The sequence below is a fragment of the Trematomus bernacchii genome, unplaced genomic scaffold, assembly GCF_902827165.1.
Source record: "Trematomus bernacchii unplaced genomic scaffold, fTreBer1.1, whole genome shotgun sequence".
NCBI classification, from domain to species: Eukaryota; Metazoa; Chordata; class Actinopteri; order Perciformes; family Nototheniidae; genus Trematomus; species Trematomus bernacchii.
The window spans coordinates 361,508-505,686 of NW_022987826.1; the positions used below are offsets into that span (position 1 = coordinate 361,508).

The 144,179-nt window shown below is 43.5% G+C and overlaps 5 protein-coding genes and 1 long non-coding RNA gene across 6 annotated transcripts in view; 2 read left to right on the forward strand and 4 right to left on the reverse strand.

Moving 5' to 3' along the window:
• cebpb (CCAAT enhancer binding protein beta) overlaps positions 1–1,964 on the reverse strand; it is a 2,038-nt gene extending 74 nt beyond the window's left edge. The window contains exon 1 of the mRNA XM_034151687.1: positions 1–1,964. This exon is cut by the window's left edge and continues 74 nt beyond it. Within this exon, the coding sequence (XP_034007578.1) occupies positions 1,014–1,835 (822 nt within the window). The 5' untranslated portion in view covers positions 1,836–1,964 and the 3' untranslated portion in view covers positions 1–1,013.
• On the reverse strand, positions 775–980 carry LOC117499344 (ATP-binding cassette sub-family D member 4-like; the record flags this gene model as incomplete). Its single annotated transcript, XM_034151686.1, is given in 1 exon segment — positions 775–980. A coding segment is annotated over 1 exon segment (174 nt), but the record flags the coding sequence as incomplete, so codon positions are not given.
• Positions 1,965–19,002: 17,038 nt separating the features above from the next.
• LOC117499340 (NLR family CARD domain-containing protein 3-like) lies at positions 19,003–59,800 on the forward strand. Its single transcript, XM_034151682.1, is given in 13 exon segments — positions 19,003–19,103; positions 19,784–19,891; positions 41,286–41,393; positions 41,973–42,051; positions 42,191–42,416; positions 42,561–42,697; positions 42,700–43,608; positions 43,610–44,182; positions 44,184–44,359; positions 44,447–44,620; positions 46,647–46,793; positions 58,127–58,173; positions 58,262–59,800. Coding segments are annotated over 13 exon segments (3,345 nt in total). The 5' UTR covers positions 19,003–19,077; the 3' UTR covers positions 58,897–59,800.
• A 1,796-nt stretch (positions 59,801–61,596) lies between these two features.
• LOC117499341 (galactose-specific lectin nattectin-like) lies at positions 61,597–65,334 on the reverse strand. The gene is made up of 7 exons (XM_034151684.1): positions 65,260–65,334; positions 64,982–65,047; positions 64,574–64,592; positions 64,315–64,406; positions 64,058–64,192; positions 61,996–62,107; positions 61,597–61,800 (listed from the first exon to the last, which is right to left on the reverse strand). Exons 1-7 carry the CDS (start codon positions 65,317–65,319, stop codon positions 61,730–61,732), a joined length of 555 nt encoding a protein of 184 aa, XP_034007575.1. The 5' UTR covers positions 65,320–65,334; the 3' UTR covers positions 61,597–61,729.
• A 17,074-nt stretch (positions 65,335–82,408) lies between these two features.
• LOC117499356 (NLR family CARD domain-containing protein 3-like) overlaps positions 82,409–144,179 on the forward strand; it is a 106,912-nt gene continuing 45,141 nt past the window's right edge. The window contains exons 1-3 of the mRNA XM_034151701.1: positions 82,409–82,496; positions 83,190–83,297; positions 109,707–109,814. Of these exons, the coding sequence (XP_034007592.1) occupies positions 82,471–82,496; positions 83,190–83,297; positions 109,707–109,814 (242 nt within the window). The 5' untranslated portion in view covers positions 82,409–82,470. The remainder of the gene's footprint in view (positions 82,497–83,189; positions 83,298–109,706; positions 109,815–144,179) is intronic.
• On the reverse strand, positions 135,861–136,363 carry LOC117499342. Its single transcript, XR_004557700.1, has 2 exons — positions 136,260–136,363; positions 135,861–136,064 (listed from the first exon to the last, which is right to left on the reverse strand). It is a non-coding gene; the product is annotated as an uncharacterized LOC117499342 (long non-coding RNA).

Here is a 144,179-nt window from a genome sequence, read left to right on the forward strand (position 1 = left end):
CCGTCCCCCTTTTAATATTAAATAATTAAGACTTATTTCATTCATTGCCAACACTATTACAGAGAGTTGCATCATTTCACTGCAGCACAAACTCTCCCCCGACACACACTGCTCCAGATACAAGAGAATCACAGAGACACTGAACACACACACCGAGGGCCATGTATTCTTTCTCGGGGTGTTTATAAGGCGATCAAGTCTTATTGGATGTCAGGGGTTTTAATAAGGTGCAGCCTGGGAAGAACAGCTGGTTGGTCACATGTTTGAGCACAGGTTGAAGGAATGTGTCTGTAGTGTGAATTTGTACCGTTTCTTACAATTAAACATTGATTTTCACACATTTTGGGATCATTTTCCAGATTGTACCGTGGATCATTCAATGGGATATTTAACCTGATTTTGATGCATCACTTCTTCAAGTTGAGTTGCGATGCTGCACACTGACATTTCATTCCCTTTTCGCCCTCCGTCCAAATGTCTTAAAAAGCACATATGTTAAGAAAAAAAACATTGGAGGGTGCATGCCCCAAAACCCCCCCTATAACAGGTCGATTCAGGACCTCGGTATTTATAAAATCCTGCATGTATGGCCACGAACAAACACACAAGACATCTGAGGAGACATGTGGACAATCTGAGGAGAGGATTGCGCAATAACCTGATTTCCATGCACTTCAAATGTAACGCTGCTAGAGTCCAGTTTCTGCCCCTCCTGATGTCCACACACACACACACACACACACACACACACACACACACACACACACACACACACACACACACACACACACACACACACACACACGCACACACACACACGCGCACACACACACACACGCGCACACACACACACACACGCGCGCACACACGACATCTGAGGAGAACATGTGAACAGTCAGAGAAGAATTGCGCAATAATAATCCGTGCGCAATAATCCATGCGTCCCATCCATAGTGTCCGTGTAAAACCCGTGTACCGTGTCTCTAGAGTCCCGACGAGTCCCGGTCCCGGTTCTAGCAGGTCCCGGTGGCGGACAGCAGGTTCCTCAGGGTGCCGAGCTCGCGCGACAGCTGCTCCACGCGCTTCTGCAGCCGGTCGTTCTCCGCCGCGAGCTCCAGGACTTTGTGCTGCGTCTCCAGATTACGGATCTTGGCTTTGTCTCGGCTCTTCCGCACGGCCAGGTTGTTCCTCTCCCTCCGGACCCGGTACTCGTCGCTGTCCTTGTCCAGCCGCTTCTTCTTGTTGGGTTTCATGCTGCTGGACACCTCCCCGCCCCCTGCAGCCGAACTCTGAGCGGTTCTGGTGGGGCTGGAGCAGGTGGAGGAGGAGGAGGAGGACGCGCTGGAGAGGTTCCCCATGCTGCCGCTGGCGGACTGCTGGTAGTGGATGTAGGACCGCATATCGAACCCCGAAGACCCGTTTTCCATCTTCCCGTCCTCGCGGCTGTCCTCTCGGTACCGGCTCGCGGGGTTCAGCACGCTATCCATGCGCGTGTCCTGCAGCTCCGCGTACCCGAGGTGCGCGTAATGCTGAGGGTCCCGCTGGGGGTCCTCCAGCTGGTTCAGCAGGGAGTAGTTCTTGTGCAGAGCCGAGACCCCCCTCTTGATCTTGTTCTCCAGCAGAAAGTCTGAGAACACGTCCTGCTGGTTCTGGTTCTGCTGGTTCTGGTTCTGGTTCTGCTGCTCCAGGTACGCGCTGAAGTCGATGGCTCTCTCCCGCTCCTCGAGCTCCGTCATCGGGTCTCCGAGCCTCCAGGGGCCGGGGTGCAGGGGGGTTTGCTGGGGGGGGTCTCTGCGGAAGCCGCCCTCCTCGTCGTAGAATCCGGCCACTTCCATGGAGCTGCACGCGCACTAAAAGCAGGAGCGTCCGCGGAGACGCTCGCGGTGTTTTTGGGGAGGGGGTGTGATGTGGTTTTAAATCCCCTCCGTGTGAGAAAGTAGTTCTGAGGAGGCTCGGCTCACAGTGACAGGTCTTCCGGTCTCCGGGGGTTTTATTAGATATGGAGGGGGGGGGGCGGGGCTTAAAGCTGGGCAGGTGCGTGACGCGGCGGAGAGAAAAACTTACTTGATCCGAAATAAAAGTTAAATAAAAGTATTAGAAATACTCCGTTACAGGTAAAAGTTTCCCTCAAGTTAAAGTACAAATATATATAATAGGCTACAGTTTGCAAAGTGTTACTATACTCGAAATAGAAGTACAAGCAGAAGTTGAGGGAGTACTCAGATCCTGTACTAAAGTATTTATACTACTGTGCAGAAATACTTTGTTACAAATAAAACTCCTGCATTCAAAACTTTACTTTGGTTGATTCATATTTTGTATAATTTGAATATGCAAAGTAACTAAAGCTGTCAAATAAATGTAATACTGGCGGTGTAGAAGTAATGTCTCTACTTTAAAGAGTCCTCTCCTGCTGATGTCCAGGTGTATATCAGTATGTAGCGTCTCTACTTTAAAGAGTCCTCTCCTGCTGATGTTCAGGTGTATATCAGTATGTCGTGTCTCTACTTTAAAGAGTCCTCTCCTGTTGATGTTCAGGTGTATATCAGTAGGTAGTGTCTCTACTTTAAAGAGTCCTCTCCTGCTGATGTTCAGGTGTATATCAGTATGTAGTGTCTCTACTTTAAAGAGTCCTCTCCTGTTGATGTTCAGGTGTATATCAGTATGTAGTGTCTCTACTTTAAAGAGTCCTCTCCTGCTGATGTTCAGGTGTATATCAGTATGTAGTGTCTCTACTTTAAAGAGTCCCTCTCCTGCTGATGTTCAGGTGTATATCAGTATGTAGTGTCTCTACTTTAAAGAGTCCTCTCCTGCTGATGTTCAGGTGTATATCAGTATGTAGTGTATCTACTTTAAAGAGTCCTCTCCTGCTGATGTTCAGGTGTATATCAGTATGTAGTGTCTCTACTTTAAAGAGTCCTCTCCTGCTGATGTTCAGGTGTATATCAGTATGTAGTGTCTCTACTTTAAAGAGTCCTCTCCTGCTGATGTTCAGGTGTATATCAGTATGTAGTGTCTCTACTTTAAAGAGTTTTTTCACGGTGCTTTTCTGACAGTTATGTTTTGTTGTGTTTGCGGAGCAGCAGCAGAATAAAAAGTGGAAATGCAACTTGTGATTATTTACCTTATAATGAAACTCAACACAAATAAAAAGTGAAAATACAAACCAGCAGCAGCGTGAGGTAAAAACTGCATCTGATAAAAACATGTGCTCTCACGCCCCCTGCAGGCACATCTCAGTAACTACAGTGATGGAAAAATACAACAGATACTTCACTCAACTGCAGTAACTCAGTACGTGAACCTGAGGAGATGTACACAGACTTTAAGGAAGAATACCACCGAGGGGGGGGGGGGGGGGGGGGCAACCTACATTAAAAAAGGTGACATCAGTAGGATCATCAACTAACATATCTCCCTAAAGGAACAAGTATTAATATATATATATTTGTATATTTGTATATATATATATATATATATATAATATCTGTATGTATATTTCTATTTTGTATTTTGACATGTATATTTTATATTTTATTTTATATTTTATTTTATTTTATTTCTATTCTTGTATATTTTGTTTTATTGTAAAATGCCTTTTATGCTGCTGTAACAAAAACAATTTCCCAATTTGGGATCAATAAAGTACGATCTATCTATCTATCTATCTATTGTAAAATGACCCGTGTATCTCACCTATAACTTAATAAAAACGATATCATGAGAACTTAAAACTTGCACCTTGAACATTTTTTAAAAGTAATAGTCATGTACAATTATGTAATATATATATATATATTTTAAATGGACCATTGTTCAAATTAAATACTTGTATTACCGTATTATGTATGAATACTTCTACTTTGGTGCGATTTTAAAGGCACGACTTTTAGTAACGCTGTAGTATTAATAATAATATTTTAACCCTTGTGTTGTCGTCCTATCAACTGAGCATCTTCTGTTCATAAAGCACATAGTATAAATAATTACTCAGATCTGTGTAACACCTTTTGAGCTAACTTTATTCAGATTTAAAAGTTACTCTTCTTTTCTAAATGTACGGTCAATAAACCTCATTTACACAAATTCAAACCTCATTTCTGAGTTTAAAAAAACACACATGTTGATTCATTCTACCAAATTGACCCCAGATGCTTTATATTTGAATTAAACCCAAAACCTAATGAAAGTGATCATAATTATTTTCTCGCAAAACGTAGTATACGAGTACATCAGGGGTATTCAACTAAAATTCAACGAGGTCCAGTTAGAGAAAATGTCCCCATGCAAAGGTCCGGAACATCAACATGTCTAAGTTGCTTTATGAATTAGTGTGATATATATTGAAGTAGCCTGTAGCTTTATCAACGTTTGCATGTAATCAACAACTGAAAAGTACTAAAGAAAGTACAATTCATAAACAACAATATTTATTGTCAATTAACATTGAACTATACAGATATACAGTAAATACTGTGGATATGTGTAATGTTCCTCTCTGGCTGCATTTAAAAATAAAATAGAGAAAATAAATAAAATAGCTTTTGAAAATATGTGCATCTTAAAAGTGCTTAATTCTAGATAAATAAAATAAAGTGTAGCAGCAGCTTGAGTTTCCCTTTTTCTTTGTTAACCGTTTCACATCATGACCTAACAGTTTCAGTCGATTATAGAACATATCAGTCTTCACACATCATAACAATTGAACAGTTTTTAAAGTTTCTCTTTCTTTCCCTCTTATATTGCAGTCCCTCACTCACTTTTCTTTAATTCAGTGCGAGAATTGAGCTGGAGCTTGTCCTGCCAGGAGTTTAGATCTGGGCTGAAATGGTGTCAGGGCCATTCTCATACACACATGCAGGTGCTCATTGGTTAGCCTCGGTTAGCCTGCCCTGGAACCACATTTAGTTTTAATTTTGGTCCTGGTGGACTGATCATATTGGGCTCTGAGACTGCTTATTTTTTGTGACCTCCGTTCTGACTTGAGAGGGAATGTTTGGTCAAACACTTTGTGTTTTGTCTCATAGTGGCGTTTTGGCACTTTTAATGAGCGCCACGGTCTCTGAACAAATGAGACACACTGGCTCTGTGCTCCCAGTGGGCAGGATGAACATGAATGAGTCCACTCAGGGTTAAAAGCTCTGTTCTCACTGTCCACTATCCTCTTCTTGGAGAGCGCCATGTGTCATTATTTGTCTCTCCCTGTCTGCCGCTAACACGCCTGTTCACTCTCCTCTCCGTCTTCTCTCCCTGTATCGCTAACTCTTCTCTTCACTCACTTTCCTCTCCGCTTCTCTCTGCCGCGCTCTCATCTCTTCTTCTGTGTTTCTCTCCCTGTATCGCTCTCTCGTCTCTTCTTCTGTGTTTCTCTCCCTGTATCGCTCACTCGTCTCTTTCGCCCCCTGTCGGCAGCGGTTAAAATAGAATCGCCCCGTCAAAATTGAAATCCCCTATTAATGTATTGATTATAGGTCCGGGTCCGTATAGGTCGGCGTCTGGGTCCGGATCCGGACCGCGGTCCGCCTGTTGCCGACCCCTGGAGTACATGATATGTTTCTGGCACGAACATAAAATAAACCTTTATCTCGACATAAAATCATTTGGAAACGGGTCAAATGTTACCCCATTTCAAAACGGAGTATAACACACACACACACGCACACGCACACGCACACACACACACACACACACACACACACAACACACACACACACACACGCACACACACACACACACACACACACACACACACACACACAACACACAGCACACACACACACACACCACACACACACACACACACACACACACACACATCACACACACACACACAACACAACCACACCACACACACACACACCACACACACAACACACACACACACACACGCACACACACACACACACACACACAACACACACACACACACACCACACACACACACACACACACCCACCGCACACACCACACACACACACACACACACACACACACACACACACACACACACACACACACACACACACACACACACACACACACTAAGGTCAGACTGACATCTAGTGGTGATCTGCAGACATCAACACAAGGTAAACATAACTGTTAGCTGTTAAACACCTGAACTTTTGAAACAACATCCATAACATTAATCTGGCTGCAATTTAGAAATTATTTATCTAATATATCATATTCCAATCACTTGAATATAGACTCTTATTTCACTATTTTACTTTTTGTATTTACTTGCACAATTTTATTTTGTTCTGTTTTATTGTGTTGCTCTGTTGGAGGAGCCTGGGACCTCAGAATTTCATCGTCATAATAACTAAATGAAAAGTACTGAAGTACACACCGGAGTACTTTTCACCGTACTTTTCGCGTTTAGTTCCGTGAGTACCCCTTATGTCGCGTTCACACCAAAAATCGTACTTAATCTCGGGTACTTTTACCCCCATTTTTAGAGCCCGCTGGGAGAGCGTACTTTTCTGTGGGTGAAAAGTGCCCCAAAAGTGCCCCAGTGCTGATTGGCTGGGCGAATTGCAAACCACGCCCGTACAACTGTGAAAATGTTGTGTGGAGACGCCATTGTTTTTCCTCGCTACAAAACCCAACGCACCAACGGAGCGTTGGGTTTGTTTTTGAAAGCAGTTATGGCAAGCATCAAGAAATGATGAGGAGGTGTCGGCGCTTCTGGAGATCTACGCCGAGGACGCGACCCAGGGAATGCTACTGAAGCCGGTTCGGTAGCTTTCACTCGACCTGGGAATCGTGCACAGCCCCACCGGCTAAATATAAAGAAACTCAGGACTACAAACGGCGGATTCAGTGGCCAACGATGACTACCACGACGAAGGTAAAATCAACTACATGCACTGGGGTTTTAATCTGCACAATAATGGTCTCAGATGTACTTTTATTTGCTCATTAGATCAAGCTAGCCATGCTAGGCTGAATAGGCTAACACCGGCCCCGAGCTAGCTACATCTAGCTAGCTAGATATTCTCGGCCGCTATGAAAACGTTTTGACTTGTGAATAACTGTGCAGTGTTTCTGTAATTTGCTTCACTAACTCATGGCACTAATCGTGTGTTTCAGGCGAGGATGGACAACTCTCGGGATTGGAAACAAGTGAGCTTTGCATTCTAGATCACAGCGCTTGTCGTCCTCCTTACCAGCAACCAAACGCAAAGGTACACACACTGTAACTTTGTCTTGAAAGAACGTTACGCATCGAACTGATGTTCACAATCATGTTTATTTCATAATATTCATCATATTTTATGTTTAACTTGCCTCAACAACATTAAACAAAGTTCAAGCATACATGAAGCACTCTTCAAAAAGGAACAATCCTCCGTGTTTGAACCTCTTAAATCGCTGCATAGCCGATTTATTTGGACTGGATTATCCCAGAGAGGCCAAACATTCTTTATAACATAGTTTCAGATTTGTGAAACCTTAATTCTATTTGTGAAAATACAAAAAAGGGAGATTTCAGTGCTTTTTCGCATCCTGGCCACATTAGACCAGGTCCTGATCTAAAACCACTATACCTACACTCATCAAATCTGGACTGGATTATCCCAGAGAGTCAAAAGATTCTTTATAACACAGTTTCAGATTTGTGAAACCTTAATTCTATTTGTGAAAATACAAAAAACACATTCCTAGCATGTTGTAAAACTACATGGCGACTAAACAGATCTTGTATCTTGCTTATTTTCCCCTCTTAGGAAAGCGGACACGGGATGCGAATTTCTTTGACACCGTCCAGGCGTTGGAGGACCGGCGTGCCGTGGTGAAAGAGTCGATGCACGGGGATCAGATGGTGCTGTTCACCAAGGCCCAGGAAACGGAGGACAAGATGCTCACCAGTTCATTTTATATTATTGTTATTACTGTTATTATATAGTCTTGATACAACTGACACTTTATTTTATATTGATAATGTTAATTTACATGTACAACTTCTATTTTATTTACATTAAAAATGTGAACTTCTATTTACTGTTAAACAGATCCTGTAGCTTGCTTATTTCTCCTGACACTTTATCTTTAGTGACCGTAGCATCCTATCCATCACATGTAAGTGATTATTCTGATACCATCAAGTTTCATCGGTTATAAACTGGCAAAGCTTTATTTGTCATTTATTTATCATCAATGTTGCAACCTTGTGGAGGAATGGCAGGGGCACATACACAAATATGACAATTTATATAATTTTAAATATTATTTGACCTAAAACTAAATGTTTTTATGATTGTCCTCTGAGGAGGACATGGGGATTTGCAAACTTTTAATTCCCCCCCCATTTCACACAACACAACATGGAGTCCACTATGGGCCGAAACTAACATGTATGTTTCCATAGTGTTTATGGCAGACGGATGCAGTGGGTCTCAGGAAGATATATATAAATAATAACGGTGGGTTTGCTGCTGAGCCTATTTACTGTGCATACAACACACCTGGCACAGTTTATTGTTATTATATTGCCACACTGTACACTATTGTAATGTTGCCTGTCTTGACTGGAAAATAAAAGAGAAACAAAAGCACTGTACAAAAGATCAGCTTTATTGTCAAAATGTTTACAATTGACACGCTGTTCAGATGCCTCATAAGGGCTGTTCAGATGCCTCATGAGGGCTGTTCAGATGCCTCATAAGGGCTGTTCAGATGCCTCATAAGGGCTGTTCAGATGCCTCATAAGGGCTGTTCAGATGCCTCATAAGGGCTGTTCAGATGCCTCATAAAGCTGGGTCGCCGGTAAGGCAGTCCATTCGTCCCTGTACTCATTACTTTCACAAAGGTTATGTAATATGCAACATGCTGCCACCTGGATTGTGATCTTGTCCATCTTGCAGTCGTTTCTTTTCATCAAGCACCGCCACCTGCCCTTCAGTCTGCCAAAAGCGTTCTCCACCACCACTCGTGCTCGGCTTGTTATTGTACGCAAGTTGCTCAGGCTGGATTAACTCAGTTACAAAGCTGTATAACATGAGCACAAACAGCACAACTTCAGTCGACTCCATCTCCATCATGTCTGAAGGTAAACAACAGACGCCTAATGTACAGCGAGTGGGTGGGCGTCGCAGTATACGCGGGAAGTTTTTCTTCTTCTTCTCTTGTTTTGCAGCGGATTGCAAACAACTTTAAGGTGCATACCGCCACCTACTGTACTCGCCGTGAAGTGGTTTGTGGCCTGCCAGTAAAGCCAAAGCAGAAGAAGAAGAAGTGACGTCAGCGGCTCATTTGCGTAATCTTCCCTCAGGGAAAAGTACTCTGGTGTGAACGCGATCTGTACTAAGTGCCCTGGGGTTAAAAGCGCCGGGGCTCTTAGTGCCGGAACTAAGTACAGGAAAGTACTTGGTGTGAACGCAGCTAGTAGCTCTGCAAGTATGACTAATAAAAGCCTTGAATCTTGAATGTAGAGTCTTGAGATTATGATTAATTCACATGACTTTGGGAACATGATGCTTTTATTAAAGCTCTTTAAAAATGCATCACCCCATGTCTGTCCTCCTGAGTCCTACATTTGATTGTTTTTAATGTATTTTATTGAATTTTTGTTGTATTTTATTGACTTCTATCTTGTCCTTTTATCATATATTTTGTATATGTTTGTTAATAATGTAAACCCCACTGAGACAATAGTGTTTTTTGATATTGAATCTTATAAATAAACTTAGATTTGATTAAACTTTTCTCTGCTCAGCTGTAGCTATGGCAACAGGTGGCAGTTAGCCTACATTAGCTTCGATGCTAGCTAACATTAAAGGGCCCATGTCATGGCCATTTCCACTGATCATAATTACATTGTTGAGGTATACTAAAATAGATTTATACTGTGCAATTTTCCAAACTCACATTGGTTTCGCATACAGCATCTCTGTCAAGCATGTGTATTCAGCAGTATTCACTCTCTCCACTAAACGGCTCGTTGGAGCTCCTGCCCCCCCCCCCTCCCTGTGAGCCTAGTGTGCTCCGATTGGTCAGCTCGGCCACTCTGTTCTGATTAGTCAACCACCAGAGAGGCTCCGCCCATGTCTAACAGTGCTTTTTTCGGCTCGCTCTCAGAACATCAGTCTTATAATGGCGTCGGTACAGCCGTATATTTTATACGCTAACTAACCGAACTGTACCTACAACTGTTGTTATAGAAGAGTGTGACGGCCCCAGGGCCTTTGTGCAGGTGTGTTGCAGGTCTTACGATGGGGTGGAGCTGAAGAGGCTAATCAGCGCGATCACGGACACCTCGACCGAGGTGCTATTAAGCCCAGCTGCCCGGAGTCACACGGCGGCCCCTCTCTCTCCGGCTGCAGAAGGACGAACTCGGCGATCCTCTCCCCTCGACCACCTATCTCTGCATTTACCACAATAAATGTGCCCGTGGTTTTGTAAACTCGTGTATGTCTCCTTGTCTTTCCGTTGTGGCCTACGAGCCGGTCATAACAAAGAGTAAGTTATTTTTACCTGTAATAAACTACTACTGTTTGATGAGAAATCAAATCATGGTTTGCTATATATGAATGATATGTTATAGGAGCAAATCATTCAGGGAAGAAAGGATAGGCCTACTAAGTATTTCCATCAAACTTTATTTTTAGAAATGTACAAAATGAACATAAATATACATATATACACGGTATATCATCAATTCCTCCCCTTTGTCGGCATCTTGCCGAAAGCAGCCGGGGCTTTTTAGGACGAGGCATCAGTGTGGTAGTCCCGTCATGTATTGTCCGGCAGGATCTGGCTGGACGAAATCAAATGCAAATCACAAAATATTAGAGAAACTTAGTTGTTTTAGATTCGTTAGTAGTAGTTGTGGTAGGAGTGTGGATCTATCTAATCCATCTATCTATTTAACACAGTAAGCTTGCCAGCTAATATGCTAACCTAGCTTTCTTGTTTACTTTGGTAGCTAACACGATATGAACGTTAGCTCGGAGGAACGGCAACTATAATGGAGTGTAATAAAACTACTATGAACAAAAGCTAGTGGTTCATATTAGGCTAGCAATAACGTGTTTATAATTGCAATCTTATACGGGTAGTCTGCTACGTTCGGTCATACAATGTTTCCCTCTAGCCTCGTTAGCTATACATGCTATCAGCGTCGGAGGAAAGCTAACTGTAATGTACAGTCCTTTGGGGTCTGTGAGCGGGCACAGAGAGGGGATTTCCCCGTTGTTTCTGCTGGAAGTGTGAAATAAACTTAGTTGTTTGATGTTCGTCAGTTTGCCAGCTGGATTACAATGCTAATCTACGTTTGCTAGTTGTTCAGTTGTTCAATATGCTATACTATACTATGAACAACAGATAGTGGTTCATATTAGGCTATCAAGCACATGTTTACAATTGCAATCTTATACGGGTAGTCTGCTACATTCATTGTAGCTGGCATAAAAACAATGTTTTTCCGAGCAAACTCATGTCTAGCTCTTAGTAGCCTTGTTGTTTAGCTCGGTAGCATACACGCTACGCCAGCTATAATGTAATTACGTTTCGCGACTGACCGTACGGCAAATCACCCGGAGTATACTGTCTATGAGTATTTGGTGTGTGAATGCAGACATTCTCCTGCTATGAGATACATGTATGTAAGGCCATCTGCTGATATTAGAGTTGATATATGGAAACGCTAGCAACTTAGTTAGCACAGTTAGCACTGGCTTAGCAGTCCGAAACATGTTTACACATTTAAACAGTCGTGGTAGATACCTTGTTTGATAAATACACAAATAACAATGCAAACGTACAGGTTGTGTACCCGAATCTTCCCCTGCTCCAAACGGTCCAAACAAACTAGGAATAGCATCGTCCTTCAGTTTCAAATGCTGTGCATATCCGGCCTCAAACTGGGCAATGTTTTGGAAGCTTTCGTCTGTGAAATGCCGGTTCTTCGAACCTCTGAAGGAACAGTGTTAAAAAGACATTTCAACCACTGACTTCGTCGTGGTTCTTCCGTCGGTAGGACAAACAGCTCAGATTTCTCCTCACATTTCAGGAAACAGGTCCTTGGCAGTGGCATGACTGGATCGATTGTGAACTGAACCAGAGCTTCCAACAGTAAATGTTAGGCTGGCAGAGGGTGCGGCCAGCGCCGCTGGGTGTGGCCATAGCTCTTCGGGATTGGTCCATTTCGTTCCGGGTACCGCATGACATCAGGCGGTACCCGGAACTAAATGGAAGACTCAAATGGGCAGTGACGTATCTCCAACGAGGCGTTTTGGGGAGGTATTTTCTGTGTTAGAGTTTTACTCGCTACAGGGTGTACTTTGAGGGTTGTGACTCTGCACACCGTTTACATGCATAAAAACCTTCATAACACACAAGGGGACGGGTAATAACCGGAAAAGCATGACATGGGAGCTTTAACCACCGGTCAAAACACATTACCGTAATTACCTGAACGTTTTAAAACGTATTAATTAAAACATGTAAGGTGCTTTAAAAGTGATATAACGTAGTGAAAGGTCTTAACAAGTACCTTTAGCGCTGTTGCTGAGCTGAGGTATGTCGGTGTTTGGAAGTGAAGCATCACAGAAAGCACCGGGAGAAGGACCGGGGATTTCATCTCTGTTCATCCGGGAGAGGGAGCAGGCAGAGCGGCCAGCAGACAGAGCAAAGACCCCTGGTAGTGCGCCAGACGCTGATGCAAATCGTGGCCAAACGGTGGGACTACATTTAACATTTCACACACAATACACCCTGAAACTACACACTGCAGAGATTAGACCTGAGATTAGGGAAGACCATTTCCACCACAGAAAAGAACATAGCCTATGTACCCTGTTAGTCATTTACATGACGTCTCATCGATATGACTTACTATAGGCCTGCTCAAATCTTGTACTTGAGTAAAAGTAGAAGGAATATAAATAAAATGTTGTGTAAATTATCTTATTTTGAAGTACTTCCTCTTTTCTGTTCAGTTAATAATTAATTAAGTGAATAAATACATTTTATCTTAACTTCACTTCGGGCTCGTCGTCGGTCGTGTCGCACCTTCTTCTACTTCTTCCTCTTCTCTCTAAAGGTTTGTAACTCTTTGTGACTTCAGAGCTTTCAGAGACAACTCTGATTATCAATCATTGCTCAGAGAATAAGAACAACTCTTTAGTTTAACTTTAGAGACTCAGAGACAGACTTTAACTCTCCTCCTGTTTTTACCTGAGATACACCTGTACACAAAAACTATTATTATTATCAATCATTACTCAGGGAATAACTCAGAGACCCTCTCTCTTTATTTATGTCCTAAGTACTGTAACTGTGTGTGTGTGTGTGTGTGTGTGTGTGTGTGTGTGGTGTGTGTGTGTGTGTGTGTGTGTGTGTGTGTGTGTGTGTGTGTGTGTGTGTGTGTGTGCGAGTGCGTGCGTGTGTGTGTGTGTGTGTGTGTGTGTGTGTGTGTGCGAGTGCGTGCGTGTGTGTGTGTGTGTGTGTGTGTGCTATACTCCGTTTTGAAATGGGGTAAAATTTGACCCGTTTCCAAATGATTTTATGTCGAGATAAAGGTTTATTTTATGTTTGTGCCAGAAACATATCATGTACTCGTATACTACGTTTTGCGAGAAAATAATTATGATCACTTTCATTAGGTTTTGGGTTTAATTCAAATATAAAGCATCTGGGGTCAATTTGGTAGAATGAATCAACATGTGTGTTTTTTTAAACTCAGAAATGAGGTTTGAATTTGTGTAAATGAGGTTTATTGACCGTACATGTACGTGTGTGTGTGTGTGTGTGTGTGTGTGTGTGTGTGTGTGTGTGTGTGTGTGTGTGTGTGTGTGTGTTTGTGTGTGTTCCCTATTACAGTCTATGGTTGTTCGTCGTCACATGACCAGCGAAGTATTTAAAGATAAACATTTCAAAAGAGGAAAAGTTAAACATTTGGAAATATAAAGAGGAATACATTAATAATACAAATCATTTTTTTAAACTAAAATAATAATTGTGGAAATGTAAACATTAGTATTTAAAGAAAATAATACTAATGTTCCTCCCCGAAACCTGATAAGGATGTGTGTGTACTAAAGGCAGCAAGCTCTGACTGATATGTGTTGGGTCCAGGCTGAAGGGCGTATGGCACTCTCAACTCTTTCCAGCACATGCCGGGGCCCTGCCTGCCAGTAGCTTTGCTGATATCTGTGTTGATAGGTAATAGATTGAGATCGGTGAATCAGCTTAGACACAGGAAGCGCTCAAACGTTTGTGTGAGTTTATCAAATTTAGCAGTGATTCCATGTCAGCCACAGCTTGCCACAACACATCTGTCTGATAGTGTGTTTAACAAACTTAAACTAGCTTTATTAAATGTCAGGTCTTTGGCAGGAAAAACATTTTTAATCAATGATTTTATCACTGAGCACAATCTGGATTTTATGTTTTTAACGGAAACTTGGATTGAACAAAATAACAGTGCAGCTGTTCTTATCGAATCAACCCCTCCCAACTTTAGTTTTATGAGTCAGGAAAGAATGCATAAGAAAGGGGGTGGAGTTGCTATTCTGTTCAATGATTCCCTTCAATGCAGGAAGACATCTTATGGGGACTTTGCTTCTTTTGAATATGTGGCCCTTCAGCTGAAATGCTCCTCTCGAGCTCTGTTCCTAAATATCTATAGACCACCCAAATACTGTGCAAGCTTTTTTGATGACTTTACTGAACTGCTGTCTATAGTGTGTCTTGACTTTGACCGTCTAGTCATTGTTGGTGATTTTAACATCCATGTTGACAACCCCCAGGACAGAGGGGCTAAAGAACTGTTTTGTGTTCTTGATAGCTATGGACTGACTCAGCATGTGACGGAGCCCACGCACAATAAGTCATTTTATTGTTTTTATTGTATTTTAATTTACTTTCTGTTGTATTTGTATTGACTTTTATCTTGTCCTTTTATCATGAATTGTGTGTATGTTTGTTAATAATGCAAACCCCACTGAGACAATCGTGTTTTTTGATATTGAATTTGATAAATAAACTTAGATTTGATTAAACTTTTCTCTGATCAGCTGTAGCTATGGCAATGACATATGACTTACTATCTCATTAATATGATTTATCATTTCAATAATATGACTTACTATACTCAGATCTTGTACTTTAGTTAAAGTGGACCTATCATGCTATATTTGAATAATATAGTGTAGGACCATACCTATATAAGGCATATTTATACTTTTTTTTTTTCAAAATACCAAACAGATCATGCATTTTAGCCATGCCTCATTTTGCTCAATTTGACAATTTATAGCTCTGTTCTGCAAGGGCAGATTCAGTGAGAACAGCACCACCTACAGGCCTGGCATATGTACTACAGCGTCTCCAGCGCTTTCGAGCGGCAATGGCCGTGGCTGTCTCCTCCTGATTGGTGGAGTTGGCCCAATAGCCGTAGCGCCACCGTCCTGACGTCAGGACAGTGTTCAAATCTGGATCAGTTTTTATCAGATCCGTTGCAGCCCCTTTTTTAGAGATTTGGGTATGGAGGAAAATAGAGAGGGTTGTGTTTTCTGACACTTGGTGAGTTCCCTGGAACACCGGGGACACATATTCATGTAGAAAAGACGTACACAAGTGCATTTTGCATGATAGGTCCCCTTTAAAGTAGAAGGAATATAAATAAAATGTTATGTAAGAGCTCTTATTTCACCCACTGTCTCTGCCACCTCCCTCCATGCCTGGCTCCTCCGGTTTGTATCCCGGTAGGTGAGCAGGGACTGAAAGCACCGGGTGATTCCCTACCGCTACGATTATTTTCTCCTCCATTTTTTGGCATATGAGGAAATGAACTGCAGTCTGGCTCTCTCAGCATACACACGGTTTGATTGGCTAGCGCTTGTACTGGCAGATTTGCATACGCGGGATTTGATTGGCTGACGCCTCCGCCTCAGCTTCAAAAGTAGAACATTGCTCTACTTTTGCAGCGAGCACCGCGAGAAAAGCTACGCTTTGCTCCCACAATGCAGTTCGGCGAATCGTGACGTCACCCCATTCAAAGTGAATGGGCAGAAGCGTTGAAGCGTCAACGCACGCCGCCATGTGTAGGGGCCGTAACGGTGGTGGACTCATCAGAACAGAGTGGGCGAGCTGACCAATCAGAGCACAGTGGGCTCACAGGGAGGGGGGGGGGGGGCAGGAGCTCCAACAAGCCGTGTAGGACAGAGAGTGAATACACATACTATACAGAGATGCTGTATGAGAAACCAATGTGAGTTTGGAACATTGAACAATGTAAATCTATTCTAGTAGACCTCAACAATGGAACTATGATCAGTAGAAATGGCCATGACATGGGACCTTTAACGATAATCTTTTCAAAAGTGGTAAAGGTAAAACATTGTAAATATAAAGAGGAATACATTAATAATACAAATACTTTTTTAAATACAAAAATAATACATGTGGAAATGAAAACATTAGTATTTAAAGAAAACAACACTAATGTTCCTCCCTCTGCCGCCAGAGGGCGACACATCCCACAGCCTCACTCACAGGTCAACTGATTCATAAAATAATTTAAATACAAAAATAAAACATTACAAACCAAAGTAAACAAAGATAAGAGTTGAAGAGCAGGAAATTAAAAAATATATGAATTAAATAAAAACAATTAAAATCCTATGTAAAAATATATGAAGCGGAATTTAATAAAATAAGAACATTTTAAAATACAATAATAATGTGTGTGTGTGTGTGTGTGTGTGTGTGTGTGTGTGTGTGTGTGTGTGTGTGTGTGTGTGTGCGTGTGTGTGTGTGGTTGTTACCTTTATACAGTCTATTGTTGTTCCTCGTCACATGACCAGCGAAGTATTTAAAGGTCCCATGACATGTTTTTCTGGTTATTAATCTTTTAGTGTGTGTGTATTTATTGAGATATCTCCGCTGTGATTGGTTGTTCCTCGTCACATGACCAGGAAAGTATATTTAAAGAAAACATTTAAAAATGTAAAAATAATAAATACATGTGAAAATTAAGATGAATTAATGTAGAGGATGAACGAAAATTAAAATGCGGAAATATTTAGCGAAATCATTTAAAAATACAAATCATTTTTTAAATACTAAAATAAATGTGGAAATGTAAACATTAGTAATCAAAGAAAACAACACTAATGTTCCTCCCTCAGCCACCAGAGGGCGACACATCCCACAGCCTCACTCACAGGTCATTCATAAAAAACGTCACAAACCAAAGTAAAGAGATAATAGTTTAAGAGCATGAAATACAAATATATATTAATTAAATAAAAACGAATAAGAACATTTGGAAATACAATAAAAGGTAAAAACATTTACATAATATATGAAGAAGTATAGATGAGTAAATACGTTTACAAAAAATAAAATGATGAACGTGAACATTTAAATATTAATAATTAAAGAAAACAATATGTGAAAATACAAAGAGGAATAAATTAATAAATATAGTCAACAGGAGTAGTGATAAAAAGAGCTCACAATAAATGAAACAATTATAAAAATTACATAAATTGAAGAATATAAATACTATATAAATAATAATCAGAGAATGAAAATGATGCATAGATGAATAATAAGCAAACAGATAACTATAGAAATATACAAATGAATAAATGGATTGATAAATAGGAATCAATAAAACATGTTAAGCCATGTCTTACAGATTGCTTTGTTTTCATGCTTAGAAATAAACAGAGAGAAGGGATAGTGGAGATTGAGCCGGAAAACTAAATATATAAATAAGAAATAAATTAAAATCTAAAGCAAACAGGACAAGAAGTTAATGATCATGAAATAAAAACACTAGATCAGTAAACATGGAATAAAATGATCCAACTCAAATCCATGAATGAGAGTGAAGAATAGAATGAAATGATAAGTAAATGTGACGCATTGTTACTCTCAGCCTGAACTTCAGGTGTTCACGTGCACAGATATGAACACTTCCTGCAGCTCTCAGTGACTGATGCTCTGTGTTTGTCTGCAGATGAAGGTCTAAAGCTCTCTGAGGATTCAGCTGCAGCTAACAAGCTAACAAGCTAACAAGCTAACAGGATGCATTATTGCACTAGCTCTAACTGTGACTGGAACGAGAGGAATATTTCAGAAAGCTTTCAGAGTCCGATAGAAGTGAAGAGTGATCCCCAAAGAAAGGCAACGAGAAAGCACTTAGCATCAAAATATAGTTAAAGTAGCGACAATAAAAGTAGTCATTGTGCAGATTGGTCCATTTCAGAATAATATATATGATATGTTTTATAATGATTGATCATGAAAGTGTTCTCAAAGCTGGTAAAGGTGCAGCTAGTTTGAATGACTTTGTATACTTTACACACGGCATCTATTGCACGTCTGTCCGTCCTGGGAGAGGGATCCCTCCTCTGTTGCTCTCCCTGAGGTTTCTCCCATGTTCCTTTAAACTGTGGGGTTTCTCTGGAAGTGTTTCCTTGTACGATGTGAGGGTCTAAGGACAGAGGGTCTAAGGACAGAGGGGGTCGTATTGTCACTGATATTCTGTACAAACTGTGAAGTCCACTGAGACAAATGTAACATTTGTGATATTGGGCTATATAAATAAACATTGATTGATTGATTGATTGATTGATTGATTGATTGATTGATACTGCAGGGTAGCTTGTGACTTATTTTGAAGTGTTTGCAGTTTCACTTTGTGCTCGTCGTGTCGCACCTTCGAAACTTTTTGTGACTTCAGAGCTTTTAGAGACAACTCTGATTATCAATCATTGCTCAGAGAATAAGAACAACTCTTTAGTTTAACTTTCAGAGACTCAGAGACAGACTATAACTCTCTTCCTGTTTTTACCTGAGATACACCTGCACACAAAAACTATTATTATTATCAATCATTACGTGTGTGTGTGTGTGTGTGTGTGTGTGTGTGTGTGTGTGTGTGTGTGTGTGTGTGTGTGTGTGTGTGTGTGTGTGTGTGTGTGTGTGTGTGTGTGGTTGTTCCCTTTATATATACAGTCTATGGTGTGAATTTATTCCAGGTGGACCTGAACCTGGACCTGGACCTGGACCTGAACCTGGACCTGAGTCCTGCTGTGTTTCCTGAGTGACCGCTCAATGGAGCCTCAATCTGCTGATGGGGGGTAAGAATTTAAAACGGACTAAAAGCCATTTGAGTCAGTTGTTGTCTGTGTTAAAGCTTCTGTGTAACCTTCAGGAAATCCTGGTTATTAGCGACGTCGGTGGGCGTTAAGTGAACTGCAGTTAGCATCCTGGAAATGAACTCAGTGACGTTATCCACTAAAGACAGATGTGTTTACGTTAGCTTCACACTGCTGGCTGTAGGGCAGCTGAAGAGACGAGAGGCACTTTGTAGATAAACTTCACGTCTTTAGGATTTTCTCTGAAAATCTTCCCGAGTCCTTCACATAGAGAGCAGTCCACCGGCTGATAGAGGACACTCAGAAAGTCTGGAAGGTTCATCTGTTGGGCAACACAGAGTGATTTATACCATTACATTGTAAAGAGTGACTTTAGATTTAACATATTTTCATCAGTTTTTCTCCAGCGTGCCAATGTATGGGCGGTGGTGGCAAAGTCCGTAGGGACTTGGCTTGGGAACCAGAGAGTCACCGGTTCAAGACCCCGGAAGACCAAGTGCTACCCAGGTGTCCCTGAGCAAGGCAGCGTTCCCTACACTGCTCCCCGGGCACCGTACATATGGCAGCCCACTGCTCCTAACACTAGGATGGATCAAATGCAGAATGTGCATTTCCCCTCTGAGCTCCTTCTTCTTCTCTTGATGCATCTGTTTCTGTTTCAGGGTCCAGCAGCAGAGACCAGACTCTCCCAGCTGTCTGTCCCTAAAGAGCGACGCCTCCAAGGACGACTTCATAGACTTTAAAGGACGACCTCCATCTGCTGATCAGAAGTAAGCTGTAACTCACAGTAAGAGTCCGGTTATAATAGAAGCAGACTTGATTACTGCAACAGTGTTTTACTACAACTCATCCAGAACGCTGCCACCAGAGTCCTCATTGAAACCAGAGGAACTGAGCTCATCACCTCAGCTCTCAAAGCTCTGCACTGGCTTTCAATACCACAAAGAACACACTTTAAAATCTTACTTTTAACTCACAAAGCACTCAAAGGATTGGGACCAGAATACATGTCTGATATGCTGCTCTGTAACGAGCCACCCAGAGCTCTCAGATCATCGGGGCAGGTTTACTCATCGTCCACTGTAAAAACAGTTCCGATGGTGAAGTTAACAAAACTCAATTTTTTTATGTAATTGACTTGCCCTAAATTAGTTTTTTTTCAATGTGCGTTTAAATAAGTAACACGTAAGCAACAATGAGAACATGTTTTAAGAACTCATTAATTTGTAAATGAATATCACATTTTCTGAACTTTCTTTAAAAAGACATTTTGGAAAACGTAATAAAAATGCTTTTTTCAACGCCACGGTCATGCCACGCCCTCAAACGAGAATACCGTGGTGTGAGACTTCCTGTTCCTCTTTGCAGCGGTTCTTCAGCAGTTGGACACGTGTTTGCGTTGGATCCTCCTCAAACCATCGTAAAACAAGTAAGCATGCCACCTGAGTTATTAATTACTGCTTTTTAACTAGAATGTGTTATTTACTTTTCTTGTATTCACTGTTTTGAACGAAACATCGACATTTTAATGCATGCCAGCGCCATTACTGCTGTTAAAGTTAGACTCAGCCCTGTCGTGCTCATGTAGTCTATTTCTTCACGCAAAGTTGTTGGGCAAAGTTTGCATCAAGTGCTTACCGACGCAATTCTGTTAAAAGTGGTTAAGTTAAGAGTATGTATTAAGAATCAACTCCGCAAACTGTTCCCCTATGCCGCTCTAAGCGTTGGCCCGGGCACCGTGATGCGGCCGCGGGGCTCAGAGGCTCTCCTGCCGTGCATGTTGTGCGGTAAAATACCTCCGTTAAAACTATTCCCTACTACTTTATAACCCAGCGGTTATGTAAGAGTAAGTTACTAATGCGCCTATTTGATATTAATTCCTCTATATGTATTTTGCCGTTTGTTTTACTGTGAGCAATGAATTATCTTTCTACAATCTTAGTGTACCCAATTTAAACTCATAGTCTGCAGTTACAGCATCGAGTTGTTATTATACAAAATTAAGTGCAAACTATATTTTTCATGCTTATGCAACGCTATCCATGTTGGAATCTGCAGGAGAGTTAACGTTAGCTCTCAGTAGAAAGTAGTGATGTGTCGGTCGCGAACGAGCCGATTCTTTTGAACGGCTCTTTGGTACGAACGAGGGGAACCGAGTCCTACTTGGTGAGAGCCGTTCTTGTTATCGTTCAATCAAAGTTGGTCCGCACTCACTGCCTGCCAAAATCCACTCGCCTTTTAAAAAGCTTGATTTTGTTCCCCAAACGTATTCTGTGAAGACCCGCCCCTACTCTGTTTGGTAGGTTTCAGCACGAGGAGTGAGGTGGGGTGGGTCTTAACGGAATATGCGCGAGAGAGAAGTCATACCAAGTGGTACAGGACAGGTAGACGACGTGTTTTTCGGATGGAAAATGAGCCAAACGCGAAAACGCAGCAGCATTTGGATTCACTTCAACCAAAACCCAGGCAGTGATAAAGCGCACCATTTGTAAAGGCAAAATATCCTTTAAAGCAGGGTCAACAAATAATCTCCATCGCCACTTAAAAACACAGTATCTAATATTAAGAGTTGCATGAATTTCATTCAAGGCAAGGCAACTTTATTTACTTAACACATGCAGAGGGTAAATTCAAAGTACATTCACTGACATGAATGACATGGATATGGCGCCACCTTGTGTCATGTTTACAATGCAGATTATTGACATTAGGTCTGGCAATGCAGTCAATCATTATCCTGGTGATTATTTCGCAGATAAACCTAGTAACCCCGCCCCCTTTTTAAAAAAACCGCTCTTTTGAACGGCTCTTTTGAACGGCTCTTTGAAAGGAACGGAGCCATAAGATCCGGCTCCCTTCAAAGAGCCATAATTCCCATCACTAGTAGAAAGAGACGGAGGTGACTTCAGTTAAGGTGCATTCAGGCGCAATTCAGTAAAAGTGTGTATTGGGCGAGGAGGCATGTATAACGTCAGCAAGATGTGTTCAATGTAGTCCAGTAAAATGCAGTCTTTAGCGAGAAATATCAATAAATACAGTTTTATTAAGGAGATGTTTTACTACAACATAAAGTAGATATTAGACAGTATGCAAACGAGATAAAGGAGTGTATATTGAAGTAATTAGGATCTGCTGTGTAGAGAATCATGGAATTGTACTGGTATCTAACAATGCCATCCGTATATAAATACAATACCGTTTTAAATGATACTTGTGTTTTAATGTTTGATTCCATTAATTGAATTAAATATGTTTTAATGAATTCTACTGAAATGATTGTTACATTGTCATCATGTAACTATTTTGTTCTTTCATTTGCCTCACCAGAAAACACACCTCCTCTTGAAGACATTTAGCCTCCTGCTATCGACTTCAGGTTCACATGAGGTAAGCCCTTGAGTGTGTCAGAGTTGTTGTTTCAGAGGTTAATTCAAGACGTGTTATGTTTACATACTAATATAATGAGCATCAGGTAAACGTACCCATTTCTATTTTTTGAATCACAGATGCGATGGAGATGTAAACTATGCAGCACTAGTGTCACCACTCAAAGTGATATTTTAAAACATTATCGACTCCATCGTGGAACCTTTGGACAGAAACGTGCCTTGCCCTGCATTCATGTAGACTGGCCTGCGCTCTCACTTATCAAGATAAAAGTTGAAATAATCGTCTGTTCTTTTTATTCTAGGACCCATGTGCCACTTTATATACATCTCTGAGCATGAGGTGGGGTTAAAAAGAAGTAGTTGGACATTTTATGAACTATATCAATATCATGACTATTTGGTTCATTTTCTTGCAAACCACCCTTAAACCCCTTGTAATGCATGTGAATAGCACCTCTGTTACCGTCTGTTAACAGCTAATGTAAACTGGCTCGTTATGTTTTCAAGACGGATTTGATTTTTGTTTTGAGGAAAACACATGGTGTGTCCTGATTTGTACTCAATATAGTGTTTTGTTTGTATTTACAGGGAACAGCAGAGGTCGAAGTGCAACAGGCTCGTGATGCACAGCATGAAGTGATACGTTGCCCAAGAGCCAGATGCAGTTATAACCATCAAGTAATAACCATGTGTCTCTCCATATGTTAATGTGTTGTGCTTTTAAACAAACTTGTTACTCTTTTATGACAACTGTTTTGAAATAATCACATTTTAATAAAATGTATTAACATGTCCATAACGTTCCCTTTTTTAATTTATTTGTTTAATCTGCAATGTTTCAATGCTATCAAATATTTAAAGGGTTGGATTGAAATCAGGAAGAGTTTGTCGTATATAGGTTCCGGCAACTCAATTGTGTTTTATAATTTACTTTATTCTCGTGTGGTTCTTAGCAGATTGTTATTTGCATTGGTTACACTTAATATCTGGGCTTTTAATTGTAGGCTCATCTCATCTTTTCATATGCAGAAAAAATCACATTAGTGAGTTTACCCAACTCCTATAATTGCTTGGAACCGCTTGACACATATTTTTTAAGTTTTACCAAAGCAACAGTTTTTACAGTGCAGGGTCAGAACCAAATTCACTGAGGCAGCTTTTAGCTTCTATGCGCTGCAGATCTGGAACGAACTCCCTGAGATCTGAGGTCCGCCCCCACCCTGAGTTCTTTAAATCGAGTCTGAAAGCTTTCTCTTTAGTGCTTCCTATCCAGAGATCCTCTCACTCTGTGTTATCATTGCACTTCAACACTTTTAGCTGCTTTATGTGTATTTAGGCCACATCATTTCATTTAATTTAATTTAATCGTTTATTTGAAGATGAACATTTAAAGGGCCCATGTCATGCTTTTCCGGTTATTACCCGTCCCCTTGTGTTATGAAGGTTTTTATGCATGTAAACGGTGTGCAGAGTCAAAACCCTCAAAGTACACCCTGTAGCGAGTAAAACTCTAACACAGAAAATACCTCCCCAAAACGCCTTGTTGGAGATACGTCATTGTCCATTTGATTCTTCCGGGTACGGCATGATGTCAAGCCGTACCCGGAACGAAATGGACCAATCCGTGGAGCCGTTACGTTACGTCCGCGGAGCCGTTACGTTAAGCCCCCGCTGATTGGTCCAAATTGACCAATCCACGGACTTCCTCACACACACATCTGTGTGCAGGGAGCAGGCAGCTCAGCTGATTTCTCCTCCCTGGCTGCAGGCTGATAACGCCGGGTTACGTATTGTAACCCTTGTTATATTAACACAGGCGGAGCCCTCTACTGGACTCTATGGGTACTACCTTATCATGCAAGCATTCACCTACTGAGATTTCTATAGATGTAGCCGGCCCCGGGGCGGGCCTACCTGAATGCGTGCGTATCTCACTTCCGTATAAAAGGAGGCCTCGCCTCCTGACCACTATCCTACACCACGCTTCAGTGAGCGGTATAGGACAGACAGTGCCCCCAAGGTAGAGTGCTCCGCCTGTGTTAATATAACAAGGGTTACAATACGTAACCCGGCGTTATATCTCTCACAGGCCCCGATGTATGCACGCACTGTCGTCCAACACCGACTTTAGCAGCCGCTGCGCCTCACTCACCTCTCCCTCGGTTGTAACCGTGGAGAAGTCCGGGCTGCGGCCGATAGAGCACACCCTGACGTGCTTGCCTCGCAAAAAAGTGTGCTCAAAAATAGTGCTGAGGACTCCCGTGCGTCTGCCCATAGGCAGACAGGGAAAGTCCGCAGCCCTGTATGGGTTCACTATGCACTCTCCCTCCTGAGTCCCTAAAGAGCACGGGGAGAACGCAAGTGCCCCCTATGTCCCCCCACTCAGCCACTGACCCTGTGCAGAGTGTGTAGGGACTATAGTATGGAGGGCTCAGAGCGCATTACATCACCCTGCGACCCTCCAGGGGTCCGGAGAAATGTAAGCGCATTTACGCCCGGGGAGGGGGTCAGATGCCCACTGACCCACAGCCCCCCCCCTCCTCACCAGTCCTGTGTTGCCCCAGCAAGCACAGACGTTGAGAAAGAGCCAGACATATCCAAGAGATAAAACTTTATGAAGGGGCCTGGCGTTGACCAAGACGCCGCCGTGCATATATCCTCCACACTCACACCGCTGAATAGGGCTGTTGATGCAGCCACAGCTCGTGTGGAGTGCGCACGGACCCCCATGGGACAGGCTCTCCCTGCCTGCTTGTAGGCGTGTGCAATGGCTTCGCAAAGCCAGCCTGCCAGGCGTTTCTTGGACAGAGCTTTTCCAGTCACCCCGCCCCCGAAGCACACAAACAGCTGTTCAGTGCGTCTCAGGGTAGCTGTGAGCTCTACATAATATGCTAATGCGCGCACCGGGCAGAGGAGGTGTAATTTAGCTTCTCTAGCCCCACCATGGGGTGGAAGACTAAAACCCCCCAACTGAATAGCCCTCGACCTGAACGCACTCTTAGGCTCTTGGGCACAAAGGAGGGGTTCGGTCTGAGTGTCGCCCCACTCTGGTCACCCCGAATCAGTAAACAGCTCGGGTGCACCGACAGAGCGGTTAACTCGGACACTCTTTTGGCTGACGTTAAGGCAAGTAGCAACGCTGTCTTCCACGACAGTGCTTTCAGGGAGGAGAGCTCAAGAGGCTCAAAAGGCTCCGTGACCAAAGCCTTGAGCACCAGCGGCAGGTCCCACTGTGGGGCGGAGGCGTGCACTACCGGGCGCAGCCTCCTGACCCCCTGTAAAAACCGCAACATCAGTGGATGAGAGAAGGCTGACCTGCCGTTGAACCCCTCATGACAGGACGAGATGGCTGCTGCATACACCTTCACTGTGGAATGAGCAAGCCCTCTGTCCACCAGTAACTGTAAGAAGGATAAATTAGAGCCCAACTCACAAGATAGGGGCTCTATTCCCCGCTCCTCACACCAATGCTGGAATCTCAGCCACCTTGGCCTGTAACAGGCTGTGGTGGATTCTGCTCTAGCTGCCTGGATAGACTGAATAACGCTGTCAGACAATCCACCCTGTCTCAGCCTGTCCCTCTCAGGAGCTAAGCCTGAAGAGGACGGCCCAGAGTGGGTAACGCCCCGATTGCACCTGCCTCTTGAGACATTGCCCCCCAGAACTGGGGGATCGCCCAGGGCTGGCCCACCTTCATCTGTGTCATTTCTGAGTACCACGGAGCCCCGACGCGATCCGGTGCCACCAGAATGACTGCCAGACGTTCTCGCCTCACTCTCCCCAGGAGAGGGAGAATGAGACGCAGCGGTGGAAAGGCGTAGAGCAGCTTCCTTGGCCATGGCTCGTGTGCAAACGCGTCCACCCCCAAAGGCGGGTCGTCGCTCAGGGCCATGGAGAACCACAGGGCACAGTGGCTGTTGTGCCGGCTGGCGAACAGGTCCACTTCCGCTCTCCCGAACTGGGCCCAGATCTGCTTCACCACCTCCGGGTGAAGCGTCCATTCGCCTGGCAGTGGGCCGCCCCTCGACATGAGGTCGGCCCCCCTGTTCTCCAGTCCCGGGATATGGAGGGCTCTCAAAGATAATACCACCTCTGATGCCCATAACCACAGCCTCTCCGCTGTGGCCAACAAGGCGGCGGAGCGGACTCCGCCCTGCCTGTTGATATAAGCCACTGTGGTGCTGTTGTCGCTCCTGACCAATACATGTCTCCCTTGAATTAGGGGCATGAAATGCTGGAGGACTAACACTACCGCCCGTAGCTCTAGGAGGTTGCTGTGTCGAAACTCTGTAGAGCCCAGCGCCCACCTATAGCCCTCTTCAGGCAGGTCCCTCCCCATCCTGTTCTGGATGTCCGTGAACACTGTGATGTAGGAGGTCACCCGTCCCAGTGGAGACCCCCTCTGGAGGTGATCCGGGGACCCCCAAAACCGGAGGTTGCCCTCCACTGAGGGGGGGATGGTCACCAGCCGCCGTTTGTGCCTCTTGGGATCCAAACGCAGGCTGGAGAACCACCTCTGCAGGCGGCGCATATGTAGTAACCCCAACGGGACCACCATGTGAGCAGCCGCCATGAGACCCAGAGTCTGCATGACAGTTAAAGCTGTCACTGTCGCCCCCTGTCGCAGCCTGTGCACCGCCCTGAGAAGGCACGCACGTCTGCTCTCTGACAGGGTGGCACGCAGCGCGTCTGCATCGAGCACCACTCCCAAATACAACGCCTGTTGGTGAGGTATGGGGGTGCTCTTTTTCCAATTGATCGCAAAGCCTAATTTGGTTAGGTGTGTGATCAATCGTGCTGTGCAAAACATTGCCTGTTCCCGGGACCCAGCCATGACTATGAGGTCGTCTAGGTAAAAGAAAACTCTCATGCCGTGGGCGCGCAGCGGTTAAAGCGCTGTGGCCACACATTTGCTGAATGTGCGTGGGGATAGGGAATAGCCGAACGGGAGTCTGTTGTACTCGTAGGCTATTCCCTGGAAGGCAAAACGCAGATACTTTCTGTGCTCTGGAGCAATTTCTACATGAAAGTACGCGTCTTTCAGGTCGATGGTGGTGAACCAATCGCCTGGCTGCACAAGCCCAGTAACTGTTTCATAGTTACCATGCGGAATATCCTGCAGGAAATGTGGCGATTCAGGCCGCGGAGATCTAGAATAGGTCTGAATTCCCCTGTCTTCTTGAGAACCAGGAAATACATGGAATAAAGACCCTTCTCTCTGTGCTGAGGATGCACAACAGACACAGCCTGCTTCTGCACCAGAGCCCAAATCTCTTATGAGAGGAAACTCATCTCCTCCTGGGAAGACAGATTTACCTTTCGCATGCCCATAAAAGGAGGTGGGACGCTGCAAAACTGGAGTGAATAGCCCCGTTTCAGCGACCTGTCCATCCACTCTATTAGTACACAGCTGAGTTTCCATTCCCCATAACATCGTGTTTATGGACAAGCCCTCAGCTGTGGGGCCGCAGCTATGAAGCTGTGATACTCTCTGGTGGCCCGTTCCGCCGCAAAACTCCCCATGAATGGAAGATTTGCCCATGGAGGGTCGACACAGAAAGGGCCGATTATTTACTGAGGTACCTGAACGCACCGCCTCACGCTCTTGTGTGTGCGCGCGCTCCACCATAATGCTGTTCTCACCACTACGGTAAACAGCATTAATCGGAGTTTTTATAGGCGTAGTGTGTTTTTACTAAGGTCCCTGAACGCCCCGCCACGCGCTCTTGTGTGAGTGCGGGCTCCGCCATAATGCAGCCTTTACCACTACGGTAAACTGCATTAACTGGAGTCTTTGCTCTAGGCGTAGTGTGTTCTCTGACAGCAATACGCCGGCCATAATGTCCCTGTAACCGCATAGCGCTTTCCTTTAGATAGCACTCCCTGCGGTTCATCCCTCTCATCTGCGCATGCCCACTAGTCACCTTCTTTACAGGAGCTACAGCTGGGGCAGCGAATGGGGAATTTGTACGGTTAACATTGTGTGTAAGTGTAGCATTTGTGGAAACAAAAGACACCTAGATTTGGATACAGATCAACCTCATTTTTATTTAGAAAACGTAGTGATCTGTGCATTGTACAGGGAGGAGGCGGGATTCGCCCTCTCGTCCCGGACGGAGAGATTTTCTCCCCCCGCCAGGCAGCTCCGTAAAGACGGAGCACCCCACCCGGCCGCTCTCTGCTGCTGCGGAGCCTGCCGGGGCTGGGCAGCCCGTCCCCGTGAGTGCCGACACGCCGGTTCCACGGGGTGGGCCGAAGAGGTGGAGGGCACCGCGGGCACGGGATCTCCGTGCCGGCACCTCTCCCTTCGTCTCACCGTCGCGATGCGCTCTCTCGTCTGCAGGCCTGTGGAGGAGTGCGCGCCGCGGTGACTCTTCTCTCTACTGAGGTCTTTGAACGCACCGCGGCCCGCCCTCAGGGGAGGGGGGCCGCGCGCGCCGTCACAATGCCCTCTCTTTGAAACGGACATTATGAGGAAAAGTGGAATTGTGGAGAGAGATGACTCTTACTCTGGGATAAATGCAACCGTGTTTACTGAATTTTCCCACACACACACACCACTCCAGAACTAGAGTTTATAAACGTAAACCACCGTTCTCCTGCGGAGGTCCCTGAACGCACCGCGGCCACTCTTACGAGGGCCGCGCGCCCACGTATTAACGCTGTATTTCCCATTCAACGGTGAAATGCATTAATCGGAGCTATTATACCAGGCAAGGTGTGTTTTCTGACAACAGCACGCCGGCAACAGCGTCTCTTGAACCCGCACAGTGCTTTGACAGCACTCGGTTTATCCCACTCACGTGCACATACCCACCTGCTGGCTCCCTATACTGGGGTTTACAGCAGAGGCGGGGAGTGTATGACTGTTTCTTCCTCTGGGGATGGGCAAGAAGCAGCCACGCTGCGATTACTCCTTATCCCGTGAGCAAGGAGATCGATCCAAAGAGCCCTTCCGTAAACACGGGGGCTCCCAGGAGATCAACACGGTCCTCTTTGGAAAGTGCCATGCGGCGTGATATCCCAGGGACATCACACGGCAGGCAGCGGCGGCGGCCTGTGATGAAGTAGGGTCGCCCCTATATCATGTGAAGCCACCGAGCGAAAGGGAACCGGGCCTGGGGCAAGGCCCGTGGACCAAGCTACTTATTCGGCCTTGCGGCCCAATAATCGCTCTGACCTTGTGAGGCGGGGGCATTTCTAGCAATGAGCGAGTAGCCCACACACCCGCCGCCATGATCATCATCCAGGGAGAGTACAGCCCTGGGCGGTGGACTTCCATGGACGCCGGACCCGGAAGGAATGGCGAACGTGAATTGCACCGCCTCGGCCATATCCTGGTCCCCCACACTCGAAGCAGAGGTGGTGGGGATCGACGCCCGCTATTTAATCCAGGGCATGATTTCAAAAAATACTCGTTTTCTTTCTTCCTTTCTCTCAAATAATACGTCTCGGACTCAGTGCTAGGCTATCACCTCCGCTTGCTGAAGAGTAAAGGATGGTGGTCAGGAGGCGAGGCCTCCTTTTATACGGAAGTGAGATGCGCACGCATTCAGGTAGGCCCGCCCCGGGGCCGGCTACGTCTATAGAAATCTCAGTAGGTGAATGCTTGCATGATAAGGTAGTACCCATAGAGTCCAGTAGAGGGCGGAGCCTGTGAGAGATATAACAGACAGTTGGGATCGCAGCGAAATTCTCTCTGCAGACCCATTCTCTCTGCAGACCCATTCTCTCTGCAGACCCATTCTCTCTGCAGACCCATTCTCTCTGCAGACCCATTCTCACAGCGTTTATCAACCTTTTTCTTACTCAATATCAAGCCACACTTATTGTTTTTACTTCGGCTGTGAGTTTGTGTGTGCTCAGGATGAGTTTGGCTGTGTTTCGCTATGTATCCTAAACAACATTTAAGAACATGACATTTATATGCATAACAAAAATAAATACATGATATGCAGAAAGAGCAAGAGCAGCATATAAGTATTTACCACATGGCAGCACAATGTAGCAGCAACGACATATAAAGTGCAAGAGGAGATACAAGAGATAAAGTGCAAGAGGAGATGCCCCTGAGTTAAAGAGCATTTAGCGGTGATTACACGTCTGTTGACCTTTAAAGAGTGAAACAATCCCGTATCTCAGTTGGGAGGCTATTCCACAAAGAGCTGCCTTTAATGGAGAGGACATTTTGTCCAAAAGTGGTCCGTCTACGGTGGACTTCACAGTCTCCTCTGGTTTCTGACCTAGTGCAGCGTCCAGTGTGTTTTTAGTGGATGAATTCCCCTAAGGGGGGGAGAGGGGGGGGGGCAGTCCATGTAAACATTTATAAAAAAAACACATACTTTTAAAAGACTTTAAATGGTCAAAACTCAAGAAATTGTGTTTCTCTAGGATGGTACAGTGGTGGGATGAATGTGGCTTTCTGTCAAACACCTTGATAGCTCTCTTGTGCAGCTGTTCTATGGGTTTCAGGTTTGTGGCACAAGCAAACGACCAGTTTGTAAAACAGTATTCAATGTGGGATAGAATCATACAGTGGAGGTATGACTTTGCAGCACTGACAGTTAAGAAAGGTCTAATTTGTTTAAAATGTTGCAAGTTGAATTTAATGGTATTGGATACTTTCTTAATATGTTTCTTAAAAGTCAAGTTCGAGTCCAATATGACTCCAAGATACTTGAAGTGGGAGACTAGTTCTATTTCTGCTCCGTTTAAAAACATGTTGGATCCTTCGATTTTGACTGGTCGTTTACTGAACATCATGCATACTGTTTTTTTACATTTAACTGTAAGCAAATGTTGTTCATCCAGTGTTGAACCTTGTCCAAAGCATTTGAGAGACACGATGAGATCATTTCAGTGTTTTTCCCATGTACAAAGATGACCGCATCATCGGCATACATTTGCACATTCAACTCAGGACATACATTAGGCAAGTCATTAATGTACAGAGAAAACAGTAATGGTCCAAGAATGGAACCTTGTGGAACCCCAACTGGGTTGACAACAGTGACGTGCGGTGAGGTTCATGGCTGGTGAGGCACTGACTCTTTCAGAGTCAGATTTACAAATATTATATTTTGACCTTAATTGAAATATTCTGTTATTTTCAAAAGCTTTTTTAGTAAGATTTTTCGATTAATTTTAAACAGACCGTTCAACAAAAGGATACCCAAAATCTAAATATTGGATTGTTCTTTCTTAGTAAGATCCCATTTTCATTACAATTGTTATCTTACCTTGACTTGAAGATGAAGTCCATGCTATCCTTCTGGACAACAATCTCTATTACTGTTTTGTAAAAGTCCTCCTTATCTTCCTGTAGTTTCAAAAGTCTAGTTTGTTGTTTGCGTCTACCGTCTCTGCGTAGAATAACAGTAGCAACAAGAACCTGTGGGCTCACGTGCGCCCCCTGCAGTGCGGCAGAGGTTATGGCTGCCTCCCCTGGGGCTTTCTCATTGCCGTTGTATGATGAGACCAGCGAGCCTAAATATCATATATACGTGAAATACGTTTTTTTTTTTACAAGTCTTTTTATTTCATTATAGTGTACAGTAATCGATGCCATTTCATTTACATTGTAATATCACAATACACTCACTACACTCCCCCCTCCCTCCCTCCACCCGCACATGCCCACACAGGCAAAACAAAAAAATGCTTATCAAGATAACTTAAACAACAGAGCCATGAAAATAAACATAAAAAGAAACCACATCAAAGTAAAACAAACAAATAATTATACAATACAGCGACAATGTAGACAATGACAACACCACAACTAGTATTTCCGGCCGTCAGGACAAATAGCCACAGAATGCACCATTCCATCATTGGTCATATCTCAGATATATTTTCCAAGTAAGAAAACAATGGCAACCACAGAGCTTGAAAAATATGTCCACGATTATATTTTTCCAATGTCATTTTCTCCTGAGGTAAAAAATGTGTTATCTGATCAATGAAAAGTTTAAATGTTGGAGGACGTTCATTCTTCCAGAATAAAAGTATACATTTCTTGGCAAAATATGTTATTGTGATTAGTATTCTGTAATGTTTGGGGTTCAGTTTAAAGTTTGGCATGTAACAGGAAGAAACATGGATTTAGGCTAAAACGGCTTTTGTGAGAGCATGAATCGAATCCCAGAAATGTTTCAAGAGGTCCCAAAACAGATGCATACATGTTCCTTCTTTTCTTTTACATCTCGGACATTTTGGAGAGTTTTCTTTGGAAATGTTATGCATCTTTTTGGGTGTGAGGTAACATTTGTTGATACATTTAAAGTTTGCTTCTTTGATTTTATTGCTTGTGAATGGAAAGTGTGTTCTTTCACAAATATTGTAAATGTTATGCATCTTTTTTTATTTATTTATTTTTTTTTAGCCTTTATTTATACAGGTGTACAATCTCATTGAGACACAAGGTCTCATTTGCAAGAGAGACCTGTCAGTGGTAACACTACCACACAAAGTTACAGACAGACAGGACACTAAACACAGAGGCAACACTAAAATACAACATCGTAAAAAAAGTAGTCATTGAAATCCACACAGCAGTCAGTTAAAGCAGGTGCAAACACCCACAGATGATTTCTCCAGCTTTTTTTAAATTAGTTTAAAATCCGTGATGGGTATCAAAGTGGTCAGCTTAAGTTCCTGCTGAAGTGTGTTCCAGGTCGAGGGGGCAGAGTATGATATGGCTTTTTTCCAAAGCACCGTGCGAACTGAGGGGACGGACAGAGTGATGTCATGTTGAGATCATAGGCTATAGCTGTACTGTGTGTGTGATATGTAAGTGGATATGTAGAGGGGCAGCAGTCCAAGCATAGCGGTATAGATGAATTTGTACCAGTGCAGTGATCTGCGCATTGATAATGATGTCCAGTTGACTAAAGAGTACAGCGTGCAGTGGTGTGTGAGGGGTTTACAGTTGGTTATGAACCTCAGAGCCCCATGGTAGACAGCGTGCAGTGGGGTGTGAGGGGTTTACAGTTTGTTATGAACCTCAGAGCCCCATGGTAGACAGCGTGCAGTGGGGTGTGAGGGGTTTACAGTGGGTTATGAACCTCAGAGCCCCATGGTAGACAGCGTGCAGTGGTGTGTGAGGGGTTTACAGTTTGTTATGAACCTCAGAGCCCCATGGTAGACAGCGTGCAGTGGGGTGTGAGGGGTTTACAGTTTGTTATGAACCTCAGAGCCCCATGGTAGACAGCGTGCAGTGGTGTGTGAGGGGTTTACAGTTGGTTATGAACCTCAGAGCCCCATGGTAGACAGCGTGCAGTGGTGTGTGAGGGGTTTACAGTTGGTTATGAACCTCAGAGCCCCATGGTAGACAGTGTGCAGTGGTGTGTGAGGGGTTTACAGTGGGTTATGAACCTCAGAGCCCCATGGTAGACAGTGCGCAGTGGTGTGTGAGGGGTTTACAGTTGGTTATGAACCTCAGAGCCCCATGGTAGACAGCGTGCAGTGGGGTGTGAGGGGTTTACAGTTTGTTATGAAACCTCAGAGCCCCATGGTTAGACAGCGTGTGCAGTGGGGTGTGAGGGGGTTTACAGTGGGTTATGAACCTCATGAGCCCCATGGTAGACAGCGTGCAATGGTGTGTGTGAGGGGGTTACAGCTGGGTTATGAACCTCAGAGCCCCATGGTAGACAGCGTGCAGTGGGGTGTGAGGGGGTACAGTGGGTTATGCAACCTCAGAGCCCCAATGGGTAGACAGTGTGCAGTGGGGTGTGAGGGGGTTTAGTCAGTTGTGTTATGAACCTCAGAGCCCCTGGTAGAGCAGCGTGCAGTGGGGTGGTGAGGGGTTTACAGTGGGTATGAACCTCAGAGCCCCATGGTAGGACAGTGTGCAGTGGTGTGTGAGGGGTTACAGTTGGTTATGAACCTCAGAAGCCCCATGGGTTAGACAAGCGTGCCAGTGTGGGTGTGAGGGGTTTTACAGTTTGTTATGAACCTCAGAGCCCCATGGTAGAGACCGTGCAGTGGGGTGATGTGAGGGGGTTACAGTTGGTTATGACCTCAGAGCCCCATGGTAGACAGTGTGCAGTGGTGTGAGGGGTTGACAGTTTGTTATGAACCTCAGAGCCCCATGGTAGACAGCGTGCAGTGGGGTGTGAGGGGTTTACAGTTGGTTATGAACCTCAGAGCCCCATGGTAGACAGTGTGCAGTGGGGTGTGAGGGGGTTACAGTGGGTTATGAACCTCAGAGCCCCATGGTAGACAGCATGCAGTGGGGTGGGAGGGGGTTACAGTGGGTTATGAACCTCAGAGCCCCATGGTAGACAGCGTGCAGTGGGGTGTGAGGGGGTTACAGTGGGTTATGAACCTCAGAGCCCCATGGTAGACAGCGTGCAGTGGGGTGTGAGGGGTTACAGTGGGTTATGAACCTCAGAGCCCCATGGTAGACAGCATGCAGTGGGGTGGGAGGGGGTTACAGTGGGTTATGAACCTCAGAGCCCCATGGTAGACAGCGTGCAGTGGGGTGTGAGGGGGTTACAGTGGGTTATGAACCTCAGAGGCCCATGGTAGACAGCGTCCAGCAGATGAAGGGAGTGAGCTTTTTGGGTGTGAGGTAACATTTGTTGATACATTTAAAGTTTGCTTCTTTGATTTTATTGCTTGTGAATGGAAAGTGTGTTCTTTCACAAATATTCAGCCAAGTAGTTTCATCTATCCGTATCCCTAAGTCCTTTTCCCAGATCTTTTTTAAAGTTAGAAATGATGACTGAGCTCTTTTAGAAAAAACTGCATTAAATTCACTAATGTTACCTTTGATCGTGCTCGATGACATCAATATCTCCTCCTCTTCAAACAATCCCCATCTCAATGTATTGCTTTTAATAATTGATTGGATCACGTTCCTAATTTGCAGGTATCTGAAAAAATCCTTATTTGAAATGTCATATTCTTAAATCATTAAATGATTTCAATGTTATATCTTTATGAAACAAATGTTTCAATTGCTTTATACCTGATAAATAAAAATAAGTTATTTAGAGTCTATGGATGGCGAGGACACATGTAATAAAGGGATCTACAAACATTACAATTGTGACCTACAGTGAGATGGTAACAGGCATGCGCTTAGTGCCCGCGCTCCAGCCAGTTTCTGTAGGGTTACGTGAGGCAGAGCTCGTCCCTGCCTCACTTCTCATCGCTCCCATGTAACGGAGCTCGGCAAATTTGCTGATTTTGACTATAAAAGCGATTGGAATCATACAGAAATCACATTTACAACACAGATCAGTGGAGACATTTTATTATTATTACTATTTAGTTTTTTTCCCGTTACATTGGAGTATGACAGGTGAGGCTCTGCCTCCCCTGCCTCTCCTGACTGCACGTCGCTGGTTGACAAGGTAGGGGGATTTGGCACCGTGGACCGAAACACACTGTTTTCTGTTCGATAAGTAAGACTTAAACCACTGTATCGAAACTGCCGAAAAATTGAAATGAGTCAGCTTTGTAAGGAGCACTTGGTGGTCAACAGTGTCAAAAGCCTTCCTGAGATCAAGGAAGACAGCACCTACATATGGGCTTGTGTCCAACATACATTTAACCTTTTCCACAAAGACACAGTTAGCTGTCTCAGTGGAGTGGTGAGCACGGAAACCAAACTGCATTGGGTGGAGTGGAGCGAAACCTTTGTCTAAATGTTTGGTGATTAGTTTTGACACCCATTTCTCAGCTATCTTAGAGACACAGGGGAGGATGCTGATTGGTCTGTAGTTGGACATCATTGCCTTATCCCCAGATTTAAAGATCGGTGTCACCGTGGCCACCTTCCAGGATGATGGAACTTCCCTCGTGCTGATAGATTGATTCACTAGCATAGTAATTGGTTTTATTAGACCGTCAATATGTGTCTTTATGAAGTTGGTGTCTAAATCATCTGCATCCCTAGCCTTAGAACCTTTTAACCCTGAGATTATATTTCTTACCTCCACCTCTGTGATTTCCTCCAGGTCAAAAACTGGATGTGTATCCACAGTCGGGCTAGGTGAGACCTCAGATGGCGGGAAGAGCTTTGTGATGTCCAGAGCACTATTTATAAAATACTCATTCAGAGAGCTGGCCAACACTGCAGGGTCTTTTATCAGGGCTTCATGGATTTTTTATTCGAGAGCATTATTTTCCTGTTTGGTATGATTACCTAATAGTTTATTTAAAGTGGACCTATCATGCTATATTTAAATGATATATTGTAGGGCCATACCTATATAAGGTATATTTATACGTTTCTGTTTTCAAAATACCAAACAGATCATGCATTTTAGCCATGCCTCATTTCGCTCTCTTTGCTGTTCTCCAGCCCTGTTTTTGCAGAGGGCTGATTCTGTGAGCTGCAGCTGACCACGCCCCCCTGCAGGAGAGGGGAGCGTGCTCTGATCAAGTCAGAAGAGGGGGAGAAAAAGAGATCTCCGTCCTCCGTGTTTTATTATATTATTATATCGAGTCGTTATTAATTTGTTTTAACCTCTTAAGCACGACGGTCCCCCCATTGAATCCCTCCCACCGTTTTTTTTTCGAGACAATGTCTCAGGGCTTTTTAACATTTATGAAACTATTAATGTGTAGCACCAGATTAACGGGAAGAATCTCAGCTAACTGAAGATATGAACCATTTTTACCAAAACAAAACACAAGTCTCATAAGAAGCGTCTAAATGATCCCTGAGCGAAAAAATTCGAACGCACTGCGGCACACAATTCAAGATAAAGATACCCTAATTACTTATCGTAGCTGCACATACAATATAGCCGATTAAAGCTGAGACTCCACTGATTATTTAGGTATAGTATCATCACTGAGCGATCCGAACTTGCGACAGGGGAAGCAAACACAGACATCACAACACGTACCTTTACGGAGCATTTACGGCAGATCGTCTCACCGTAGCTGTCAATTAGGTCAAAAGACGTGTTCAATGGCATTAAAACGAAAAATAAAATGTCTACAACTGTTGATCCATAGGTTGATAATGTACCTGTACCTTTTAAGAAATTATTTATAATCCATAATTCCATTTTTTATGTAAAAATCGGAGCGGAAAAGTTAGCTGCTAATGGTAGCCACCAGAGTGTATGCAGCTTCCGGTTTTGGTAACGCGTCACTCTCACTCCTTATTTGTTAACGTTTTGGTGTGTATATAACTTTCCCTCGATTCCATTGGCTCTAGCAGTTATAAAGAGATTTCATTCATCAAAATCGAGCAAGGGGGGCCAGAGATAGGTCAAATCCACCCAAATGACCCCAGAAGTGGGGTTTTTTGGCTAAATCTCTCTAAAAAGGTCAAATTTCACTTGTTTTGCATCAATCTTGATACAGGGTACTTATTATATGTTGTACTTTGGATTCCTAAAGCTTTTAGTCTACTAACCCATCATCCAAGGGTAGTTTTCATTATAAGTAAAAAAGAATTTTTGGACTGGACACTATAATTTACAGTTTTTTACTATGTAAAATCTGAATTTTCTTTAAATAAAAAACATCTATATTGATTCTGACTTTTCTACATCCAACTCACAGGTTTATCATTACTTTGAGAAAAAAGATTATTAATTTAACCCTTTTAGAAGGGAAGATATGGTCATTTGTTCTGGGAATGTCATTTTCGAGCCTGAGACCTGAAAAACAGGCTCAGGGCTTAAGAGGTTAAAGCTCAATAAATAACAAAGAAGACCTTTGACCGGCACTTTTCTAATTTTGTCCGGAAGATTTCAACTTTAATGGACATCTTGACCGGCGAAAGAAACTGAAACTGAAACTCTGCCGCACGGTCCCCTCGTTCCTTGGAAGAGGCGGAGAGGTGGGTGTTTGTCATCTGCTGGTGGACTAACCGGAGAGAATTACAGTGCTTGCCTCGACGGGGAGGGATTGCATTGAATTAAAGCAGCGGGAGCAAACGCTTGCCTCGGGGAGGGAGAAAAAAAGCCACAGCGGAGAATAAACAGAAGGGTAACCATGGTAACTATGGGCGGGAAGTCTTCTTCGCTGCTTTTGTGGCAGACTACAGCGCCACTTACAGGCCTGGCATATGTACTACAGCGTCTCCAGCGCTTTCGAGTGGCAATGGCCCAACCCCACATTCCCCTGATAGGTGGAGAGTTGGCCCAATAGCCGTAGCGCCACTTTACTGACGTCAGGACAGTGTTCAAATCTGGATCAGTTTTTATCAGATCCGTTGCAGCCCCTTTTTTAGAGATTTGGGTATGGAGGAAAATAGAGAGGGTTGTGTTTTCTGACACTTGGTGAGTTCCCTGGAACACCGGGGACACATATTCATGTAGAAAAGACGTACAAAAGTGCATTTTGCATGATAGGTCCCCTTTAAGGTTCGCCAAACTTTTTTACCGTTATCTTTCGCACCTTCAATTATATTGATGAAAAAGTTTGCTTTGGCCTGTCTTATTGTTTGAGTCACTTTGTTACGAGCATGAGTGAATTTCTGTCTGTCAGTGGATAGTCCGGATTTCAAGCTCTGCTTTAATAGTTGGTCTCTAGATTTCATGAGATTCCTGCACTGTAGATTCAGCCAGGGAAGATGATGTTCCTTCCTGTCCCTAACTGACCCTGTCCTTGAGAAGGAAGACATTGTGTCATTAATTTTAGATATAAACAGATGACTGTTTTCACCAATATCTTCAGAGGACAGAGTGTCCCCCCAATCAATCATTTTCACTGCCTCCATAAAACGTTGTTGCAGGTTTTTGGGGATGAAGCGAGAACCCAAGGCAGGGGTTTTAGGTGTGGCCATGAACCTTTTTTTGTGAGTTTCCTGGCAAAAAGAACAAGATTATGGTCAGAAAGACCAGTCAGGAAGTTGTAGGTTTTAAATATTCTGTCAGCTTTGTTAATAAATAATAAATCTATCATAGTCGTGGAGGTTTTGGTTATTCTAGTCGGTTGATCCATTAGTTGTATTAAGTTGTGTTTATCCGTAATCCGTTTTAAGCTCTTTCTATTTTGTTTGTCATTCCAGTTTATGTTAAAGTCTCCTAAAACAATTAGCTCTTTGTTGGAGTCACAGGAATTCAGCATGAGTTTTACCTGGTCATAGAAATCCACCTTAGCGGTGGGTTGTCGATACAGGCAAATCATGGTGAGGGACATTTCCTCAGAAAGTGTGATTTCCACACCAACACAATCAAACTCAACATTAGCTGGAAGAGCAATCTCCCTTCAAGTAAAGGTATCCCTCACATAAAGCAACACACCCCCTCCTTTTCCCTTCAGTCTCTCCTTCCTAAACACATTATATCCTGACATCGATACAAGAGTGGATGGTGACGACTGTTTTAGCCAAGATTCAGATATTCCCAAACAGTCAATATTGGACTCAAGGAGGAGATGTTCTAGTTGTTCATGTTTATTGCAGATGCTGCGGAAATTGAAATGTCCACTGAAAAGTCCCTTCGGCTTGCACCGAGGATCCCACACTGTTTTTGCTTGATTCACTGTTTGAAACATTTTAGGCTTTACCTCTGTGCCGTTGTTGACAGTGGAGCAGACAGAGCTAGCTGTTGGTTTGTGGTGATGCGTGAGTCTCCATTGCTAGGCCGCTAGCCCTCGGCGCGGACCCGCAGTTCTCCGATGGTGTGGGAGCTATCCGGCCTCTTCTGAAGTTAGATGGTTATGTGTGGATCTCTGCTACTCGGCTACCAGCCTTCGGGGTGGACCCGTAGTCCTCCGACGGTGTGGATAGAGGTCCTGCTGCTAGGTCGGCAGCCGTCAGCGCGAGACCGCAGAGACCCACCGGTGGTGCCAGCTGTTCAGCTAGCCATCCTCTTCGGAAACCGGCCGGCGGCGTGTGGAGCTCGGCGGCCGGGCCGCCAGCTGTCAGGTTGATGGAAGCGACGCCGGGACCCGGACACATGTGGATATCTCCCGAGAGCAAGAGACATAGCAGACAGAGCAGAGCCAATAGCCCAATATTCTCCTTTTTTCGTTTTTGTCCCTTTTTTGTGAGAGTCTGCCAGGAGTGCCAGATGAATGTACTGTAGATTACATGCCGACCATGGCCGAAGTGCTTGATATTCAGCCATGTTGCCGGTGCAAACAATGATGCATCCTCCGCGCGTTGTTCCACCAAGGGGGCAAGACGACGAGTGGTGCAGCCAAACAGAGGCCCGAGATTCAGAACAATCATGCACAGATAGATCGCCGCCACTGCGCCCAAACTGCCCGCCGCCATCTTGGACCTCAACCAGCTGGATTTGATGGAAGCTTCGATCAAATCCAGCTGGTTGGTTCATACATCAGTATCCTCATCCTCCTAGACATGTCTGCAGCTTTGGACACCATCTCCCATACCATCCTGTTCAACCGCCTATCCAACTACCTTGGCCTTACGAGTACAGCTCTATCCTGGTTCCACTCATACCTCTCACAGGTAACAGTCTGTCACCATCAGAAACTCCAGCTCCCCTCCAGCCCCAGTCAACCAAGGCGTGCCGCAAGGCTCGGTGCTTGGCCCTCTTCCCTTCACCATCTACATGCTCCCCCTTGGTTAAATCATGTATAATGTATAATGTATGAGTAAAGATACACAACTGCCTAACCATTTTTAATCCTGTTGCACATTTTAACTTCATTACCCACTTTTGGTTTTAGTCAATCCCTGCAGCTATATAAAGTATGATCTTTTAATGTCATTACATATTCAAACATCCCTACAGACCATGACTTTACTATGCCTTGCAACTAGTAGCAGGGTCTCAGTTGATCATATTTAAACGTGTCACACATGCACATTCATCTGTTTCTGTTTCAGGGTCCAGCAGCAGAGACCAGACTCTCCCAGCTGTCTGTCCCTAAAGAGTGACTGGTCGAAGGAAGACTTCATGAACTTTAAAGGACGACCTCCATCTGCTGATCAGAAGTAAGCTGTAACTCACAGTTAGAGTCCGGTTATGATAGAATAAATAAAACCAGTTTGTTTAAAGTCTCTGTCCGACCCCTCCTCTTGTCCAAAGTGTTTAGTTGTGAACGTCCACACTGAGAGGGGCAGTGAAACTCCATCTGAAAACTCAGGCTGTTCAGAAGCTGTTCCACCATCTCACAAACACTTCTGATGGAGGATACTGAGCCTTCATCAAAGTCACAACCAGCTCTACTGCCAGGTGAACCCTGACCCCTGCTATGGTGCTGGAGGTGGAGCTGGGGGGGTAACGGGGGCTGGTGTAAGAACTGTCCCTAGGTCTTTCCTTTCCTGATGAACAGCTGTTAGCCAGCTGCAGAGTCCACTATCTATCCACACAGCCACGTTTCAGGAAGACCAGAATGAAGGATGGACAGAATCCTCTGGTCTTCAACAGTAGCTGGAAATAAATATTCCTGTAGTGCAAAGTTCCCGCTGACGCACAGGACCACCAGCCTGTTCCCCTGTCCTCCTTCACCCTGAGTGTGTCTCTGTGTGGACAGACATAATGTGAGCTAATGCTTCATGATTCCTCCACAGAGGGGACCAGGAGAGCTCGGAGGTTCCCGGTGGTCCGTCTGCCCAGCAGCATCAGACACAGCTGGACTCCATATTTACGGTGAGTACATGTACTACAGATACTTGACCTCTCTTCTGCTCACAGTCATCTCCATGCTGCACTTTTAGAGAGTCAGTCTGTCCGGATCTGATGTTTGGATCCATGGTTTATAGTTTGTGTCGTTCATGTGATGTTCCAGCTGCTGGAGGACCACATCGTCACCTTTGTGAAGAGCGAGCTGAAGAAGATCCAGAAGGCTCTGAGTTCAGATTACCCAGAATACTTAGAGGGTCAGAGTGAGGATGAGGAGGTGTTGGAGGCTGAGGATGAAGAGCAGAGGAGGAGCAGAGAGGCATTCCTGAACATCACACTGCACTTCCTGAGGAGCATGAAGGAGGAGGAGCTGGCTGACCGTCTGCACAGCAGTAAGAGGGTTTCTATAGAGATTTAACACTCTGGATAAATGTCTCCTCTGCTGATGTCTCAAGAGACCAACATATATCCATATTTTATTCAGAGAACCAGAGTTACAGTGTGACCAAATGATCTTTTGTTGTGTGTTCTTTCAGAAACCTTTGCTGGAGTCTGTCAGCGTAAACTTAAATCCTCCCTGAAGGAGAGGTTCCAGTGTGTGTTTGAGGGCATCGCTAAAGCAGGAAACCCAACCCTTCTGAACCAGATCTACACAGAGCTCTACATCACAGAGGGGGGGGGGCTGCAGAGGTCAATGAGGAACATGAGGTCAGACAGATTGAAACAGCATCCAGGAAACCAGACAGACCAGAAACAACCATCAGACGAGAAGACCTCTTTAAAGCCTCACCTGGAAGAGATGCACCAATCAGAGCAGTGATGACAAAGGGCGTGGCTGGCATTGGGAAAACAGTCTTAACACAGAAGTTCACTCTGGACTGGGCTGAAGGCAAAGCCAACCAGGACATCCAGTTCATATTTCCATTCACCTTCAGAGAGCTGAATGTGGTGAGAGAGAACAAGTACAGCTTGGTGGAACTTGTTCATCACTTCTTCTCTGAAACCAGAGACGCAGGAATCTGCAGGTTTGATCAGTTCCCGGTTGTGTTCATCTTTGACGGTCTGGATGAGTGTCGACTTCCTCTGGACTTCCACAACACTGAGATCCTGACTGATGTCACAGAGTCCACCTCAGTGGATGTGCTGCTGACAAACCTCATCAGGGGGAAGCTGCTTCCCTCTGCTCGCCTCTGGATAACCACACGACCTGCAGCAGCCAATCAGATCCCTCCTGAGTGTGTGGACATGGTGACAGAGGTCCGAGGGTTCACTGACCCACAGAAGGAGGAGTACTTCAGGAAGAGATTCAGAGATCAGGAGCAGGCCGGCACCATCATCTCACACATCAAGACCTCACGAAGCCTCCACATCATGTGCCACATCCCAGTCTTCTGCTGGATCTCTGCTTCAGTTCTGGAAGAGGTGTTGAAAACCAGAGAGGGAGGAGAGCTGCCCAAGACCCTGACTGAGATGTACATCCACTTCCTGGTGGTTCAGTCCAAAGTGAAGAACGTCAAGTATGATGGAGGAGCTGAGACAGATCCACACTGGAGTCCAGAGAGCAGGAAGATGATGGAGTCTCTAGGGAAAGCTGGCTTTTGAGCAGCTGCTGAAAGGCAACCTGATCTTCTATGAGTCCGACCTGACAGAGTGTGGCATCGATATCAGAGCAGCCTCAGTGTACTCAGGAGTGTTCACAGAGGTCTTTAGAGAGGAGAGAGGACTGTACCAGGACAAGGTGTTCTGCTTCGTCCATCTGAGCGTTCAGGAGTTTCTGGCTGCTCTTCATGTCCATCTGACCTTCATCAACTCTGGAGTCAACTTGCTGTCAGAAGAACCAACAACCTCCCAGAAGTCTGAAGTCAAACCTGAACTAATACATCTCTACCAGAGTGCTGTGGACCAGGCCTTACAGAGTCCAAACGGACACCTGGACTTGTTCCTGCGCTTCTTCCTGGGTCTTTCACTGCAGACCAATCAGAAACTCCTACGAGGCCTGCTGACACAGACAGGAAGTGGCTCAGAGATCAACCAGGAAACAGTCCAGTACATCAAGAAGAAGATAGAGGAGGATCTGTCTGCAGAGAGAAGCATCAACTTGTTCCACTGTCTGAATGAACTGAATGATCGTTCTCTAGTGGAGCAGATCCAACAGGTCCCTGAGTTCAGGAAGTCTCTCCACACATAAACTGTCTCCTGCTCAGTGGTCAGCTCTGGTCTTCATCTTACTGTCATCAGGAGAAGATTTGGACGTGTTTGACCTGAAGAAATACTCTGCTTCAGAGGAGGCTCTTTTGAGGCTGCTGCCAGTGGTCAAAGCCTCCAACAAAGCTCTGTAAGTACAGAGATCATTTGATTTAGAGAATCAGTTATTAATACACTGCTGTCTTCTGAATAACTGTTGTCCTCATCGTCTCTTCAGGCTGAGTGGCTGTAACCTGTCAGAGAGAAGCTGTGAAGCTCTGTCCTCAGTCCTCAGCTCCCAGTCCTCCAGTCTGAGAGATCTGGACCTGAGTAACAACGATCTGCAGGATTCAGGGGTGAAGCTGCTGTCTGCTGGACTGGAGAGTCCACATTGTGAACTGAAGACTCTCAGGTCAGAGCACAGTACAGTTTGATTTAGCCAGCAATAAAAGTCAATACCAACATCAGCCATGCTGTTGTGGTGTGGGAATACCATCATCAATAACATCATTGAAGTGAAACAAGACACAATACATCTGTCACAATTCACAAAATGGTTATTGGCACAAACTTCTTTAAAGATCAGGGGGTCCAAACTTTTTCCACTGAGGGCCACACACAGAAAAATATGCAAAGGCGCTGGGGCCCTCACTAGAGGTATATCGCCTCATAAGGTAAGTTATAAGTTAGCAAAATCAATCAAATGTAGGTAAATGATTCTTGATACTTGAATATGCTTTAACAAAAAAACACAGCCTACATCTCAGCTCTCCAGAGGGTTTCCTTTGTTGGCGCCTCATCCTTTAAGGCGAGACACCCCAGGTGAATAGGGTAATTTTTTTAACTTAAAGATATCAGCTAAAAATGTCTCCAGTTAATTACTTACAATAAGGCAATTGTTTTTTGTATTACAAGTTTTCTGAAATAGCATGTTTAAATATCCAAATGAACCATTACCTCATGAAATATGTGCATATTTTAACACATTTCAGGAACCGAAATCTGAACTTTGGATAAAGCCAGGATCAAAATTATTGTTTCATTTTGTAGTCATATTAGTATCTAAGGCTTTTACAGAAGGGATTTTGGATATCTCTTTGTATCACTCCATAAATCAGAAAATACTGTCAACAGCCCTAAAATATCAGTTTTCGCCATGTTTTTAGGTATAAAATGTTATATAATTCAGGCTATGAATTATATATGACCAAACCCTTCTGTAAAAGCCTTCATAATATTGATAGGAATACAACTGGAAGGTTAGGTGTATGTAACTGCTACTGAAGTGGAAATTTCGAACTCAGAGTAGGAGAAAAAACTCATTTTGAGAAAACAACCTTTAAAGATTACAGTGTGACGCTAGCTAAACCCTCCTGTTATCTGGATGACAGCTTGCGCATCGACGCACTCCGTGAAGGTATTTCATGTTCGGGGTCATTTGTTTTTTGTATAACCTTGCTTCGTGCAAGTGACAATTGTTGTCGTCTTCTCTGTGAACGTTTTTTTCTCCGTTATTTTGCCATTTTCAGATTTAAATTTCGAGCGGAAAGCTAACCAGGAAGTGCTTTAGCACACCACGTGACGCATCTGAACGAATCACGTTGTCAGAAATTGACACCAGCCAATGAGATTTCGTTTCTTGGTTTAAGACCCCTTTGCACTTTCACGATTGGTTGCTGATACAAAGGAAATGACCATATTTGGATCCGATGAGATTGTGCAGGAGAAACGGAGCTTTCCAACGATACCTCTGAAGACATGGTGCAAACAGTGGTCGCGGTACTTTATGTTACGTTAGAATGCTAACTTTTGGTAAATGTAGGAGAAATCTACAGACGCAAATAGACAAACTATAGTAAAATAAACACTTAAATGTGTATTTTGTACATTTTCCTTCCAAAAGCCTGAAAGAAAACATGTTATGGAATCAAAATAGCACAAAATCTCAAAATTGACCAGTGCAGGAAAAACGATGTTTTTGCCTGCCGTGTCTCGCCTTAAGGCAGAAGCCTCAGATTGCTTATAATAAGGATAAATAGGAAGGGTTTGTTATGCAAAAAAGTTAATGGGCTTTTATTTTATCAACTAAGATTTGTTAGAAAATGTTTTCAACTTTGACTGAATTTATTTGAAAATTGGGCTTATTAACACATGAACACTTCTGTTTGATATATGTTTACATATATATTACTACTATTATACAATATAACAAAAGCACAAGTGCCTCTCTAGTCTTTGTTCACATCATTCTCTATTCCTTTGTTTGATGATCTGTTCAAATCAAGAAGACCCTTACCATGGCTGTCCATCTGAACTGTGAAGAAGTGACTGGAGTTTTAGGTGTAGAGATGACACAGAGGTGATGCAGTAATAAGCCCCCCCCCCCCTCCCAGTCCTGGACCCTCAGATGATCTGACGGCTTGTTTGTGTGTCTGCAGGCTGTCAGGCTGTCTGATCACAGAGGAAGGCTGTGATGCTCTGGCCTCAGCTTTAAACCCCTCCCATCTGAGAGAGCTGGACCTGAGCTACAATCATCCAGGAGACTCAGGTGGGAGGCTGCTGTCTGCTGGACTGGACACGCTCAGGTATGGAGAGGCACTCAGTCTGATAGAGGAGGTAGAAACTGGCTCCTATGACCTATGACATTCACACAGATGTGTCTTATATTTAGCACAGGAAGTGACATCATGAATAAATAAACTGATTCATTTCCAGATGTTTTATTCTGAGTCCTAGCAAACGGCCAATCAGAAGAACCTCCCCTGGAATGAAAATAATGATTTATTAGTTTCATTGTTGGGAGTAACGTGTTACAGTAATCAGATTACATTTGTCTGTAACGCAGTAGTGTAACGCTTTACTGTTGGTTCAGCAGTAATTATATTTAAGTTACTGAGCAGGAAATGATCTTGTTACCTACGTTACGTTAAGTTCTTCAACTTTCTGCATAACGGGAGGACAGAAAACTAAATCAAACGTCTCTTTAAGCTCGGGCTACACTCAGAGTTCATGGCTGAGGAGATGGGGCACATAGCAAACATCGTGGAAGACATGTTGCCCCTTTCATTAAAGGTCTCCTTTTATCCATAACTATGTGTCCCCGGTGTGTCCCCGGTGTGTCCCCGGTGTGTCCCCGGTGTGTCCCCGGTGTGTCCCCGGTGTATCCCCGGTGTGTCCCCGGTGTATCCCCGGTGTGTCCCCGGTGTGTCAGGAGACTTACAAAGTGTCAGAAAACAAAACCCTCTCTCTTTTCCTCCGTACCCACATCTCTAAAAACAGGGGAACAACGGAGCTGATCCAGATTTGCTGCCGATATGACGTAATATCGGAAATGTGGGCGGGCTTTACACCCACGGGCCAATCAGAAACGTTGCTGTCAGAAACAATGAGATGTGTTCTGGAAGTAATATGGTCTGTGTTTACATTAGCATGCTAACACTCAGATATGGAGCTAATTTCCTGCCATAACTCCACAAACAAACTAAACAGGTTTTACAAATGCCTCATGATTCACAAACAAACACAATGTGGTTTGCAAACACAAAACACCATCTACAAACTAATGCATTTAGTTTTGCAAAGAAAAAACGTATCTATCAAACAAACACATACCATTTTTCTAATAAATCATGTTTCAGAGACAAATTCAGCTTAGGTTTTACAAGTACACAACTTTTTTTACAACTACAAAACTGTTTTTTATTCACGGCGGAATATTACTGCCAAAAGTCACGTGACTCAGTCACGTGACTTTTGGCAGTAATATTCCGCTGTGGCTGGCTCATACACACTCACACATGCTCACTCACACATGCTCCACGGCAGCAGGGGGCGCTACTGAGTCCATTGGGAAGGCGGGAGGTTGAGCAGAGCATGGAACAGCCCTTGCCAGTCTGATGACAGGTGTTTCTAGCGATCCAGCGATCTGGGTCAGTGTTATAGTGATAATATTATAAACAAGGTGAATTTAGCGATCACAACGAAAACAGCCAAGACACATATTGAGCCCAGAAAATGAATGTTCTTAGGGCTGTAAATATAATAAGCCTTTGTCTAAAATGGACAACATTGTAACTAAGGAGATTTAAACTATACAGCGATTCTGCACTCGGTCAATCAGCTGCTCTTCATTTTCTTTCCTGCTATATTCAATGAGTGATACAAATATTTTTTTACCATACGTTCTGAATAAAACTGATACTGTTGGACTCGGTACTAGTTGACTGCTACCAGAAATAAAAGGAAGTACTTTTACTGTGTACTTTTTGAGTAATCCTCTGTCAATGTCCCCTCCTGAGTACAATAATGCATGTTTCTCTGCTATTTTGAATAAGCGTTAAAAGAAAACCTTTCTCATGAGACTGATATTGTTGGACAGAGTATTTTAAGAGGATGGTAGACATGATATCAGCAATACTTCCAGTCAGTACTCCGGCAGCAGCATTTTTACCCCTTGGAAAGTCTTTAGAGTCTGGCCTGGATAGCTGGTCTATCCTTCAGCAAAGTGACGCACCCTTGTGACTCTTGTTGGCCTCTTATGAAGCTGCTGTCTTTTAAATATGATTATTTCTCTGCTCCTAGTTCATTCCTCTCAGATTATTCCATCAGTCCCAGTCATTGCATGTCTGTCAATAGAGCTTCGAAAAATGTGTCCAATTCAACAAAATGTTTTTGTGAAGGTCAGAGCTAAATTATAGATTGTTTGATTGTGTAATTACAAGGTGAGAGAAAATAAATCCACATCCTCCTATTAAACTTCTTTTATTTACTTTTCCATGTTGTACTTATACTTACTTGTATTACATGTTGAACCACATGCTGGATATCTTCCCCAGCCTCAAGGAAATACAATAAAATTAATGGATTCATAATTTAAACAATTTATTAAAATGTATAAATTAATAATGTTGTGTGCAAACATTTCAAATTGAAATATAAAATGAAAAAGAAGTTTACTTTTGAAATGATTTCTCACAAAAACCTTTCTAAATTATAGTAAATTATTAAAAAAGGTTTAGTCAATATACGTTTTTCTGCCTAAAATAGTTCAAATTGAACGTAAACTATATCAAACACCACATCCATGGCAATTATCCCATTTTTGCATGCTATTTAAATTGACTTGGTTGAAGTTAATAACAATATTGATATTATATAGATATATAGATGTATATATAGCATATCATTGATGCAGTCTTTCTGAACACTTTTAAAATACTGCAAATGAAGAATATTTGTAATGTTCTGCACAGATAGTGCCTTAACTTGAATATGAAAACACGTGGCAACTTTATTAATACAACAGTTGAAAATATTTGTGGAAGGATAAATTCTTCATGGGCTTCAATGGCTCTCTAGATAAAGGCCGTTTTATGGTTGCTTGTATTATCCTCAGATAGTGGTTTGTTTAAATAACTAGTGACATTTTAATAAATATTGCAAAAAAGGGCTCCAAAAAAGGCATATATATATATATATATATATATATATATATATATATATATATATATAACCTGGCCGGCTTAGCCAGTCTGTATTTCTTCAAGCACCACAAGATTCATAGTTTATTATGTACAATTCTGGGCCATTGATTGTGTTATTTCTCCAAACATATACAGTAAACATGCCTGTTATGAAGCCTTCAAATGGTGCAGGAAAAGGACTTTACATTGGGTTATACTTAAAGACAGGACTATTCAGTTAAGAGAAGAGAAAAAAGGAAAGCACATTGTTATAATGGGTGATGTAACATTAATGACAGACATAATATGAGGTCCTTGGCACTCAGACTCTAGAGGGGTCATTTTGTGATCATGGGGCATCACCCTTACAGCATCAGGACAATATCATATGGAGTCAGATACTGGAAGTATGCTGGAGGCGTTAACTGGGACTGATGGAAGGATGAGGCTGATGAGACTGAAGAATCTGCAAGGAACGAACTAGCGGCAGAGGAATAATTATATATTAAAAGACAGCAGCATCATAAGAGGGCAACCATGTGACAGAGTGTGTTACTTTGCTGAAGGATATTTGGGACCAGCTATCCATTCCAGGCCAGACTCTAAAGACTTTCCAAGGTGTAAAAATGCTGCTGCCGGAGTACTGACTGGAAGTATTGCTGATATCATGTCTACCATCCTCTTAAAATACTCTGTCCAACAATATCAGTCTCAGGAAGAAAGGTTTTTGAACGCTTATTAAAAGAAAAACATGCATTCTTGTACTCAGGAGGGGACATTGACAGAGGATTACTGGAAAAGTACACAATAAGTACTTCATAGTACTTGTGGGGGTAGTTTCAGTAGTACTGAGTCCAACAGGATCAATCTCATGAAGAAATAATGGCAACAAAAAAGAATTCCCTCATCAAACTTAGCAGAAGTGGCTTGATTTTGTTCTCAGCAGGGGACTTTGACAGAGTATTTCTCAAAAAATACACAGTAAAAGTACTTCAATGTATTGTTAGTAGTAGGCTTACCAATACAAAGTCAAACCGTATCAATTTCATTAAGAACTAATGGTAACATTTTATTTGTATCATTCATCAAAGATAGCAAAAAACATGCATTATGTACCAGTGACGTGCGGTGAGGTTCATGGCTGGTGAGGCACTGACTCACTGAGTCAGATTTACAAATATTATATTTTGACCTTAATCGAAATATTCGGTTATTTTCAAAAGCTTTTTTAGTCTGATGCTTCGATTCATTTTAAACAGACCGTTCAACAAAAGGATACCCACAATCTAAATATTGGATTGTTCTTTCTTAGTAAGATCCCATTTTCATTAGAAATGTGGTCTTACCTTGACTTGAAGATGAAGTCCATGCTATCCTTCTGGACAACAATCTCTATTACTTTTTTGTAAAAGTCCTCCTTATCTTCCTGTAGTTTCAAAAGTCTAGTTTGTTGTTTGCGTCTACCGTCTCTGTAGAATAATAGTAGCAACAAGAACCTGTGGGCTCACGTGCGCCCCCTGCAGTGCGGCAGAGGTTATGGCTGCCTCCCCTGAGGCTTTCTCATTGCCGTTGTATGATGAGACCAGCGAGCCTAAATATCATATATACGTGAAATAAGTTATTTAGAGACTATGGATGGCGAGGATAAATGTAATAAAGGGATCTACAAACATTACATTGGTGACCTACAGTGAGATGGGAACAGGCATGCGCTTAGGGCCCGCTTTCCAGACAGTTTCTGTGGGGTGACGCATTCTGAGGTGAGGCAGATCTCATCTGTGCCTCACCTTACCCCACAGTAACTGGCTTGAGCACGCTCACAAAATAAGTGCCCGCGCTAAATTAGTGCCCGTGCTCCAGCAAGTTACTGTGGGCTTACGAGAGGCAGAGCTCGTCCCTGCCTCACTTCTCATCGCTCCCGTAGCGGAGCTCGGCAAATTTGTTGATTTTGACTATAAAAAGCGATTGGAATCAAACATAAATCACACTTACAACACAGATCAGTGGAGACATTTTATTATTATTACTATTTAGTTTTTCTTTAGTTGTTTTTCCGTTACATTGGAGTATGAGAGGTGAGGCTCTGCCTCCCCTGACTGCACGTCGCTGTTATGTACTATGGAGGGGACTACTCACAAAGTACACAGTAAAGTACTTCCTTTTATTTCTGGTAGAAGTCAACTAGTACCGAGTCCAACAGTATCAGTTTTATTCAGAACGTATGGTAAAAAATATTTGTATCACTCATTGAATATAGCAGGAAAGAAAATGAAGAGCAGCTGATTGACCGAGTGCAGAATCGCTGTATAGTTTAAATCTCCTTAGTTACAATGTTGTCCATTTTAGACAAAGTCTTATTATATTTACAGCCCTAAGAACATTCATTTTCTGGGCTCAATATGTGTCTTGGCTGTTTTCGTTGTGATCGCTAAATTCAGATCGCTGGATCGCTAGAAACACCTGCCATCAGACTGGCAAGGGCTGTTCCATGCTCTGCTCAACCTCCCGCCTTCCCAATGGACTCAGTAGCGCCCCCTGCTGCCATGGAGCATGTGTGAGTGAGCATGTGTGAGTGTGTATGAGCCAGCCACAGCGGAATATTACTGCCAAAAGTCACGTGAGTGAGTCACGTGACTTTTGGCAGTAATATTAAGCAGTGAGAAGAAAAAGTTTTGTACTTGTAAAAAAAAGTTGTGTACTTGGAAACAAAAGTGTGTACTTGTAAAACCTAAGCTGAATTTGTCTCTGAAACATGATTTATTAGAAAAATGTTATGTGTTTGTTTGATAGATACGTTTTTTCTTTGCAAAACTAAATGCATTAGTTTGTAGATGGTGTTTTGTATTTGCAAACCACATTGTGTTTGTTAGTGAAACATGAGGCATTTGTAAAACGATAGTTACGTATGTAACACACAAAGAGCTGCTCAGACTGACGCATGTCAGCGGTAGTCTGGACATAAGCTCTAAGGGCCCGCACCGGGCATAGGAGTCTCGACCTCTCTTCCCCCTCTCCTGATGGGGGGTCAAACCGTGCCAGCTGGATAGGCCGATTAAAATGAGAGCGTGCCAGCACCTTAGGGAGGAACGCTGTGTTCGGCCATAAGGTGACACCTGAGCCATCTGAGTTCCACCTCAGACACGAGCTGTTCACAGACAAGGCCTGAAGCTCGCTTACACGTTTTGCTGAGGTGATGGCAAGAGGGAAAGCAGTCTTAGCTGAGAGCCACTTCAGTTCTGCCTGTAACAAAGGTTCAACAGGAGGCAAGCATAGGGCATCCAGCACCAAGGGCAGGTCCCATGTAGGGCCCTTGGGATATTCGGGGGGCGAAGCCTCAGAGCCCCCCTTTAAAAAGAGGGATACCAGCCTATGGCTCCCCACTGTGCTGTTGTCAGCCCTTACGTGTTGAGCTGATATAGCAGCCACATACACCCTGACGGTAGCGGGACACCGGCCGTCGTCCAGGAGGGACTGAAGGAACTCAAGGGTCGTAGGTACCGAGCAATATGCTGGGTCCTCATTTCGCCCTTGGCACCAGTAAAAAAAAAACAGTTTCCACCTGTTTTCGTACTGCCTACGAGTAGGTTGTGCCCTAGCATTTGAGAATAGTCTTCCTGACAGACTCTATGCAGTCGCTCAGCAGTGGGTCGGGCCCAGTGGCCAGACCCACAGCTGGAGGTGGCAGGGGTCGGGGTGCCACATCCGACCCTCCAACTGAGACAAGAGGTCCTTCCTGTTGGGGAGACGCCAAGGCGTCCCACAGCAGAGTCTGTGCAGCAGATGGACAGGCCCGCACCTAGCTGGGTTAAACAAGGAAGTTTAACAAGACAGCCTAGCCAGGCAGCTGCTGCTAGAATGAAGCAGCGCGTCTATCAGAAGCAGGGGCGAGTACACCGCCCTCACTGGTTGAGTTAATAACGAATGCCAGATGCAGCGTAGGCGGGAGCGGGGTGCGACAACACAGCCTTCACCAGCTACCTGCTGAACGGAAAGAGTAGAGCAACGCTCCTACTCGCCGAACACAAAAGGGATGTAACTACACCCATGTTATCAGCAGAGGGAGCGGGAGCGAGAGCACTGCCTTCACCTAGCTGGAAATAACAAGAAGTTTTAGCAGGACGGTTTATCCAGTCGGCTGCTGCTAGAATAAAGCATTACGTCTACCAGGAGTGGGGGCGAGAACACTGTTTTCGCTGGTTGAGTGTGTCCAGAGCCACCCCAATGAAGGTTAGGCTTTGAGAGGGGTTCCGACAACTCCTCTCCATGTTCACCTTGAGGCCTAGCCGGGCGACATGAGAGAGAAGGAGAGCCGTGTCCTGGATCGTCTGTAACCGGGATGGTGCACAGATTAACCAGTCGTCCAAGAGAGGGAGAGTCCAAATGGGAGCACCCTGAACTGGAAATGACGACCTCTGAAGGCAAAGCGAAGAAACTGCCTGTGATGAGGCACAATAGGCACATGACAATAAGCGTCCTTCAAGTCGACGGACGTGAACCATTCCCCCCTGGCCACGGTACGAAGAACGTCTGCTGTGCTCAGCACATGGAAAGGTAAAATCCTTAGGAACTTGTTGAGTCTCCTCAGATCGAGGATTGGGCGAAGTCCACCGCCTTTCTTCCTTACCAGGAAGTAGGTCGCGTAGAAGCCTGGGCTGTGAGATGGGGTCCACAGGCTCGATTGCACCCTTGGCAAGGAGGACTGACAGCTCCTGGTTTAGGGCGATTTATTTTGCCGGGTCGCTTATGGTGGTCATTTTGACCCGGCTGAAGACTGGGGCCAGCGTCGGAACTGAAGCTTGTACGCTTGATTTAAGGAAGCGCTAAGAGCATCCTGCTGCAGGGAAGCTGAGAGGGCGAGCATGAGGTGCCTACACGGCCCATGCGCGCCGCTGCATCGTAAACCTTAGTGAGCAGGTCATCAGTGACCCGACATTGGAGTCGAGGGCACCTGGCCTCCGACCTCAGGGCTTCGTCAGGGGAAACTATGAGGGAAGCAATGGTAGGCTCAACAGCCGGCGCCGCATCCTGCATGGCTACCAAGGCTCGGCCATCGGACGTAAGACTGTAAAGAGCCTTAGTGTCCCTCCAGCATGCATGTAACTCCCTCAGATACTCACAAGAGGGAGGAACAGTGCGGGTGGCGGGTGCCGGAGTGCGCCTAAAGAACGCACTGGCAGGCGCTGTTTCGGGAATGGAGAGCCAAGAGGAGTGACCTCATCTGGGCTAGCTCAGTAGTGAGTAGGTCCACCCTGGAGGACAGCCTATCAGGCTTAGTCCTCTTCTTGGGCGGTGCACCCGCAGCCTCTGCGGCCCAACGCCTAGGATGGGTAGGTTGGGCTGGAGTCGACTGTGCGGGGGGAAGGCCACCCTCAGTCAGTAGTTCAACCTCGGCAGCTCTTACCGCACGAGGCATGATGGTGCAATTCATGCACGGGTCCTCCGAAAGGCCCTCCCTCAGATGCTCGAGGCCAAGACAAGAGGGGCAAAGGTCATGGCCATCCTCTGGTTAAAGAGGAGCCATACAGGTGTTAGAGCCGTTAGACCTAGCGATAGCTAGAGCACTCAGCTGCCTGTAAATAACTGGCCAGGAAACAAATATGCCGTGGAGGGGAGTGAGCACAATAGTAGTTAGCTTGAGCGTGAGCACTCTGCTAACTGGAGTGAGAAAAATGAAGTCAGTTAATGGGTTTATGCCGTGAGAGGAGAGCGGAATACTCTCTCCACTAGCGCCGTAGCGAGTTAGCCTAAGCGAGAGCACTCTGCTAACTGAAGGCTGGAACGGGCATCCAACTGTGTGCAGTGAGAGGGGAGCGGAAACACTCTCTTCACTAGCGCTGTAGCAAGTTAGCTTTGAGCGAGAGCACTCAGTTAACTGGAGGATGGAACAGGAACCAACTGTGTGCAGTGAAAAGGGGAGCGAAGACACTCTCTTCACTAGCCCTATAGCAAGTTAGCTTTGAGCGAGAGCACTCAGCTAACTGGAGGATAGAACAGGAACTAATTGTGAGCTGTGAGAGGGGAGTGAAGACACTCTTCACTAGCGCTGTAGCAAGTTAGCTTTGAGCGAGAGCACTCAGTTAACTGGAGGATGGAACAGGAACCAACTGTGTGCAGTGAAAAGGGGAGCGAAGACACTCTCTTCACTAGCGCTGTAGCAAGTTAATTTTGAGCGAGAGCACTCAGTTAACTGGAGGATGGAACACTTTATGTGTCGTTGCCACTCTTTGCATATCATGTATATATATATATATATATATTTTTTTTTTTCTTTCTTTTTTACCCTGTTTGTAAAAAGTAATTTCCTTAATGTTTTATGTGAGGGAATGGAAAATAGCTCAAAGCTAAATCTGGCACTGTTACGCTTGACACCTTTAAATGTTTTAAGTGTTCATTACAGTGCATTGTCCCTGTCAAATAAACGATTAAATAAAATAACCAATTGTGCGCCGTGAGAGGGGAGCGAAGACACTCCCTCACTAGCACTGTAGCAAGTTAGCTTTGAGCGAGAGTACTCAGCTAACTGGAGGATAGAACAGGAACTAATTGTGAGCTGTGAGAGGGGGGCGGAGACGCTCCCTTCACTAGCGCCGTAACAGTTAGCTTGAATGAAACCACTCAGCTTAGCTGGACGATAGAACAGGTAAAGAAACAATGTATGCGGTGAAAGTTAGCCTTCAGCGGAGCACTCAGCTAACTGGATGATAGTACAGGTAACAGTAACAAATTAGCGAGAGCCCTCGGTTAATTTGTACACAATTATCTCATTAGTTTGAGAGTATATAGATATAGCACAATCAGCAATAATTGGTAGCGATCTCACCGGCTGTGTGCAGGAGCGTCCGCTCTTTACCGGTCCGGAGCTCCTGGGGTCCGGGCGGTGAACACCGCGGTCCTCTCCCTTGGGAGGACGGACAGCTCACCGCAGCCTTTGGAGGGCGAGCGTTTTTCCTAGCCCGCAGCTCCGATCAAACGATCGCAAGGCTACAGGTAGCGATGAGCTAGAATCCCAATTTTTCAGTAAGCTTAGCTTGGCTTCTACTCATAAGTAGTAACCTACGCAGCGAGAAGATGAACAAGGACTGAGCCCGTTGACAGCACCGGAACTTATACCTTACGGTGTCATACGGGGTCACACGTGACTTTGTTGATATAAATATTCGACCTACGCATGCGCGAGACAGAAGGTATCCAGTGCTAAAGCACCGCCTCTGGCGGTCAGTAAGTATGAAATAGAACCTGTTTAGTTTGTTTGTGGAGTTATGGCAGGAAATTAGCTCCATACTCAGAGCTAACCTGTACTGGAGAGAGTGTGTGTGAAGAAGCAGGAAATCAAAAGGAACTCACCTTGTGGTAAACCTGAGAGAGAGAAAGAGTTTGAGCTCCATACTGTTTCAGAGAGAATCCTTCATGTGGTTTGGAACATGATATGGAGTTTAGTCACGGAGTATTTTTGTTTTGTTTTAAATGCTATGTTTAGCCATATATTATGGGTCTCAGATATATACAAATATATAAAAAACATGTCTATGAAGTGTTTTGCTCAAAATGTAAACAGATCATTCATTTCAGACATCCCTCATATCCCTCTATTTCAGCCCTGTAAGAGAACTGCTGGTTTTGGGTCCTTAGCTTGAACAAAAAGAAAAGAGGAGGGGGAGCTAATGCCTGCTCAGAATTCTACGAGAAAAAAATGCTGCCGTGATTAAACTCCATATCCTGTTCCAAAAGCATCAATCTGGTGCACTTTGAGAGCAACAGATCTATGGAGACATCTCTCAACACCCATATGAAACTGACCTGGAAACAGATTTATTTTTTCTTTATGGATATTTTACAAATCACTCTCCTTTCAAACTGTATTCTTGTTTATTAATAACAACTTGTTTTTACTGTCATATAGTATTTTATACCTGTTTACTTTATTCTCTTATTTCTTTATAACTATAATGATCATATAAAGATGTGCCTTTACCTCACTGGTTGTAGAAAAAGCTTCTTATATTCGTTAGCATAGCTAGCTAACCAGATGCTAATAACAGCAAAGGTATTGACTGTATGATCAGTATGACAGATGAACAGATCTCCTCTGGGCTTTCAGCTAAAGACACAGCCACGCAGAAACTGCAGCATGTGTACGTCTCCTTATGGGTACTGCACTTTGTGAAGTGGTGGAGCGGCGTTCTGGTGCTCTCCGTCAGAACTGCACCCCTGTCAGACGAGACATATACCACGTGATGACACGTTAGGCTCATGTTGTGTTCAAGGACCCTGACCTTGGCCAGGAAAAACAGGCACTCACTTGTTTAATTTTGTTGCGGTCTAGATGTCCTTTTTTTTGCGTGTGTTTATAAATTACCTCGAGGGCCGTACCAAATGGTCTCGCGGTCCGTATACGGCCGGGAGGCCGGAGGTTCCCCACCCCTGATTTAAAGACTAACTGACCCCCCTGCTTTCAGCCTGGAGCCTGCTGGAGTCCGGTTCTTGAGGCCAGGTCTCAGGAAGTGTAAGTGTGTTTTTAATCATGAACATCTTCACACTGGGACATCACAGGTACTTTAATAACCTTTAATACCTGCTGTGTCTCTCATCAGATTCCTGTGGACTCACACTGGACTCAAACACAGTGAACAGAAACCTCCAACTGTCTGACAACAACAGGAAGGTGACATGTGTGAAGGAGAAGCAGAAATATCCTTATCATCCAGAGAGGTTTGACTCCAGGGCTCAGCTGATGTGCAGAGAAGCTCTGATTGGTCGCTGTTACTGGGAGGTCGAGTGGAGAGGATGGGTTTCTATATCAATGACTTACAGAGGAATCAGCAGGAGAGGAGACAGAGAGGACTGTGTGTTTGGATGGAATGATCAGTCCTGGAGACTGATGTGCTCTGATGGGAGTTACTATGTCAGGCACAATAACAGAAACACAAACATCTCCTCCTCCGCCTCCCCCCCCTCCTCCTCCTCCGCCTCCTCCTTCTTGTCCTCCTTCTTCTCCTCCCTCTTCTCCTCCTCCTCCTCCTCCTCCTCCTCCTCCTCCTCCTCCTCCTCTGGTAGAGTAGCAGTGTATCTGGATCATCCTGCTGGCTCTCTCTCCTTCTACAGAGTCTCCTCTGACACACTGATCCACCTCCACACCTTCAGAGCCACATTCACTGAACCTCTCTATGCTGGGTTTGGGGTTGGGTCACCTGGTTCCTCAGTGTCTCTGTGTTCTCTGCAGGAGTGATACATACCCCCCCCTCCTCCTCCCCAAAAGAGAGAGGGGCTGATAATAAAAGTGTAAAACTAAGATTTCTGAGATTATCTGAAAAAATTTCTGTATGTTAATTTTCTTTTTAAATAAATCTAAATGTTGAGATTTCATAAAATAAAGTTTTTCAAAAAGAAACCAGGATTGTAAGATTTTAAGAAAAAGCTCAAAACAAAAGTCAGTCTTTGCAAAGATGAAACTCAGAAAGAGGTTGAATAACAACAGGAAGTCCATTCTGATTTATTTCCACACGGAGGCTTTTATTCTGAAACTGCAGGAAAATGTACATTTATCCCAAAGTCTTCCCACCATCTGTAGTTTGTGAACACGTGACATCACTTCAGTTTGAATGGCAGCAGTAAAGGGTTACTGAGGCTCGTTAAGAACAGGTCATAGTGACGAGTTCAATCACTTCTGCAGAATATAATATATGATGTCTACAAACTAACATATAATAACGTCTGAAGTGCAAACGTGAACATAAAGTGCAAACCACAGCGTGCATGCATTTGAGCTCAATGACCGGCTTCCCTGTGAATATTTAAAATATAACGTGGCCCTACACAGCAGAGTCTGAGCGGCACAGTGTGCAGCTTTTATTTTAATGCTGGCTTTTTACTCTCATGCAAACATGGTCATTACTTTTTAAGAAGGGTCAGATTCGATGAGCCTTATTTGCATTTAGGAAACTAATCTTCCCTAAACAGCACGATGATGTTTGAATGAACACGGCTGCTTCTGGGGTGAATGTAAACCTCTGATCTGGGTTAGATGGGTTTATTAACAGACCAATCACATGATGATTGTCTCATCATTAACACTCATGTACTTTCAATGTAAGCAGCTGATCTAATTAATAAAGTCTGTGTTTTGAGTCGGACTCGTGGCCTGTCTTTGTCTCAGTTTGATGGTTTGTTTATATCTTTGTTCCATATTCATAATGATCAGAAAGCTTCAGATTTGGTGTGATTCTCTTCCCCCATTAGAGACAGACAGGAGCAGCTCACGTTCCTGGGTCAGTTTAGTGTTGTTTTGCTAGACGACACCTATCAGGAGAAGTGACTCTTTGAAAACAGAGACACCAGCTCTTTTCTCCCCAGCAGTCGCCTCAATATACCATGATGCAATGCAAAGCCCTGGTGCATGATGGGAAGCAGCAGCACTTTAACTCTGCTGGGAGACACATTGTGGGACATCCAGTCAGAGATATCAGCAACAGACAGTACTAGTTAGAGTTACAGAGAAAAGAAGAAGTCTACCTTTATTTCTATTTGAGATGTTGTTTACATAATGGGTTGTTTCTTTCTAGTCTTTTAAATTCTCTAATGTACAATGCCTTGACTTTTTATGCTGCTGCAACGCAAACATTTCCATTTCCTGAATTTTTAGATTTTCAGAAAAGTCAGAATTTTGAGAAAAAGATCTGAATTTTGAGAAAAAAATCTGAATTTTGAGAAAAAGTCAGAATTTTGAGATTTTGAGAATAAAGTCAGTATTTTGTAGATGACAGGATGTATGATTACCTACAAGAACCGGTATTCCTCCATCTTGTGACTGTGTAACTCCCTCTCTGCACAATCAAGGGTTAAGTATGAAACCAGGGTTAAAACAACCTTTACTGTTAGTGAAAAAGCTTCACTCACTTTATTTCAGCTTTTATGAATCCAAAATGTTGTGCCATCCACATATAAACACATGAATATTCAAAAGGGATGGCATGGTGTTGATGATGATTTAGTAATGGAAACACATGTCACTTCTTTTTGCATATTGGTATGATTGGACGTGGTCCTTCAGTATGTTTAGAGCCTCCTCAACAATGTGCTTTTTTATTCAAAAATAACAAACCTCTATTTTTAAATTGACCAAAGAATTAAAAAGTATTAAGCTGCTAAAATAATCTACGGAAAAAGGAGACTGCAATGTTCCTCCTGTGTATACAAGAAAATAACATGAATGCCTTCATTAAAGTGGACCTATCATGCTATATTTGAATAATATAGTGTAGGGCCATACCTATATAAGGCATATTTATACTTTTTTTTTTTTTAAATACCAAACAGATCATGCATTTTAGCCATGCCTCATTTTGCTCAATTTGACATTTTTTAGCTCTGTTTTTGTAAGGGAAGATAAGGGCAGAACAGCACCATCTACAGGCCTGGCATATGTACTACAGCGTCTCCAGCGCTTTCAAATGGCAATGGCCGTGGCTGTCTCCTCCTGATTGGTGGAGTTGGCCCAATAGCCGTAGCGCCACCGTCCTGACGTCAGGACAGTGTTCAAACACATACATATTCATGTATAAAAGACGTACAAAAGTGCATTTTGCATGATAGGTCCCCTTTAAATTATGTTTTTGAAATTGTTTTCCATTTCGCAATATTTGTATGCAGTGGTTTAACGGCATGCAGTGTACTTTACTACTTCTAATATTCACATTACAGTCGTGGGTGGAAATTAACAATATTTCCCATTTGATTTTGAAGATGTTCAAGTAGTGAGAGGACGATGAAATGAGTTCCATCACTGGCTGATGGAACATTTAGAAGATGTGGAAATAATGAAGCATTTTGCTTTCAGTTATGCTTTAATTGATTGGATTGCTGGTCAGCTTTAGTATCATAGTACAGAGAGAGAAATACATGTTCAGGACAGACAGATGTTAAACAGAAATATTGCTTAGCTGGGTGAATCAGTTTATTGATTAAATATGAAAGTGAATCAGGAGTGTGGATAAATCTTCAAAACACTGATGTCATCGAGGCCTGACATCCTGGTAGAAGTGACATCCTGACTGAAGATGTGATCATTTCAGGGAGGAGGAACAGACAAAAGGTTGCTTGTCGAGACAGTCTACGTCGTTGACTTGTTTGTTAGCTGCAGGTTAAAGATCATCAAAAACAACACAGATTAGTTATCTGATGAATGAATGAAAGACAACATTAAAGAGGTATTGTTTTGTCATGTTTTTAAGTAACAACTTAAAAAGGAATAATTCAAATGTTTTATAATTCTCTTTAAAAGATTGTAAGCATAAATAAAGAGGACAACATATAATTGTATATTTTGTACCTCCATAGTTAACCTCCATACAGTGTTCCTTTCCTCTATAGTTGCTTGGCTCCCCCCTGCCCCATCTGCTGAAGCTAAACTTAGAGCCATCGCTCCACAGCCACACTCCCTCCTGAGAGGAAAATAAATGAAAAGTCATTTTCTAGACACAATGATAGATGGATGACAATGCATTTTTTAATGATAGGACGCATAAACATGATCAAAATCACTTCCAGATAGGGGGGGGGGGGGGGGGGGGGGGGGGGGGGCATTGAGCAATCATCAGAACCAAAGCTCCCACTGAAATTATATTTATGCTCTGCAGATCCAAAAAAAATCCATTCCTCAAAAACACTATGGACATCGGGTACAGGCCCGTAAGCAGAGATGCAAAACCCAGGGCAAAAGCCCACAAGAAAAAGTTCTAATTGAATGCAGCCGAACCACTTATTACAATGCATTCATGTGATGACTTCCAAAGAGAAAAGCAAGCACACGCGGAATAAAGTATTATTTTCTTTAAAACTTTGTTTTCGTATTTTCTATCGCATAAACACCATATCCCAACGTGCATTGCGACTAAGACATCCAATCACCGAGCTTCAACGATAGCTGAGGATTATGGGTAGCGTAATGTTTTCGGCTTTCCAAAACTCTGAAAAATAAATGTGTCTCTCAGAATCAAAACGGAAAAACACAAAAGCATTGTACACAATTTAAACCAATTAATGTTGTGTAATTAACAAACTGATGTTTTTTAGTTGATGAGTACTGCAGATATCACTGTAAAATAATTAGACAGTGAGGGGAATGATATGCGTCCATAGCAACCACCTTAGTTACTATGAAAACGCAGAGGTCGGAAATACTGTTTTCAACCCGTGAGAGTTGACTATAACTTAACACGGACGCTGTTCAATAGAAATGAATATGGGGAAAGAGCAATCTCACAATTTCAAGGGGTGCGCGCAGAGCAAACACTATAGTTTACATACGTAGTGTTGGGGAAATATTTTCCTAGGCCCATAACTTTGACCCAGTTTATCAGTTTGTACTGTCCTCACTGAGCTCAGGCACCTGTAGCCTTGGCTGCTGTGCTCTCAGTGTTTTGTCTCCCTGTTCCTGCCTGTTGGCGTCAGCTGATAGAGGTGTTATAGTGCCTGTTGATTATTCTCTCAGAACCAGCTAAATACATGGGTCTGGGGTAGAGATCTTCAGAATTGGTTTGGCATCCGTTGTGTCAACTCGTGGTGCACGACATGTCTTGTGAATTCTCCGGCCGAAGCTCCAAATAAACCATCATTGTTTGCCATCAAAGTTCCTGCTCTCCCCGTGTCTCTCTGAGTTTCGTCTCCATTGCTTCAGAAGTTTCCACCACAGTAGTATATACACGTTCTCCTGGCGAGAGCTCCAATACAAACTATAGACTACACATCCACTGGACGTAGATTTTAAAAGTACAATATGCACTTCTCGCTAGAAGAAGTGTGTATTTTCTCAGGCAAGGAAAGTTTTCGATCATGTGACGTCTTGAGAGGGTTATTTGTGAATATACTACGTTTTGCCCTGTGGACCACCGTAGCTATTACACGTTTTTTTGTGAGACTGGGTCTTATCAGCAGTCTGCCTGGTGTTGTGTCATTACAAAGGTAGCTTATTGTTGGTTTATTGGTGCGTTATGTTGTAAAATAATTGCTTATAATGGAGCTTACAGGCACAGTTAAGTGACAATCTCAGTATGTTGGTCAAATGTTCATGAAGCCAATTCATCCATTGTTTATTTAGTGATATTAACTAGTAGAGATTAAAGTAAATTCACTTTTTGAATGTCTCTGCTGTCCTACGGAGTCCCTAAGGCAGTCGTATTCAAAGTACAAAGTCTAAGGTATTCCATATAGTTTGTTCAATGTTATCTGACTCTCCAGACATGAATGAAAGGCCTGAGTGGCTTATATTTAGTCATAATGCCATTTGAAAAATAAAGTTAATTGTTACAATGAAAATTGTTATATAAAAGGGTTTTTGTACAGTCCTTATATCTTTAATACAACTTCTAAATTAGAATATATAAATAACTCACCATGACAGCATCATGGCCTCCAGCCCAAAAGTTTAGATCTTGGCCTGTTGCTGTTCTCACCAACTTTCTGATGAAGTTGTATTCGGTGGTCGATTGGATAGAAGCCAGATTCCCTCCGAGGGCAAGGCAATCTCTCTATGGTGGGGAAACAAAGTTAAAGTAAGCACAGACAAACAATGTTGTTTCAAAATCTGTTTTAGAGAATATGCCAAACATTAAAAGTTCCAGTTAATGCACTATTGTTGTCATTTCAGTACCTCAGCACTAGCCCAGTTCATTGCATGATTCTTGAAGAGGAAACAGCGAGAGCCAAGCTTGGTCCAACCAGGGGGGCAGCTCCCACTGCAATCTACAATTGTCATATAAAAAGACTTAATAAGAAATACTTAATTCATTGAGAGAGCAACAGAAGCAATGAATTCAGAACACAGATGCTGTCCAATAGGATGCCATCTTCATTTGGCTGCAGTCAGAAAGTGTTGGATGCTGTATTTTATTATCAAAAGAACCACCAACCCTTTTCCTCAGCTTTTGCCTGTGGATGTAAAGAACACATAATTAGGAATGAACAGGTTATGTTTCATAGTTCAGATAACGCCGGAAGCTTTGATTGGAAATAGTGTTACAAATGAATTATTTTCTAACATTCCCTAAAGTAACTGTGACCAAACTTTAATGTATCTGTGATATTGATCTACAGTGGGATCTACACATCAAACTTGAGTCTCCATAACCATTACTTATTATTACATCCCTTTATCTTATCTCATCAAAAAAGAGACTACATTTGTGAAACCTCCTGTGATTATATTTGAAAAAGATAATGTTGCATGTGACGGAGCAGGATATTCATTCAAATAGTCTATTATTTTTAATGAATTACTTCCGTATTATCCGTAGCTATGGAAAACAAATAGTACGTACATCTGCCTCCATCCACAGTCCACTGGTCAAACAGAGGAGCACGATGCAGTAGACAACAGATTCCATCTGTGTAAAGATTAGAAATGTAAAATGTAAAATGTAACAATTACTAAAGTACCTGGAGTAAAGTTTGCTTTTATGAGCAGTGTTTCCCTTGCAGTGGACACAACTTCATACATTTTCGTTATATTTTGTTCCTTGACATATTGTACTCAAGGGCTATAGTTTAACTTTCACAGTTTTTATTTTTAAAACAAACTAAAGAACTAAACCCTTACCTTGCTGTGATGATCAGATGAAGTAGTACTTGCAGCTGCAGCAAGAGTCGTGATAGTCATGGAAGGGTTAGGGTTCTTTATATACCTCATCTAGACGGTATACACGTACATATTGACACACCCTAGATTAAATATTAGACTGTTTCATAAGAAATGGAAAACAGAACAATTACTGATGCTTCTGTGGAAACCAGGTTATTTGTTTTGCTGTAGCTACAGTAAATTAAACTGTGCAAGGCAAGACTAGATTATTTAGATAGCTTATTTCAACACAGACAGAAACATGATGAGCATTAAGTGCAGCAGAAACACATTATAAAATGTCATGAAAAAGCCAAGAGAATAAAATGAATAATAAAACAAACTGAAATAATATATATGTTATATATATATATACATTTTATGTAATATAAAATACAGGAATACATATCTAAATGCAGTGTAAGATATGAATAGTGGATTTAATCAAAGAATAAAGTAATGAATTAAAGAACTGAGGGTTACAGCGGACCTGCAGGATTCTGGGAGTTTGTTCCAGATGTTTGAAGCATAATAACTGAACTTCTCCATGTTTAGTTCTGACTCTGGAGACAGAAAGCAGACCAGAAGACCTGAGAGTTCTGGATGGTTCATAATGTAGCAGGGGATCACAAATGTATTTTAGCCTTAAAGCATTCAGTGCTTTAAAAGCAGGCAGTAGTTGACAGTGTAAAGACCTCAGAACTGAAGTGATTGATCCACTTCCCTGGTGTTAGTGAGGACACGGGCAGCGTTCTGAATCAGCTGCAGCTCACTTATACATTGTTTTAGTAAGACCTGCAAGACTTTCCAATTCCTGCTAAGAAAGTTATTTCATCTTAGAAATATTCTTAAGGAGATATAGGCTGACTTTGTAATTGTCCTGTGACTGTTGAAACTCAGGTCAGAGTCCATGACTACACCTAGATTGCTGGCCTTCTCTGTTGTTTTGAACCTTGCCCATTGAAGCTAAGTTCTGACTTTTTTCCGTATCTCTTTGGCTCAAAAACTATTATCTCAGTTATCTTTGTTTAATTGAATAAAGTTACGTCACGTCCTGTCATTGATTCGTTCAATTGACTTACTCAGTGCTTGAATTAGTACTCAAACGGTTATGAAAATGTGAGTATTGTCTGCATAGCTATGGAAACTGATTCTGTTGTTTTCTATTATCTGAGCCACTGGAAGCATTTAGATGTTAAAGAGAAGAGGCCCCAAGATGGAGATTTGAGGAACTCCGCTTGTCATATCTGTCCACTCGGATGTGAGTTACCTATAGAATCAAAGTGTTTCCTTTCCTTTAAGTAGGATTCAAACCAATTTAGAACTGTAGCAAGAAAGTCCAACCAGGTTTTCCAGTCGGTCTAATATAAGTTAAGATAAGATGGACCATTATTTATACCCATAGGGAAATTCACTTGTCATGGCAGCAACAGAATTTGAAGAAACACAGATATTACACATATAATATACAAGGGAATACAAATAATTCAAACAAATAAAATAAGAACAAACATGTATTAACAGCGTTAATAGAAATAACAAATAACGGGAGTTAAGCAATGATCCAGTGAATGTACATATATACAGATATGTGAGAAGAACAGATGTTAAATATACAATATATACATTTAAGGCGCAGGTAATAGAGAGTATAAGTTGTATGTGCATACAGTGCAAATATGATCAATGTTCAGTGCAGGTTATTGATGGGTTACAGGGCTTGGTTGTGCAGCCTGATGGCTACAGGCACAAAGGACAGAGGCGCTTAGTGCTGTGCCGAGGAGGGATGGGTCTGTCGCTGAACGTACTCTTCATCTTCTAGTAATATGTTGTGGTCAACAGAGTCAGCGGTGAGACTAATAATACTAAGACTGAGATTCTGCCACTGTCTTGTTTTTAAGTGGATGTCATTAAAGACCTCAACAAGAGCAGTGTCAGTGCTGTGGTGTTGGTTTAGTTCCCAAAAGTTAATTAGCTGTTTAAAAAAGTTTGATATGGGCCTATAATCATTTATTAATGAGGCGTCTAGATTGTTCTTTATTAAGAGTGGTTTAATGACTGCATTTTTTAAGGGCCTGTGGAAATACACCTGAGTGAAGATACGTGTTTACTATCTGTGGTAGATCAGAATAAAGTAAGGTGGATTTAGGAATTCATATACATATCCACCACAGTGATGCTTGTATATTTATACGCCTTGTTGGTCTATGTCTGTGTCATATGGCAAAATGCGGTCATGTAGACACCTACTGTGCGGTACTACCCCCCACTCCCCAACAACACAACCCCATCCTATCATCCAATTACAAATGAACAAGTGTAATAATCACTAGAACCTTTTCCATCGAGAAATGTTTACTGTAACTCTTGGTGTGTTCATATTGCTAATATTGCCAGCGCTATGTTGGTAATGATAGCAGTGTCTGGCTTCTTGTTTTTTGGGGATTTTATTTTGAAAAACAAACTTCAACTTGAGCTTTATGTGAGGATCGAGTTACATCCTAGGGCTTTTTATTTTAAAGGTCCCATTATATGCTTTTCTGGTTATTACCCGTCCCCTTGTGTGTTATGTAGCTTTTTCTGCATGTAAACGGTCTGCAGAGTCACAAACCCTCAAAGTACACCCTGTAGCGAGTAAAACTCTAACACAGAAAAGACCTGTCTATGCTGCCCCAGAACGCCCCCCAACGTCCCGCCAACACGGCACCCAGACCCCACGCAGCATTCTCATCTGTTTGTCATTACTGGTGTCATTTCCTGGTTGCTAACAAACGCCATTGTAACACATAATCACTGATGTTCCGCTGTAACGGTGGTGGACTCATCAGAACAGAGTGGGCGAGCTGACCAATCAGAGCACAGTGGGCTCACAGGGAGGGGGGGGGGGCAGGAGCTCCAACAAGCCGTGTAGGACAGAGAGTGAATACACATACTATACAGAGATGCTGTATGAGAAACCAATGTGAGTTTGGAACATTGAACAATATAAATCTATTCTAGTAGACCTCAACAATGGAATTATGATGAGTAGAAATGGCCATGACATGGGACCTTTAAAATATAAGCCTAATCCTGAACTCCCTGTTAGGATGCAGTGACCTTTTAGTAATGCTGCCCTCGACTAAAGATGTGTCTAGTCGACTCATATTAGTCAATTCAGGCAATAAGTCTTTTTTTATTATTTATTTGTTCTCCCAAAAATGTTTCAGTTTCAAAGGCTGATAAAGAACGTTATCATAACAGCATGGTACTTTAGCTGCGTTCACACCGGAGTACTTTTCACCGTACTTTTTGCGTTTAGTTCCGTTAGTACCCCTTATGTCGCGTTCACACCAAAAATCGTACTTAATCTCGGGAACTTTTACCCCCATTTTTAGAGCCCGCTGAGAGATCGTACTTTCCTGTGGGTAAAAAGTGCCCCAGTGCTGATTGGCTGGGCGAATTGCAAACCACGCCCCGTACAACTGTGAAAATGTTTTGTAGAGCCGCCATTGTTTTTCCTCGCTACAAAAACCCAGCGCACCGACGGAGTTGTTTTTGAAAGCAGTTATGGCAAGCATCAACAAATGATGAGGAGGTGTCGGCGCTTCTGGAGATCTACGCCGAGGACGCGACCCAGGGAATGCACTGAAGCCAGTTCAGTAGCTTTCACTCGACCTGGGAATCGTGCACAGCCCCACGGCACACCGGCTAAAAATAAAGAAACTCAGGCAGGACTACAAACGGCGGATTCAGTGGCCAACGATGACGACCACGACGAAGGTAAAATCAACTACATGCACTGGGGTTTTAATCTGCACAATAATGGTCTCAGATGTACTTGTATTTGCTCAGTAGATCAAGCTAGCCATGCTAGGCTGAATAGGCTAACACCGGCCCCGAGCTAGCTACATCTAGCTAGCTAGATATGGACAACTCTCAGGATTGGAAACAAGCGAGCTTTGCATTCTAGATCACAGCGCTAGCTCTAGTGATGTGTCGGTCGCGAACGAGCCGGCTCAAAGAGCCGGCTCTTTTAAGTGAACGACGGGAGCCGGCTCGCGCCCGCGAACGAGCCGTTTTTTTTTGTTATTTTGTTGTTGTTAAGTAATACAAGACAGAATGATATGATGATCTCCGCGCTACAGCTGCTCCGTGCATGCATGCAGTGACATGTAATATCCAAGGATTAGAGACTGTTGGATGCTGCTGTTTTGAGCATTGCAATACATTTATTTTTATTATGTTTTTTTATGATTAGAGACGGTTGGATGCTGCTGTACTGAGCATTGCAATATATTTATTTTCACTATGTTATTTATTTATGATTATCCTTGGGCTCGGCAAAGATTTGATGTCAGCTGTTGCTGTCTTTTTTTCTATAGTTAATACTGAAATAGAGCCCTGCTGTTTAGTCAGGGCCTTTTCTTTAAATATAATTTTAAAATGTCGATAGAGTAGCCCATTTTTTAAAATGTCTATGCTTAAGTTTTTATCTCAATCTCAATTTTTATTTATTTATATAGCACATTTAAAACAACCTTCAGTTGACCAAAGTGCTGTACAGGCAATACATATTAAATAACACAATGGGAGTACAATAATAAAACAATAATTAAAAACATGATAAAAAGCACAATAACTAGAAAAATATTTTTAAAAAAACACATACAAATGTAAAAATGTAATGTTCAACTAGTATTAAAAGCCAGTGCAAAGAGGTGAGTTTTTAGCTGAGATTTAAAAAGTTCAATAGACTCAGCAGTCCGGATATGTACTGGGAGGCTGTTCCACAGTCTAGGAGCTGCAACACTGAAAGCCCTGTCACCTCGGGTTTTGTTATAGGTGTTGCTATCTGCTTTGTGTAGCGTGGTTCGACAAGCAAGTCTGTGCATTCATTGGGTGGTATCAGAGAGATACAAGGGTCTGTAAATGCAATGAAAACAATTGGCCACAGCAAATAATTGATATTAAACATGTCATTTTTACTTTTGAATACTTCAGTACAAAGGATGTATTGAATAATTTAAGTGATATGTGTACACATATAAATCATTAGTCAAAACAAGGCTACATTTGATTGAATTATAAAAGGTATAATATGTGGTAAACTGAAGAGCCGTTTGGGAGCCGAAAGAGCCGGCTCTTCTTGGTGAGCCGAGCCAAATGATCCGGCTCACCAAGAAGAGCCGGAATTCCCATCACTAGCTAGCTCGTCCTCCTTACCAGCAACCAAACGCAAAGGTACACACACTGTAACTTTGTCTTGAAAGAACGTTACGCATCGAACTGATGTTCACAATCATGTTTATTTCCTTCTTGGTACAATTATGAAACAGCGTGAAAACGTATTCGCCTAGACCGGCATTTACGTTCGCGCCTTTTTACTCTCTCACAAACATTGTAAACATCCGGGCTAGAGGTCACATGACTTCCGGTACGAAAACTTGCCTCAACAACATTAAACAAAGTTCAAGCATACATGAAGCACAATCCTCCGTGTTTGAACCTCTTAAATCGCTGCATAGCCGATTTATTTGGACTGGATTATCCCAGAGAGGCCAAACATTCTTTATAACACAGTTTCAGATTTGTGAAACCTTAATTCTATTTGTGAAAATACAAAAAAGGGAGATTTCAGTGCTTTTTTTACATGTAGACCACATTAGACCAGGTCCTGATCTAAAACCACTATACCTAGACTCATCAAATCTGGACTGGATTATCCCAGAGGGTCTAAATATTCTTTATAACACAGTTTCAGATTTGTGAAACCTTAATTCTATTTGTGAAAATACCAAAAACACATTCCTAGTATGTTGTAAAACTACATGGCGACTAAACAGATCTTGTATATTGCTTATTTTCCCCTCTTAGGAAAGCGGACACGGGATGCGAATTTCTTTGACACCGCCCAGGCGTTGGAGGACCGGCGTGCCGTGGTGAAAGAGTCGATGCACGGGGATCAGATGGTGCTGTTCACCAAGGCCCAGGAAACGGAGGACAAGATGCTCACCAGTTCATTTTATATTATTGTTATTACTGTTATTATATAGTCTTGATACAACTGACACTTTATTTTATATTGATAATGTTAATTTACATGTACAACTTCTATTTTATTTACATTAAAAATGTGAACTTCTATTTACTGTTAAACAGATCCTGTATCTTGCTTATTTCTCCTGACACTTTATCTTTAGTGACCGTAGCATCCTATCCATCACATGTAAGTGATTATTCTGATACCATCAAGTTTCATCGGTTATAAACTGGCAAAGCTTTATTTGTCATTTATTTATCATCAATGTTGCAACCTTGTGGGGGAATGGCAGGGGCACATACACAAACATGATAATTTATATAATTTTAAATATTATTTGACCTAAAACTAAATGTTTTTATGATTGTCCTCTGAGGAGGACATGGGGATTTGCAAACTTTTAATTCCCCCCCCATTTTACACAACACAAAATGGAGTCCACTGTGGGCCGAAACTAACATGTATGTTTCCATAGTGTTTATGGCAGACGGATGCAGTGGGTCTCAGGAAGATATATATAAATAATAACGGTGGGTTTGCTGCTGAGCCTATTTACTGTGCATACAACACACCTGGCACAGTTTATTGTTATTATATTGCCACACTGTACACTATTGTAATGTTGCCTGTCTTGACTGGAAAATAAAAGAGAAACAAAAGCACTGTACAAAAGATCAGCTTTATTGTCAAAATGTTTACAATTTACACGCTGTTCAGATGCCTCATAAGGGCTGTTCAGATGCCTCATAAGGGCTGTTCAGATGCCTCATAAGGGCTGTTCAGATGCCTCATAAGGGCTGTTCAGATGCCTCATAAGGGCTGTTCAGATGCCTCATAAAGCTGGGTCGCCGGTAAGGCAGTCCATTCGTCCCTGTACTCATTACTTTCACAAAGGTTATGTAATATGCAACATGCTGCCACCTGGATTGTGATCTTGTCCATCTTGCAGTCGTTTCTTTTCATCAAGCAGCGCCACCTGCCCTTCAGTCTGCCAAAAGCGTTCTCCACCACCACTCGTGCTCGGCTTGTTTTGTTATTGTACGCAAGTTGCTCAGGCTGCATGAACTCAGTTACAAAGCTGTATAACATGAGCACAAACAGCACAACTTCAGTCGACTCCATCTCCATCATGTCTGAGGTCGGAAGGTAAACAACAGACGCCTAATGTACAGCGAGTGGGTGGGCGTCGCAGTATACGCGGGAAGTTTTTCTTCTTCTTCTCTTGTTTTGCAGCGGATTGCAAACAACTTTAAGGTGCATACCGCCACCTACTGTACTCGCCGTGAAGTGGTTTGTGGCCTGCCAGTAAAGCCAAAGCAGAAGAAGAAGAAGTGACGTCAGCGGCTCATTTGCGTAATCTTCCCTCAGGGAAAAGTACTCTGGTGTGAACGCGATCTGTACTAAGTGCCCTGGGGTTAAAAGCGCCGGGGCTCTTAGTGCCGGAACTAAGTACAGGAAAGTACTTGGTGTGAACGCAGCTAGTAGCTCTGCAAGTATGACTAATAAAAGCCTTGAATCTTGAATGTAGAGTCTTGAGATTATGATTAATTCACATGACTTTGGGAACATGATGCTTTTATTAAAGCTCTTTAAAAATGCATATAGTTAAAGCTGGTTTAAGATCACCCCATGTCTGTCCTCCTGAGTCCTACATTTGATTGTTTTTAATGTATTTTATTGAATTTTTGTTGTATTTTATTGACTTCTATCTTGTCCTTTTATCATATATTTTGTATATGTTTGTTAATAATGTAAACCCCACTGAGACAATAGTGTTTTTTGATATTGAATCTTATAAATAAACTTAGATTTGATTAAACTTTTCTCTGCTCAGCTGTAGCTATGGCAACAGGTGGCAGTTAGCCTACATTAGCTTCGATGCTAGCTAACATTAAAGGGCCCATGTCATGGCCATTTCCACTGATCATAATTACATTGTTGAGGTATACTAAAATAGATTTATACTGTGCAATTTTCCAAACTCACATTGGTTTCGCATACAGCATCTCTGTCAAGCATGTGTATTCAGCAGTATTCACTCTCTCCACTAAACGGCTCGTTGGAGCTCCTGCCCCCCCCCCTCCCTGTGAGCCTAGTGTGCTCCGATTGGTCAGCTCGGCCACTCTGTTCTGATTAGTCAACCACCAGAGAGGCTCCGCCCATGTCTAACAGTGCTTTTTTCGGCTCGCTCTCAGAACATCAGTCTTATAATGGCGTCGGTACAGCCGTATATTTTATACGCTAACTAACCGAACTGTACCTACAACTGTTGTTATAGAAGAGTGTGACGGCCCCAGGGCCTTTGTGCAGGTGTGTTGCAGGTCTTACGATGGGGTGGAGCTGAAGAGGCTAATCAGCGCGATCACGGACACCTCGACCGAGGTGCTATTAAGCCCAGCTGCCCGGAGTCACACGGCGGCCCCTCTCTCTCCGGCTGCAGAAGGACGAACTCGGCGATCCTCTCCCCTCGACCACCTATCTCTGCATTTACCACAATAAATGTGCCGTGGTTTTGTAAACTCGTGTATGTCTCCTTGTCTTTCCGTTGTGGCCTACGAGCCGGTCATAACAAAGAGTAAGTTATTTTTACCTGTAATAAACTACTACTGTTTGATGAGAAATCAAATCATGGTTTGCTATATATGAATGATATGTTATAGGAGCAAATCATTCAGGGAAGAAAGGATAGGCCTACTAAGTATTTCCATCAAACTTTATTTTTAGAAATGTACAAAATGAACATAAATATACATATATACACGGTATATCATCAATTCCTCCCCTTTGTCGGCATCTTGCCGAAAGCAGCCGGGGCTTTTTAGGACGAGGCATCAGTGTGGTAGTCCCGTCATGTATTGTCCGGCAGGATCTGGCTGGACGAAATCAAATGCAAATCACAAAATATTAGAGAAACTTAGTTGTTTTAGATTCGTTAGTAGTAGTTGTGGTAGGAGTGTGGATCTATCTAATCCATCTATCTATTTAACACAGTAAGCTTGCCAGCTAATATGCTAACCTAGCTTTCTTGTTTACTTTGGTAGCTAACACGATATGAACGTTAGCTCGGAGGAACGGCAACTATAATGGAGTGTAATAAAACTACTATGAACAAAAGCTAGTGGTTCATATTAGGCTAGCAATAACGTGTTTATAATTGCAATCTTATACGGGTAGTCTGCTACGTTCGGTCATACAATGTTTCCCTCTAGCCTCGTTAGCTATACATGCTATCAGCGTCGGAGGAAAGCTAACTGTAATGTACAGTCCTTTGGGGTCTGTGAGCGGGCAAAGAGAGGGGATTTCCCCGTTGTTTCTGCTGGAAGTGTGAAATAAACTTAGTTGTTTGATGTTCGTCAGCTTGCCAGCTGGATTACAATGCTAATCTACGTTTGCTAGTTGTTCAGTTGTTCAATATGCTATACTATACTATGAACAACAGATAGTGGTTCATATTAGGCTATCAAGCACATGTTTACAATTGCAATCTTATACGGGTAGTCTGCTACATTCATTGTAGCTGGCATAAAAACAATGTTTTTCCGAGCAAACTCATGTCTAGCTCTTAGTAGCCTTGTTGTTTAGCTCGGTAGCATACACGCTACGCCAGCTATAATGTAATTACGTTTCGCGACTGACCGTACGGCAAATCACCCGGAGTATACTGTCTATGAGTATTTGGTGTGTGAATGCAGACATTCTCCTGCTATGAGATACATGTATGTAAGGCCATCTGCTGATATTAGAGTTGATATATGGAAACGCTAGCAACTTAGTTAGCACAGTTAGCACTGGCTTAGCAGTCCGAAACATGTTTACACATTTAAACAGTCGTGGTAGATACCTTGTTTGATAAATACACAAATAACAATGCAAACGTACAGGTTGTGTACCCGAATCTTCCCCTGCTCCAAACGGTCCAAACAAACTAGGAATAGCATCGTCCTTCAGTTTCAAATGCTGTGCATATCCGGCCTCAAACTGGGCAATGTTTTGGAAGCTTTCGTCTGTGAAATGCCGGTTCTTCGAACCTCTGAAGGAACAGTGTTAAAAAGACATTTCAACCACTGACTTCGTCGTGGTTCTTCCGTCGGTAGGACAAACAGCTCAGATTTCTCCTCACATTTCAGGAAACAGGTCCTTGGCAGTGGCATGACTGGATCGATTGTGAACTGAACCAGAGCTTCCAACAGTAAATGTTAGGCTGGCAGAGGGTGCGGCCAGCGCCGCTGGGTGTGGCCATAGCTCTTCGGGATTGGTCCATTTCGTTCCGGGTACCGCATGACATCAGGCGGTACCCGGAACTAAATGGAAGACTCAAATGGGCAGTGACGTATCTCCAACGAGGCGTTTTGGGGAGGTATTTTCTGTGTTAGAGTTTTACTCGCTACAGGGTGTACTTTGAGGGTTGTGACTCTGCACACCGTTTACATGCATAAAAACCTTCATAACACACAAGGGGACGGGTAATAACCGGAAAAGCATGACATGGGAGCTTTAACCACCGGTCAAAACACATTACCGTAATTACCTGAACGTTTTAAAACGTATTAATTAAAACATGTAAGGTGCTTTAAAAGTGATATAACGTAGTGAAAGGTCTTAACAAGTACCTTTAGCGCTGTTGCTGAGCTGAGGTATGTCGGTGTTTGGAAGTGAAGCATCACAGAAAGCACCGGGAGAAGGACCGGGGATTTCATCTCTGTTCATCCGGGAGAGGGAGCAGGCAGAGCGGCCAGCAGACAGAGCAAAGACCCCTGGTAGTGCGCCAGACGCTGATGCAAATCGTGGCCAAACGGTGGGACTACATTTAACATTTCACACACAATACACCCTGAAACTACACACTGCAGAGATTTAGACCTGAGATTAGGGAAGACCATTTCCACCACAGAAAAGAACATAGCCTATGTACCCTGTTAGTCATTTACATGACGTCTCATCGATATGACTTACTATAGGCCTGCTCAAATCTTGTACTTGAGTAAAAGTAGAAGGAATATAAATAAAATGTTGTGTAAGTTATCTTATTTTGAAGTACTTCCTCTTTTCTGTTCAGTTAATAATTAATTAAGTGAATAAATACATTTTATCTTAACTTCACTTCTTCCTCTTCTCTCTAAAGGTTTGTAACTCTTTGTGACTTCAGAGCTTTTAGAGACAACTCTGATTATCAATCATTGCTCAGAGAATAAGAACAACTCTTTAGTTTAACTTTAGAGACTCAGAGACAGACTTTAACTCTCTTCCTGTTTTTACCTGAGATACACCTGTACACAAAAACTATTATTATTATCAATCATTACTCAGGGAATAACTCAGAGACCCTCTCTCTCTTTATTTCTGTCCTTAATACTGTAAGTGTGTGTGTGTGTGTGTGTGTGTGTGTGTGTGTGTGTGTGTGTGTGTGTGTGTGTGTGTGTGTGTGTGTGTGTGTGTGTGTGTGTGTGTGTGTGTGTGTGTGTGTGTGTGTGTGTGTGTGTGTGCGAGTGCGTGCGTGTGTGTGTGTGTGTGTGTGTGTGTGTGTGTGTGTGTGCGAGTGCGTGCGTGTGTGTGTGTGTGTGTGTGTGTGTGCTATACTCCGTTTTGAAATGGGGTAAAATTTGACCCGTTTCCAAATGATTTTATGTCGAGATAAAGGTTTATTTTATGTTTGTGCCAGAAACATATCATGTACTCGTATACTACGTTTTGCGAGAAAATAATTATGATCACTTTCATTAGGTTTTGGGTTTAATTCAAATATAAAGCATCTGGGGTCAATTTGGTAGAATGAATCAACATGTGTGTTTTTTTAAACTCAGAAATGAGGTTTGAATTTGTGTAAATGAGGTTTATTGACCGTACATGTACGTGTGTGTGTGTGTGTGTGTGTGTGTGTGTGTGTGTGTGTGTGTGTGTGTGTGTGTGTGTGTTTGTGTGTGTTCCCTATTACAGTCTATGGTTGTTCGTCGTCACATGACCAGCGAAGTATTTAAAGATAAACATTTCAAAAGAGGAAAAGTTAAACATTTGGAAATATAAAGAGGAATACATTAATAATACAAATCATTTTTTTAAACTAAAATAATAATTGTGGAAATGTAAACATTAGTATTTAAAGAAAATAATACTAATGTTCCTCCCCGAAACCTGATAAGGATGTGTGTGTACTAAAGGCAGCAAGCTCTGACTGATATGTGTTGGGTCCAGGCTCAAGGGCGTATGGCACTCTCAACTCTTTCCAGCACATGCCGGGGCCCTGCCTGCCAGTAGCTTTGCTGATATCTGTGTTGATAGGTAATAGATTAAGATCGGTGAATCAGCTTAGACACAGGAAGCGCTCAAACGTTTGTGTGAGTTTATCAAATTTAGCAGTGACTCCATGTCAGCCACAGCTTGCCACAACACATCTGTCTGATAGTGTGTTTAACAAACTTAAACTAGCTTTATTAAATGTCAGGTCTTTGGCAGGAAAAACATTTTTAATCAATGATTTTATCACTGAGCACAATCTGGATTTTATGTTTTTAACGGAAACTTGGATTGAACAAAATAACAGTGCAGCTGTTCTTATCGAATCAACCCCTCCCAACTTTAGTTTTATGAGTCAGGAAAGAATGCATAAGAAAGGGGGTGGAGTTGCTATTCTGTTCAATGATTCCCTTCAATGCAGGAAGACATCTTATGGGGACTTTGCTTCTTTTGAATATGTGGCCCTTCAGCTGAAATGCTCCTCTCGAGCTCTGTTCCTAAATATCTATAGACCACCCAAATACTGTGCAAGCTTTTTGGATGACTTTACTGAACTGCTGTCTATAGTGTGTCTTGACTTTGACCGTCTAGTCATTGTTGGTGATTTTAACATCCATGTTGACAACCCCCAGGACAGAGGGGCTAAAGAACTGTTTTGTGTTCTTGATAGCTATGGACTGACTCAGCATGTGGTGGAGCCCACGCACAATAAGTCATTTTATTGTTTTTATTGTATTTTAATTTACTTTCTGTTGTATTTGTATTGACTTTTATCTTGTCCTTTTATCATGAATTGTGTCTATGTTTGTTAATAATGCAAACCCCACTGAGACAATCGTGTTTTTTGATATTGAATTTGATAAATAAACTTAGATTTGATTAAACTTTTCTCTGATCAGCTGTAGCTATGGCAATGACATATGACTTACTATCTCATTAATATGATTTATAATTTCAATAATATGACTTACTATACTCAGATCTTGTACTTTAGTTAAAGTGGACCTATCATGCTATATTATAATAATATAGTGTAGGACCATACCTATATAAGGCATATTTATACTTTTTTTTTTTCAAAATACCAAACAGATCATGCATTTTAGCCATGCCTCATTTCGCTCAATTTGACAATTTATAGCTCTGTTTTAGCAAGGGCAGATTCAGTGAGAACAGCACCACCTACAGGCCTGGCATATGTACTACAGCGTCTCCAGCGCTTTCGAGCGGCAATGGCCGTGGCTGTCTCCTCCTGATTGGTGGAGTTGGCCCAATAGCCGTAGCGCCACCGTCCTGACGTCAGGACAGTGTTCAAATCTGGATCAGTTTTTATCAGATCCGTTGCAGCCCCTTTTTTAGAGATTTGGGTATGGAGGAAAATAGAGAGGGTTGTGTTTTCTGACACTTGGTGAGTTCCCTGGAACACCGGGGACACATATTCATGTAGAAAAGACGTACACAAGTGCATTTTGCATGATAGGTCCCCTTTAAAGTAGAAGGAATATAAATAAAATGTTATGTAAGAGCTCTTATTTCACCCACTGTCTCTGCCACCTCCCTCCATGCCTGGCTCCTCCGGTTTGTATCCCGGTAGGTGAGCAGGGACTGAAAGCACCGGGTGATTCCCTACCGCTACGATTATTTTCTCCTCCATTTTTTGGCATATGAGGAAATGAACTGCAGTCTGGCTCTCTCAGCATACACACGGTTTGATTGGCTAGCGCTTGTACTGGCAGATTTGCATACGCGGGATTTGATTGGCTGACGCCTCCGCCTCAGCTTCAAAAGTAGAACATTGCTCTACTTTTGCAGCGAGCACCGCGAGAAAAGCTACGCTTTGCTCCCACAATGCAGTTCGGCGAATCGTGACGTCACCCCATTCAAAGTGAATGGGCAGAAGCGTTGAAGCGTCAACGCACGCCGCCATGTGTAGGGGCCGTAACGGTGGTGGACTCATCAGAACAGAGTGGGCGAGCTGACCAATCAGAGCACAGTGGGCTCACAGGGAGGGGGGGGGGGGGCAGGAGCTCCAACAAGCCGTGTAGGACAGAGAGTGAATACACATACTATACAGAGATGCTGTATGAGAAACCAATGTGAGTTTGGAACATTGAACAATGTAAATCTATTCTAGTAGACCTCAACAATGGAATTATGATCAGTAGAAATGGCCATGACATGGGACCTTTAACGATAATCTTTTCAAAAGTGGTAAAGGTAAAACATTGTAAATATAAAGAGGAATACATTAATAATACAAATACTTTTTTAAATACAAAAATAATACATGTGGAAATGAAAACATTAGTATTTAAAGAAAACAACACTAATGTTCCTCCCTCTGCCGCCAGAGGGCGACACATCCCACAGCCTCACTCACAGGTCAACTGATTCATAAAATAATTTAAATACAAAAATAAAACATTACAAACCAAAGTAAACAAAGATAAGAGTTGAAGAGCAGGAAATTAAAAAATATATGAATTAAATAAAAACAATTAAAATCCTATGTAAAAATATATGAAGCGGAATTTAATAAAATAAGAACATTTTAAAATACAATAATAATGTGTGTGTGTGTGTGTGTGTGTGTGTGTGTGTGTGTGTGTGTGTGTGTGTGTGTGTGTGTGTGCGTGTGTGTGTGTGGTTGTTACCTTTATACAGTCTATTGTTGTTCCTCGTCACATGACCAGCGAAGTATTTAAGGTCCCATGACATGTTTTTCTGGTTATTAATCTTTTAGTGTGTGTGTATTTATTGAGATATCTCCGCTGTGATTGGTTGTTCCTCGTCACATGACCAGGAAAGTATATTTAAAGAAAACATTTAAAAATGTAAAAATAATAAATACATGTGAAAATTAAGATGAATTAATGTAGAGGATGAACGAAAATTAAAATGCGGAAATATTTAGCGAAATCATTTAAAAATACAAATCATTTTTTAAATACTAAAATAAATGTGGAAATGTAAACATTAGTAATCAAAGAAAACAACACTAATGTTCCTCCCTCAGCCACCAGAGGGCGACACATCCCACAGCCTCACTCACAGGTCATTCATAAAAAACGTCACAAACCAAAGTAAAGAGATAATAGTTTAAGAGCATGAAATACAAATATATATTAATTAAATAAAAACGAATAAGAACATTTGGAAATACAATAAAAGGTAAAAACATTTGCATAATATATGAGGAAGTATAGATGAGTAAATACGTTTACAAAAAATAAAATGATGAACGTGAACATTTAAATATTAATAATTAAAGAAAACAATATGTGAAAATACAAAGAGGAATAAATTAATAAATATAGTCAACAGGAGTAGTGATAAAAAGAGCTCACAATAAATGAAACAATTATAAAAATTACATAAATTGAAGAATATAAATATTATATAAATAATAATCAGAGAATGAAAATGATGCATAGATGAATAATAAGCAAACACATAACTATACAAATATACAAATGAATAAATGGATTGATAAATAGGAATCAATAAAACATGTGAAGCCATGTCTTACAGATTGCTTTGTTTTCATGCTTAGAAATAAACAGAGAGAAGGGATAGTGGGGATTGAGCCGGAAAACAAAATATATAAATAAGAAATAAATTAAAATCTAAAGCAAACAGGACAAGAAGTTAATGAGCATGAAATAAAAACACTAGATCAGTAAACATGGAATAAAATGATCCAACTCAAATCCATGAATGAGAGTGAAGAATAGAATGAAATGATAAGTAAATGTGACGCATTGTTACTCTCAGCCTGAACTTCAGGTGTTCACGTGCACAGATATGAACACTTCCTGCAGCTCTCAGTGACTGATGCTCTGTGTTTGTCTGCAGATGAAGGTCTAAAGCTCTCTGAGGATTCAGCTGCAGCTAACAAGCTAACAAGCTAACAGGATGCATTATTGCACTAGCTCTAACTGTGACTGGAACAAGAGGAATATTTCAGAAAGCTTTCAGAGTCCGATAGAAGTGAAGAGTGATCCCCAAAGAAAGGCAACGAGAAAGCACTTATCATCAAAATATAGTTAAAGTAGCGACAGTAAAAGTAGTCATTGTGCAGATTGGTCCATTTCAGAATAATATATATGATATGTTTTATAATGATTGATCATGAAAGTGTTCTCAAAGCTGGTAAAGGAGCAGCTAGTTTGAAGGACTTTGTATACTTTACACACGGCATCTATTGCACGTGTGTCCGTCCTGGGAGAGGGATCCCTCCTCTGTTGCTCTCCCTGAGGTTTCTCCCATGTTCCTTTAAACTGTGGGGTTTCTCTGGAAGTGTTTCCTTGTACGATGTGAGGGTCTAAGGACAGAGGGGGTCGTATTGTCACTGATATTCTGTACAAACTGTGAAGTCCACTGAGACAAATGTAACATTTGTGATATTGGGCTATATAAATAAACATTGATTGATTGATTGATTGATTGATTGATTGATTGATTGATACTGCAGGGTAGCTTGTGACTTATTTTGAAGTGTTTGCAGTTTCACTTTGTGCTCGTCGTGTCGCACCTTCGAAACTTTTTGTGACTTCAGAGCTTTTAGAGACAACTCTGATTATCAATCATTGCTCAGAGAATAAGAACAACTCTTTAGTTTAACTTTCAGAGACTCAGAGACAGACTATAACTCTCTTCCTGTTTTTACCTGAGATACACCTGCACACAAAAACTATTATTATCAATCATTACGTGTGTGTGTGTGTGTGTGTGTGTGTGTGTGTGTGTGTGTGTGTGTGTGTGTGTGTGTGTGTGTGTGTGTGTGTGTGTGTGTGTGTGTGTGTGTGTGTGTGTGGTTGTTCCCTTTATATATACAGTCTATGGTGTGAATTTATTCCAGGTGGACCTGAACCTGGACCTGGACCTGGACCTGAACCTGGACCTGAGTCCTGCTGTGTTTCCTGAGTGACCGCTCAATGGAGCCTCAATCTGCTGATGGGGGGTAAGAATTTAAAACGGACTAAAAGCCATTTGAGTCAGTTGTTGTCTGTGTTAAAGCTTCTGTGTAACCTTCAGGAAATCCTGGTTATTAGCGACGTCGGTGGGCGTTAAGTGAACTGCAGTTAGCATCCTGGAAATGAACTCAGTGACGTTATCCACTAAAGACAGATGTGTTTACGTTAGCTTCACACTGCTGGCTGTAGGGCAGCTGAAGAGACGAGAGGCACTTTGTAGATAAACTTCACGTCTTTAGGATTTTCTCTGAAAATCTTCCCGAGTCCTTCACATAGAGAGCAGTCCACCGGCTGATAGAGGACACTCAGAAAGTCTGGAAGGTTCATCTGTTGGGCAACACAGAGTGATTTATACCATTACATTGTAAAGAGTGACTTTAGATTTAACATATTTTCATCAGTTTTTCTCCAGCGTGCCAATGTATGGGCGGTGGTGGCAAAGTCCGTAGGGACCTGGCTTGGGAACCAGAGAGTCACTGGTTCAAGACCCCAAAAGACCAAGTGCTACCCAGGTGTCCCTGAGCAAGGCAGCGTTCCCTACACTGCTCCCCGGGCGCCGTACATATGGCAGCCCACTGCTCCTAACACTAGGATGGATCAAATGCAGAATGTACATTTCCCCTCTGTGGGACGATGAAGAGCTCCTTCTTCTTCTCTTGATGCATCTGTTTCTGTTTCAGGGTCCAGCAGCAGAGACCAGACTCTCCCAGCTGTCTGTCCCTAAAGAGCGACGCCTCCAAGGACGACTTCATAGACTTTAAAGGACGACCTCCATCTGCTGATCAGAAGTAAGCTGTAACTCACAGTAAGAGTCCGGTTATAATAGAAGCAGACTTGATTACTGCAACAGTGTTTTACTACAACTCATCCAGAACGCTGCCACCAGAGTCCTCATTGAAACCAGAGGAACTGAGCTCATCACCTCAGCTCTCAAAGCTCTGCACTGGCTTTCAATAACACAAAGAACACACTTTAAAATCTTACTTTTAACTCACAAAGCACTCAAAGGATTGGGACCAGAATACATGTCTGATATGCTGCTCTGTAACGAGCCACCCAGAGCTCTCAGATCATCGGGGCAGGTTTACTCATCGTCCACTGTAAAAACAGTTCCGATGGTGAAGTCAACAAAACTCAATTTTTTTATGTAATTGACTTGCCCTAAATTAGTTTTTTTTCAATGTGCGTTTAAATAAGTAACACGTAAGCAACAATGAGAACATGTTTTAAGAACTCATTAATTTGTAAATGAATATCACATTTTCTGAACTTTCTTTAAAAAGACGTTTTGGAAAACGTAATAAAAATGCTTTTTTCAACGCCACGGTCATGCCACGCCCTCAAACGAGAATACCGCGGTGTGAGACTTCCTGTTCCTCTTTGCAGCGGTTCTTCAGCAGTTGGACACGTGTTTGCGTTGGATCCTCCTCAAACCATCGTAAAACAAGTAAGCATGCCACCTGAGTTATTAATTACTGCTTTTTAACTAGAATGTGTTATTTACTTTTCTTGTATTCACTGTTTTGAACGAAACATCGACATTGTAATGCATGCCAGCGCCATTACTGCTGTTAAAGTTAGACTCAGCCCTGTCGTGCTCATGTAGTCTATTTCTTCACGCAAAGTTGTTGGGCAAAGTTTGCATCAAGTGCTTACCGACGCAATTCTGTTAAAAGTGGTTAAGTTAAGAGTATGTATTAAGAATCAACTCCGCAAACTGTTCCCCTATGCCGCTCTAAGCGTTGGCCCGGGCACCGTGATGCGCCTCGGGGCTCAGAGGCTCTCCTGCCGTGCATGTTGTGCGGTAAAATACCTCCGTTAAAACTATTCCCTACTACTTTATAACCCAGCGGTTATGTAAGAGTAAGTTACTAATGCGCCTATTTGATATTAATTCCTCTATATGTATTTTGCCGTTTGTTTTACTGTGAGCAATGAATTATCTTTCTACAATCTTAGTGTACCCAATTTAAACTCATAGTCTGCAGTTACAGCATCGAGTTGTTATTATACAAAATTAAGTGCAAACTATATTTTTCATGCTTATGCAACGCTATCCATGTTGGAATCTGCAGGAGAGTTAACGTTAGCTCTCAGTAGAAAGTAGTGATGTGTCGGTCGCGAACGAGCCGATTCTTTTGAACGGCTCTTTGGTACGAACGAGGGGAACCGAGTCGTACTTGGTGAGAGCCGTTCTTCTTATCGTTCAATCAAAGTTGGTCCGCACTCACTGCCTGCCAAAATCCACTCGCCTTTTAAAAAGCTTGATTTTGTTCCCCAAACGTATTCTGTGAAGATCCGCCACTACTCTGATTGGTAGGTTTCAGCACGAGGAGTGAGATGGGGTGGGTCTTAACGGAATACGCGAGAGAGAGAAGTCATACCAAGTGGTAGGGGACAGGTAGACGACGTGTTTTTCGGATGTAAAATGAGCCAAACGCGAAAACGCAGCAGCATCTGGATGCACTTCAACCAAAACCCAGGCAGTGATAAAGCGCACCATTTGTAAAGGCAACATATCCTTTAAAGCAGGGTCAACAAATAATCTCCATCGCCACTTAAAAACACACTACTAATATTAAGAGTTGCGTGAATTTCATTCAAGGCAAGGCAACTTTATTTACTTAACACATACAGAGGGTAAATTCAAAGTACATTCACTGACATGAATGACATGGATATGGCGCCACCTTGTGTCATGTTTACAATGCAGATTATTGACATTAGGTCTGGCAATGCAGTCAATCATTATCCTGGTGATTATTTCGCAGATAAACCTAGTAACCCCGCCCCCTTTTTAAAAAAACGGCTCTTTTGAACGGCTCTTTTGAACGGCTCTTTGAAAGGAACGGAGCCATAAGATCCGGCTCCCTTCAAAGAGCCATAATTCCCATCACTAGTAGAAAGAGACGGAGGTGACTTCAGTTAAGGTGCATTCAGGCGCAATTCAGTAAAAGTGTGTATTGGGCGAGGAGGCATGTATAACGTCAGCAAGATGTGTTCAATGTAGTCCAGTAAAATGCAGTCTTTAGCGAGAAATATCAATAAATACAGTTTTATTAAGGAGATGTTTTACTACAACATAAAGTAGATATTAGACAGTATGCAAACGAGATAAAGGAGTGTATATTGAAGTTATTAGGATCTGCTGTGTAGAGAATCATGGAATTGTACTGGTATCTAACAATACCATCCTTATATAAATACAATACCGTTTTAAATGATACTTGTGTTTTAATGTTTGATTCCATTAATTGAATTAAATATGTTTTAATGAATTCTACTGAAATGATTGTTACATTGTCATCATGTAACTATTTTGTTCTTTCATTTGCCTCACCAGAAAACAGTCACACCTCCTCTTGAAGACATTTAGCCTCCTGCTATGGACTTCAGGTTCACATTAGGTAAGCCCTTGAGTGTGTCAGAGTAGTTGTTGTTTCAGAGGTTAATTCAAGACGTGTTATGTTTACATACTAATATAATGAGCATCAGGTAAACGTACCCATTTCTATTTTTTGAATCACAGATGGGATGGAGATGTAAACTATGCAGCACTAGTGTCATCACTCAAAGTGATATTTTAAAACATTATCGACTCCATCGTGGAACCTTTGGACAGAAACGTGCCTTGCCCTGCATTCATGTAGACTGGCCTGCGCTCTCACTTATCAAGATAAAAGTTGAAATAATCGTCTGTTCTTTTTATTCTAGGACCCATGTGCCACTTTATATAAATCTCTGAGCATGAGGTGGGGTTAAAAATATGTAGTTGGACATTTTATGAACTATATCAATATCATGACTATTTGGTTCATTTTCTTGCAAACCAGCCTTTTTTTGATGGCTTAAACCCCGTGTAATGCATGTGAATAGCACCTCTGTTACCGTCTGTTAACAGCTAATGTAAACTGGCTCGTTATGTTTTCAAGACGGATTTGATTTTTGTTTTGAGGAAAACACATGGTGTGTCCTGATTTGTACTGAATATAGTGTTTTGTTTGTATTTACAGGGAACAGCAGAGGTCGAAGTGCACCAGGCTCGTGATGCATAGCATGAAGTGATACGTTGCCCAAGAGCCAGATGCAGTTATAACCATCAAGTAATAACCATGTGTCTCTCCATATGTTAATGTGTTGTGCTTTTAAACAAACTTGTTACTCTTTTATGACAACTGTTTTGAAATAATCACATTTTAATAAAATGTATTAACATGTCCATAACGTTCCCTTTTTTAATTTATTTGTTTAATCTGCAATGTTTCAATGCTATCAAATATTTAAAGGGTTGGATTGAAATCAGGAAGAGTTTGTCGTATATAGGTTCCGGCAACTCAATTGTGTTTTATAATTTACTTTATTCTCGTGTGGTTCTTAGCAGATTGTTATTTGCATTGGTTACACTTAATATCTGGGCTTTTAATTGTAGGCTCATCTCATCTTTTCATATGCAGAAAAAATCACATTAGTGAGTTAACCCAACTCCTATAATTGCTTGGAACCACTTGACACATATTTTTTAAGTTTTACCAAAGCAACAGTTTTTACAGTGCAGGGTCAGAACCAAATTCACTGAGGCAGCTTTTAGCTTCTATGCGCTGCAGATCTGGAACGAACTCCCTGAGATCTGAGGTCCGCCCCCACCCTGAGTTCTTTAAATCGAGTCTGAAAGCTTTCTCTTTAGTGCTTCCTATCCAGAGATCATCTCACTCTGTGTTATCATTGCACTTCAACACTTGTAGCTGCTTTATGTGTATTTAGGCCACATCATTTCATTTAATTTAATTTAATCGTTTATTTGAAGATGAACATTTAAAGGGCCCATGTCATGCTTTTCCGGTTATTACCCGTCCCCTTGTGTGTTATGAAGGTTTTTATGCATGTAAACGGTGTGCAGAGTCAAAACCCTCAAAGTACACCCTGTAGCGAGTAAAACTCTAACACAGAAAATACCTCCCCAAAACGCCTCGTTGGAGATACGTCATTGTCCATTTGATTCTTCCGGGTACGGCATGATGTCAAGCCGTACCCGGAACGAAATGGACCAATCCGTGGAGCCGTTACGTTACGTCCGCGGAGCCGTTACGTTAAGCCCCCGCTGATTGGTCCAAATTGACCAATCCACGGACTTCCTCACACACACATCTGTGTGCAGGGAGCAGCTCTGCTGATTTCTCCTCCCTGGCTGCAGGCTGATAACGCCGGGTTACGTATTGTAACCCTTGTTATATTAACACAGGCGGAGCCCTCTACTGGACTCTATGGGTACTACCTTATCATGCAAGCATTCACCTACTGAGATTTCTATAGATGTAGCCGGCCCCGGGGCGGGCCTACCTGAATGCGTGCGTATCTCACTTCCGTATAAAAGGAGGCCTCGCCTCCTGACCACTATCCTATACCACGCTTCAGTGAGCGGTATAGGACAGACAGTGCCCCCAAGGTAGAGGGCTCCGCCTGTGTTAATATAACAAGGGTTACAATACGTAACCCGGCGTTATATCTCTCACAGGCCCCGATGTATGCACGCACTGTCGTCCAACACCGACTTTAGCAGCCGCTGCGCCTCACTCACCTCTCCCTCGGTTGTAACCGTGGAGAAGTCCGGGCTGCGGCCGATAGAGCACACCCTGACGTGCTTGCCTCGCAAAAAAGTGTGCTCAAAAATAGTGCTGAGGACTCCCGTGCGTCTGCCCATAGGCAGACAGGGAAAGTCCGCAGCCCTGTATGGGTTCACTATGCACTCTCCCTCCTGAGTCCCTAAAGAGCACGGGGAGAACGCAAGTGCCCCCTATGTCCCCACACTCAGCCACTGACCCTGTGCAGAGTGTGTAGGGACTATAGTATGGAGGGCTCAGAGCGCATTACATCACCCTGCGACCCTCCAGGGGTCCGGAGAAATGTAAGCGCATTTACGCCCGGGGAGGGGGTCAGATGCCCACTGACCCACAGCCCCCCCCCCTCCTCACCAGTCCTGTGTTGCCCCAGCAAGCACAGACGTTGAGAAAGAGCCAGACATATCCAAGAGATAAAACTTTATGAAGGGGCCTGGCGTTGACCAAGACGCCGCCGTGCATATATCCTCCACACTCACACCGCTGAATAAGGCTGTTGATGCAGCCACAGCTCGTGTGGAGTGCGCACGGACCCCCATGGGACAGGCTCTCCCTGCCTGCTTGTAGGCGTGTGCAATGGCTTCGCAAAGCCAGCCTGCCAGGCGTTTCTTGGACAGAGCTTTTCCAGTCACCCCGCCCCCGAAGCACACAAACAGCTGTTCAGTGCGTCTCAGGGTAGCTGTGAGCTCTACATAATATGCTAATGCGCGCACCGGGCAGAGGAGGTGTAATTTAGCTTCTCTAGCCCCACCATGGGGTGGAAGACTAAAACCCCCCAACTGAATAGCCCTCGACCTGAACGCACTCTTAGGCTCTTGGGCACAAAGGAGGGGTTCGGTCTGAGTGTCGCCCCACTCTGGTCACCCCGAATCAGTAAACAGCTCGGGTGCACCGACAGAGCGGTTAACTCGGACACTCTTTTGGCTGACGTTAAGGCAAGTAGCAACGCTGTCTTCCACGACAGTGCTTTCAGGGAGGAGAGCTCAAGAGGCTCAAAAGGCTCCGTGACCAAAGCCTTGAGCACCAGCGGCAGGTCCCACTGTGGGGCGGAGGCGTGCACTACCCGGGCGCAGCCTCCTGACCCCCTGTAAAAACCGCAACATCAGTGGATGAGAGAAGGCTGACCTGCCGTTGAACCCCTCATGACAGGACGAGATGGCTGCTGCATACACCTTCACTGTGGAATGAGCAAGCCCTCTGTCCACCAGTAACTGTAAGAAGGATAAATTAGAGCCCAACTCACAAGATAGGGGCTCTATTCCCCACTCCTCACACCAATGCTGGAATCTCAGCCACCTTGGCCTGTAACAGGCTGTGGTGGATTCTGCTCTAGCTGCCTGGATAGACTGAATAACGCTGTCAGACAATCCACCCTGTCTCAGCCTGTCCCTCTCAGGAGCTAAGCCTGAAGAGGACGGCCCAGAGTGGGTAACGCCCCGATTGCACCTGCCTCTTGAGACATTGCCCCCCAGAACTGGGGGATCGCCCAGGGCTGGCCCACCTTCATCTGTGTCATTTCTGAGTACCACGGAGCCCCGACGCGATCCGGTGCCACCAGAATGACTGCCAGACGTTCTCGCCTCACTCTCCCCAGGAGAGGGAGAATGAGACGCAGCGGTGGAAAGGCGTAGAGCAGCTTCCTTGGCCATGGCTCGTGTGCAAACGCGTCCACCCCCAAAGGCGGGTCGTCGCTCAGGGCCATGGAGAACCACAGGGCACAGTGGCTGTTGTGCCGGCTGGCGAACAGGTCCACTTCCGCTCTCCCGAACTGGGCCCAGATCTGCTTCACCACCTCCGGGTGAAGCGTCCATTCGCCTGGCAGGGGGCCGCCCCTCGACATGAGGTCGGCCCCCCTGTTCTCCAGTCCCGGGATATGGAGGGCTCTCAAAGATAATACCACCTCTGATGCCCATAACCACAGCCTCTCCGCTGTGGCCAACAAGGCGGCGGAGCGGACTCCGCCCTGCCTGTTGATATAAGCCACTGTGGTGCTGTTGTTGCTCCTGACCATTACATGTCTCCCTTGAATTAGGGGCATGAAATGCTGGAGGACTAACACTACCGCCCGTAGCTCTAGGAGGTTGCTGTGTCGAAACTCTGTAGAGCCCAGCGCCCACCTATAGCCCTCTTCAGGCAGGTCCCTCCCCATCCTGTTCTGGATGTCCGTGAACACTGTGATGTAGGAGGTCACCCGTCCCAGTGGAGACCCCCTCTGGAGGTGATCCGGGGACCCCCAAAACCGGAGGTTGCCCTCCACTGAGGGGGGGATGGTCACCAGCCGCCGTTTGTGCCTCTTGGGATCCAAACGCAGGCTGGAGAACCACCTCTGCAGGCGGCGCATATGTAGTAACCCCAACGGGACCACCATGTGAGCAGCCGCCATGAGACCCAGAGTCTGCATGACAGTTAAAGCTGTCACTGTCGCCCCCTGTCGCAGCCTGTGCACCGCCCTGAGAAGGCACGCACGTCTGCTCTCTGACAGGGTGGCACGCAGCGCGTCTGCATCGAGCACCACTCCCAAATACAACGCCTGTTGGTGAGGTATGGGGGTGCTCTTTTTCCAATTGATCGCAAAGCCTAATTTGGTTAGGTGTGTGATCAATCGTGCTGTGCAAAACATTGCCTGTTCCCGGGACCCAGCCATGACTATGAGGTCGTCTAGGTAAAAGAAAAACTCTCATGCCGTGGGCGCGCAGCGGTTAAAGCGCTGTGGCCACACATTTGCTGAATGTGCGTGGGGATAGGGAATAGCCGAACGGGAGTCTGTTGTACTCGTAGGCTATCCCCTGGAAGGCAAAACGCAGATACTTTCTGTGCTCTGGAGCAATTTCTACATGAAAGTACGCGTCTTTCAGGTCGATGGTGGTGAACCAATCGCCTGGCTGCACAAGCCCAGTAACTGTTTCATAGTTACCATGCGGAATATCCTGCAGGAAATGTGGCGATTCAGGCCGCGGAGATCTAGAATAGGTCTGAATTCCCCTGTCTTCTTGAGAACCAGGAAATACATGGAATAAAGACCCTTCTCTCTGTGCTGAGGATGCACAACAGACACAGCCTGCTTCTGCACCAGAGCCCAAATCTCTTATGAGAGGAAACTCATCTCCTCCTGGGAAGACAGATTTACCTTTCGCATGCCCATAAAAGGAGGTGGGACGCTGCAAAACTGGAGTGAATAGCCCCGTTTCAGCGACCTGTCCATCCACTCTATTAGTACACAGCTGAGTTTCCATTCCCCATAACATCGTGTTTATGGACAAGCCCTCAGCTGTGGGGCCGCAGCTATGAAGCTGTGATACTCTCTGGTGGCCCGTTCCGCCGCAAAACTCCCCATGAATGGAAGATTTGCCCATGGAGGGTCGACACAGAAAGGGCCGATTATTTACTGAGGTACCTGAACGCACCGCCTCACGCTCTTGTGTGTGCGCGCGCTCCACCATAATGCTGTTCTCACCACTACGGTAAACAGCATTAATCGGAGTTTTTATAGGCGTAGTGTGTTTTTACTAAGGTCCCTGAACGCCCCGCCACGCGCTCTTGTGTGAGTGCGGGCTCCGCCATAATGCAGCCTTTACCACTACGGTAAACTGCATTAACTGGAGTCTTTGCTCTAGGCGTAGTGTGTTCTCTGACAGCAATACGCCGGCCATAATGTCCCTGTACCCCGCATAGCGCTTTCCTTTAGATAGCACTCCCTGCGGTTCATCCCTCTCATCTGCGCATGCCCACTAGTCACCTCCTTTACAGGAGCTACAGCTGGGGCAGCGAATGGGGAATTTGTACGGTTAACATTGTGTGTAAGTGTAGCATTTGTGGAAACAAAAGACACCTAGATTTGGATACAGATCAACCTCATTTTTATTTAGAAAACGTAGTGATCTGTGCATTGTACAGGGAGGAGGCGGGATTCGCCCTCTCGTCCCGGACGGAGAGATTTTCTCCCCCCGCCAGGCAGCTCCGTAAAGACGGAGCACCCCACCCGGCCGCTCTCTGCTGCTGCGGAGCCTGCCGGGGCTGGGCAGCCCGTCCCCGTGAGTGCCGACACGCCGGTTCCACGGGGTGGGCCGAAGAGGTGGAGGGCACCGCGGGCACGGGATCTCCGTGCCGGCACCTCTCCCTTCGTCTCACCGTCGCGATGCGCTCTCTCGTCTGCAGGCCTGTGGAGGAGTGCGCGCCGCGGTGACTCTTCTCTCTACTGAGGTCTTTGAACGCACCGCGGCCCGCCCTCAGGGGAGGGGGGCCGCGCGCGCCGTCACAATGCCCTCTCTTTGAAACGGACATTATGAGGAAAAGTGGAATTGTGGAGAGAGATGACTCTTACTCTGGGATAAATGCAACCGTGTTTACTGAATTTTCCCACACACACACACCACTCCAGAACTAGAGTTTATAAACGTAAACCACCGTTCTCCTGCGGAGGTCCCTGAACGCACCGCGGCCACTCTTACGAGGGCCGCGCGCCCACGTATTAACGCTGTATTTCCCATTCAACGGGTGAAATGCATTAATCGGAGCTATTATACCAGGCAAGGTGTGTTTTCTGACAACAGCACGCCGGCAACAGCGTCTCTTGAACCCGCACAGTGCTTTGACAGCACTCGGTTTATCCCACTCACGTGCACATACCCACCTGCTGGCTCCCTATACTGGGGTTTACAGCAGAGGCGGGGAGTGTATGACTGTTTCTTCCTCTGGGGATGGGCAAGAAGCAGCCACGCTGCGATTACTCCTTATCCCGTGAGCAAGGAGATCGATCCAAAGAGCCCTTCCGTAAACACGGGGGCTCCCAGGAGATCAACACGGTCCTCTTTCGAAAGTGCCATGCGGCGTGATATCCCAGGGACATCACACGGCAGGCAGCGGCGGCGGCCTGTGATGAAGTAGGGTCGCCCCTATATCATGTGAAGCCACCGAGCGAAAGGGAACCGGGCCTGGGGCAAGGCCCGTGGACCAAGCTACTTATTCGGCCTTGCGGCCCAATAATCGCTCTGACCTTGTGAGGCGGGGGGCATTTCTAGCAATGAGCGAGTAGCCCACACACCCGCCGCCATGATCATCATCCAGGGAGAGTACAGCCCTGGGCGGTGGACTTCCATGGACGCCGGACCCGGAAGGAATGGCGAACGTGAATTGCACCGCCTCGGCCATATCCTGGTCCCCCACACTCGAAGCAGAGGTGGTGGGGATCGACGCCCGCTATTTAATCCAGGGCATGATTTCAAAAAATACTCGTTTTCTTTCTTCCTTTCTCTCAAATAATACGTCTCGGACTCAGTGCTAGGCTATCACCTCCGCTTGCTGAAGAGTAAAGGATGGTGGTCAGGAGGCGAGGCCTCCTTTTATACGGAAGTGAGATGCGCACGCATTCAGGTAGGCCCGCCCCGGGGCCGGCTACGTCTATAGAAATCTCAGTAGGTGAATGCTTGCATGATAAGGTAGTACCCATAGAGTCCAGTAGAGGGCGGAGCCTGTGAGAGATATAACAGACAGTTGGGATCGCAGCGAAATTCTCTCTGCAGACCCATTCTCTCTGCAGACCCATTCTCTCTGCAGACCCATTCTCTCTGCAGACCCATTCTCTCTGCAGACCCATTCTCTCTGCAGACCCATTCTCTCTGCAGACCCATTCTCTCTGCAGACCCATTCTCACAGCGTTTATCAACCTTTTTCTTACTCAATATCAAGCCACACTTATTGTTTTTACTTCGGCTGTGAGTTTGTGTGTGCTCAGGATGAGTTTGGCTGTGTTTCGCTATGTATCCTAAACAACATTTAAGAACATGACATTTATATACATAACAAAAATAAATACATGATATGCAGAAAGAGCAAGAGCAGCATATAAGTATTTACCACATGGCAGCACAATGTAGCAGCAACGACATATAAAGTGCAAGAGGAGATACAAGAGATAAAGTGCAAGAGGAGATGCCCCTGAGTTAAAGAGCATTTAGCGGTGATTACACGTCTGTTGACCTTTAAAGAGTGAAACAATCCCGTATCTCAGTTGGGAGGCTATTCCACAAAGAGCTGCCTTTAATGGAGAGGACATTTTGTCCAAAAGTGGTCCGTCTACGGTGGACTTCACAGTCTCCTCTGGTTTCTGACCTAGTGCAGCGTCCAGTGTGTTTTTAGTGGATGAATTCCCCTAAGGGGGGGAGAGGGGGGGGGGCAGTCCATGTAAACATTTATAAAAAAAACACATACTTTTAAAAGACTTTAAATGGTCAAAACTCAAGAAATTGTGTTTCTCTAGGATGGTACAGTGGTGGGATGAATGTGGCTTTCTGTCAAACACCTTGATAGCTCTCTTGTACAGCTGTTCTATGGGTTTCAGGTTTGTGGCACAAGCAGACGACCAGTTTGTCAAACAGTATTCAATGTGGGATAGAATCATACAGTGGAGGTATGACTTTGCAGCACTGACAGTTAAGAAAGGTCTAATTTGTTTAAAATGTTGCAAGTTGAATTTAATGGTATTGGATACTTTCTTAATATGTTTCTTAAAAGTCAAGTTCGAGTCCAATATGACTCCAAGATACTTGAAGTGGGAGACTAGTTCTATTTCTGCTCCGTTTAAAAACATGTTGGATCCTTCGATTTTGACTGGTCGTTTACTGAACATCATGCATACTGTTTTTTTACATTTAACTGTAAGCAAATGTTGTTCAGCCAGTGTTGAACCTTGTCCAAAGCATTTGAGAGACACGATGAGATCATTTCAGTGTTTTTCCCATGTACAAAGATGACCGCATCATCGGCATACATTTGCACATTCAACTCAGGACATACATTAGGCAAGTCATTAATGTACAGAGAAAACAGTAATGGTCCAAGAATGGAACCTTGTGGAACCCCAACTGGGTTGACAACAGTGACGTGCGGTGAGGTTCATGGCTGGTGAGGCACTGACTCTTTCAGAGTCAGATTTACAAATATTATATTTTGACCTTAATTGAAATATTCTGTTATTTTCAAAAGCTTTTTTAGTCAGATTTTTCGATTAATTTTAAACAGAGCGTTCAACAAAAGGATACCCAAAATCTAAATATTGGATTGTTCTTTCTTAGTAAGATCCCATTTTCATTACAATTGTTATCTTACCTTGACTTGAAGATGAAGTCCATGCTATCCTTCTGGACAACAATCTCTATTACTGTTTTGTAAAAGTGCTCCTTATCTTCCTGTAGTTTCAAAAGTCTAGTTTGTTGTTTGCGTCTACCGTCTCTGCGTAGAATAACAGCAGCAACAAGAACCTGTGGCTCACGTGCGCCGCCTGCAGTGCGGCAGAGGTTATGGCTGCCCTCCCCTGGGGCTTTCTCATTGCCGTTGTACGATGAGACCAGCGAGCCTAAATATCATATATACGTGAAATAAGTCTTTTTATTTCATTATAGTGTACAGTAATCGATGCCATTTCATTTACATTGTAATATCACAATACACTCACTACACTCCCCCCTCCCTCCCTCCACCCGCACATGCCCACACAGGCAAAACCAAAAAATGCTTATCAAGATAACTTAAACAACAGAGCCATGAAAATAAACATAAAAAGAAACCACATCAAAGTAAAACAAACAAATAATTATACAATACAGCGACAATGTAGACAATGACAACACCACAACTAGTATTTCCGGCCGTCAGGACAAATAGCCACAGAATGCACCATTCCATCATTGGTCATATCTCAGATATATTTTCCAAGTAAGAAAACAATGGCAACCACAGAGCTTGAAAAATATGTCCACGATTATATTTTTCCAATGTCATTTTCTCCAGAGGTAAAAAATGTGTTATCTGATGAATGAAAGTTTCAATGTTGGAGGACGTTCATTCTTCCAGAATAAAAGTATACATTTCTTGGCAAAATATGTTATTGTGATTAGTATTCTGTAATGTTTGGGGTTCAGTTTAAAGTTTGGCATTTAACAGGAACAAACATGGATTTAGGCTAAAACGGCTTTTGTGAGAGCATGAATCGAATCCCAGAAATGTTTCAAGAGGTCCCAAAACAGATGCATACATGTTCCTTCTTTTCTTTTACATCTCGGACATTTTGGAGAGTTTTCTTTGGAAATGTTATGCATCTTTTTGGGTGTGAGGTAACATTTGTTGATACATTTAAAGTTTGCTTCTTTGATTTTATTGCTTGTGAATGGAAAGTGTGTTCTTTCAAAAATATTGTAAATGTTATGCATCTTTTTTTATTTTTTTTTATTTTTTTAGCCTTTATTTATACAGGTGTACAATCTCATTGAGACACAAGGTCTCATTTGCAAGAGAGACCTGTCAGTGGTAACACTACCACACAAAGTTACAGACACACAGGACACTAAACACAGAGGCAACACTAAAATACAACATCGTAAAAAAAGTAGTCATTGAAATCCACACAGCAGTCAGTTAAAGCAGGTGCAAACACCCACAGATGATTTCTCCAGCTTTTTTTAAATTAGTTTAAAATCCGTGATGGGTATCAAAGTGGTCAGCTTAAGTTCCTGCTGAAGTGTGTTCCAGGTCGAGGGGGCAGAGTATGATATGGCTTTTTTCCAAAGCACCGTGCGAACTGAGGGGACGGACAGAGTGATGTCATGTTGAGATCATAGGCTATAGCTGTACTGTTTGTGTGATATGTAAGTGGATATGTAGAGGGGCAGCAGTCCAAGCATAGCGGTATAGATGAGTTTGTACCAGTGCAGTGATCTGCGCATTGATAATGATGTCCAGTTGACTAAAGAGTACAGCGTGCAATGGTGTGTGAGGGGTTACAGTTGGTTATGAACCTCAGAGCCCATGGTAGACAGCGTGCAGTGGGGTGTGAGGGATTACAGTTTGTTATGAACCTCAGAGCCCATGGTAGACAGCGTGCAGTGGTGTGTGAGGGGGTTACAGTTTGTTATGAACCTCAGAGCCCCATGGTAGACAGCGTGCAGTGGGGTGTGAGGGGTTTACAGTGGGTTATGAACCTCAGAGCCCCATGGTAGACAGCGTGCAGTGGGGTGTGAGGGGTTTACAGTGGGTTATGAACCTCAGAGCCCTATGGTAGACAGCGTGCAGTGGGGTGTGAGGGGTTTACAGTTTGTTATGAACCTCAGAGCCCCATGGTAGACAGCGTGCAGTGGGGTGTGAGGGGGTTACAGTGGGTTATGAACCTCAGAGCCCCATGGTAGACAGCGTGCAGTGGTGTGTGAGGGGGTTACAGTGGGTTATGAACCTCAGAGCCCCATGGTAGACAGCGTGCAGTGGGGTGTGAGGGGTTTACAGTGGGTTATGAACCTCAGAGCCCCATGGTAGACAGCGTGCAGTGGGGTGTGAGGGGGTTACAGTTTGTTATGAACCTCAGAGCCCCATGGTAGACAGCGTGCAGTGGTGTGTGAGGGGTTTACAGTTGGTTATGAACCTCAGAGCCCCATGGTAGACAGTGTGCAGTGGGGTGTGAGGGGGTTACAGTGGGTTATGAACCTCAGAGCCCCATGGTAGACAGTGTGCAGTGGGGTGTGAGGGGTTTACAGTTGGTTATGAACCTCAGAGCCCCATGGTAGACAGTGTGCAGTGGTCTGTGAGGGGTTTACAGTTGGTTATGAACCTCAGAGCCCCATGGTAGACAGTGTGCAGTGGGGTGTGAGGGGGTTACAGTGGGTTATGAACTCAGAGCCCCATGGTAGACAGCATGCAGTGGGGGTGGGAGGGGGTTACAGTGGGTTATGAACCTCAGAGCCCCATGGTAGACAGCGTGCAGTGGGGTGTGAGGGGGTGACAGTGGGTTATGAACCTCAGAGCCCCATGGTAGACAGCGTGCAGTGGGGTGTGAGGGGGTTACAGTGGGTTATGAACCTCAGAGCCCCATGGTAGACAGCATGCAGTGGGGTGGGAGGGGGGTTACAGTGGGTTTATGAACCTCATAGCCCCATGGTAGACAGCGTGCAGTGGGGTGTGAGGGGGTTACAGTGGGTTATGAACCTCAGAGGGCCCATGGTAGACAGCGTCCAGCAGATGAAGGGAGTGAGCTTTTTGGGTGTGAGGTAACATTTGTTGATACATTTAAAGTTTGCTTCTTGATTTTATTGCTTGTGAATGGAAAGTGTGTTCTTTCACAAATATTCAGCCAAGTAGTTTCATCTATCCGTATCCCTAAGTCCTTTTCCCAGATCTTTTTTAAAGTTAGAAATGATGACTGAGCTCTTTTAGAAAAAAACTGCATTAAATTCACTAATGTTACCTTGGATCGTGCTCGATTGACATCAATATCTCCTCCTCTTCAAACAATCCCCATCTCAATGTATTGCTTTTAATAATTGATTGGATCACGTTCCTAATTGCAGGTATCTGAAAAAATCCTTATTTGAAATGTCATATTCTTAAATCATTAATGATTTCAATGTTATATCTTTATGAAACAAATGTTTCAATTGCTTTATACCTGATAAATAAAAATAAGTTATTTAGAGACTATGGATGGCGAGGACACATGTAATAAAGGGATCTACAAACATTACAATTGTGACCTACAGTGAGATGGTAACAGGCATGCGCTTAGTGCCCGCGCTCCAGCCAGTTTCTGTGGGGTGACGCATCTGAGGTGAGGCAGAGCTCATCTGTGCCTCACCTCACCCCACAGTAACTGGCTGGAGCACGCTAAATTAGTGTCCGCGCTCCAGCCAGTTTCTGTGGGGTGACGCATCTGAGGTGAGGCAGAGCTCATCTGTGCCTCACCTCACCCCACAGTAACTGGCTGGAGCACGCTAAATTAGTGTTCGCGCTCCAGCCAGTTTCTGTAGGGTTACGTGAGGCAGAGCTCGTCCCTGCCTCACTTCTCATCGCTCCCATGTAACGGAGCTCGGCAAATTTGCTGATTTTGACTATAAAAGTGATTGGAATCATACATAAATCACATTTACAACACAGATCAGTGGAGACATTTTATTATTATTATTATTTAGTTTTTTTTCCGTTACATTGGAGTATGACAGGTGAGGCTCTGCCTCCCCTGCCTCTCCTGACTGCACGTCGCTGGTTGACAAGGTAGGGGGATTTGGCACCGTGGACCGAAACACACTGTTTTCTGTTTGATAAGTAAGACTTAAACCAATGTATCGAAACTGCCGAAAAATTGAAATGAGTCAGCTTTGTAAGGAGCACTTGGTGGTCAACAGTGTCAAAAGCCTTCCCTAGATCAAGGAAGACAGCACCTACATATGGGCTTGTGTCCAACATACATTTAACCTTTTCCACAAAGACACAGTGTCTCAGTGGAGTGGTGAGCACGGAAACCAAACTGCATTGGGTGGAGTGGAGCGAAACCTTTGTCTAAATGTTTGGTGATTAGTTTTGACACCCATTTCTCAGCTATCTTAGAGACACAGGGGAGGATGCTGATTGGTCTGTAATTGGACATCGTGGCCTTATCCCCAGATTTAAAGATCGGTGTCACCGTGGCCACCTTCCAGGATGATGGAACTTCCCTCGTGCTGATAGATTGATTCAAGGTTCAAGGTTCTTTATTGTCAATCTGACATAGCTACAGAGTAATTATGCAGTTGAAAATCTTATGTCACAGGCTTCTCCAACAATGCAACATAATAACATAACATAATAACAATAAGAGCAAGAGCAATACAAAAATAATAATAGTTATAAAAATGAAATAAAGTTATGATGTGGAATAGTGCAGTATGAGTCTATATACAAGTTATTGGAATGATATATATATATTAGGTATTAGATACATACTACTGAGTAGCAGTTGAATGTTTGAAGTTGTTTCAACAGTTCAATTTTTTAACAGTCTCACTGCCCGCGGGAAGAAACTGTCTCCGAATCTTCTTGTCCTTGCCCGGATGCTGCGGTAACGTCTGCCAGACGGCAACAGAAAGAACAGTTTGTGGCTGGGGGTGATGGGGGTCTTTGATAATCCGTAGTGATTTCTTCCTGAGCCGCTGGGAGTAAAGGTCCTCCATGGATGGCAGCTCCGTCCTGGTGATGTGCTGTGCAGTTTTCACCACCCTCTGTAAAGCCTTACGATCGAGGTCGGTGCAGCTGCCGTACCAGGCCGTCATGCTGCCAGTGAGGATACTCTCTATCGGCACCTGTAGAAGTTGCAGAGTATCCTGGAATCCATTTTGAACCTCCTCAGCCTGCGGAGGAAGAAGAGCCGCTGTCGAGCTTTCTTGGTGATGGTGGTGGTGTGAAGAGACCATGTCAGGTCCTCAGTGATGTGGACCCCAAGGAACCTGAAGCTTTTGACTCTCTCCACCGTAGTCCCATTGATGGCGATGGGGGCGTGTCCCTCTCCCTGCTGCTTCCTGTAATCCACAATCAGCTCCTTTGTTTTGCTGATGTTGAGATGGAGGTTGTTATCCTGGCACCAAGATGTCAGGTTTTCGACCTCCTCTCTGTACGCCGTCTCGTCATCGTCTGTGATCTGGCCGATGACGGTCGTGTCATCAGCAAACTTCACGATGGTGTTGGAGCTGTGTGTGGCCACGCAGTCGTGGGTGAACAGGGAGTAGAGGAGAGGGCTGAGCACGCAGCCTTGAGGGGCACCGGTGTTAAGAATCAGGGTGGAGGATGTGATGTTTCCCACCCGCACTGCCTGGGGTCTGCCCGTCAGGAAGTTCAGGATCCAGTCACAGAGGGCGCTGTTGAGCCCGAGGTCTCTGAGCTTGATGGCCAGCTTGGAGGGCACAATGGTGTTGAATGCTGAACTGTAGTCAATGAACAGCATTCTCACATATGTGTTCCTGTTCTTCGGGTCCAGGTGTGAGAGGGCAGTGTGGAGGGTGAGGGCTATGGCGTCGTCTGTGGACCTGTTTGCTCTGTAGGCAAACTGCAGGGGGTCCAGAGATTCAGGGAGGGAGGAGGTGATGAATAATTTGACTAACCGCTCAAAGCACTTCATTATGATGGAGGTGAGTGCTACTGGGCGGTAGTCGTTGGGGCAGGTGATGATTGTCTTTTTGGGGACAGGAATGATGGTGGAGTGTTTAAAGGGCCCATGTCATGGCCATTTCCACTGATCATAATTACATTGTTGAGGTATACTAAAATAGATTTATACTGTGCAATTTTCCAAACTCACATTGGTTTCGCATACAGCATCTCTGTCAAGCATGTGTATTCAGCAGTATTCACTTTCTCCACTAAACGACTCGTTGGAGCTCTTGCCCCCCCCCTCCCTGTGAGCCTAGTGTGCTCCGATTGGTCAGCTCGGCCACTCGTTCTGATTAGTCAACCACCAGAGAGGCTGCGCCCATGTCTAACAGTGCTTTTCCCGGCTGCTCTCAGCGTAACATCAGTCTTATCATGGCGTCGGCACAGCCGTATATTTTATATACATATATATTTTTAACTGTTGTTATAGAAGAGTGTGACGGCCCCAGGGCCTTTGTCTTACGGTGGGGTGGAGCTGAAGAGGCTAATCAGCACGATCACGGACACCTCCGGACACTACGGCCCCAGTCTCTCTCCAAAGCGGCTGCAGGAAGACTAACTCTGCGATCCTCTCAACCACCTATCTCTGCATTTATCACAATAAATGTGCCGTGGTTTTGTAAACTCGTGTATGTCTCCTTGTCTTTGTGGCCTACGAGCCGCTCATAACAAAGAGTAAGTTATTTTTACCCGTTATAAACTACTACTGTTTGATGAGAAATCAAATCATGGTTTGCTATATATGAATTCAGGGAAGAAAGGATAGGCCTACTAAGTATTTCCATTAAACTTTATTTTTAGAAATGTACAAAATGAACATAAATATACATATATACACGGTATATCATCCATTCCTCCTCCTTGCATCTTGCCTGCGCACAGTCGGTGCGGTGCCTTTTAGCACGACGCCTCAGTAGTAGTAGAATCCCTTCCCCGTCATGGATTGTCCGCCAGGATCTGGCTGGACGAAATCAAATGCAAATCACAAAATATTAGAGAAACTTAGTTGTTTTAGATTCGTTAGTAGTAGTTGTGTAATGAACAGCTTGCCTGCTAATATGCTAACCTAGCTTTGTTTACCTTGGTAGCTAACACGATATGAACGTTAGCTTGGAGGAAAGGCAACTATAATGCAGTGTAATAAAACTACTATGAACAAAAGCTAGTGGTTCATATTAGGCTAGCAATAACGTGTTTATAATTGCAATCGTATACGGGTATTCTGCTACCATACAATGTAACTTGCATGAATACATTGTTTTGCGCTAGCATACAGCTAGCCTCGTTAGCTACATGCAGTATATGTACGGTCACAATGTACGGTAAATCACAGTACAGTATACTGTATGAGTATTCCGTGTGTGTGAATGCAGACATTCTCCTGCTATGAGATACATGTATGCAAGGCCATCTGCTGATATTAGAGTTGATATATGGAAACGCTAGCAACTTAGTTAGCACAGTTAGCACTGTGTCAATGGCTTAGCAGTCCAACACAGTTTACACATTTAAACAGTCTTGTTTGATAAATACACAAATAACAATGCAAACTTACAGGTTGTATACCCAGATCTTCCCCTGCTCCAAACGGTCCAAACAAGCTGTGCATATCCGGCCTCAAACTGGGCAATGTTTTGGAAGCTTTCGTCTGTGAAATGCCGGTTCTTCGAACCTCTGGAGGAGGAACACGCCGCTGCTGGTGTGGCCATAGCTCTTCGGGATTGGTCCATTTCGTTCCGGGTACCGCATGACATCAGGCGGTACCCGGAAGAATCAAATGGGCAGTGACGTATCTCCAACGAGGCGTTTTGGGGAGGTATTTTCTGTGTTAGAGTTTTACTCGCTACAGGGTGTACTTTGAGGGTTTTGACTCTGCACACCGTTTACATGCATAAAAACCTTCATAACACACAAGGGGACGGGTAATAACCGGAAAAGCATGACATGGGAGCTTTAAGACATGTGGGGACTACAGACTGCAGCAGGGACCTGTTGAAGATGTCTGTGAACACCTCTGCCAGCTGAACTGCACACACCCTGAGAACACGGCCAGGGATGCCATCAGGTCCAGGAGCCTTGTGTGGGTTAACCCTTTTAAAGGATTTACACACATCTGCCCTATTTAAAACAAAAGGGCAGTGTAGCTCCTGGTCCCTCTGTACCTCCACAGCCTGGCTGCTCTCAAAGCGTGCAAAAAAACTGTTTAGCTCATCTGGGAGAGATGCGCACGCAGACACTCCCGCAGCACCCCCCGCTGCTCCTTTGTAGTCAGTCATTGTCCTTAGTCCCGCCCACATATTCCTAGTGTTACAGCCTTTGAAGTCAGATTCCACCTTCTCTTTGTACTGTCTCTTTGCATTTTTTATTGCTCTCCGGAGATCATACCTAGACTTCCTGTACTCCTCCAAATCTCCCGCTGTGTGCGCGAGAGTGCGCGCTTTCAGTTTGCCGCGCACCTCACCGTTTACCCAGGGCTTTTGATTTGGGAATGTCCGTACAGAAACCTTCGGTACCACGTCATCGATGCATTTCCCAATGTAGCAGATGACAGTGTCCGTGTGTGTGTTGATGTTATTGTCCTCAAACACACTCCAATCCGTAGATGCAAAGCAATCCTGCAGTGCTGAATCTGACTCCTCGCTCCATCGTTGTACTGTCCTTGTTATCGGTCTGTCCCTTTTAAGTTTCTGCTTGTACGCAGGCAACAACAGTAGTGAGATATGGTCTGATTTGCCGAAGGGAGGGCGAGGGAGAGCCTTATATCCATTCCGGAAAGGGGAATAAACATGGTCCAGTATGTTTCCCCCGCGCGTCGGGAAGTTGATGTGTTGGTAATATTTTGGCAAAACCTTCTTCATGTTGGCGGTTGTTGAAATCTCCGGCCACAACGAACGCCGCATCTGGCCGTGAAGTCTCGGTTTTATCAATAAACCCAAACAGCTGATCGAGTGCCGTGTTGTTGTCGGCGAGTGGCTGCGGCGGGATATACACTGCTGTTATCACAACAGATGTGAATTCCCTCGGCAGATGGAAGGCCCGACATGAGATCATGAGGTGCTCTAGCTGTGCGGAACAGTCCGATGAAATAATCTTCACATCTGAGCACCAGTTGTTGTTAGTCATTACACACACACCGCCTCCCTTACTTTTCCCCGAGTTTGCAGTCCGGTCCTGACGAAAAATAGAGAATCCGTCAGGGACAATAGCGGAGTCCGGGATAGCGGGGTTGAGCCAAGTCTCAGTGAGAATTAACACGTTACAGTTCTTAATGTCCCGTTGAAAAGCAATCCGGCTTCTGAGTTCATCTAGCTTATTTTCAATGGATTGAACATTAGCCAGAAGAATACTCGGAAGAGGGGGCCGATTCTCACGTTTTCTCAGTCTGACCAGCAACCCGGCCCGGCATCCTCGCTTTGTCTTCTTCTTGCGTCTCTCAGGTAGAACAGCAACAGGTAGCCATGGTGAATCTCCATTGTCTGTCGGAGGGTTAATATTGTCCACGAAGTTTCGCAATTGGAAAAGTTCCTCTCTGCTATATTGTATGGCAGAGTAGGTGCGGTCGGCTAGCATGTTGCGAACCATGTTAAAAGTAAAACGGCAAAAGTAAAAGAAATATGTACAAAATACGAAAATGGGCAAAGTTGGAGAGGAGCACAAAGACAATGCGGCCATCTTCACCGGCGCATCTGACGTATGGTAATAGCATGGTAATTGGTTTTATTAGACCGTCAATATGTGTCTTTATAAAGTTGGTGTCTAAATCATCTGCATCCCTAGCCTTAGAACCTCTTAACCCTGAGATTATATTTTTTACCTCGACCTCTGTGATTTCCTCCAGGTCAAAAACTGGATGTGTATCCACAGTCGGGCTAGGTGAGACCTCAGATGGCGGGAAGAGCTTTGTAATGTCCAGAGCACTATTTATAAAATACTCATTTAGAGAGCTGGCCAACACTGCAGGGTCTTTTATCAGGGCTTCATGGATTTTTTATTCGAGAGCATTATTTTCCTGTTTGGTATGATTACCTAATAGTTTATTTAAAGTGGACCTATCATGCTATATTTAAATGATATATTGTAGGGCCATACCTATATAAGGTATATTTATACGTTTCTGTTTTCAAAATACCAAACAGATCATGCATTTTAGCCATGCCTCATTTCGCTCTCTTTGCTGTTCTCCAGCCCTGTTTTTGCAGGGGGCTGATTCTGTGAGCTGCAGCTGACCACGCCCCCCTGCAGGAGAGGGGAGCGTGCTCTGATCAAGTCAGAAGAGGGGGAGAAAAAGAGATCTCCGTCCTCCGTGTTTTATTATATTATTATATCGAGTCGTTATTAATTTGTTTTAACCTCTTAAGCACGACGGTCCCCCCATTGAATCCCTCCCACCGTTTTTTTTTTCGAGACAATGTCTCAGGGCTTTTTAACATTTATGAAACTATTAATGTGTAGCACCAGATTAACGGGAAGAATCTCAGCTAACTGAAGATATGAACCATTTTTACCAAAACAAAACACAAGTCTCATAAGAAGCGTCTAAATGATCCCTGAGCGAAAAAATTCGAACGCACTGCGGCACACAATTCAAGATAAAGATACCCTTATTACTTATCGTAGCTGCACATACAATATAGCCGATTAAAGCTGAGACCCCACTGATTATTTAGGTATAGTATCATCACTGAGCGATCCGAACTTGCGACAGGGGAAGCAAACACAGACATCACAACACGTACCTTTACGGAGCATTTACGGCAGATCGTCTCACCGTAGCTGTCAATTAGGTCAAAAGACGTGTTCAATGGCATTAAAACGAAAAATAAAATGTCTACAACTGTTGATCCATAGGTTGATAATGTACCTGTACCTTTTAAGAAATTATTTATAATCCATAATTCCATTTTTTATGTAAAAATCGGAGCGGAAAAGTTAGCTGCTAATGGTAGCCACCAGAGTGTATGCAGCTTCCGGTTTTGGTAACGCGTCACTCTCACTCCTTATTTGTTAACGTTTTGGTGTGTATATAACTTTCCCTCGATTCCATTGGCTCTAGCGGTTATAAAGAGATTTCATTCATCAAAATCGAGCAAGGGGGCCAGAGATAGGTCAAATCCACCCAAATGACCCCAGAAGTGGGGTTTTTTGGCTAAATCTCTCTAAAAAGGTCAAATTTCACTTGTTTTGCATCAATCTTGATACAGGGTACTTATTATATGTTGTACTTTGGATTCCTAAAGCTTTTAGTCTACTAACCCATCATCCAAGGGTAGTTTTCATTATAAGTAAAAAAGAATTTTTGGACGGACACTATAATTTACAGTTTTTTACTATGTAAAATCTGAATTTTCTTTAAAATAAAAAACATCTATATTGATTCTGACTTTTCTACATCCAACTCACAGGTTTATCATTACTTTGAGAAAAAAGATTATTAATTTAACCCTTTTAGAAGGGAAGATATGGTCATTTGTTCTGGGAATGTCATTTTCGAGCCTGAGACCTGAAAAACAGGCTCAGGGCTTAAGAGGTTAAAGCTCAATAAATAACAAAGAAGACCTTTGACCGGCACTTTTCTAATTTTGTCCGGAAGATTTCAACTTTAATGGACATCTTGACCGGCGAAAGAAACTGAAACTGAAACTCTGCCGCACGGTCCCCTCGTTCCTTGGAAGAGGCGGAGAGGTGGGTGTTTGTCATCTGCTGGTGGACTAACCGGAGAGAATTACAGTGCTTGCCTCGACGGGGAGGGATTGCATTGAATTAAAGCAGTGGGAGCAAACGCTTGCCTCGGGGAGGGAGAAAAAAAGCCACAGCGGAGAATAAACAGAAGGGTAACCATGGTAACTATGGGCGGGAAGTCTTCTTCGCTGCTTTTGTGGCAGACTACAGCGCCACTTACAGGCCTGGCATATGTACTACAGCGTCTCCAGCGCTTTCGAGTGGCAATGGCCCAACCCCACATTCCCCTGATAGGTGGAGAGTTGGCCCAATAGCCGTAGCGCCACTTTACTGACGTCAGGACAGTGTTCAAATCTGGATCAGTTTTTATCAGATCCGTTGCAGCCCCTTTTTTAGAGATTTGGGTATGGAGGAAAATAGAGAGGGTTGTGTTTTCTGACACTTGGTGAGTTCCCTGGAACACCGGGGACACATATTCATGTAGAAAAGACGTACAAAAGTGCATTTTGCATGATAGGTCCCCTTTAAGGTTCGCCAAACTTTTTTACCGTTATCTTTCGCACCTTCAATTATATTGATGAAAAAGTTTGCTTTGGCCTGTCTTATTGTTTGAGTTACTTTGTTACGAGCATGAGTGAATTTCTGTCTGTCAGTGGATAGTCCGGATTTCAAGCTCTGCTTTAATAGTTGGTCTCTAGATTTCATGAGATTCCTGCACTGTAGATTTAGCCAGGGAAGATGATGTTCCTTCCTGTCCCTAACTGACCCTCTCCTTGAGAAGGAAGACATTGTGTCATTAATTTTAGATATAAACAGATGACTGTTTTCACCAATATCTTCAGAGGACAGAGTGTCCCCCCAATCAATCATTTTCACTGCCTCCATAAAACGTTGTTGCAGGTTTTTGGGGATGAAGCGAGAACCCAAGGCAGGGGTTTGAGGTGTGGCCATGAACCTTTTTTTGTGAGTTTCCTGGCAAAAAGAACAAGATTATGGTCAGAAAGACCAGTCAGGAAGTTGTAGGTTTTAAATATTCTGTCAGCTTTGTTAGTAAATAATAAATCTATCATAGTCGTGGAGGTTTTGGTTATTCTAGTCGGTTGATCCATTAGTTGTATTAAGTTGTGTTTATCCGTAATCCGTTTTAAGCTCTTTCTATTTTGTTTGTCATTCCAGTTTATGTTAAAGTCTCCTAAAACAATTAGCTCTTTGTTGGAGTCACAGGAATTCAGCATGAGTTTTACCTGGTCATAGAAATCCACCTTAGCGGTGGGTTGTCGATACAGGCAAATCATGGTGAGGGACATTTCCTCAGAAAGTGTGATTTCCACACCAACACAATCAAACTCAACATTAGCTGGAAGAGCAATCTCCCTTCAAGTAAAGGTATCCCTCACATAAAGCAACACACCCCCTCCTTTTCCCTTCAGTCTCTCCTTCCTAAACACATTATATCCTGACATAGATACAAGAGTGGATGGTGACGACTGTTTTAGCCAAGATTCAGATATTCCCAAACAGTCAATATTGGACTCAAGGAGGAGATGTTCTAGTTGTTCATGTTTATTGCAGATGCTGCGGAAATTGAAATGTCCACTGAAAAGTCCCTTCGGCTTGCACCGAGGATCCCACACTGTTTTTGCTTGATTCACTGTTTGAAACATTTTAGGCTTTACCTCTGTGCCGTTGTTGACAGTGGAGCAGACAGAGCTAGCTGTTGGTTTGTGGTGATGCGTGAGTCTCCATTGCTAGGCCGCTAGCCCTCGGCGCGGACCCGCAGTTCTCCGATGGTGTGGGAGCTATCCGGCCTCTTCTGAAGTTAGATGGTTATGTGTGGATCTCTGCTACTCGGCTACCAGCCTTCGGGGCGGACCCGTAGTCCTCCGACGGTGTGGATAGAGGTCCTGCTGCTAGGTCGGCAGCCGTCAGCGCGAGACCGCAGAGACCCACCGGTGGTGCCAGCTGTTCAGCTAGCCAGCCTCTTCGGAAACCGGCCGGCGGCGTGTGGAGCTCGGCGGCCGGGCCGCCAGCTGTCAGGTTGATGGAAGCGACGCCGGGACCCGGACACGTGTGGATATCTCCCGAGAACAAGAGACATAGCAGACATAGCAGAGCCAATAGCCCAATATTCTCCTTTTTTCGTTTTTGTCCCTTTTTTGTGAGAGTCTGCCAGGAGTGCCAGATGAATGTGCTGTAGATTACATGCCGACCATGGCCGAAGTGCTTGATATTCAGCCATGTTGCCGGTGCAAACAATGATGCATCCTCCGCGCGTTGTTCCACCAAGGGGGCAAGACGACGAGTAGTGCAGCCAAACAGAGGCCCGAGATTCAGAACAATCATGCACAGATAGATCGCCGCCACTGCGCCCAAACTGCCCGCCGCCATCTTGGACCTCAACCAGCTGGATTTGATGGAAGCTTCTATCAAATCCAGCTGGTTGGTTCATACATCAGTATCCTCATCCTCCTAGACATGTCTGCAGCTTTTGACACCATCTCCCATACCATCCTGCTCAACCGCCTATCCAACTACCTTGGCCTTACGAGTACAGCTCTATCCTGGTTCCACTCATACCTCTCACAGGTAACAGTTTGTCACCATCAGAAACTCCAGCTCCCCTCCAGCCCCAGTCAACCAAGGCGTGCCGCAAGGCTCGGTGCTTGGCCCTCTTCCCTTCACCATCTACATGCTCCCCCTTGGTTAAATCATGTATAATGTATAATGTATGAGTAAAGATACACAACTGCCTAACCATTTTTAATCCTGTTGCACATTTTAACTTCATTACCCACTTTTGGTTTTAGTCAATCCCTGCAGCTATATAAAGTATGATCTTTTAATGTCATTACATATTCTAACATCCCTACAGACCATGACTTTACTATGCCTTGCAACTAGTAGCAGGGTCTCAGTTGATCATATTTAAACGTGTCACACATGCACATTCATCTGTTTCTGTTTCAGGGTCCAGCAGCAGAGACCAGACTCTCCCAGCTGTCTGTCCCTAAAGAGTGACAGGTCGAAGGAAGACTTCATGAACTTTAAAGGACGACCTCCATCTGCTGATCAGAAGTAAGCTGTAACTCACAGTAAGAGTCCGGTTATGATAGAATAAATAAAACCAGTTTGTTTAAAGTCTCGTCAGACCCCTCCTCTTGTCCAAAGTGTTTAGTTGTGAACGTCCACACTGGGAGGGGCAGTGAAACTCCATCTGAAAACTCAGGCTGTTCAGAAGCTGTTCCACCATCTCACAAACACTTCTGATGGAGGATACTGAGCCTTCATCAAAGTCACAACCAGCTCTACTGCCAGGTGAACCCTGACCCCTGCTATGGTGCTGGAGGTGGAGCTGGGGGGGTAACGGGGGCTGGTGTAAGAACTGTCCCTAGGTCTTTCCTTTCCTGATGAACAGCTGTTAGCCAGCTGCAGAGTCCAGTATCTATCCACACAGCCACGTTTCAGGAAGACCAGAATGAAGGATGGACAGAATCCTCTGGTCTTCAACAGTAGCTGGAAATAAATATTCCTGTAGTGCAAAGTTCCCGCTGACGCACAGGACCACCAGCCTGTTCCCCTGTCCTCCTTCACCCTGAGTGTGTCTCTGTGTGGACAGACATAATGTGAGCTAATGCTTCATGATTCCTCCACAGAGGGGACCAGGAGAGCTCGGAGGTTCCCGGTGGTCAGTCTGCCCAGCAGCATCAGACACAGCTGGACTCCATATTTACGGTGAGTACATGTACTACAGATACTTGACCTCTCTTCTGCTCACAGTCATCTCCATGCTGCACTTTTAGAGAGTCAGTCTGTCCGGATCTGATGTTTGGATCCATGGTTTATAGTTTGTGTCGTTCATGTGATGTTCCAGCTGCTGGAGGACCACATCGTCACCTTTGTGAAGAGCGAGCTGAAGAAGATCCAGAAGGCTCTGAGTTCAGATTACCCAGAATACTTAGAGGGTCAGAGTGAGGATGAGGAGGTGTTGGAGGCTGAGGATGAAGAGCAGAGGAGGAGCAGAGAGGCATTCCTGAACATCACACTGCACTTCCTGAGGAGCATGAAGGAGGAGGAGCTGGCTGACCGTCTGCACAGCAGTAAGAGGGTTTCTATAAAGATTTAACACTCTGGATAAATGTCTCATCTGCTGATGTCTCAAGAGACCAACATATATCCATATTTTATTCAGAGAACCAGAGTTACAGTGTGACCACATGATCTTTTGTTGTGTGTTCTTTCAGAAACCTTTGCTGGAGTCTGTCAGCGTAAACTTAAATCCTCCCTGAAGGAGAGGTTCCAGTGTGTGTTTGAGGGCATTGCTAAAGCAGGAAACCCAACCCTTCTGAACCAGATCTACACAGAGCTCTACATCACAGAGGGGGGGGCTGCAGAGGTCAATGAGGAACATGAGGTCAGACAGATTGAAACAGCATCCAGGAAACCAGACAGACCAGAAATACCCATCAGACGAGAAGACCTCTTTAAAGCCTCACCTGGAAGAGATGCACCAATCAGAGCAGTGATGACAAAGGGCGTGGCTGGCATTGGGAAAACAGTCTTAACACAGAAGTTCACTCTGGACTGGGCTGAAGGCAAAGCCAACCAGGACATCCAGTTCATATTTCCATTCACCTTCAGAGAGCTGAATGTGGTGAGAGAACACATATGTGAGAATGCTGTTCATTGACTACAGTTCAGCATTCAACACCATTGTGCCCTCCAAGCTGGCCATCAAGCTCAGAGACCTCGGACTCAACAGCGCCCTCTGCGACTGGATCCTGAACTTCCTGACGGGCAGACCCCAGGCAGTGCGGGTGGGAAATATCACATCCTCCACCCTGATTCTCAACACCGGTGCCCCTCAAGGCTGCGTGCTCAGCCCTCTCCTCTACTCCCTGTTCACCCACGACTGCGTGGCCACACACAGCTCCAACACCATCGTGAAGTTTGCTGATGACACGACCGTCATCGGCCAGATCACAGACGATGACGAGACGGCATACAGAGAGGAGGTCGAAAACCTGACATCTTGGTGCCAGGATAACAACCTCCATCTCAACATCAGCAAAACAAAGGAGCTGATTGTGGACTACAGGAAGCAGCAAGGAGAGGGACACGCCCCCATCGCCATCAATGGGACTACGGTGGAGAGAGTCAAAAGCTTCAGGTTCCTTGGGGTCCACATCACTGAGGACCTGACATGGTCTCTTCACACCACCACCATCACTAAGAAAGCTCGACAGCGGCTCTTCTTCCTCCGCAGGTTGAGGAGGTTCAAAATGGATTCCAGGATACTCTGCAACTTCTACAGGTGCACGATAGAGAGTATCCTCACTGGCAGCATGACGGCCTGGTACGGCAGCTGCACCGACCTCGATCGTAAGGCTTTACAGAGGGTGGTGAAAACTGCACAGCACATCACCAGGACGGAGCTGCCATCCATGGAGGACCTTTACTCCCAGCGGCTCAGGAAGAAATCACTACGGATTATCAAAGACCCCCATCACCCCAGCCACAAACTGTTCTTTCTGTTGCCGTCTGGCAGACGTTACCGCAGCATCCTGGCAAGGACAAGAAGATTCGGAGACAGTTTCTTCCCGCGGGCAGTGAGACTGTTAAAAAATTGAACTGTTGAAACAACTTCAAACATTCAACTGCTACTCAGTAGTATGTATCTAATACCTAATATATATATATCATTCCAATAACTTGTATATAGACTCATACTGCACTATTCCACATCATAACTTTATTTCATTTTTATAACTATTATTATTTTTGTATTGCTCTTGCTCTTATTGTTATTATGTTATGTTATTATGTTGCATTGTTGGAGAAGCCTGTGACATAAGATTTTCAACTGCATAATTACTCTGTAGCTATGTCAGATTGACAATAAAGAACCTTGAACCTTGAACCTTGAGAGAACAAGTACAGCTTGGTGGAACTTGTTCATCACTTCTTCTCTGAAACCAGAGACGCAGGAATCTGCAGGTTTGATCAGTTCCCGGTTGTGTTCATCTTTGACGGTCTGGATGAGTGTCGACTTCCTCTGGACTTCCACAACACTGAGATCCTGACTGATGTCACAGAGTCCACCTCAGTGGATCGGCTGCTGACAAACCTCATCAGGGGGAAGCTGCTTCCCTCTGCTCGCATCTGGATAACCACACGACCTGCAGCAGCCAATCAGATCCCTCCTGAGTGTGTGGACATGGTGACAGAGGTCCGAGGGTTCACTGACCCACAGAAGGAGGAGTACTTCAGGAAGAGATTCAGAGATCAGGAGCAGGCCGGCACCATCATCTCCCACATCAAGACCTCACGAAGCCTCCACATCATGTGCCACATCCCAGTCTTCTGCTGGATCTCTGCTTCAGTTCTGGAGGAGGTGTTGAAAACCAGAGAGGGAGGAGAGCTGCCCAAGACCCTGACTGAGATGTACATCCACTTCCTGGTGGTTCAGTCCAAAGTGAAGAACGTCAAGTATGATGGAGGAGCTGAGACAGATCCACTCTGGAGTCCAGAGAGCAGGAAGATGATGGAGTCTCTGGGGAAACTGGCTTTTGAGCAGCTGCAGAAAGGCAACCTGATCTTCTATAAGTCCGACCTGACAGAGTGTGGCATCGATATCAGAGCAGCCTCAGTGTACTCAGGAGTGTTCACACAGGTCTTTAGAGAGGAGAGAGGACTGTACCAGGACAAGGTGTTCTGCTTCGTCCATCTGAGTGTTCAGGAGTTTCTGGCTGCTCTTCATGTCCATCTGACCTTCATCAACTCTGGAGTCAACCTGCTGGCAGAAGAACCAACAACCTCCTGGCTGCTTAAAGTATTCAGACCCAAACCCAAACCTGAACTAACACATCTCTACCAGAGTGCTGTGGACCAGGCCTTACAGAGTCCAAACGGACACCTGGACTTGTTCCTGCGCTTCTTCCTGGGTCTTTCACTGCAGACCAATCAGAAACTCCTACGAGGCCTGCTGACACAGACAGGAAGTGGCTCAGAGATCAACAAGAAAACAGTCCAGTACATCAAGAAGAAGATAGAGGAGGATCTGTCTGCAGAGAGAAGCATCAACCTGTTCCACTGTCTGAATGAACTGAATGATCGTTCTCTAGTGGAGCAGATCCAACTGTCCCTGAGTTCAGGAAGTCTCTCCACAGATAAACTGTCTCCTGCTCAGTGGTCAGCTCTGGTCTTCATCTTACTGTCATCAGGAAAAGATCTGGACGTGTTTGACCTGAAGAAATACTCTGCTTCAGAGGAGGCTCTTCTGAGGCTGCTGCCAGTGGTCAAAGCCTCCAACAAAGCTCTGTAAGTACAGAGAACATTTGATTTAGAGAATCAGTTATTAATACACTGCTGTCTTCTGAATAACTGTTGTCCTCATCGTCTCTTCAGGCTGAGTGGCTGTAACCTGTCAGAGAGAAGCTGTGAAGCTCTGTCCCCAGTCCTCAGCTCCCAGTCCTCTAGTCTGAGAGATCTGGACCTGAGTAACAACGATCTGCAGGATTCAGGGGTGAAGCTGCTGTCTGCTGGACTGGAGAGTCCACATTGTGAACTGAAGACTCTCAGGTCAGAGCACAGTACAGTTTGATTTAGCCAGCAATAAAAGTCAATACCAACATCAGCCATGCTGTTGTGGTGTGGGGATACCATCATCAATAACATCATTGAAGTGAAACAAGACACAATACATCTGTCACAATTCACAAAATGGTTATTGGCACAAACTTCTTTAAAGATTAGGGGGGTCCAAACTTTTTCCACTGAGGGCCACACACAGAAAAATATGCAAAGGCACTGGGGCCCTCACTAGAGGTATATCGCCTCATAAGGTAAGTTATAAGTTAGCAAAATCAATCAAATGTAGGTAAATGATTCTTGATACTTGAATATGCTTTAACAAAAAAACACAGCCTACATCTCAGCTCTCCAGAGGGTTTCCTTTGTTGGCGGCTCATCCTTTAAGGCGAGACACCCCAGGTGAATAGGGTAATTTTTTTAACTTAAAGATATCAGCTAAAAATTTCTCCAGTTAATTACTTACAATAAGGCAATTGTTTTTTGTATTACAAGTTTTCTGAAATAGCATGTTTAAATATCCAAATGAACCATTACCTCATGAAATATGTGCATATTTTAACACATTTCAGGAACCGAAATCTGAACTTTGGATAAAGCCAGGATGAAAATGATTGTTTCATTTTGTAGTCATATTAGTATCTAAGGCTTTTACAGAAGGGATTTTGGATATCTCTTTGTATCACTCCATAAATCAGAAAATACTGTCAACAGCCCTAAAATATCAGTTTTCGCCATGTTTTTAGGTATAAAATGTTATATAATTCAGGCTATGAATTATATATGACCAAACCCTTCTGTAAAAGCCTTCATAATATTGATAGGAATATAACTGGAAGGTTTGGTGTATGTAACTGCTACTGAAGTGGACATTTCGAACTCTAGTAGGAGAAAAAACTCATTTTGAGAAAACAACCTTTAAAGATTACAGTGTGACGCTAGCTAAACCCTCCTGTTATCTGGATGACAGCTTGCGCATCGACGCACTCCGTGAAGGTATTTCATGTTCGGGGTCATTTGTTTTTTGTATAACCTTGCTTCGTGCAAGTGACAATTGTTGTCGTCTTCTCTGTGAACGTTTTTTTCTCCGTTATTTTGCCATTTTCAGATTTAAATTTAGAGCGGAAAGCTAACCAGGAAGTGCTTTAGCACACCACATGACGCATCTGAACGAATCACGTTGTCAGAAATTGACACCAGCCAATGAGATTTCGTTTCTTGGTTTAAGACCCCTGTGCACTTTCACGATTGGTTGCTGATACAAAGGAAATGACCATATTTGGATCCGATGAGATTGTGCAGGAGAAACGGAGCTTTCAAACGATACCTCTGAAGACATGGTGCAAACAGCGGTCGCGGTACTTTATGTTACGTTAGAATGCTAACTTTTGGTAAATGTAGGAGAAATCTACAGACGCAAATAGACAAACTATAGTAAAATAAACACTTAAATGTGTATTTTGTACATTTTCCTTCCAAAAGCCTGAAAGAAAACATGTTATGGAATCAAAATAGCACAAAATCTCAAAATTGACCAGTGCAGGAAAAACGATGTTTTTGCCTGCCGTGTCTCGCCTTAAGGCAGAAGCCTCAGATTGCTTATAATAAGGATAAATAGGAAGGGTTTGTTATGCAAAAAAGTTAATGGGCTTTTATTTTATCAACTAAGATTTGTTAGAAAATGTTTTTCAACTTTGACTGAATTTATTTGAAAATTGGGCTTATTAACACATGAACACTTCTGTTTGATATATGTTTACATATATATTACTACTATTATACAATATAACAAAAGCACAAGTGCCTCTCTAGTCTTTGTTCACATCATTCTCTATTCCTTTGTTTGATGATCTGTTCAAATCAAGAAGACCCTTACCATGGCTGTCCATCTGAACTGTGAAGCAGTGACTGGAGTTTTAGGTGTAGAGATGACACAGAGGTGATGCAGTAATAAGCCCCCCCTCTTCCAGTCCTGGACCCTCAGATGATCTGACGGCTTGTTTGTGTGTCTGCAGGCTGTCAGGCTGTCTGATCACAGAGGAAGGCTGTGATGCTCTGGCCTCAGCTTTAAACCCCTCCCATCTGAGAGAGCTGGACCTGAGCTACAATCATCCAGGAGACTCAGGGGGGAGGCTGCTGTCTGCTGGACTGGACACGCTCAGGTATGGAGAGGCACTCAGTCTGATAGAGGAGGTAGAAACTGGCTCCTATGACCTATGACATTCACACAGATGTGTCTTATATTTAGCACAGGAAGTGACATCATGAATAAATAAACTGATTCATTTCCAGATGTTTTATTCTGAGTCCTAGCAAACGGCCAATCAGAAGAACCTCCCCTGGAATGAAAATAATGATTTATTAGTTTCATTGTTGGGAGTAACGTGTTACAGTAATCAGATTACATTTGTCTGTAACGCAGTAGTGTAACGCTTTACTGTTGGTTCAGCAGTAATTATATTTAAGTTACTGAGCAGGAAATGATCTACGTTACGTTAAGCTCTTCGACTTTCTGCATAACGGGAGGACAGAAAACTAAATCAGACGTCTCTTTAAGCTCGGGCTACACTCAGAGTTCATGGCTGAGGAGATGGAGCACAGATGTCAGAGTCATAGCAAACATCGTGGAGGACATGTTGCCCCTTTCATTAAAGGTCTCCTTTTATCCATAACTATGTGTCCCCGGTGTGTTCCCGGTGTGTCCCCGGTGTGTCCCCGGTGTGTCCCCGGTGTGTCCCCGGTGTGTCCCCGGTGTGTCAGGAGACTTACAAAGTGTCAGAAAACAAAACCCTCTCTCTTTTCCTCCGTACCCACATCTCTAAAAACAGGGGAACAACGGAGCTGATCCAGATTTGCTGCCGATATGACGTAATATCGGAAATGTGGGCGGGCTTTACACCCACGGGCCAATCAGAAACGTTGCTGTCAGAAACAATGAGATGTGTTCTGGAAGTAATATGGTCTGTGTTTACATTAGCATGCTAACACTCAGATATGGAGCTAATTTCCTGCCATAACTCCACAAACAAACTAAACAGGTTTTACAAATGCCTCATGATTCACAAACAAACACAATGTGGTTTGCAAATACAAAACACCATCTACAAACTAATGCATTTAGTTTTGCAAAGAAAAAACGTATCTATCAAACAAACACATACCATTTTTCTAATAAATCATGTTTCCGAGACAAATTCAGCTTAGGTTTTACAAGTACACAACTTTTTTTTACAACTACAAAACTGTTTTTTACTCACGGCGGAATATTACTGCCAAAAGTCACGTGACTCAGTCACGTGACTTTTGGCAGTAATATTCCGCTGTGGCTGGCTCATACACACTCACACATGCTCACTCACACATGCTCCACGGCAGCAGGGGGCGCTACTGAGTCCATTGGGAAGGCGGGAGGTTGAGCAGAGCATGGAACAGCCCTTGCCAGTCTGATGACAGGTGTTTCTAGCGATCCAGCGATCTGGGTCAGTGTTATAGTGATAATATTATAAACAAGGTGAATTTAGCGATCACAACAAAAACAGCCAAGACACATATTGAGCCCAGAAAATGAATGTTCTTAGGGCTGTAAATATAATAAGCCTTTGTCTAAAATGGACAACATTGTAACTAAGGAGATTTAAACTATACAGCGATTCTGCACTCGGTCAATCAGCTGCTCTTCATTTTCTTTCCTGCTATATTCAATGAGTGATACAAATATTTTTTACCATACGTTCTGAATAAAACTGATACTGTTGGACTCGGTACTAGTTGACTGCTACCAGAAATAAAAGGAAGTACTTTACTGTGTACTTTGTGAGTAATCCTCTGTCAGAGTCCCCTCCTGAGTACAATAATGCATGTTTCTCTGCTATTTTGAATAAGCGTTAAAAGAAAACCTTTCTCATGAGACTGATATTGTTGGACAGAGTATTTTAAGAGGATGGTAGACATGATATCAGCAACACTTCCAGTCAGTACTCCACCAGCAGCATTTTTACCCCTTGGAAAGTCTTCAGAGTCTGGCCTGGACTGGATAGCTGGTCTATCCTTCAGCAAAGTGACACACCCTTGTGACTCTTGTTGGCCTCTTATGGAGCTGCTGTCTTTTAAATATGATTATTTCTCTGCTCCTAGTTCATTCCTCTCAGATTATTCCATCAGTCCCAGTCATCGCATGTCAGTCAATAGAGCTTCGAAAAATGTGTCCAATTCAACAAAATGTTTTTGTGAAGGTCAGAGCTAAATTATAGATTGTTTGATTGTGTAATTACAAGGTGAAAGAAAATAAATCCACATCCTCCTATTAAACTTCTTTTATTTACTTTTCCATGTTGTACTTATACTTACTTGTATTGCATGTTGAACCACATGCTGGATATCTTCCCCAGCCTCAAGGAAATACAATAAAATTAATGGATTCATAATTTAAACAATTTATTAAAATGTATAAATTAATAATGTTGTGTGCAAACATTTCAAATTGAAATATAAAATGAAAAAGAAGTTTACTTTTTAAATGATTTCTCACAAAAACCTTTCTAAATTATAGTAAATTATTAAAAAAGGTTTAGTCAATATACGTTTTTCTGCCTAAAATAGTTCAAATTGAACGTAAACTATATCAAACACCACATGGCAATTATCCCATTTTTGCATGCTATTTAAATTGACTTGGTTGAAGTTAATAACAATATTGATATTATATAGATATATAGATGTATATATAGCATATCATTGATGCAGTCTTTCTGAACACTTTTAAAATACTGCAAATGAAGAATATTTGTAATGTTCTGCACAGATAGTGCCTTAACTTGAATTTGAAAACACATGGCAACTTTATTAATACAACAGTTGAAAATATTTGTGGAAGGATAAATTCTTCATGGGCTTCAATGGCTCTCTAGATAAAGGCCGTTTTATGGTTGCTTGTATTATCCTCAGATAGTGGTTTGTTTAAATAACTAGTGACATTTTAATAAATATTGCAAAAAAGGGCTCCAAAAAAGGCATATATATATATATATATATATAACCTGGCCGGCTTAGCCAGTCTGTATTTCTTCAAGCACCACAAGATTCATAGTTTATTATGTACAATTCTGGGCCATTGATTGTGTCATTTCTCCAAACATATACAGTAAACATGCCTGTTATGAAGCCTTAAAATGGTGCAGGAAAAGGACTTTACAGTGTGTTATACTTAAAGACAGGACTATTCAGTTAAGAGAAGAGAAAAAAGGAAAGCACATTGTTATAATGGGTGATGTAACATTAATGACAGACATAATATGAGGTCCTTGGCACTCAGACTCTAGAGGGGTCATTTTGTGATCATGGGGCATCACCCTTACAGCATCAGGACAATATCATATGGAGTCAGATACTGGAAGTATGCTGGAGGCGTTAACTGGGACTGATGGAAGGATGAGGCTGATGAGACTGAAGAATCTGCAAGGAACGAACTAGCGGCAGAGGAATAATTATATATTAAAAGACAGCAGCATCATAAGAGGGCAACCATGTGACAGAGTGTGTTACTTTGCTGAAGGATATTTGGGACCAGCTATCCAGGCCAGACTCTAAAGACTTTCCAAGGTGTGAAAATGCTGCTGCCGGAGTACTGACTGGAAGTATTGCTGATATCATGTCTACCATCCTCTTAAAATACTCTGTCCAACAATATCAGTCTCAGGAAGAAATGTTTTTGAACGCTTATTAAAAGAAAAACATGCATTCTTGTACTCAGGAGGGGACATTGACAGAGGATTACTGGAAAAGTACACAATAAGTACTTCATAGTACTTGTGGGGGTAGTTTCAGTAGTACTGAGTCCAACAGGATCAATCTCATGAAGAAATAATGGCAACAAAAAAGAATTCCCTCATCAAACTTAGCAGAAGTGGCTTGATTTTGTTCTCAGCAGGGGACTTTGACAGAGTATTTCTCAAAAAATACACAGTAAAAGTACTTCAATGTATTGTTAGTAGTAGGCTTACCAATACAAAGTCAAACCGTATCAATTTCATTAAGAACTAATGGTAACATTTTATTTGTATCATTCATCAAAGATAGCAAAAAACATGCATTATGTACCAGTGACGTGCGGTGAGGTTCATGGCTGGTGAGGCACTGACTCACTGAGTCAGATTTACAAATATTATATTTTGACCTTAATCGAAATATTCGGTTATTTTCAAAAGCTTTTTTAGTCTGATGCTTCGATTCATTTTAAACAGACCGTTCAACAAAAGGATACCCACAATCTAAATATTGGATTGTTCTTTCTTAGTAAGATCCCATTTTCATTAGAAATGTGGTCTTACCTTGACTTGAAGATGAAGTCCATGCTATCCTTCTGGACAACAATCTCTATTACTTTTTTGTAAAAGTCCTCCTTATCTTCCTGTAGTTTCAAAAGTCTAGTTTGTTGTTTGCGTCTACCGTCTCTGTGTAGAATTACAGTAGCAACAAGAACCTGTGGGCTCACGTGCGCCCCCTGCAGTGCGGCAGAGGTTATGGCTGCCTCCCCTGAGGCTTTCTCATTGCCGTTGTATGATGAGACCAGCGAGCCTAAATATCATATATACGTGAAATAAGTTATTTAGAGACTATGGATGGCGAGGATAAATGTAATAAAGGGATCTACAAACATTACATTGGTGACCTACAGTGAGATGGGAACAGGCATGCGCTTAGGGCCCGCTTTCCAGACAGTTTCTGTGGGGTGACGCATTCTGAAGTGAGGCAGATCTCATCTGTGCCTCACCTTACCCCACAGTAACTGGCTTGAGCACGCTCACAAAATAAGTGCCCGCGCTAAATTAGTGCCCGTGCTCCAGCAAGTTACTGTGGGCTTACGAGAGGCAGTGCTCGTCCCTGCCTCACTTCTCATCGCTCCCGTAGCGGAGCTCGGCAAATTTGTTGATTTTGACTATAAAAAGCGATTGGAATCAAACATAAATCACACTTACAACACAGATCAGTGGAGACATTTTATTATTATTACTATTTAGTTTTTCTTTAGTTGTTTTTCCGTTACATTGGAGTATGACAGGTGGGGCTCTGCCTCCCCTGACTGCACGTCGCTGTTATGTACTATGGAGGGGACTACTCACAAAGTACACAGTAAAGTACTTCCTTTTATTTCTGGTAGAAGTCAACTAGTACCGAGTCCAACAGTATCAGTTTTATTCAGAACGTATGGTAAAAAATATTTGTATCACTCATTGAATATAGCAGGAAAGAAAATGAAGAGCAGCTGATTGACCGAGTGCAGAATCGCTGTATAGTTTAAATCTCCTTAGTTACAATGTTGTCCATTTTAGACAAAGTCTTATTATATTTACAGCCCTAAGAACATTCATTTTCTGGGCTCAATATGTGTCTTGGCTGTTTTCGTTGTGATCGCTAAATTCAGATCGCTGGATCGCTAGAAACACCTGCCATCAGACTGGCAAGGGCTGTTCCATGCTCTGCTCAACCTCCCGCCTTCCCAATGGACTCAGTAGCGCCCCCTGCTGCCATGGAGCATGTGTGAGTGAGCATGTGTGAGTGTGTATGAGCCAGCCACAGCGGAATATTACTGCCAAAAGTCACGTGAGTGAGTCACGTGACTTTTGGCAGTAATATTAAGCAGTGAGAAGAAAAAGTTTTGTACTTGTAAAAAAAAGTTGTGTACTTGGAAACAAAAGTGTGTACTTGTAAAACCTAAGCTGAATTTGTCTCTGAAACATGATTTATTAGAAAAATGTTATGTGTTTGTTTGATAGATACGTTTTTTCTTTGCAAAACTAAATGCATTAGTTTGTAGATGGTGTTTTGTATTTGCAAACCACATTGTGTTTGTTAGTGAAACATGAGGCATTTGTAAAACGATAGTTACGTATGTAACACACAAAGAGCTGCTCAGACTGACGCATGTCAGCGGTAGTCTGGACATAAGCTCTAAGGGCCCGCACCGGGCATAGGAGTCTCGACCTCTCTTCCCCCTCTCCTGATGGGGGGTCAAACCGTGCCAGCTGGATAGGCCGATTAAAATGAGAGCGTGCCAGCACCTTAGGGAGGAACGCTGTGTTCGGCCATAAGGTGACACCTGAGCCATCTGAGTTCCACCTCAGACACGAGCTGTTCACAGACAAGGCCTGAAGCTCGCTTACACGTTTTGCTGAGGTGATGGCAAGAGGGAAAGCAGTCTTAGCTGAGAGCCACTTCAGTTCTGCCTGTAACAAAGGTTCAACAGGAGGCAAGCATAGGGCATCCAGCACCAAGGGCAGGTCCCATGTAGGGCCCTTGGGATATTCGGGGGGCGAAGCCTCAGAGCCCCCCTTTAAAAAGAGGGATACCAGCCTATGGCTCCCCACTGTGCTGTTGTCAGCCCTTACGTGTTGAGCTGATATAGCAGCCACATACACCCTGACGGTAGCGGGACACCGGCCGTCGTCCAGGAGGGACTGAAGGAACTCAAGGGTCGTAGGTACCGAGCAATATGCTGGGTCCTCATTTCGCCCTTGGCACCAGTAAAAAGAAAACAGTTTCCACCTGTTTTCGTACTGCCTACGAGTAGGTTGTGCCCTAGCATTTGAGAATAGTCTTCCTGACAGACTCTATGCAGTCGCTCAGCAGTGGGTCGGGCCCAGTGGCCAGACCCACAGCTGGAGGTGGCAGGAGTCGGGGTGCCACATCCGACCCTCCAACTGAGACAAGAGGTCCTTCCTGTTGGGGAGACGCCAAGGCGTCCCACAGCAGAGTCTGTGCAGCAGATGGACAGGCCCGCACCTAGCTGGGTTAAACAAGGAAGTTTAACAAGACAGCCTAGCCAGGCAGCTGCTGCTAGAATGAAGCAGCGCGTCTATCAGAAGCGGGGGCGAGTACACCGCCCTCACTGGTTGAGTTAATAACGAATGCCAGATGCAGCGTAGGCGGGAGCGGGGTGCGACAACACAGCCTTCACCAGCTACCTGCTGAACGGAAAGAGTAGAGCAACACTCCTACTCGCCGAACACAAAAGGGATGTAACTACACCCATGTTATCAGCAGAGGGAGCGGGAGCGAGAGCACTGCCTTCACCTAGCTGGAAATAACAAGAAGTTTTAGCAGGACGGTTTATCCAGTCGGCTGCTGCTAGAATAAAGCATTACGTCTACCAGGAGTGGGGGCGAGAACACTGTTTTCGCTGGTTGAGTGTGTCCAGAGCCACCCCAATGAAGGTTAGGCTTTGAGAGGGGTTCCGACAACTCCTCTCCATGTTCACCTTGAGGCCTAGCCGGGCGACATGAGAGAGAAGGAGAGCCGTGTCCTGGATCGTCTGTAACCGGGATGGTGCACAGATTAACCAGTCGTCCAAGAGAGGGAGAGTCCAAATGGGAGCACCCTGAACTGGAAATGACGACCTCTGAAGGCAAAGCGAAGAAACTGCCTGTGATGAGGCACAATAGGCACATGACAATAAGCGTCCTTCAAGTCGACGGACGTGAACCATTCCCCCCTGGCCACGGTACGAAGAACGTCCGCTGTGCTCAGCACATGGAAAGGTAAAATCCTTAGGAACTTGTTGAGTCTCCTCAGATCGAGGATTGGGCGAAGTCCACCGCCTTTCTTCCTTACCAGGAAGTAGGTCGCGTAGAAGCCTGGGCTGTGAGATGGGGTCCACAGGCTCGATTGCACCCTTGGCAAGGAGGACTGACAGCTCCTGGTTTAGGGCGATTTATTTTGCCGGGTCGCTTATGGTGGTCATTTTGACCCGGCTGAAGACTGGGGCCAGCGTCGGAACTGAAGCTTGTACGCTTGATTTAAGGAAGCGCTAAGAGCATCCTGCTGCAGGGAAGCTGAGAGGGCGAGCATGAGGTGCCTACACGGCCCATGTGCGCCGCTGCATCGTAAACCTTAGTGAGCAGGTCATCAGTGACCCGACATTGGAGTCGAGGGCACCTGGCCTCCGACCTCAGGGCTTCGTCAGGGGAAACTATGAGGGAAGCAATGGTAGGCTCAACAGCCGGCGCCGCATCCTGCATGGCTACCAAGGCTCGGCCATCGGACGTAAGACTGTAAAGAGCCTTAGTGTCCCTCCAGCATGCATGTAACTCCCTCAGATACTCACAAGGGGGAGGAACAGTGTGGGTGGCGGGTGCCGGAGTGCGCCTAAAGAACGCACTGGCAGGCGCTGTTTCGGGAATGGAGAGCCAAGAGGAGTGACCTCATCTGGGCTAGCTCAGTAGTGAGTAGGTCCACCCTGGAGGACAGCCTATCAGGCTTAGTCCTCTTCTTGGGCGGTGCACCCGCAGCCTCTGCGGCCCAACGCCTAGGATGGGTAGGTTGGGCTGGAGTCGACTGTGCGGGGGGAAGGCCACCCTCAGTCAGTAGTTCAACCTCGGCAGCTCTTACCGCACGAGGCATGATGGTGCAATTCATGCACGGGTCCTCCGAAAGGCCCTCCCTCAGATGCTCGAGGCCAAGACAAGAGGGGCAAAGGTCATGGCCATCCTCTGGTTAAAGAGGAGCCATACAGGTGTTAGAGCCGTTAGACCTAGCGATAGCTAGAGCACTCAGCTGCCTGTAAATAACTGGCCAGGAAACAAATATGCCGTGGAGGGGAGTGAGCACAATAGTAGTTAGCTTGAGCGTGAGCACTCTGCTAACTGGAGTGAGAAAAATGAAGTCAGTTAATGGGTTTATGCCGTGAGAGGAGAGCGGAATACTCTCTCCACTAGCGCCGTAGCGAGTTAGCCTAAGCGAGAGCACTCTGCTAACTGAAGGCTGGAACGGGCATCCAACTGTGTGCAGTGAGAGGGGAGCGGAAACACTCTCTTCACTAGCGCTGTAGCAAGTTAGCTTTGAGCGAGAGCACTCAGTTAACTGGAGGATGGAACACTTTATGTGTCGTTGCCACTCTTTGCATATCATGTATATATATATATATATATATATATTTTTTTCTTTCTTTTTTACCCTGTTTGTAAAAAGTAATTTCCTTAATGTTTTATGTGAGGGAATGGAAAATAGCTCAAAGCTAAATCTGGCACTGTTACGCTTGACACCTTTAAATGTTTTAAGTGTTCATTACAGTGCATTGTCCCTGTCAAATAAACGATTAAATAAAATAACCAATTGTGCGCCGTGAGAGGGGAGCGAAGACACTCCCTCACTAGCACTGTAGCAAGTTAGCTTTGAGCGAGAGTACTCAGCTAACTGGAGGATAGAACAGGAACTAATTGTGAGCTGTGAGAGGGGGGCGGAGACGCTCCCTTCACTAGCGCCGTAACAGTTAGCTTGAATGAAACCACTCAGCTTAGCTGGACGATAGAACAGGTAAAGAAACAATGTATGCGGTGAGAGGGGGGCGGAGACGCTCCCTTCACTCGCGCCGTAACAGTTAACTTGAACGAAAACACTCAGCTTAACTGGACGATAGAACAGGTAAAGAAACAATTGTATGTAGTGAGAGGGGGGGGGGGCGGAGACGCTCCCTTCACTAACGCCGTAACAGTTAGCTTGAACGAAAACACTCAGCTAACTGGACGATAGAACAGGCAAGGAACCAATGTATGCAGTGAAAGGGGGGGCGGAGACGCTCCCTTCACTAGTGCAGTAGAAAGTTAGCTTTCAGCGGGAGCACTCAGCTAACTGGATGATAGTATAGGTAAAGAACCAAAGTATGTAGTGAGGAGGAGGGCGGAGACGCTCCCTTCACTAGTGCAGTAGAAAGTTAGCTTTCACCGGGAGCACTCAGCTAACTGGATGATAGTACAGGTAAAGAACCAAAAGTATGTAGTGAGGAGGAGGGCGGAGACGCTCCCTTCACTAGTACAGTAGAAAGTTAGCTTTCACCGGGAGCACTCAGCTAACTGGATGATAGTACAGGTAAAGAACCAAAAGTATGTAGTGAGGAGGAGGGCGGAGACGCTCTCTTCACTAGCGCAGTAGAAAGTTAGCCTTCAGCGGAGCACTCAGCTAACTGGATGATAGTACAGGTAACAGTAACAAATTAGCGAGAGCCCTCGGTTAATTTGTACACAATTATCTCATTAGTTTGAGAGTATATAGATATAGCACAATCAGCAATAATTGGTAGCGATCTCACCGGCTGTGTGCAGGAGCGTCCGCTCTTTACCGGTCCGGAGCTCCTGGGGTCCGGGCGGTGAACACCGCGGTCCTCTCCCTTGGGAGGACGGACAGCTCACCGCAGCCTTTGGAGGGCGAGCGTTTTTCCTAGCCCGCAGCTCCGATCAAACGATCGCAAGGCTACAGGTAGCGATGAGCTAGAATCCCAATTTTTCAGTAAGCTTAGCTTGGCTTCTACTCATAAGTAGTAACCTACGCAGCGAGAAGATGAACAAGGACTGAGCCCGTTGACAGCACCGGAACTTATACCTTACGGTGTCATACGGGGTCACACGTGACTTTGTTGATATAAATATTCGACCTACGCATGCGCGAGACAGAAGGTATCCAGTGCTAAAGCACCGCCTCTGGCGGTCAGTAAGTATGAAATAGAACCTGTTTAGTTTGTTTGTGGAGTTATGGCAGGAAATTAGCTCCATACTCAGAGCTAACCTGTACTGGAGAGAGTGTGTGTGAAGAAGCAGGAAATCAAAAGGAAGTCACCTTGTGGTAAACCTGAGAGAGAGAAAGAGTTTGAGCTCCATACTGTTTCAGAGAGAATCCTTCATGTGGTTTGGAACATGATATGGAGTTTCATCACGGAGTATTTTTGTTTTGTTTTAAATGCTATGTTTAGGCATATATTATGGGTCTCAGATATATACAAATATATAAAAAACATGTCTATGAAGTGTTTTGCTCAAAATGTAAACAGATCATTCATTTCAGACATCCCTCATATCCCTCTATTTCAGCCCTGTAAGAGAACTGCTGATTTTGGGTCCTTAGCTTGAAAAAAAAGAAAAGAAGGGGGGGAGCTAATGCCTGCTCAGAATTCTACGAGAAAAAAATGCTGCCGTGATTAAACTCCATATCCTGTTCCAAAAGCATCAATCTGGTGCACTTTGAGAGCAACAGATCTATGGAGACATCTCTCAACACCCATATGAAACACAACTGGAAACAGATTTATTTTATGGATATTTTACAAATCACTCTCCTTTCAAACTGTATTCTTGTTTATTAATAACAACTTGTTTTTACTGTCATATAGTATTTTATACCTGTTTACTTTATTCTCTTATTTCTTTATAACTATAATGATCATATAAAGATGTGCCTTTACCTCACTGGTTGTAGAAAAAGCTTCTTATATTCGTTAGCATAGCTAGCTAACCAGATGCTAATAACAGCAAAGGTATTGACTGTATGATCAGTATGACAGATGAACAGATCTCCTCTGGGCTTTCAGCTAAAGACACAGCCACGCAGAAACTGCAGCATGTGTACGGCTCCTTATGGGTACTGCACTTTGTGAAGTGGTGGAGCGGCGTTCTGGTGCTCTCCGTCAGAACTGCACCCCTGTCAGACGAGACATATACCACGTGATGACACGTTAGGCTCGTGTTGTGTTCAAGGACCCTGACCTTGGCCAGGAAAAACAGGCACTCACTTGTTTAATTTTGTTGCGGTCTAGATGTCCTTTTTTTTGCGTGTGTTTATAAATTACCTCGAGGGCCGTACCAAATGGTCTCGCGGTCCGTATACGGCCGGGAGGCCGGAGGTTCCCCAACCCTGATTTAAAGACTAACTGACCCCCCTGCTTTCAGCCTGGAGCCTGCTGCAGTCCGGTTCTTGAGGCCAGGTCTCAGGAAGTGTAAGTGTGTTTTTAATCATGAACATCTTCACACTGGGACATCACAGGTACTTTAATAACCTTTAATACCTGCTCTGTCTCTCATCAGATTCCTGTGGACTCACACTGGACTCAAACACAGCACACAGAGTCCTCAAACTGTCTGACAACAACAGGAAGGTGAGACGTGTGAAGGAGAGGCAGAAATATCCTGATCATCCAGAGAGGTTTGACTCCAGGGCTCAGCTGATGTGCAGAGAAGCTCTGACTGGTCGCTGTTACTGGGAGGTCGAGTGGAGAGGAGGGGTTTCTATATCAGTGACTTACAGAGGAATCAGCAGGAGAGGAGGGAGAGGGGACTGTGGGTTTGGATGGAATGATCAGTCCTGGAGTCTGAGATGCTATGATGGGAGTTACTATGTCATGCACAATAACAGAAACACAAACATCTCCTCCTCCCCCTCCCCCCCCTCCTCCTCCGCCTCCCCCCCCTCCTCCTCCGCCTCCTCCTTCTTGTCCTCCTTCTTCTCCTCCCTCTTCTCCTCCTCCTCCTCCTCCTCCTCCTCCTCCTCCTCCTCCTCCTCCTCCTCCTCCTCCTCCTCCTCCTCCTCCTCCCCCTCCTCCTCCTCCTCTGGTAGAGTAGCAGTGTATCTGGATCATGCTGCTGGCTCTCTCTCCTTCTACAGAGTCTCCTCTGACACACTGACCCACCTCCACACCTTCAGAACCACATTCACTGAACCTCTCTATGCTGGGTTTGGGATTGGGTCACCTGGTTCCTCAGTGTCTCTGTGTTCTCTGCAGGAGTGATCCCCCCCCCCAAAAAGAGAGAGGGGCTGATAATAAAAGTGTAAAACTAAGATTTCTGAGATTATCTGAAAAAATGTCTGCATGTTAATTTTCTTTTTAAACAAATCTAAATGTTGAGATTTCATAAAATAAAGTTTTTCAAAAATAAACCAGGATTGTAAGATTTTAAGAAAAAGCTCAAAATAAAAGTCAGTCTTTGCAAAGATGAAACTCAGAAAGAGGTTGAATAACAACAGGAAGTCCATTCTGATTTATTTCCACACGGAGGCTTTTATTCTGAAACTGCAGGAAAATGTACATTTATCCCAAAGTCTTCCCACCATCTGTAGTTTGTGAACACGTGACATCACTTCAGTTTGAATGGCAGCAGTAAAGGGTTACTGAGGCTCGTTAAGAACAGGTCATAGTGACGAGTTCAATCACTTCTGCAGAATATAATATATGATGTCTACAAACTAACATATAATAACGTCTGAAGTGCAAACATGAACATAAAGAGCAAACCACAGCGTGCATGCATTTGAGCTCAATGACCGGCTTCCCTGTGAATATTTAAAATATAACGTGGCCCTACACAGCAGAGTCTGAGCGGCACAGTGTGCAGCTTTTATTTTAATGCTGGCTTTTTACTCTCATGCAAACATGGTCATTACTTTTTAAGAAGGGTCAGATTCGATGAGCCTTATTTGCATTTAGGAAACTAATCTTCCCTAAACAGCACGATGATGTTTGAATGAACACGGCTGCTTCTGGGGTGAATGTAAACCTCTGATCTGGGTTAGATGGGTTTATTAACAGACCAATCACATGATGATTGTCTCATCATTAACACTCATGTACTTTCAATGTAAGCAGCTGATCTAATTAATAAAGTCTGTGTTTTGAGTCGGACTCGTGGCCTGTCTTTGTCTCAGTTTGATGGTTTATTTATATATTTTTTCCATATTTATAATGATCAGAAAGCTTCAGATTTGGTGTGATTCTCTTCCCCCATTAGAGACAGAGGCCGTATCTCATTTCATCAATCTCCCCCTCTCGACTCCTATCCTCGAGACTTAGTCCCGCCCACAGGAGATGCGAGCGGAGGAGCCAAGGAGGGGAGTCGAGGAGAGAGGAGGGGAGCCGAGGAGAGAGGAGGGGAAGCGAGAAGAGAGGAGGGGAACCGAGGTGAGAGGAGGGGAACCGAGGAGAGAGGAGGGGAAGCAGCAGGCGGTTAGAGAAATGAGAACTCCTCTCCTCTGAGCGGTCATTTTAAAGAGACGTCCATTAATGATGACAGGAGGCACAGCAGCCCTCTGTCTGATGGACAGATGTGTTCATGACCACTTATATATTTACTTTGATTCATTCACAGTGCGGTATAATGAGACAATAACAGGCTACAGATGCACACACACACACACACACACACACACACACACACACACACACACACACACACACACACACCTACACACTACCACACACACACCTACACCACACACACGCATCTACAGATGGAGCATCTTATTTCAGACTCCAGCTTACAGCTTCCTGCCTGCTACCTGCCGGCTACCTGCCTAAGACCTGCCAAAGACCAGTATCTGGGAATGTTAAGCCCTCCCACTATTTTCCAAGAGGGCGTTGCCAGATTTTCAATTTCAGGATTTAACCAGGAGATGGCGCTTCATTCACAAAAACAGGAAGACAACTTTCATGGACTTTCAGTTTTGTTTAGAAGAGCATTTGAACACATCAATATTTTAGATCAAATAAAGTATATCTAATCTTGTAATTCAATAATATATAGTCTTTATATATTAAATAACTATGGCCAAACTAAGACTTAGTTTTTCACAAGAGAAAATGCAGATATTATATAAAAAACTAAAGTTAAAATCTTGTTTTTAATGCCCCAAGAGCAATAAAAACACTTGGTAAAAAAATCCTGAGTGAGGCTTTCATAAATTGCATTTAGGTGATGCTTTTATCCAAAGCGACTTACTATTTAATAAATGATAAATGATTATTCATAACAAATATGAGTGATGTGTGATTATTATTCATGCTATATACTGATATAGGGCTAAGTAAGCAATCAATCCTGCAAATGAACCCTTAGTTGTTCAATATATTTATTCAGACAATGTGAGTAGAAATACAGAAATTCTGCTCCCACCTAAGGCCAACGTTGCAATATTACAACATTTCCCTAAAAACTTACCAAAACGTAATCATTTTTAAAACTCTTTCATTTCTGCTCCAGAGGCCAGGGGTTACATTGGGATTTGATATGTCGGGGGGCTCTGTTAGAAGGTGCGGGGGGGGGGGGGGGGGGTGTTGTCGGCCGTAAGCGAACTGGGCCGTTGGCGTCCGGCCGTTCTGTGATTCTCCAGAACTTGGCTGGCCAGGGATAAGTCCCGACTCTCCCGACGGCCAATCCGTGCCTCCCCTGACTGCACGTTGCTGACACACACCGCTGCAAACTCTCTGCACGGAGGAGCCGCGGAGGAAGAGACACACGTTCACTAAGCCGAAAAAACTATATCCGGTCACAGTGATCTGCTATTTTAAAGTATATTCAACACATATCGACCCTAAATATAGCATATATTAAGAACGAGAAAGTGTTAACATCATTTTTTGTAAACATATGATAAATGTGCGAGGGTGATGACATCAGAGCATCGTCCTATGGGCTTAGCCCCGGACAGGTACAACAGGTATTCACTCAGAGGGGGGTAGGTACTAAATGCCACCCATTTACATGTAGGCAAACAGTCAAAAATCAACATACAGTAGGGGGGTGGGGGATGGTGAACGGTATGTGGGTATGTGGGACACTGAAAAGTCTATGTTAAAAAGCCTCAGTCACCTTAATTCATGTAATAAAAACATCTCAGGTCAGTAACACTGAAAGCTAAATGTGCAATACCATGTTCAGCTATGTTACTATTTATAATGTTATTGTTGTTACAACAGAAGATGTTTTTCTTTATATTGAAGTTAAATGCATCAATCTGGTGCACTTTGAGGTCAAAATTAAGAGATTTATGGATACCGCTGGAAAAAGCTGCAGTACATATGCCGAGCCTGTACGTAGCGCTGTAACTTCCTCCACAAAAGCAGCCTTCTGTTTATTCAAAGTGGTGGGGGCCGAGGGAACCGGGCAGAGTTGTGTGAAAGTTTAAATCTTCCTTATTGAGCTTTAAAACAAATGAATAATGACTATATATAATAATAAAAGAAACACCGGCTGTTGTTATGCCTGCTGTAACGTTAAATTACTCCGTTCTCCGCTTGTAATTATGCCGTTACAAGCTTCATAGTTGTATTTATCATCTAAATTTGCCGAAACAAGTTTAATATTCTGAAAGCCAAGACTTTGTTTATTTGAAATCAGATGAAAACAAACTGTAACGGACCCTGCCGTGTTATCTATGATTACTATGCCTTACTGTACATTCATAATTTCAGCCGGAGGGAGGGGGGCGGCGCTGTGGAAGAGCAGATTGCGAGTGAGAGGTGCCTGTCATCTTCCCTTTACAAGCTTCACAAATGTATTTATCGTGTGATTTTGGAAATAAAAGTTTCATATTCTGAAAGCCAAGACTTTGTTTATATATTATACGTGGGTAGGAGTTACCGTAAATGAGAGCTGCCGTAAAAGTGTTTCTAGGATTTCTAAACGAACTATTACAGCTGTTATAAAGCATTAAATAAAAAGTCATGAAAGAGATAAGGAGGAGAAAAGGTTTAAGGAAGTAAGCAAGGAATACAGAATGTCGAAATCCTCTGTTTCACGCGATTTCGAACATTGAAGACAGAGGACGGCGGTCCCCCAATCTACACAGCGGGAGAAAGAAGATCATAAAGCAGATCGGAGGAGACATCACGATCTTCCCACATTAGGGCAATTCACCTACACTTAACCCCAAATAAAAGAACCCAATAAAAACAGTCGTTAAATAATAGTGAAGTCACGTTGTAATAATAACTCATCTCTCGGTTTGAGTGTTCTTTTTCTGCTTTGCCTAAAGCCACTGTGTCAAGTGTCTAGTGACTATTTCTCTTAGCGGATGCATGTCAATTTAAATCAATACATACAACTATTTTTTAAGTCAATACATTTTTTTTCTAAATCCATAAAAGCATTTCAATTAAGATTGGGAGTCATGTCGTACTTTGTTGAGAATGTGGCCATGTAATAAGCGGGATAATTTGCAGCGACTTGGTCATTGTGGGGAAAAATAACACCCAGGGATCCTGATCGTTTTAATGAAGTTGAATACAGAATATTCATATTTGTCAGTGATTTCATGTCAATTCGGCGAACATAAATATAAATGATCGTGGTGAAGATGATGATTAAATTAGGATTAAAAATCGGGAGAGCCGGCTGCATTTCCTCTCGTTCGTTTTTTTCGACTAAACAACATTATTTTGTTAAATAACAACATGGTGATGTTTTGTAAATGATTACATGTCTTATTTAGCACAGACTATGATCCTATCCGTGACATATGGATCTTAACAAAGATCCGCTATACAGTAGTACCAGACATACTGTACATCCAGCTTACTGTATCGAAGTTGATTTCACATGAGCTCCAGTGTGGAACCCCACTGCACCCCCTGGTGGATCAATGATCCATTGCAGCTGGCTTCACAATAATTAAATGTATTTATCACGGGGGCGGTATCAAGTCAGACTGGGGGCCGGCTCTTCATCACGAACCTTTCACGGGGCGATCACGGACCGTGCACGAGCCAACCACGACCCTCGCGTTTCAAACTGTCCTAAATAAGACGCTCCATCTGTACAGCTCCTAAAGCATATAATCAGAATACAGCCGTTGTATAGTTTATTTTGTGAAGCACTAAATGGTTTTAGAAACATCTGGACTCTTTGTTTGTAGATATCTACTAAACTAAAGCAAATAAAGAGAGTAGGCCTGTTATACTTAGTGATATATATTATACACACTGCTCTGCTTTCTGCACGGACCTCACAGCTGTTCTCTCTGTAAACATCGCGTCGCGATGAAAGCAGTTAATAAAATAATAATAATTGGCTGAGATAAGTCCGGCCGTGCGTCACGACTCTTTGAAACATCTCTGTTGTCGGAAATGCATCCACGAAGGAGCCGTGGAGGACCCATCAGTGTATCCTCGGTTATAGCTCCTCCAGAGAGCCTCCTCGACGCTCGATGCTCGGTCCTCGAAGTGCATTTAGAGAAATTAGATGTCCTTCAACATGGCGCGCTGAAATTCATTTCCAGGTCACTACCGGAGGACCGAGGAGTCGAGGAGTGGAGGAGGGGAAATCCCAGAAATGAGATACGGCCAGAGACAGGAGCAGCTCACGTTCCTGGGTCAGTTTAGTGTTGTTTTGCTAGACGACACCTATCAGGAGAAGTTACTCTTTGAAAACAGAGACACCAGCTCTTTTCTCCCCAGCAGTCGCCTCAATATACCATGATGCAATGCAAAGCCCTGGTGCATGATGGGAAGCAGCAGCACTTTAACTCTGCTGGGAGACACATTGTGGGACATCCAGTCAGAGATATCAGCAACAGACAGTACTAGTTAGAGTTACAGAGAAAAGAAGAAGTCTACCTTTATTTCTATTTGAGATGTTTACATAATGGGTTGTTTCTTTCTAGTCTTTTAATTTCTCTAATGTACAATGCCTTGTCTTTTTATGCTGCTGCAACGCAAACATTTCCATTTCCTGAATTTTTAGATTTTCAGAAAAAAAATCAGAATTTTGAGAAAAAGTCAGAATTTTGAGAATAAAGTCAGTATTTTGAGATTTTGAGAATAAACTCAGTATTTTGTAGATGACAGGATGTATGATTATCTACAAGAACCGGTATTCCTCCATCTTGTGACTGTGTAACTCCCTCTCTGCACAATCAAGGGTTAAGTATGAAACCACGGTTAAAACAACCTTTACTGTTAGTGAAAAAGCTTCACTCACTTTATTTCAGCTTTTATGAATCCAAAATGTTGTGCCATCCACATATAAACACATGAATATTCAAAAGGGATGGCATGGTGTTGATGATGATTTATTAATGGAAACACATGTCACTTCTTCTTGCATATTGGAATGATTGGACGTGGTCCTTCAGTATGTTTAGAGCCTCCTCAACAAATGTGCTTTTTTATTCAAAAATAACAAACCTCTATTTTTAAATTGACCAAAGAATTAAAAAGTATTAAGCTGCTAAAATAATCTACGGAAAAAGGAGACTGCAATGTTCCTCCTGTGTATACAAGAAAATAACACGAATGCCTTTTTTAAAGTGGACCTATCATGCTATATTTGAATAATATAGTGTAGGACCATACCTATATAAGGCATATTTATACTTTTTTTTTTTCAAAATACATCATGCATTTTAGCCCTGCCTCATTTTGCTCAATTTGAAATTGTTTTGCTCTGTTTTTGTAAGGGAAGATAAGGGCAGAACAGCACCATCTACTGGCCTGGCATATGTACTACAGCGTCTCCAGCGCTTTCGAACGGCAATGGCCATGGCTGTCTCCTCCTGATTGGTGGAGTTGGCCCAATAGCCGTAGCGCCACCGTCCTGACGTCAGGACAGTGTTCAAACACATACATATTCATGTATAAAAGACGTACAAAAGTGCATTTTGCATGATAGGTCCCCTTTAAATTATGTTTTTGAAATTGTTTTCCATTTCGCAATATTTGTATGCAGTGGTTTAACGGCCAGCAGTGTACTTTACTACTTCTAATATTCACATTACAGTCGTGGGTGGAAATTAACAATATTTCCCATTTGATTTTGAAGATGTTCAAGTAGTGAGAGGACGATGAAATGAGTTCAGTCACTGGCTGATGGAACATTTAGAAGATGTGGAAATAATGAAGCATTTTGCTTTCAGTTATGCTTTAATTGATTGGATTGCTGGTCAGCTTTAGTATCATAGTACAGAGAGAGAAATACATGTTCAGGACAGACAGGTGTTAAACAGAAATATTGCTTAGCTGGGTGAATCAGTTTATTGATTAAATATGAAAGTGAATCAGGAGTGTGGATAAATCTTCAAAACACTGATGTCATCGAGGCCTGACATCCTGGTAGAAGTGACATCCTGACTGAAGATGTGATCATTTCAGGGAGGAGGAACAGACAAAAGGTTGCTTGTCGAGACAGTCTACGTCGTTGACATGTTTGTTAGCTGCAGGTTAAAGATCATCAAAAACAACACAGATTAGTTATCTGATGAATGAATGAAAGACAACATTAAAGAGGTATTGTTTTGTCATGTTTTTAAGTAACAACTTAAAAAGGAATAATTCAAATGTTTTATAATTCTCTTTAAAAGATTGTAAGCATAAATAAAGAGGACAACATATAATTGTATATTTTGTACCTCCATAGTTAACCTCCATACAGTGTTCCTTTCCTCTATAGTTGCTTGGCTCCCCCCCTGCCCCATCTGCTGAAGCTAAACTTAGAGCCATCGCTCCACAGCCACACTCCCTCCTGAGAGGAAAATAAATGAAAAGTCATTTTCTAGACACAATGATAGATGGATGACAATGCATTTTTTAATGATAGGACGCATAAACATGATCAAAATGAAAATATTACCCACATTAGTATACCTACTTCAATCACACAAAGCTACACTGAGACTAAGGCTGTTATATCTTCCAAATGAAATGGTAGGACTACAACTGCCAAACCTGAAATGGTACTACCGTTCTGCAATATTCTATTTCTCAGAAGAATCGCTTCCAGATAGGGGGGGGGGGGGGGGGCATTGAGCAATCATCAGAACCAAAGCTCCCACTGAAACTATATTTATACTCTGCAGATCCAAAAACAAATCCATTCCTCAAAAACACCATGGACATTGGGTACAGGCCCGTAAGCAGAGATGCAAAACCCAGGGCAAAAGCCCACAAGAAAAAGTTCTAATTGAATGCAGCCGAACCACTTATTACAATGCATTCATGTGATGACTTCCAAAGAGAAAAGCAAGCACATGCGGAATAAAGTATTATTTTCTTTAAAACTTTGTTTTCGTATTTTCTATCGCATAAACACCATATCCCAACGTGCATTGCGACTAAGACATCCAATCACCGAGCTTCAACGATAGCTGAGGATTATGGGTAGCGTAATGTTTTCGGCTTTCCAAAACTCTGAAAAATAAATGTGTCTCTCAGAATCAAAACGGAAAAACACAAAAGCATTGTACACAATTTAAACCAATTAATGTTGTGTAATTAACAAACTGATGTTTTTTAGTTGATGAGTACTGCAGATATCACTGTAAAAATAATTAGACAGTGAGGGGAATGATATGCGTCCCTAGCAACCACCTTAGTTACTATGAAAACGCAGAGGTCGGAAATACTGTTTTCAACCCGTGAGAGTTGACTATAACTTAACACGGACGCTGTTCAATAGAAATGAATATGGGGAAAGAGCAATCTCATAATTTCAAGGGGTGCACGCAGAGCAAACACTATAGTTTACATACGTAGGCTGATGGGCCATTAGGTGTGTAAACACACAGCTGAGAGCTGCCGTTTCATTCAGACTGTTTAAAAAACGGTAACAACGGACTATTTTTCTTAGCGGATGCATGTCAATTTAAATCAATACATACAACTATTTTTTAAATCAATAAAAACATTTTCTAAATCCATAAAAGCATTTCAATTAATATTGGGAGTCATGTCGATACTTTGTTGAGAATGTGGCCATGTAATAAGCGGCTGACAAGGCTCCATTAAAATATAAATATTTTTAGTGAATTACTGAGTTTAGGCACGTTAATAATGTTTTAATGAAGTTGAATACAGAATATTCATATTTGTCAGTGATTTCATGTCAATTCGGCATTCAAGTCAGACTGTGGGCAGTCTCTTGATCACGGACCATTCACGGGCCGTTCACGGGCCGACCACGACCCTCGCGTTTCAAACTGTCCTAAATTAGCTGCTACATCTGTACACATCCTCACATGCCTGTTCCACTGCCTGTAGAAGAGGCATGCACCCTCGAGGCTAATGGTACACCTTCCATCTCTCCTTTAACATACATAAAAAAGGTGACATCAGTAGGATCATCAACTAACATATCTCCCTAAAGGAACAAGTATTGTAAAATGACCCGTGTATCTCACCTATAACTTAGTAAAAACGATATCATGAGAACTTAAAACTTGCACCTTGACATTTTTTTTAAAGTAATAGTCATGTACAATTATGTAATATATATATATATTTTAAATGGACCATTGTTCAAATTAAATACTTGTATTACCGTATTACAGATGTAGGAGCTTATTTAGGACAGTTTGAAACGCGAGGGTCGTGGTCGGCCCGTGAATGGCCCGTGAATGGCCCGTGAAAGGCCCGTGATGAAGATCCTGCCCCCAGTCTGACTTGAGACCGCCCCCGTGATAAATACATTTAATTATTGTGAAGCCAGCTGCAATGGATCATTGATCCACCAGGGGGTGCAGTGGGGTTCCACACAGGAGCTCATGTGAAATCAACTTCGATACAGTAAACTGGATGTACAGTATGTCTGGTACTACTGTATAGCGGATCTTTGTTAAGATCCATATGTCACGGATAGGATCATAGTCTGTGCTAAATAAGAGACATGTAATCATTTACAAAACATCACCATGTTGTTATTTAACAAAATAATGTTGTTTAGTCGAAAAAAACGAACGAGAGGAAATGCAGCCGGATCTCGATTTTTAATCCTAATTTAATCATCTTCTTCACCACGATCATTTATGTTTATGTTCGCCGAATTGACATGAAATCACTGACAAATATGAATATTCTGTATTCAACTTCATTAAAACGTTATTAACGTGCCTAAACTCAGTAATTCACTAAAAATATAATATTTTAATGGAGCCTTGTCAGGCAGATCAGGATCCCGAATACTTTTATGGATTTAGAAAATGTTTTTATTGATTTAAAAAATTGTTGTATGTATTGATTTAAATTGACATGCGTCCGCTAAGAAAAATAGTCCGTTGTTACCGTTTTTTAAACAGTCTGAATGCTGTGTGTTTACACACCTAATGGCCCATCAACCACAGCTCTCTCCCCCCCCCCCCTGATCTTTCTTCTCCAGCAGTTAAGTTAACTGTAGGTTACTCTGAGTGACAAGCTTACAGTTAGTGAAGTAACACTTTTTTTGTGTGAGTCACGACCTGGCTGTTTCATTCTAACATAACGCTCCAAATGCTACTGTTTCCACTCGGACTTCAATACAGCTACACCATTGTTTGGTTTCCATGGTAACGCGTCTCTTTATATATACAGTCTATGCTCTTTAGTAGCGCGCACTCCTTTCCTGTAAATTACAGGTCCAGCTGCTGCATGAGACAGACACTGAAAAGTATTATAATCTGAAATTAATCATTATGTTATTAGTATTAAATACATATAAGTATTTTTACAGCTTGTATTTAGAAATACTCTGTTGTAATTATTGATGCATACATGTGTTCATCCATTCAATGTGGCATCTGCTATAATGGGGTTAATGTATGATATTACTTAATAATACAATACACTATATAATATATGTGACCCGCTCTATCGAAATCAGTCGGAAGTCGCAACGGCTCATTTCAAAATAAACGTGGATTTGCGTAAAAAACTATATTTTCGGGGTTCGGGTGTTTTGTTTGATTTTAAATAAACAAAGTCTTGGCTTTCAGAATATGAATCACACGATAAATACATTTGTGAAGCTTGTAAAGGGAAGATGACAGGCACCTCTCACTCGCAATCTGCTCTTCCACAGCGCCGCCCCCCTCCCTCCGGCTGAAATTATGAATGTACAGTAAGGCATATAATCATAGATAACACGGCAGGGTCCGTTACAGTTTGTTTTCATCTGATTTCAAATAAACAAAGTCTTGGCTTTCAGAATATTAAACTTGTTTCGGCAAATTTAGATGATAAATACAACTATGAAGCTTAAGGCATAATTACAAGCGGAGAACGGAGTAATTTAACGTTACAGCAGGCATAACAACAGCCGGTGTTTCTCGTGAGTGTTTTCCCCGGGAAACAAACACAATATACACTTACGCAAAAATACACAAACACACACACACACATACACTCGCGAGCTTCCCCCAGACCAGTAATCCAAACGGAAATATTTTCCCTCCGGACTATTTTGATCATTTGCTCCGCTAATAATCAATCAGATCGATGGATTCCAGAGAAGAGGAAACTTTGAAGGCCTTTTTCTCAAAATGATGACTCGGTGACAGTCATTATATAATGTGACATATTTTGCTTAATATTTGGAGTACAAAAACAATCCTGATACCATTAGAAAGCTAGGAATCTCATCTTTCCAACAGTGTATACAACTCAAAATGTGTCACTCATTACTGGATCAGCTGCTGCATGAGACAGACACTGACGCTGTCAGAAGAGAGGGAGGACAAAGAGAGGCCCGGCTCCCTGTATTTTATTATTATATATAGTCGTTATTCATTTGTTTTAAAGCTCAATAAGGAAGATTTAAACTTTAACACACGTTGACCGGCGAAAAACTCTGCCCGGTTCCCTCGGCCCCCACCACGTTGAATAAACAGAAGGCTGCTTTTGTGGAGGAAGTTACAGCGCTACGTACAGGCTCGGCATATGTACTCCAGCTTTTTCCAGCGGTATCCATAAATCTCTTAATTTTGCCCTCAAAGTGCACCAGATTGATGCATTTAACTTCAATATAAAGAAAAACATCTTCTGTTGTAACAACAATAACATTATAAATAGTAACATAGCTGAACATGGTATTGCACATTTAGCTTTCAGTGTTACTGACCTGAGATGTTTTTATTACATGAATTAAGGTGAATGAGGCTTTTTAACATAGACTTTTCAGTGTCCCACATTTTGCACAGAACTGTCCCACATTAGGAAATGCAGATTGTCTGAGACAACTTGGCACTAAGAGTAGGCTACTGATATGTCTACCATTTCTTTTATGAGTGTAATATCTGCATTTTCTATTTTGGTTTGATTAGTTTGTGTTTTCAAACATTGACCATACCGTTCACCATCCCCCACCCCCCTACTGTATGTTGATTTTTGACTTTGTTTGCCTACATGTAAATGTGGCATTTAGTACCTACCCCCCTCTGAGTGAATACCTGCTGACTTCACATCTTGTCACAAACTTTTTGGAACGCATACGGCAAAACGCATAGGATTAACGCAAACGCAATCGCCAAAAAGCTTCCGTCCACACGCAATATACACCGGATAGTGTCTTGCCACACGAGACAGCTCCGTTTAGATCCAACCGCTGGAAAAGCTGCAGTACATATGCCGAGCCTGTACGTGGCGCTGTAACTTCCTCCACAAAAGCAGCAACTTCCTCCACAAAAGCAGCGAAGAAGAATGGTTGTCATGGCTGCACTTCTGTTTATTCTCCTTGGTGGGGGCCGAGGGAACCGGGCAGAGTTTTTCGCCGGTCAGCGTGTGTTAAAGTTTAAATCTTCCGGACAAAATTATAAAAGTGCCGGTCAAAGGTCTTCTTTGTTATTTATTGAGCTTTAAAACAAATGAATAACGACTCTATATAATGATATACAATAATAAAATACACGGAGCCTGTCTCTTTTTCCTCTCTTCAGTGTCTGTCTCATGCAGCAGCTGATCCAGTAAGTAAACCCGACAGTAAAAATAAACATATTTATAACTAGTTTAGGTAGTTTGAGAGGTAATTAAAATAGCTAAGGGTGATGATCTGACTTGAAGTGTGTGTTTTGCTCCCGCTGCATCACAGCCGGAGGAGCTGCGTGTCTCCGTCCTGTCAGATTAGACTTCACTCGCGTTTATGTCCATATCGAGATAAAGATAAATAATCTGAATTCAGTGTGCAGTGTACTTTTGCGGGGGTGAGCAGCAGAGGTGGGGAGAGGCGGGGCTATTGCGTCGCCATTATCAGAAAAGGATGACCGTATAGGCGACCACACGGCCCCCCAGAGCGCTCCGTTCCCAGATCTATCCACCTTTGGAACCGTTGTTTGCAGGGTCCGTTTTCGTTCCCGTGGAGCCTAGGCCTTAGTCAGGAAGTAGTCAGCACAGAAAAGTATAGAACTGAGTGGGAGACAGAATTGGGTATGCCGATCACTGAGGAATTTTGGGAAACATGTCTTAGGAATATTCACCAGTGCTCAGTAAATGTTAGATTAAATCTGATACAATTTAAAGTTCTACATAGGTTGCACTACTCAAAAGTTAAAGTAAACAAGATGTATTCCAGCGTATCAGCATTATGTAACAAATGTAAAAATCAAGCTGGCACCCTTACACACCAATTCTGGACATGCCCCAACCTCCACTCATTCTGGACTTCTGTATTTGATTTGTATTCAAAAGCATTTGACAAGCAATTGAAGCCTGATCCCCTTGTGGCCATTCTGGGGTCCACGAGTGACACTGATCTGAACTATGGCAGTGACAAATGGCCGGTGTTTTTGGGTACTGTTTTGGCTAAAAAACTTATTTTGAGGTTATGGAAGTCTGATACTGTGCCTACATTCGAGATGTGGCTGAGAGAGTTGGGTGAGATCCTCTACCTGGAGAAACTTAGATTCAAGAATGCAGGAAGGGGGAGAGTGTTTGATAAGGCCTGGGCTCCAGTGATGAGACACTTAAGAGGTCTGGGTGAGGATGAAGGTGTGGGATGAATAATGTTAATCCTGTAACTTTTATCTTGTTGTTTTTTTTTCAATTTGCTATGTACATTTTTTATTTTTCCTGATGTGCTCTCTTGGACTGCCCTCTTGTTTCTGGCATGAATATTGCATTTCTTGTTATCTCGCCCATGGATGTGTTTTAAAACCGCGAACAGCCTAATTGTACTAGTATGTTCTGAATCCGCTGTTTTGTTGTTACTGAAAATGGAAAATATGATTGCTTTGATATATCAATGCGGTTGGTACAACAGATTTCTGCAATAAAAATATTCCTAAAACTCAGGCAGTGGGCTGTAAGGAGCAGAAGATTGGGTCAGTGTTGGCAGAGCGTCTCCCCATCCCATTCAAATTCAAATTCTTGACTGAAAGAGCCTACAGTACATGTAAATAGTAGCATTGCCTATATGCATTTGAAAAGAATTAGTACCCCCCTCTGAGTGACTACGTGTTGAGTTCACATCTTGACTTTACTTCCTGATTTTTGGAAGACAAGACTGACCCAAGATACCTGTACATAGTGGAAAGTGAAATTGACATTGTCAAATTTAATAAAAATACAAAATAATGTTCACATTTGGGAACCGATTGGAAACATAGGACTCAATCTTTTGCTTCACATTGAGGGGAAGAGGCATTTTCCCATTGGTCCCAGTCCAGTTGGTTCTTTTCACCATTCTCCCATATGTTACAAATGGCTGTCTAGCCCTGTTTGTTTTTTTGACCTTTCAGATGTTGTTGTATAGCCTCTGGAGCAGAAATGAAAGAGTTTTAAAAATGTTTACGTTTTGGTAAGTTTTTAAGGAAATGTTGTAATATTGCAACGTTGGCCTTAGGTGGGAGCAGAATTTCTGTATTTCTACTCACATTGTCTGAATAAATATATTGAAAAACTAAGGGTTAATTTGCAGGATTGATTGCTTACTTAGCCTTACAGATGGGGCATCTTATTTCGGACGCCAGCATACAGCTTCCTGCCTACTACCAGCCGGTTACCTGCCTAAGACCTGCCAAAGACCAGTATGTGGGAATGTTAAGCCCTCCCACTATTTTCCAATTTCAGGGTTTAACCAGGAGATGGCGCTATATATTAACCTGTTCCACTCTGAGCCTGTTTTTCAGGTCTCAGGCTCGAAAATGACATTCCCAGAACAAATGACCATATCTTCCCTTCTAAAAGGGTTAAATTAATAATCTTTTTTCTCAAAGTAATGATAAACCTGTGAGTTGGATGTAGAAGTGTCAGAATCAATATAAATGTTTTTTATTTTAAAGAAAATTCAGATTTTACATAGTAAAAAACTGTAAATTATAGTGTCCGTCCAAAAATTATTTTTTACAGATAGTGAAAACTACCCTTGGATGATGGGTTAGTAGACTAAAAGCTTTAGGAATCCAAAGTACAACATATAATAAGTACCCTGTATCAAGATTGATGCAAAACAAGTGAAATTTGACCTTTTTAGAGAGATTTAGCCAAAAACTGGGCCATCTGGGGTCATTTGGGTGGATTTGACCTATCTCTGGCCCCCCTTGCTCGATTTGGTTGGTTGACATACCCTTGTGACCGTTAGAGCCAATAGA

Coding starts and splice junctions, on each gene's coding strand:
- LOC117499341 (XM_034151684.1), bottom strand. CDS start 65,319: ATGACTATCACGACTCTTGCTGCAGCTGCAAGTACTACTTCATCTGAT. Junction 62,108..64,057: donor GAGGCCATGATGCTGTCATG/GTGAGTTATTTA, acceptor TTTTCCTCTCAG/GAGGGAGTGTGGCTGTGGAG. Junction 61,801..61,995: donor TATGGAGGTTAACTATGGAG/GTACAAAATATA, acceptor TTTAACCTGCAG/CTAACAAACAAGTCAACGAC.